Genomic DNA, 138796 nt, shown 5'->3' with positions numbered 1-138796 from the left:
TCCTGGAAGTACCAGCTTCTCTCTAGAAGGGAACCTGCTCCTTCATTTTCAGATGGCTAAATGTGAGGTGGATACCAAGCTTTACATCACACTTTGGTGATCATTTGTCCAATACTTTTTGTCTTACTAGGAGAAGATGAAATGTAACTCAGCCATAAGGAATCACTTCAGCCTCACCTAATTCCCTTTTGAAGCCTCTCTAACACACAGGCAGACTTGTGCTAGCACTTTCCACCTTGACAAACATACAGAACCGACACAATCTCATTCCAGGGTTGGAAACATAATTAATGGTGTGTCAGAATGACTCACATCACCACTTACCTCATGTTTCCCCTTCTACAGCTTAACTTTGCATAGTGTTATTTCCCAGCTGCCACCCATGTGCAGGTGGCATACAGACTTGTCCATTTTCAATTCTCATCCTGCTCAGTGTGTTCTCATCTCTTCACCTCCTTTTGAGTAACTAGAGATAAGCTGCACATTTTCATAATTTTCAAGATTTCCATGTTACTGGGAAAGATTGTTGTGTCATTAGCCATCCCACGTTACTCTATATATTATAGGTAATACACTATTGAAAATTATTCTTTCTATCCATTCACAGAAGTGTAGATCTCATTTGGGCTCTTGTCATCTTGTATCTTTTCTCTCAGATCTTAACCTATGCAACCTTACCTTGCTGCTACACACACTAAATTTTCCTCCACTTTTCCTTAGCTGGGAGTTTTTCATGTGTCATCTTTCTACTCTGATCCCTCGCCTCACTCTTTTTCTATGATATGAAACAAACTGCTTGTTTTCAATCTCAGAGATTTTCATGGAAGATATTTATCTTCTTTTCATTCAGCTGATACAAACCTCTATACAGGCAGTGAGGCCAAACATCTTTATTTCTTAGACTTTTTCCCAGGTTATGTTTTACACACCAAAAAATTATTTGTATGTATGTTCAGAACATTTTTGTTGTTCTTTACTTACCTTTTAACAGAATCTCAGAATGGTTGAGGTTGGAAAGGACCTCTGGATATCATCTGGTCCAATCCCCCTGCTTAATAAGGACCATCTAGAGTTGGTTGCTCAGGACCACGTCCAGAGGGCTTTTGAATATGTCTAAGGATGGGTACTCTACAACCTCTTTATTTGAAACAAGCTTTCACTGTGAAGCCTGTAAAGTCCTTGAAAACAGACAGCTTGTGCTGAGTTGTGAGACAGTCATCCAGCGTAGCTGTGTAAGAGAGAAGACATCTTCTAATTTTCACAGCTATAACCTGCTCCATGAGGGGTGATGGTTCAAATCTCTGAAGGATGGTTCAAATTTCTCTGATAGTAACACCAACAATACGCATCTCAATGTTTTATTTGGCTACGTATTTCAAAGGGTCAATAACTGCCAGAAGCCCAGGCAATATGATCTTTCACACTCTCATTTCATGTGATATACACCTCAGATACCACACAAGCTAGGATTTTGGGAAAGACGTAACAGTGCAGTATTGTGATTGAAATAAGTCTCATGGATTCTCTTTTTTTCTTCTAGGAATACATTGTTCTGTTATTGGTAACCCTATAATCTCTCTTTGAAGACCAGCTAAGAAATCATGACATGTTCATATCTTAAAATGAACACCCCAAAAAATCTGCCAAAAAAGGCAAACCTATATTTTGAAAAACATATTACCTTTGTCAAAATGTAAGCACTTGTTAGGAATATCACGATTTTTATCTTTATTTTTTTATTAATGGCAGTTCCTGGTGGCATGCAGATTAAATAATCAGAAATCTCAGTGTTCATGTCTACATGTAAACTAGGTGCCTGTGATCCCCTTATATTTAGCTGAGATCTGGGATTTAATTCAGTTACTTTAATAAAGGCATCAAGAAGGCAAGTTTTTGTGTCAAGTGCATTTGAGATTCCTTCTTCCATCTCATAACCAGTTACTAGTCCATAAATTTGTAGATCCTCTGTAGTGGCCACCATTTCCATGTAGGTTCATCCCAAATGTCACTAGACTCTATCTTTAGGCAACTAAATCAATAAGTAAAACAAATGGAGCCTAGGGCCTTTTGAAGTTTATGTTGTAGAAAAAGCATACATTTGACCAGCTGAATTATTCTCTAGAATCCACTGATGATATTTATTGTACAACCATAGATTACAAAGGGAGATGAGACACAGTTACATGTAGCCATCTAGATATAAACATCTAAATATCAGTGTCTTAATCTCCGAGGTGAAACTCAGCACATATTCCTAGACAACCTGCTTCACAGTACTCTGTCTGCATCCCACTATATTTCTTCAGAAAACACAGTTTCAATTAACAGCTGGAAAAAACAGATGTAAAAAAAAATAACAAATATTTGTCACATATTCTTTTGGACGTCATTTTGGAGGTCATTTGTTTTTTGGGTTTTTTTCTTTTTTGAAAGCAGAAGGTTTGGAGACCCTCCAGGGACCGTGTAATCAGTGTATATTAGGTTTTGTTCAACAGCCAAATGTTACAGACAATTTCAATTATATATGAAACTGAAAAAGTCATATTAAAAGGATCAGTTTATTTCTTGTTTCAAGGAACTTCTCAAAAATAAAACCTGGATGCAAGCATTGAGAAAGTAAATACATTAACTTCAGACCATTATGATTCTCTTCTAATTATAATTTTTATATATGCATTGTACACATGTTTAATACAGTATTTTTATACTCTATCTAACCTGAATTTATATCTCTTAATTGTGAAGAGTTATTTTCTGCCCTTGGAAGACTATTCCAGGACCTGACAGATCTCACTATTGTAAAGTTGTTTACTGCATTACATTTAAATTACTTTTTTCTTCCATTTTATTCCATCCTCCTGGTTATATTCCATTGCATTAATAGTGCTGAGTCCCTTTTTCTCTATTGCACTTCTCCCTCACTATTTTAAGATTGCTCTTGGGACCCTCAACCATTGTTGGATTAGGTTATTTATAAAACTTTTTTTTTTTTCCATAAATTTTAGCTCTTTCATAGCATTTGCTGTTTCTCCAAATTCATTCCAGTCTCTCTCCATCTAGATATTTTGCATTTAGAATAATGTATTCACAACAGTTTTTCCAGCCACAATATGTCATCGTGAGTATTAAGTATTAAAAAAAAAATTCTGTGGATCGTCTGTCTGTATTTTAGGATTATGATGTTGCTATTTCCTGCACACTTAGCATCTTCCATTATTTGACAAACATGATAAGCCTAAGTGCCTAAGTTCTGCATTGCATCAATTTTAAATCAAGTGTTCTCTTCCGTAAGGAGCTGTATCTGTTCTGAAGAGAAATTAGAGGTTCTGCATAACGTTTTCCATCATGGATTTACAGTGCTGTTTGGCAAAGTAATATGCCAGTTATTCATAAGAACAAAAACACAGTGAACTGAAAATATCCAGTCTATTTTTTTTTTTTCTTACCACAGGTTAAAATTAGAATAAAATAATCGGCTAGATATAAACTTGGTGAACTTACAGTTTCCAGTTGCATTTTTCCTTTACCACCTGAATATGTGATGCTAACTGGCTGGGGTTCAATTTTGAACTTCTTTACCCAAATGTAAATAAGCAGTAACTCTGTTGAAACTGAGAACATATAGAACATAAGAATAGTAAGTTGGAACCCCTACGTGATATTTGCCATCAGAGATTTTCCCAGTACAATAAATGGAAATGATCCAAAAGAATAAAACAATGAAGCTATCTATGGTGGTGTAGTGTGAAAGCATAACAGAGAAAAAGCATTGTTGTTGGAGAAAGCAGCTGGAACTGTAAGGCTACCATTCTTGCAGTGTGTTTGAGATGCTGTAATCAATTCTCTGAAAACCAAAGCATTAATGCTTGGGCTATTTATATAGGAACTTGCTCCAAGGTCTGGCCCTTTTCCAAGTGATTGTCAGCTTCACCCTGCCTGAGGTGTGAATATGTTGGCCCTGGGCCTTTGATTCAAGCCTAAAAGTTCTCTCCAAAGATGCTCCTTCCCAGTATGATTCTCCCGTATACTACAAATTGCAGATTCATGGTTAGTTACTGTGCCACTAACCACAGCAGACCATGGTCTACAGTAAAGCCTATATGCAAAGAAATTAAATAACATATAGGCTTTCTTTAGAGCAACACCACACCATGCAAATAATATACTAAGGCCTTCCTTGCTATGTGGCAAGCCTACCCCCTGTTTTATGTCTCAGCATAGCAGAACTCCTCTTGTGTAGGGTCACAAGAAAATGGGCTTAGAAAGACAACCTTTGATTTTCAGGGGCCACACCATTTTTTAAAATTATTACTATAACAACTGAAACAGCTTGAAAAGCACTCTGATTTCACTGCACTTCTTGCAAATACCCATAAAAAGTTCAGTAACAGGAAAATAGTCTCAATAACAATTTCTATGATAATAATCATGGAATCACAGAATCCTAGAATGGTTTGAGTTGGAAGAGACCTTCGAGATCATCTAGTCCCAACCATCCTCACCACAGGCAGGGACACCTTCCACTAGACCAGGGTGCTCCCAGCCTCGTCCAACCTGGCCTTGAACCCTTCCAGGGAGGGGGTAGCCACAGCTTCTCTGGGTAACAATGCATGGAAACAGAATGTGAGAAAAGAGGCAAAATAAAAGTCCTGGAAAATGAGAAACAGAAATTAATCAGTGATACATGGCCTTGATGAGGATATAGAGTGAAAGCAGATTTCTTGAATTGTTCTGAAAGTTTCAAAGAAGGAAAAAATAGCATATTTCAGGCTGGGGTTTAACTGGTATTTGGAAGACTTCCAGTGGTCACTGAATGATTGAGCCTTGTGCTTTAAAATAAAATACAAATGGTTTGACAAACCACTGGGAATTTGTGCAGCCAGGGAAAAGAAGGGAGAGGGAGTGGATAGAGGCACATTCTTAACACTCCTGTGGATGTGATGTTAGAGTACACCAGTCCTTGTCTTGTGTCAAGGATTTCTTGTAAAAGCAAGTCTGGGGTTGTAAAGGACATAGGGGCCACAGAGCATTTCCGGGACAATCCAATAGGCAGGGCCTAAGTGTTCATTGATCTGCACACCAACTTTTTCTGGACAAGCATTCATAAATTCTTTTTACATTTTGAGCATGCTAAGTAACAAATGCAGAAGACAAATGTATTTAAAATAATAAGTCAAACACTGTCTTCTAGGATTTATAAATACACTTATTCAGTACAGACAATTAAAGCCTGAAAATTGTTCTTAAAAAGAAAATCACTTAAATTAAAAAAAAAAAAAAAAAAAAAAAAAAAGGGACATGAAGCTAGATGATGTAGGTATCAATCTTGGTTATCAGTGCCAAGGGACAGATGGCATGCACTGACATTTACTAATAATCATACAGATCAGCTTTTAATATACTAATTGTCAACATGAAAAGAAAAGCATTATAGATAATCTATTGTTATTTTCTATTATTTCATGCAGTGCTGCTAAGAAACATGTATTATTGAAGCTGAACTATACATTAGGAGTAGAGAGAGTTCAACTGAGCATGACCCCACATGATGACAGAAAATATATTTTTAAATTTCTGCTCCATACTTTTCTGCATTCTCCTCCATATTCAAAAGCAACTTTAAGACTACAGGGCCACAATAAAATCAAGTGCCTATGCAAGCATCTACAGCACTTGAACAGCATGTTCAAAAGAATAATGTTAACCACAAACATGTATGCTCAACTTCTCTATACATTCAGTGGGAAAACCAAGACCACAATATCATTAGAAATTTAGCTAGATACCTTCCACCAGCACAGTTGAGAAACCAGTGAGCTACAGCATCCCATTTTTACAACTACGGATAGAGCCTGCAACAATGAGGGTCTCAGCTTCAGTGTTTCTGCCAAGAATTCTGGTGGGTTGAACTCCTTCTCTGGTGTTTTTGAAGAGTTGTTAGCCTACATCTCCAGCAGAAAGTCTGGGGAGCCAGCCACACAGTGCTAGATGATGGTAGCAACTTAATGATATAAATGGTTGACTGCTGGAGACGTACCCTGGGTCCTGGACCCAGTCAGCTTGCTAGTACAAGCACAAGAATCTTCAGTCATCTGGAGCCACAAGGTACTGTTACATGAGATGCAGTGGTGTGATCTGTAGCTGGAACTCCTCTGTGGACTTTCAACAGGAGTGCTTTTAGTTCACCTGAGCAGGCATTAGGTTGATATGAAATTTTACCCATTTTATCATTTGTGCCACAGAGAGAAGACCAGGATGGCATCAAGAAATGGCAAAAGAAATGATGGATGAACATGTTCAGGGCAGATATTTACTTTGGAGGATTCTTGTTACTTGTGTAGTTGAGGGTAGATTATACGGTTCCTGCCCGAAAGGCTTACTCCTAGCTACTCTAGGGAAGAAACTGCACTGTAATAATCTCTCATCTTTCCTTGTAGGCTGCCGTGTTTTTCCATTTCCGTTAGTTGTCTTGGCCACAGGGCTTCTGCATTTTTTTCGTTTACTTTTATGTAACAAGAATATCAGGTAATAAGATGAAGTAGCTTGATGCCTGGCTGATTCATCACTTAGGTTTATTGACTAGGATAGTCAGTGTGGAACCTAGGAGGGAGATGAATAGAGAGGGGGTGGGATGGGCATGAGATATTATTTCCAGATTCTTTATCTTCCTATTGTGTTCAGTGTTCAAAAGCAACAAACTTTGGAGTCTCTCCAGACTGTAAAATGCAGATAGAGTTCCTCTACTTCTGACTTTTCTCAAATACAGGATTAATATAACAGTAGTAGTATACTAGCAGTATACTAGTAGTAGCCTACTAGTAAAGATTAGAAATATAACCAGCAAGCACTAGAAAAATTCCCATGATGACAGTAAAGGGTTTATACAGTACAGGAGGTAAGAATAAATGATCTTAGAGTCTTTTTTGACCTCGAAAGCCAATGAAGTCTAATGCAGCTTGAAATCCCTCAGGCACACCAAATGAAGAACCTAAGAGAAACAGCTGTATTATATTGGACTTAAAAGCCACCATCCTTGGCACTGGCTAGTAGTGTCTAGTACGGAGATGAGTAGTGCGATTTTCCAATGGGATAAATTATAACCTTCCAGATTTGACTCCACTATTTCAAATTCATGAGCTGATTGAAAAACGGGCTCTGATATTGATGAATGCAATAAATTGGACCACAAAGGAATATTCTTAGGTATGCATCTCCATAAATTAGAATGAGATAACTACATAATTTTGTTGAACATAAAACAGCCTCTTCATTTTCTGGGAACTACAGCCTGTTTTCAAAAGCTGTCCTCTGCTGAAATCTTCCATATCCTGTCTCCAATCTCTTAAACCATCTCAACCCTGGAGCACAAACATTAGAGAAGACCGGCGAGATGATACATTTTCATTCAGCGTGCTTCCTCTGTTTAGATGTGAATGGAGTTCACAATATCTTAGCTAGCCCATGTGCAAAGAGGACGTGGTTTTTGACAGCATCTGTTTCTTGGAAGTGAAGTAAGCTGCATGACCTCTTGCATCATCAAACTCAATTCACTACTGTTAAAACGAATCCATACCATATTCTTGCTTTAGTAAATACATAAAGTTCCATCTTCCAAGCAGTTAGCCCTTTCTCTCCTTCCTCTGTTTCTCCCATTATAATGTTGTTTTTGAACTTCAGTGGAATCATGACTAGGAATGTCCAATTTCAAAATACATACATATTACATTTCAGATAATCCCCACTGTTCCTGTGCCATGCTTTACCTTAAGCAGTTCTCTTTTTCTCCTTCATCTTTCCTCAAAGTAATTACAAAGAACAAGCAAAGACTTTCTCAGTCATTTCTTTCAGTCAAGTTCTTAGACTCTCTGCTCTGAAGCCAAGATGACCACTTTAAAACAGACATAGAAACACTCCAGAGAGAAGTCTTCTAAACTTGAAAGATTTTAAAAAAATATGAAGGTGATTTTTGACTCAAATTAAATAGTATTTCCATTTAAGTTCATACTATCTGCTCACATATCCATTCAAACTGTCTATAATTTCTAGAAGTCCTATGGTTATCATATATTCCAGAACTTAATTTAAGCATCCAGCCTGGTTTCTCAGGCTAATCCAGATTGTTTCCATACAGGGCATCCTTTGGTATCATGTAAAGAGCCTGAAAATGTTCTTATGCAGTTTGGATTACACTTTATATGAAATAAAATTATGCTTGGAAAAAAAAAAAAAATCTTTCCATGGTTAATATGCTTACCAGGAAGCACTTGTTTTCTTTTTTCCTCCTGCTGCCCATACCCTTGGTTCTTCTAGGGGGTAACTGTGTCCAGCTAAATCCCTCTTTGCTGGCAGATTAAAGATGTATTTCTCACTCTTGTTTTTTAGGCAGTTGAACCAAATTATCACCAATGTCTTTTCCGGCCCCAAACTAAGAAGATTAGGTGGCTTGTATCAGGCCTAACCTTGTACTGCTTATTGAGGTGAATAATTCAATTTATTTCCCTGTATCTAATATGAATGAGACAGTCGGATGTAGGAGCAGATTGCCCCTGGTTGGTTTGAGTCAACTAACAGATTTGGGACATGCACAGTTTTGGCATACTGGGCAGGATAAAGTGGAAGGTGATGACCTATTAATGCTCCCCTGGTTAAAATATCCTCATTTACTTATAGTTTAGTTAGCTTAGTAATGGAAATGCAAACCTTACTACTGCAGCTACAGCTTTCAGACCTTTTTTCTCCTTGGTTTTCAGATGTAGAATATAATTTTTAGATATGCTCTAGGCAATGTCCTTGGATGCTAATGAAGACTATCAAGCACTTTGTTGCTCTCAGAGACTTTTAGATGGCACTTGGAGCAAGTGTTTTCCCCTGAACAGATAAACAGGATATTGGAGTCAAGATTAAGTCCCCCTATCTGCCATCACTGAACCAAATAAAACCTTCTTCCACCCACGAATTTCTCTCTCAGTTTAAAAATTAAAATAACCTGTCAATCTCTCCCCACACAGAAACCTTCAGAGTTTTCTTCAAAAGTAAAGGAAAGGTACTGCAAAATTTCTCAAGCACACCAGCAGAAATTGACATCATTCCTTTCTAATCATCTGCTGTTATTTTCTTTGAAACCACTGGATGAATCAGATCAGGAGTAAGGGAGTGGGGTATTTCATGTACCAGAAACATGCTCCAAATAAAGACAAGAAGGTTTTGCTCCTCTCTAGAGGAGCACTTGTTGGCCAGAACTGTCAGTGTTTGCTGAGGAAAAAACATCAGTCTGGAAAGTCAGAGAGGCAAAAACAAATGGGAGCCTTTAAATACAGTTGTAGGTATGGGGGAGAGTAACCTGGGAAAGGGTATCAACAAAAAAAAAAAAGGTAATTCAGAAAGGACCTACTCTAAACAGGGACAAGGAAATAGACAGGAAAATAACAGTGAGATTTAATCTCGATAAAGCTGAGACAGCTAGGGTAAAGAAAAGCATTGAAACATTTGTACTGACAAAGAACGAAGAGAACTGAAGATGACTAGTCGGAGTCTGATGGAAGGAATATGGCAGAGCAAAAAACCTGAATTTATATCTTCCCAGATCTGGTTATTAGTGTAGTCATGAGGCTGTGGTGATTTACTAGAAGTAAACTGAAGAAATTATGCATATTAATAAGGAACACATAAAAGTCAATTGTTTATCCAAGCTGTTGGCTATGCAGGGTTTGGGGATACCTTATCACTTAATGATGTGTTAAAAAACACAATCAGGAACTTATGTGAATCATTCACATTATGTTAAATGTTTCTCAGTATGCCTCTCTCTAATCTGCAAACATGGACTAATCCCATACATTTATCTGGATGATAGTATCCTGCAAATCTTCATTGGCCACACCCACACTAGTGAATAACAGAGAGGTTAGAGACCATTCTCAGGACAAGATATGGCCAAACCCTTAAGCTACTCAACTAAAAGCTTCATCGCCCTTCTGCTCCCCAGGTGTCCTTATCATACCAACCAAGGTGAACTTGTGATCTGTGTTACCTACCCAAAGCATATCTAGGCCCTTTTCGGGGAAGGTGCTGCTCATCCCAGACCAAAAAACAATTAGGGATTGTGCTGGAAAATTACACAATATGGACAACTGTGAGCAGATTATTGAGTCCCTATCCTGTCTCTCTGCATATTAAAGGTGTAGATGGTTTTTATGGGGCACACATCCAGCTGTGCCAGACTGAAGGGCACCAGCATACACCTGGGTAATGTGACACTTAAGTAAGTCATCATAAGCAGCAGTAGTCTTATGCACATGTCTTTTGCTGAACAGATAAGGTATGAGGAGTGGACAGAAGATGTTGGAAGATGCACAAGCCTGAATACAACTTTTCTCTTACCTGTGAGTCACTTACCAAGCTTGATTTTTTTTCATAGCCTTCACCATAGCTATGACACAAGATTCATTATAAATTGTATAGGATTATTCTTTGAAACTGCTTTTTTAGGTAATCTTGTTTTTCAGCTCTGTGAACTATGTTGTGCTGCAAGATGGACAAAATGAAGCCTCTAAGCCCATTTCATTACTTTCTTCTTTGAGCAGTTTTGATGCCATATGAGAGTGTGTATAAATTTTTGTGAATGTATTTTTGTTCATGTAGACAGACCTTGGCTGTTTTCAACCAAATTTAAGAGAAGGGTGGATTACTCAGAGATGGTAAATTTTTAAACACATATTAAATTAGGCAGCTAGGTAGAAAAGTCCTCTTAGTGAACTTTAACTGTCTTTCTAGACATGACAAAACCTACTCATTGGGGAAAATAAATAAGAGAGGGAAAATATACACAAACATGACCAGTGCAAATCAGTCTTCATTTATTCGACTTTTCATAGAACAAGTACTCTTTTTGCTTTAAGTTTCATTGCATCTTTAGCTCTTGGTATTCATGCATTTTGGTATTTCATGCAAATCATCATACAGGAAAGTATATTAATCTAAGATTCCCAGCCATGATACAGTTCCTGACATTTATGCTGAAGTGAAGCCTGTGAAGAATATGAAGCCAATTGCTAACTTCATTCTATACATGAGAAATAAACTCTATCACTAGCATTCAGAGTGATTTAGACTTCCTTTTCTGCTATCAGTTTTATAGAATTTATTTGTGATTTGCAGGCAGCTTTCAACTATTCAAACTTTGAGACTGGAAAACAGTATTTCATTTATCCATCTTGGGCATTTTCTATTAATAGTGCCTCTGAAACATACACCTGCACTTAAAAAAAAAACAACAAACATAACAAGAAAACTAGCAAAATATATATATACACGTATATATAAATATATATACGTGTATATATATATATGTAAACACACCCTTAAAAAGAGGAAATCTAGAATAAATTATCAAGATAGAGGAGAAACCTTCCCAACAAAACCCATTATATAATAGATCTCCTGGGGAAGTGATAAGCACATAATTTCTTGAAATACTGAACATAGCTTTTTCTAAACCAACAAGTGTGCACTGGCACTCTTCTTCTACTGACAAGGAATTGGACCATTTAATAGTCCTTTCCTATCTCTACAGTTTGTGATTATGTGAAGATCTCTAGGGGTTAAAAGAGCCACAGAGATTTTGGCAATAATTTAAAGTAATTTTTTATCAGTCAGAAATGGGAAAACAGCTGGGGAGTTACTAGAGCAGTTCACACAATCTCCCAAGCTGGGTCAGACTATGCAACCTGTCACCTTGGTACATGATCGATCCAAGAGTGGAAGTAATTATTACCATGTAACATCTGACTATGCCACCCATACTGGTCTGCTGTAAAGACCTATACCCTGTCATTAATAAAGATATTGTTCATTTATTCCTTACTAATTTCATGAGGAAAACGTAGAAATACAAGGATGAAGACAATCAAAACTGTTAAGGCAGGGGAACATAATTTTTCTTTTTTTCCAAGCTTTCTTCCCAGTGCACCCTGTTGATCCACCTATCTCCAGGCCTGGTCTTCAACCAGATAGCCAAGGGCAGCAGCTTTGTTCAACAAACAAGCTTGCGTATCCACAATGTCAGCTTTGACTATGAATCACCTTCTGATGTTGTTCCAGTTCTTTTCTGTGCATTTATTAAAAAACGTTCCAAGAGTAGGATGGACATCAGATGAAAGATGGCTCAGTAGAAGAAGCTGTAATTTTATATGGAATTGCTCAGGACTTATTAGTGTGAGGAAACTGCACAGATGTTGTATTTCTAAGCATTAACTTTGAATAAGCACTGTTTCAACATAATTCATATTTCAGTCTTGGGATTTCCCTAACAACCTCCTCCAAATCATTTCTATCTGTTAATGTTCTGTCAGATTTAATGATTCCAGCTTCTTTGAAAGTTTTATCCTTAACATAAAATAAATGTTTTCCTGAAGCTTCACTCTGTGTTGCTAATGTGGTAACTTAACATTTTTATTCATGTTTGTCTTTTGATCTTCAGAGGCTGATCGAAGCTGGCCACTGAAATCCATGAAATGGATCCTTCTGACTTCACTGAAAATTAGACAATTCTCCTGGTCAGGTGGAACTACAATGGTAACTGAGGCAGATGTGGAGGGGGATAAATCTCAAAGGAAGCCACTCCTGCTGGATTACTAAAGATAGACAAGTTATTTGTGAGACAAAATATTTTTGCCAAAGGAATTAGAAAGAAGGGAAAGTATCGAGTCTCTTAGGACATCATCACAGTCACAGGATCAGATGCACTAAGCACAGGCCAGAGGAAGGAAAGGTTTTGCTCACTAAAACTTCTTTCAGTCTATGCAGCCAAATATCCAGGTTTCACAGTGCACACAAGCTAGTCACAGCACCACAACCTGAACAACCAGCCTTCAAATATCAACCACAAGGATTCACTTCAGACACAAAGAGGCCTAGCATTTCTTTACTCAGCCCTTGTAAGAAGTAACATCGTTGACTTAGGTGAGCAATTCTGTGCTCATTCCATCTGCTCCAGTAATGTAGGAGAAAACCTGTTCAAAAACATCTATGAGCTACAGTTCCCTGATCTATCAAAAGCTTGATTCCATGAGACTGGGTCCAATTCACTGACAACAGGATAAATGATCTTATCCTGAAGGTTATCATCTTTGCAAAAACTAAATCTGTTCCTCAGGATTTTCCTTTGCTGGACTGCAAATCTCTATAATGTTGTCCCTAGTGACAGATTATTAGGGGAAGACGGTAACAATTATGTGATTTGTCTCCTAGATAGTCAGTGTAAAGACAAGCTCCTCCAGAGGCTGAACACTCATCCCTCTCCTTTGAATTGGGAGAAATACTTGGAGCCTAAACTGTTGATTTTTGTGTGAAACTTTGTTGCTTAAAATTAGATGACATGAATACCTCCCTCCGCACGCTGCCTCTGCTACAGTTAATTTTCATAAGGTTGCAGGAAATTGAGGTCCTTAGCCACATCTGTGGAAGAGTGTGTTTCCATCAAGAAAATGGTGATCCAGGTGACACAGCTGTATGGAATACTTGAAACATTGGCAGCACCTTCTAATACAGATAGAAGATAAAAATTTCCAAATCAGACTTCAAGGAGTACAGATTCTCTTCCCCTGTATTATGCAGGCTACTGAGGGATGCACATTGTTCTACAAACATAATGACAGAAAAGCAAGACAGTCAAAGAAGCATTTTCCCTACTGCAGGAGTTGATTCTACTTTTTTTTTGGGTGAATCTTTGTGTCTGTTTAATATGACCAAAACATCTTCAGAACAAGACAATGCAAGAAATCAAGCTGGCCCAGAAATACAAAATGTGAGGTGGAGAAAGGACTCTTGTCTCTATCATAGCCAGTATTTCAGAGAACCTCATTTTTTATATTCACTGTTTCCTTCTCTGACTTTTTAATCTCTTTTTTTTCCACAGAATAAGCCAGACTGAAAAAAAAAAAAAAAAAAAAAAAAAAAAAAACAACCAACCTCTCAAAGACCAAAACCTTCTCAAAAGGTCAGAATGAAGAATAATATTTCTTACTGCAGGTTGTGGAGCCATTGCATTCCTTTTCAGCAACACCAGAGCCACATGAGAAAGTTTGCAAATACCATTTAAGATACCAAGGGATGAGTCACCTTACATAATACCTCCTATTTAGGTAATACTCAGCCTAGCTGAAATTGTAATAACTGGTACCAGCTATCATTATTAGTAACAAATACTCTACAGGCAAGTTATCCCCTCATCTGCCAATACCACTGCCAACACTTAATTAATCTGCCTAAAAGCCCGGTGTTGCCTTAGTGGGGTAAAGGAAAGTTTTGCCATTTGTTTAGAGCTAAACCATAACCCAGTTTCCATTTTTAGGAACTTTAACATTGATTTTCCAGATGTGCAACATCATTTGTTTCAACAGCACAGCCAACTAGATGGTTTTTAAACAGATTTAGAAGCCTAATTTTTGAGCTGAAAATGTTTTTTTGTAATATCTGTAATGTCTAAATACCTGGCACTCTGATGATCCTTGATCATCATTATTTTTCTTCAATCTGTAAATGAATATTTGTGAAATAATTAATTCCCAGGGCACAATGGAAGGATAAACTGCTAGTGTTTCACATGTAGTTTATGTATGTGAGAAACTCCAAGCATACAACTCTTCCTTACACAACTTTTCCAATTCAGTCAACCTACTGCAAAGGGGATTTTTTCCAGAAACCAGTGTGGTATGAAGCCTGTTCAACCCACAAGCTGTGAATGAAAAATGCAGGTATCTATATGAAGTGCTGACATAGAGTCCTTATATGTTGGCCCATTTAATCTTCAAACATAAAAGACACTACTAGACATGTAGTTATTGTTTTATGATAGAAATAGTTGGGGTTTTTTGTTTTGTTTTGTTTTTTTTTTTTTTTTTTTTTGTGGTATCAGCAACACTTCCAGCAATCATTATAACAGAGTGAAGTAATTTATGCCCACTACTTCTCAATTTCATACAAATACTTTCTCAACCTAATTTCTGTATTTGAATCATTTCTTTCAACAACAACAAAAAAGTAAAGTTATTATATTCTTGGGATTCTCCAACAATCACTAATACAGAAACACAGGAAATAATAAAAAAAATACTTCAAAAAATAGCACATACATTTGCAAAATCCCCCCTTTTGGCCAATGACCACACCCAGCACAACCTGGAGTTCATCCTGTATCCATTTGTTTAAATAACTAAAGAACAATGAAACATTTCTGGACATTCCTGCAATTGCCTTCTATCCATCAGTTCTGGCAGCTGCTTGGCAACTCTTTACTTGGCCTCCAAAGTAAACCCACCCTCTGAAGAAAACACTACAGACCTCTACTGCCAGCCTGCTTGCGTGCTAAGAGATTAATTTGGAGTGTCTTGAAACCAAAGCCAGTGTGCTGATAACATGAAGCAAACAGAAGGAGCCGTGTGTTGAACAGCTCGGAACAAACTGTTTCTGCTTTGCAAACCAGACTGATATTCTCATCACACATTAGGTTTTCCATGGGATGGAAAATGAACACCCCGGGCAAGTTTGAAAGGCTTGAGAGGAGATCTTCCTTGTTATCCACCTCTTCTTCAATATGATTGTGGAGACACCCTTTGATAAACATGCATTTAATCTCTTCATGTTGCTGAAGTCAGAGATCAATCTCTCTGATGAAATTCAGGGACTTCCCTCCCTGAGACACCCCTGAAAATTCTTTCCATTATTCTATTGATAAAACAGGAATATTTTATGTAATAACATATACTGATAAGACACGAAGGCTGAGATGAAGAGGCCTCTCATGAAATCCAGTTAAGAAACACTTGGGTTATCTCAACCAGATGTTATTAAACTCACCACAGGAATTACTGGCTTAGATATGCTGGCCTCTGTTAGGAGGCATTCAAGCCACATGATCTTGAGCCTCTTTTAGCTTTAAAATCCACATATCCTTGCAGCTATTGAACTTGCTAAACCCTTCTCTGGAATTCATGTGACAATATCAATTTATACAGTCTGTTTAGAAAAGTGTTTGCAAATAAGAGCTTAAAAGCATCAAAAGAAAAAAGATTCCCTTTTCCTTTAATATTTTTCCAGTCAATATTACAATCTGAAGGGATCTGCCTCAGGATTTATCAGTTACATGAAAGTTAGCCTACTTATCTACCATGTACGCTTTAATTTCATGCTCATCCCACAGTTTCTGGACATGCCCAGTTGTAGCCAAGGAAAACTTAATTAATCTTGACTTAAGTCAAGGTAAACAATTTAAAACATTTTAAAATACTCTCTGGGGCTCAAAAATAGCAAATAAGCTTCACTAATGGAGCACATGATTTCATCCAACAAGATATTGCTGAGGTTTTTTAAATTTGATTGAACATCTGTAATGAATTTCCAAAAAGAAAGCAATAACTATCGTTTGCAGCTAGAGGGCTTGATTTCATGTCCCATCTGACTTTTCTTGACAGTCCTCAAGATCCTAGGAATGCCCTGGTCTTTTTTTTTTTTTTTTTTTTCTCCCCATCCCTTCCTTCATGTATGACAAAGCATCCCAAGGAATCATGACAGACAGGGAACGGAGGTGTCACCTGCTTGTTCACTTTAACAAAAACAATGTGCTCACAGCATGTTAAACACATCAGAGGCATGCATAGTGATGGTATATCTAGGGTCCCTCTAAAATGTTGAGTTCCTCTTGCCTAAATGTTTTTGGAGGAGACCATGATGATGTATCTTTGTAACCAGCTTCCAGCATGCACTTGTGGTTACTTAACTTCACAATTAAGTTTGTGCTAGACACTGCTGGATAAGGTGTTGTCCTCTAAAAGCTGCTAAAACTCTTTAATTGCCTTAGAAAAACACTGAAATTAAATTGGTAAAGACAAGTTCTGAACACATTTTAGAGCATACTGAATGTGATCTAAGTGGGTGGCTTGCAGTTCCTTGAACTATCACACATTCACTGCTCCCATAGCCTGGAAAGATTTCCAAGAGATACAGACCAGTGAGGTAGAACTGAGCAAGAAGGTGTCAGAAAGCTCAGCGGGACTCCTTACATTGCTGTCAAGATCCAGGCATGACCAAAGGCAAAAGAATGACCTGAGAAAGGTACTCACACTAAGATTGATGAGCGCCAGCGAGAGACCAGCTATGAACAGCAACTTTAAAAGCCTTCAAGGACTTTCGGCAGCGTGTTGATGCCATTGGGAATCCAGTCACTGTTCACAACTTCACCTTTCCCATGTAGATAACAACAGCAGCCTGTACGTGTTTTGTCTTGAACCTCAAAAGCACAGTGTTTATCACATTAAATTACCCAATACAGAGCTGTGACTCAGAACAGAATACAGCTTCTAAGGGACATTCTAGAAAAAGTATTGTCTACTGGTCTGTCTTGGGCCTTGACATCCTGAAAGAAAAAGGTTGTGGAAACCGTATCCTAAGCAAAATGTGAAAGGGGGGAAAAGTTGTTTTTGGTTGTTTCTTTGTTTGTTTCCAAACATAAACTGAAGGGAATTCCTTGTTGCCTTATACAGGGCTGTACAGTTCGGGGCAGCAAAAGCTAGTGACACTAAATTTCAGTGCTCAGGAAACCATAACTTTAGAAAGCTGAGAAAACTTTCCTTTAAAATTCCTAAACAGTCTTATCATTTATCATGCACAGTATCAATATAATCAGAATAATAGCCGCAAACTGCTCTTCCATGTAAAATCTTTTGAGGGAAAAAAAATACCTAGATATTATTTGTCTTCTTTCCACCAGATATTGGAAGGAGAAGAAGAATTATTTTAGGGTAGAGTTAAATCTTTCTTTTGGATAAAAGTCTATATTCTGTTAGTAATCACTATGGAAATATGGTGTAAATCAGCCATAGTCAGTTGAGCTCTCCATTTCCTTGCTTGAATTTGAGTCCTTTGTTATTCACATAAATATAAAATTCTGTAAAGGTCACTCAAAACCAAGCAGGAGTGATACATTAGTATAACCTCATCACTGAAAGGTCTCAGCCTATGAAGCCTTTTGGTTTTCTCCCTTATGTTAATTCACCTGTTTGGTTACTTTATAACAATGATTGTCCTTTTTTTCTTCATTATTATTTAATTTCAAGCATGGTTTTCTATTAATTTCTCTTCTTCATATTTGATTGATATTCTGAAATGTTAAAGCTGCAAAATATATATTTTAATTAAAAATTCTTTAGAAATGGAGGAATTAAAAAACAAATCAGAAAATACTATCCCCATGGTGTACATTATGCTCCACTTGGGAGCACTGTTACTTATTCATTTCGATAAAATCTTTGATTTGAAAAGCTTGTTTATTATTATAGCTCAGGTGACATCTGCATTTTTTATGTTTTGTTTTGGAGTATTTTTTTTTTGATAAGGAACTTATGGACACTTTAAAAATGGAAATGTAAAAGATGTCTATGAAAACATAAAATGAAAATGTAATATGAAATGTCCTGGTTCTGTGTCATTGTCTTATTCTGGATGAAACATCAGACCTACCATTGATTTTGTGTTTCTTTTACTTCATGATAACTGTGTCCAGGCCATAAAAACACAAAATTCTGAAACACCAAGAAAATATCCAACGTTAGCTGAAGAAAAGTCTTGTTTGGTGGAGTAAGACGGAACAAGAAAACATGTATATTTTCCACCATGAGCTGTAAACTTCAAGTGTCACAGTAATGGCGACTTGCTCAGAAACAGTCCACACATTTATTGCAGCCTACAAGGACAGTGTCCTGTTCCCATCCCTTGTCTGCTGGGAGCAGTGAATGCCAGTGCAGTAGCACTGGTGTCTGACGTACCAGACCAAAACATCCCTTGGCAGTATAATTACCCTGTGCTGAGATCTGTGCTACCGTGGCTGCCTCACCTCCGGAATGAGAGCTGGCTTGGTTAAAGGTATGAGCTACCCTGACTGTATAGGGTGTATATACATGCTGTGACACAATAAGCATCTCATCTACAGTGCACAGCAAGACTTTCAAGTTAAATTTCCATTTACTAATGTACGGAAGTTGTTTGTTTGGAAGAATATTTAAGCAATCAGCATTTCACAGCAAGCACGAGAGATCTACATGAGTGTAGCATTAGAAAGGTGATGTTTGGGATTCCTAAAATCTGAAGTTTGACCTATGTATAGTGGAAAGTGTGGAAAGAAAGAGAAGGGGAAAGAAGCTTAGCTTCCAAGCTGAGCACATATCACCCCTGACTTAAGTATATTTGTCCTCCCTGTTCATGGGTGCAGTGTTTTCTTTCTGTCTTTAGAGATGTCAGAAGTTCCTATAAACCTTCCACCTATCAAAGCCCCTGAAACAGGCTGCTATCACTTGTCATCCTCCTGCTCCTGAAAAACAAACCTCCCATCCATGTGTTCCACTGTACATCAACAAAACAGATAATAAAGATGCCAAGAAAGGTTATTTTCTGTGGGTTTTTTAATTTGTGTTTCACACAGCTTCTGGGAAAAAACAGGACAGGTGGTTTGAATAAAGCGTCCTACGTGCTTTCTTTTTTTCATCAAAAGGCTGACAAAGAATGGTTTGTCTGTCGCATCCCTCTTGCAATGTCTTTATTGGGACAGGCTGTGACAAAGGCATTTTTGGAAGCAACAGTGTTCCCAAGCATTTCTGGGTGGCTGGTCTGAACAGCGTGTGTGTGCAGAAAGATACATCAGACTCTTCTGATGCACTGCAAGCCAATACCTTCTCTAGAAGCCAACCAGAGCTATTAGGGATTTATTACAGTTGAGACTTGGCCAGTGGGTGTCACTAAAAATTAGTTGTAAGGGAAATTTATTTAAAAAAAGAAAAGAGAAGAGCATGGGGGCAAGAGAACCTGAATATTAAAAAAGCATTTCAGAACTTATTTTTGGCCCCATGCCTTGTTTTGAATCCTTCCTTTGGTCAAACAATGGCAATGAGATCAGAGCCAGGCATCTAGTGCCCACTAATTACTATCTGGACTGACGCTTGCAGTGAATAGCTGGTAGGAGGCCCGGATAGGATGGGAAATGATTTTACTGAAGTATCCCACGTGGATTCCCTGGTGATGGTGGCATGTTTCGTTATGGGCTTCCTACGCTGCTGTCCCTCACGCAGTGGGAGAACGCCAGCCAGGTGACTCACTGAGATTCTGCCCTGTGTTTACTGCAACAGGCCTCTCCACAGGGACTTGTTCACTGTGTGGAGCCTCATTTTCCCAAGAACATCTCAAAGGGCTAATTTTAAATTAACAAAAGCTTTGGAAGGCAGGGAGAAGGGAAGGGGGAGGGGGATTTCTTGCAGGAGGAAAGAGATGGCAGAAATAGACTCCTTCCTTTTTCCTTTCTCTTGTCCAAGACGAGGAAACATCACACACTAAAGGCAATTTAAAAAAAACTTAAAAGGTAGATAAATTTAGTCACAAATATTCCACTGGGTGGACAGTTGAGATATAGAACAAGTCTTGAATTAGAAAGTTTTTAGGAAATATTACCAGTGGTCAAGGCAAATGGGCAAAAATCAAGGAAATTTTGTTCATATTGTAACTACCACAGGATCAGGTCATAAATGCCTTTAGATGGAAGACGGTCCAGTAGTTAACACAATGGACTTTAATTTATGCATTCCACCCAGGTCTCCTGGTCCCGTCTAGGCTTTGTCTCTAACTTTGACAAAATCACTGAAGCTTTTCTGTGTGTTGGTTCTCCACTCATAACACAATAATATTAGCATGAAGATGGCTAGGACCAATGTATAAAAAGCTATGAGCTTTCGTGAAATTATCACTATGTTAATGAGAAGTTGCACCCAGATCTAAAGAGGCTTACTCTACCCTGAAAAAAAAAAAAAAAAACAAGGTTGTAGGATTTCATTGGGGAGTTTAGATATTCCTGTTACTTTCCAATTCATGGTCTAAGTTTCTAACTAATTGATAAAGACTAAAACATGCAAGTCCTGCAAACTGGTCCTGTAGATGATGAGACTTGCTTCCTGAACACATGAAGACAATGGCATACATTCATTGTATGTCTCCTGGAAAGCTGGAAGCCAACTCATCCACCCATGGAAAAGGGAAGCTGAATTGGGATCTCTTGATGTTCTTTGATAGGAGGTGCCCCTCTGTAGAAGGGGTGGACTTGCACATGAACATAAATGTGTAATCTTTCGAAAAGAAAGCCTAAGAGGACATGTTCTCTATCATATTAAAGAGTTCATGTTCCAGTTCTATCAGGACTCAAACTATTTCAAATGTTTAAAAGGATGAAGAAAATCATTATTCAAGGAGATAAAAATGAAGATGGTAAAAGAATTTTGCAGGCACTGCTACACCCTGATGGTTCTTGTGTCAAAATTTGAAGGGACTTGTAGCTCTGAGACAGGGAGACACTATCAGAAAATGACACTGACAACTACTCAGAAGCAGAGGTTTTGCATGGAATCAAACCTAATATAGTCACACTCCATATTTAATACAAGGATTATAGTAAAGCCCCCTCCTTTATGTCTCTTATCAACTGCCCTTGTGTTACTCTTATTGTCTGTTTTCACAGTGGTCTTTGGGTTATAGGAATTTGAGACAACTTCCAAAGTTTGATGGGCCAACAAAGATATTCTATCCATTATTGTGGTGAACGTGTATCAACCACAGGTCAGCACTAGCTTGAAAATGTCTGTACAAAGCTCCATTGCACTAAGTAAAAATGTCTTTAATCTCTCTGTACCATCTGGAAAATTACAATATCTCTTTGATTTTTCCCTTTTGATTTTCTTTTCTGTTGAGATTACAAGAATTAGAAGTAAAGCCCTTTCTCTTATTACACAAGAATGTATGGACACAAGTATGACAAACAGGCCAGGACCTGCTCCTTGGCCCTGAAATCAAGTAGCGTGATTCATCTCATGGCCACATGGCTAAACTTTCTTCCATGTGAAAAAAAGCATGACCTCACCCATATTGCCTACTGGGAACTATCTCTGACCTGTGATATTACTTGAACCATCTCTGAGAATTGTCTGGGAAAGAGAAAAATTACACTCCTGTTTCAGGGAGGGTGCTAACATTTGATCACTGTGGAATTTTGCAGGTCCAGCCCTGGTCTTCTTTACTTTGACAGCATATACCATATTTAAGTGTACAGTGCCCAAGACAAAGGGCCACAAAGTTTATTTAGACTTGTAGATATTATCACAAAATAAAAAACAAACAAACAAACAAACAAACAAACATATTTTTCCAATTTACTTTTTGATTTAGCTTCTATTAATTCAAATCACTAGTCATGAGCACCTCCCTGAAGAAAAATACTGACCCGGCAGCATGCAGTCTCTACACAATCACTCTTCCAGCGGATGTTCTTGTACATTCCTAAACATTTTCCAGCTCTGGAAAACCAGCACAATATGTTACACCAGTGCATGAGAGGAAATTGCCATTTAAAGAACATGACTCTCTTGACAGAGAGGTGGAGGTGTGTATTTCTTGGCTTGGCTATGGTACACTCCGTTGGTGTCTTTGAAACATGTGACTGTGAAGGCATCATCACTCAGATAATCCTTCCCAAGTGCAGTGAGAAGGACCTGCTGATGCCGCAGAGCAAGAAGATTTCCAAAGTTTGATTCTAATTTCTTGATATTTAAAAAGAAGTTGTTCATCTGTAGCTAATCATGTCTGTGCCTTTTGTTGTCTCCAAAAGCAATATTTTCCAAGGTGCTTTTAATGAACTGAATAGCCTCTTAAAGGCTCACAAGAGACAGAGAGGCTCAGAGACAAATTGCTTTATTTGATTATTCTTCACGAGATCTTGGTACATAATGGAAAAGAGCACAACGATGATGGATCCTCCTCCCACTTAAATCAGTTGGACTTTTTCTCTAAGCTGAGACCAGATCCAGAACATATTAATTAGAAATGTGTTTTGATTAAATGTTGTTATGTAGTCTAAGGTGTGTAACCAGAAAAGCAGATTAGGTTACAGGAGAGACATAGCTGGAGGTGACATCCAAAGTGAAAAAGGCCAGGAGAGGTCTGAGTAGTAGGTTTCAAAATGGAGGGATCAGCAAGGAGCAAGAAGGGACATCCACAGAACCTCAGCCTCACCTCCTGTGGGGGCTTGGACCCTTCTGACTTGTTGGACATTGTGCCATAACCCCACCTACATTCTCAATAGCTTTGCCAATAGATAAAGGCATTTATTTATAATGGACTATTTCATGTACCTTGGCAGAAAAGCACATAGTTACTGAACAGTTGGGAAAGTGTTTTGTCAGAGGCAGTCTGGCTGAAGGCTTGCCTACAGCACTGCTTGCTAGAGCTCTGTTGGGCTACATTCCTCATTTACAATCTGCTCTGCTTTTGCTGTTTTTATTTTCTTTAACCATTAGTTCTAATCTGTCTAAAAGAATACTCTTTCCCAAACCCAGATTAAATTTTCAGAATTCTTAATTTAGTCATTCAGCAGAAAATTCTTACAATTACCCACAGGTAACACAGTCTTGATAGCAACAAATTTCATAAACTCTTTTGACAGAAATCCTAGCAAGAAACCTTCTGCATTTGTAGGTGCAGTCTGTGGTTTGTTTGTCAACATATCTCTCACTTTCACTCTCTACCTCTTTCTGGAAGCCAAATATTGCATAGAATTTGAGCATAAAATTTGAATCACTTTAACATAAACTGAAACGTCAAAAGTTTATTCAGAAGGTAGAGATTCAAACCCAGAGAAAGATACACTTTCCTTTCTGCTTTATCCTTTTGGTGACAAACTGCTTTTGAACAAATGAAAACCCACTTAAGTTTTCATCTGTACTATTCCTAACAAGTGAAAAATTGACTAACAGTGAAAAAATGTTTTCTCTTACATGTTTTCTTTCTTTGGTACAATTGAGATTTGGCTAGGACAGAATATCAATCTGCCAGAATTATGCGGAAGGCGTAGGATTCATGGTATTTCAGACCCAGTCAACACAATTAAGCAAGCTTTGTTCTATTTTAAATTCACAGAACACGTCGATCACCTTAGAAGTAACTTCCAGAAAGTTTTGTTTTGTTTTGTTTTGTTTTGTTTTGTTTTGTTTTGTTTTGTTTTGTTTTGTTTTGTTTTGTTTTGTTTTGTTCTTAAATCATGCAATTTCCCAGCTGATTTCCAGAACATTTAAGTTTCTAACCCAAATAAGAACTTCTGGGGAACCATCCGAGCTGAACCTGCAAATCCTTGACAAGACTTACCTGTTGTGAATAGACAGATGTTCATTACACACAGAGTTCTGTTTAGCTTCAGGCATCCCTGTAAGATCTTCTGACACTGTAAAATTAATATTTGCAGCACTATCTAGCCTCTCTATGAGAAAAATAGTTCAAACAACTTCAACAACTGTGATGAAGCCTGTTAAGCAATTGAAAAATAATGTAATCTAAAAAGCCCTCCAATGTTCCAACAATGCTGATCTATGCTGATATTAAAAAATATCAGATGCCCACATTAAAAAATAGGAGCCATTGCTCTATCTTTCTTAGTCTGTTTGATTGTAAATTCATTCAAACAATATCAGGTTAAATCTAACTCAGCCTTTTCAGAGCTATAATGACCCCAAAGTAAATTACATCCTCAGTTTGCTGACAGGATACTTAAGGATCAGAACTCTAAATTCCATCACTTTGGTGTAGTGCCAGGAGTTTTGGAAAGAAAAGAAATAAAAATCATGTAAGCTTCATATACATTTTAACACATGCAAATATTTTTAATAAAACCAAATTTTTGCATTGGACTATGTGCACCATAGAGTCTCATCCATGTTTTATTCTGACATGTAAAATAAAACCTAATGAGAATTTATCATAGATTTATGAGAACAGAAAGGAAAATATTATTTTCATTTAATTTCTAAACTCTTGTGGAGCCAGTACGGGATAAAAATTATATGTGACAGATAATGTGATGTAGAGTTTAGACTGTGGTTACTGAGTACTGGTTATTATATAATATCAGCAGAAAGACATGGAAAATAAATAATTGCAAGGTATCTTCTGGGCTTGCTGTACCCTGAATTTCCTGAAGATTTTTTGTATCTATTATTAATTTAACCATTATTTACATACTAAACCTTAATGCTTCAATATTACAAAGCAAGGTTCCATATTATATATCTCAAGTGAGATGCTTATATTATGGGCAGGTAAATGTTCAAGAAGAAAAAGACTTCTGAAGATCAGATCACTTTTTTTGAGATGTTTGAGTTTGTAATAAAGCGTCAAACTCAAGAAGCCCAAATCTGGTGTGGTTTTGTTTGTTTGTTTGTTTTTATTTATTTTTGCTAGTGATTTAACACTGGCACGAGGTCTTTTCCGATATTTGTCGTGTGGCAGAAACATGTTTTCCCTTACACTAAATGTTTACAATTTAGCTTGCAGAATTTCCTTAGATATTAGTGTGCTTTAAGAATATTCTTCAGACAGCATTGGCACAATTTGCTGTAGGTGGCAGAAATAAGTGAATTTTGTGAAACGTTTTGCTCACCTAGGTTGTTAGTAGGGGAAAATCTGGGGCATTGGGATTCAAAGAATGGTAGCCAATCACTTGGACTCCATCATCTGGCAACAAGCTCTTATTGCTTACATGACCCAGTCATTAGAGGACAACATGAAATCTGAACTATTTTTTGAAAATAATATCTCTCTGGATATTAATGGAAGCATAAGGCAACTATACTATAACTTAGACATCTCAATCAGATGTTTAAATGGAAATGAGATCAATTTGTTCCATTGTTTTTAAGCACAAAGATAGAAAGTGAGGGAGTCCTGTCATTATAACAACAGTCCCTATAGTTCTCATTATCTTGACAGGTCTAAAATTATGAAAAACATTTAAAAATGTCACTATTTTTCCAGAAATATCTTTAAAAAGGGGGGAGATGGAATGTCTTGGGGATTCTGGTATTAAAGTGAACCATGTGTGACAGATTTCTGTTCTCAGTTCTTATTCTTACAGAAAAAGCCTAGGGAGAGTTTGATTAAATGCAGCAGACAGAGTAATGATTCTTTTTGCTCCTTGGCATGAGAAGGCTCCAGGATTATCCACTCCACACAGCTTCCCTAAAAGGAGAGGAGGGGAGCATGTGGTGCTCTCTATAAATTGCTTCCCAGGGAATGTTAAGTGAGCATTTAAGCAGTAATGATTCTCCCGTGCCTCCCTGAGCAGAGAAAGGTCCCATTTGTTCGTTCCCAGACTAACTTTTCAGCACATTTGCCTTGGTAGCAGCACTAGTTTTTTGACATCCCTATTTTCTGTTGAATCAGTGATTTGGTTGTTTCAGTTCCAACTTTTCTTAATGTTTTCTTTTATTTTTTTCCTACAAACCTTGCTAAACAGTCCTGTATTTGTCAGATCCTGACTGATTGTTGTCACCTGGCTGATGATTCTGCATTTTTCCTTCATTGGTAAAAACTTCATGGATGTAATAGTTTACTCCCTGTTGCAAATTTTTCACTCTAATTAACTGATAAAAATAATATATTGTTGTAACTTATTCTTCAGTCAAATTGCCATAGTTATTTTACATCAAATAAAAATAATTCTTCTGTTTAAATCAAGACTATATTTCGTCTAGAAATCCATAACTACTCACCCAATTAATGTATCTGAAAGTGGCCATATGATCATTTGTGTGGGGACCCACACATCATTGAACATGATCCTCAATTTAGCACTGAGCGCACCCTGGTTATTAAACTGAATGCAATTGAACTATGCTAGCCCGATGGACTGACACACAAATCTTTGACTTCAGTTGGCTTACACACTGCTGTATTTATTTTATGCTTTGGGAGATACCAAATTAAGAAACCATTCTCGATTATGGAGTTTTATTTGATTCCATATACCTCAAAGATATTTTGAGGGGTTTTTTTTAGTGAAATCCTATTCATATCGTTTTCAACATTAATGGAATTTCACCTTTAAAGCCTTTTAATGGTATACTGAAATTTTAAATTGAGTCACTTTCCTTCATTCTTTGTCATAACTGTTTTTTTTCTGAAAAAAAAAACCATATGGGTAGTGTTGCAGTGAGCCTCATTAGGCTCATTAAGCTCATTAGAAATATGTAGGCCTGAAAGGCTCTGCTATGAATTACTTACTCTACATATACATCTTAGACCAATACTGACAGGAGGTACTTAAGACATCATGATACTGACGAATACTGAGAAATATTTAAATGTAAGTCATAAATTCTCTGATTAATTCTCATAGAAATGTTACTTTTCTAATTTTACAATGCCCACTCAAATTCACACCAGACATTTTTTGATTTTGCAATGAGAGCCCTCACGTTAAAGTACAAAGTTTTCAGTATATCAGGACAGGAATAAACATAAGACAGTTGAACAGTGGTATTCTATATGTCCTTGATTTGAAGTTATGTCCTTTCTTCTCTGAATTTCCTTTCACCTTACTTCAGTCTTGTGTTTGTTGTTGTCATTATATTTTATTTCTTTCATTTTCAAATTGCCAGGAAGTTCTGGATATTAGATTTTGCTTTTGCTTTTTTATTTGTACATATAGCACTATATTTTTTCTAAATATTCAACACAGACTTGGCTCTCCTTTTCCATATTTACTGTAAAATTCAGAATGAAAACATTTAGAACATCACAGTTTATTCATCTATTTGTTGTAAATGGGATTCTGAATCATATTATGGAACTGCTTAAAAATTTCTGAGATTTATTCTTTTTCTCACCATTGGCTCAGGGCTCCGGTGCTCTAAGCATATGAAGTTTGTTTGGATCTGTTCTGCTTTGTAACTTGCTGGGCTCAGGGATCATTAACAGAGTTTGTCCTCCCTGAACTTCTAAGGTACAGAGGGCTTGATGAACAAAATGATTAATTTTGTGTGCTGTGGCTCTATCCTAGCACAACTGCTTGCTGTTATCCACTTATGTCCTTATACTGGGAGTCTATTCGTTTCAGATGTCTTTTCTCTTGCTTGATTCCCCAAGATTAATGAACCAGGCCTTTTCATCAACTATTAACAACTTAATAAAAAAATGTAGTGTCATTTATAACATGGGTGCCTTAAGAAAGACATGCAGAATCTTAAGTTTTGGATCCCACATGCTGTTAATTTTGAATAAAGGAGCAGTTTTATACTTCAGCTATGGAGATTGTTAGGGGCATTCACAGTTCTCACTCCTAATGTACACAAAGGGCAACTGCAGCATGGCTTAGTTTATTTGTTATAGTAGCAATCATTTTGGCACATGCTGGCAGTGACACTGAAAGCAGAATAATGTCACCAGAGGCCGTCTCCTACACACTGCAGTGGAATTGCTCAAAAATCTCAGCTGGAAAAGAGCCTGCTGAGGTCTGAGATCATAAAGGGCTTCTCGTGTTTAAATGACACTGATCCTGATGCTGGAACAAACAGTTAAACACTGTGAAAGCTCAGAAAGAACATGGAGAAAAAGACCAGAAAATTGCATATGATTTTGTTATTTTATTATCTTTTTTTTCCACCAGCCTATGGTCTGCACACAGATGCCAGTGACTATGATCCATGTATAGAAAGGTGGGGGAGGGGGGAGGGGGCTAAAAAAAAAATCTGTATTGTTACAATGGCAAGCAGAGGGTCCCTTGAAACAACTTCCGAAGTCATAATTCATCTTGTATGTTGTGTTCCACTTTCAGAAATGTATTATTTGTGTTTTCCTAAAGTAGATGTAAAAGGCTGGTCAGGAGAAGGCATCTGTTCATCTGACACTACAAGATGTGTAGGGTGGTGAGTATAGACACAACATTTCAAGAATAAAATTAAAATTGTCAGCTTCCACCTCAAGAGGAAAACAGTACTGAACAACATGATGTTATTCAAGTATCAATCTGTGTTAGGGGTGCTCCAGACCAGACCATCACTTCAGACACACACTCACAGCCCAAGATAACCATATGTCTTTCATTAAGCCATTAAAAAGCAAAGCTCTTTCCCTCATTTTTCTCCATTTTTGGTATACAGTGGAAAACAGACTAGTGCTGCAGTAAACAAAATGCAATTTTCCTTTAACCTGAAGCAAACCTTGTTTTTAAACATAGCAGTGATTACAAGAAACATGATAGCCATGGTTTTGCCACAGAAACTGATAAAATCTTCTGCATAACTATCACTTTCCCTAACTGCATAGTTCATCTCTCCAGTTGTTCTCTGTTTTCACACTTAAAGTTTTTGTATGATTTGCAGATTTATATAGCACAGCTGGCCATAAGAACCTTCCTAAGAAACCACAACTGAGATGTGTTTATTAGTTTGTTCATTAAAAAAAAAAAAAAAAAAAAAAAAAAGTCTTTTATTTTCAAAATTCTTAGTAATAAACTGAAAAGCACAAACCACAGGTGAAAATAAAGGTCATGCACTGGTAAGCAGCAGGTAAGCACATCTAAGCATAAAATGTTTCTGAACATGAAGAACAGAAGAGAGCAGATGTGCATTTACTGTAAGACCATGAGCAGTGGCTTCACTTTGGATTTTGGTCACAGACTAAAGTTATCCATGATATAAATTATCTTTGCTTAAATCTGTCTAGACATTGAATGTTTTCTGGTAGGAAAATCTTTTTCTATTACAAAGCACAGCAAAGCAGAACTTGATATTAGAGTTTCAGTGGGGTTCCATGGAGTTAAGAATCAATAATAAAATTCTAGTTCAGGCACCTGACATTTAATTTTGGATTTGTGATTAATATTGGATGTGAGGCACAACATACTGGTATGGCATTTCATAACTGTTCACCTTTGTTATAGAAAAGATGTTAGAAAATATTAAATCAGAAACCCATTGGTCCATTGCTCAAAAGTCAGATCTGTAGAGACTTGTAGAAAAAAATCATCAGAATTGTTTAGTAAGCAAGAAGTGAGAGAGATGGCCTCATGGAGGGAGAAATTTGAAACCTCCTCAGACCAAGAGCGGTGGTGATGTGAGTTTCACATATGCTACAGTGGAATGAAGGACCAGAAGAGATTTGCTCGATTTGCTGAACAAAACACAGTATGTCCTACAACCCTTTTCAGGAACTTTTGTTGATGGAAGAACAAGTTCTCATCCCATCGATTCAGAGTGCAGAAATGCTTCAGGGGGTTGCACTTTTTCAGCAGTGCTGTTAAAAGCCCCAAAATGTATTAATGTTAAATGTATTTCCTTGTTTTAACAGCTTAAAATACTTACCCAAAAGCCTGGCCTCTCCCTTACATCACGTTATGTTACTAAAAACTAATCACCATAAACACCAGCGTTCAGTGAGGATCAGATGGACACCACAGGTCAGGGTGACAGATGTTAGAGGCAGATGGATCCAAGAGCCCGGTGGATGCAAGGCTGCTCCAGATCCATATCCCCAAGTTCAGGCAGCTGTGAGGTTCACCATGCCTTTCCAACAGCCGTGCACACACACCCACAACCTCACAACCTGCTTCAGACCTACAGACCCTCCAGTAGACACTTGCCAACCCTCTGGTACATCCAGTATTTGACCCCAGGGCCATGGTCTCTCCCATGCCTGGCTCCCAGACTTCTTACCCTTCTAGTCTGGTTTGAAGTTTGTTAACAAATGAGATAAACCCACATAAACACACACAGAGGACTGCAATTCCTTAGGGAAAAACTCACACACCTTGGTCTCTCCAGTTCCAGACCCCACAGACACACAAGTCCTGTGAGCCATGTCCACTTCTCCATCTGCTGGCACTCACACCCCATACACATGTATGCACGCAGCATAGGGACACCCTCACCCCAGAAAATATTTGGAAATGGAATTTAATAAGGAGACAGGACAGACAGAGCTGAGCAAGTGCAGAGCATGGCCAGCCCTGGTTTATGCATGTTCGACTGCTCTTATCCCCTTATCTCTCTGTTTTCACACACTTGCTCCTCCCCAAGACACATTGATTGCTCCTTCCCCCAAACACCCTATAATGTCTCACACACTGTCACAATTCCCGTAAAAACATACCACAGTAAGTTTTACACAATCCTCAGATGCTCCTCCCTCGCATCACACTATGAGTCCTGTTCCTGTGACAGCAGTAACTCCCACAGCTTCCAAGGTCACCTGGGAAGAATTTATTTGGCCAAGCCAAGCCATCTCGTTGGGTCTCAGCCCTGAGCATGGGCTGATCACCCTCCCTTTTTAGCCCCGGGAGCGACTGAGTCAGAGTATTCCCTTGACACTAATTACCTTCTTGGGGTTCCTCCATTTACTGTAGTTCCTCAGCTCCTAATCAAGCCTTTGTGTTTATGGTGATTAGCTCTTAATCTCATATGCTAATGATTAGGGAAACATCCTGCCTGCTGCCTAGTTTATTGCTCTTCTGGAGAGCCCTTACGTGGCACCTAGTATGATTTACCCACCTGCTGATCCAAAAATATCATGCTCTACTGCTTCCCATTGTCCAGGCTGCAGTAACCGCCCAAGGTCTGGGGAACCCTGTCTGGCCAACATCTCATTGTGCTCTCTTCCTTTCAGCCACCCTATATCAATCACCAGCTTTTCCTTACCCATATCTGTGAAGGGTTTGAGATCCTATAAATGTCTTCTTGATATACAACTTTTATCTCATTTGTTATTGTGTGTCTTTCCCTTTGGCTCCTTCCCTCCAACTAAGGCACTAATCTTTCTTCTGGGTTTCCTTCTCATTCACTGAGTCAAAGATGTGTGATGCCTGCAGCTTTGCCCAGTTCACATCCCTGCTCAAAACTGCTTTTCCCTGGAAGACGCACCAAATCAGTCGGTGAAACATCTTCTCCACCCCATTGTGAGATATAAGGGCAAGATGAAGATATGAAAACCTGCAGTAAATGCCTTATCAAGCAGATATTCTAGATTCTGCAGCTTGGTTAAGCAAATAAATCCATTTTGAAGGAGGGTAAACATGAAATAGTTTCCCTTTCCCAAACCTGGTAACAAACAAGAGGGTACATAATCTCTTCCTTTCAGATTCATTCCAGCAGCCACAGAACCTGCACAACCCTTCTTCTTCCCCCAGGACTGACCACAGTCAGGGCAAGGAAAAGAAAAAGCTCCACCTCCCAGAGTTGTGTATCAAAATTTAGCAGCACCCCAATGTACATCCTCCAAAGATAATACTTTGAAGACCCCAATAAGAACAGATTCTTAAGTTTTTCTATTTTACCAGCCATTGTAGAACGCACTTTTTCCATACTCTTTGATGCTTTACTAGAGCAGGGACTATGCTCTAGTAAGGTGTGGCAATATTACAACTCATATGAAGTCAGAGGATTTGCGCACTCTGAAGATCTGGCCCTACATTTCACCTTGGCCTTTCCAGCATGCTGATTTAATTTAACCCAAGGCCAGGAATTAAAATAAAAAACAACAATTCATGCCTGGTTACATTTGTGCTTGTGACCTACGCCTGTCCGAACAGGAGTTGGACAGGACAAAGCACAATGCACTTCCTTGTTTTTATTGCTTTCATTCACTTCATGTCATGCCAAAGAAGGTTGATTTAGGAAGTTCTAGTAATTAACTGCTGATGTTTTTGACTGCTGTTCCCAAGAGACTTACAATGACTTGTAATTGTTGTTCTGTAGGAAACTCTTTCTGGAACGATTGTCGGTAACATACATTCTCCATAGGGCTTTACTTTTACTTAGTTATTTTTTTTAAGCAGGGAGCATAATTCTTCCTTTAAGCAAAAGTCACCTGTTCCCTGAATCACAGAAAGCTCGTAAATCACCCTTCTCCTCTCAGACCATACTGATATTTTGCTGTCAGAGTCCACAAAAGAAAGAGGTTTCCCAATTCAGTTACACATTAAACATAGGATATGTAAAGTGGACAGAACAAGCAAGGAGAGAGTAAAAATAATGCTGTCTTTATACTGTAAGTTATGGAGTGCCTTTCATTGCTCTTAGCAGTTGAGAAAACTCAAGAGGAGGTAGCACAAGAGCAATGTGCATTTAGAGAGCACAAGTTGTTAGAAGAATTTAAATCTAGGCTGGTGCAATTAGAGGAGACGAACAGCTCCTAACATGGTCTCATGGCTGTTTAGTCTCTCTTCATGATGCTTCCTTGTACTTTTAACTCACTGTTCTGTTAAAAATTAGTGGATGCCTTAACACTGTTGCATAAAACCTAAGAAATTCCACTCAAAATTAAAAGGAATGTAATAATTATCATTCTAATTCCTCTTTCTGTACCCTCTACTACTCATGCACACATGTATTTCTCAAAGCATATGGCATGCAGCCATTAGATACTTATTTTCTCTCTTAGATGACTAAACAGTTGGGTATCCGTAGCTATATCTCAAACTGTAAACAAAAAGCCTGATTTTCAGATTTTCACCTACTGTGTTCATCTGCTACTGACACTGAAAACTCCTGAAAAATAATACCAATAAAAGCAGAGAAGATTTTAATGTGTATGTTGCATTTATCAGGTTTGCAAATTGGAATCATAACTTTAATAAAACTGTATTGTTTCTTACAGAACTGACTTGACCAAGATCAACTATATCCAAGAGGAAGGATATTGTGCGTGATAGGAATTCAGTCCTGAGAAGAATGTCAGTCATAATAAAACTGTTCTGTATTGAAGTGCTTGTAAAAAACCAGCTTTCTTCACACGCCATTGCAAACTATTACTCATTTGTCACACTATCTAGGACTGACATTTACCAGCCATAACTTGTTATTGTGATATTTTTCCCTTTACTTCTATCAACGAAACGCAAACAACATATGACAGCAGATTTTAAATCATATCAACAACACATTACAGACACTTAAAAACAGGAATAGACAGATGTATCATAGACAATAAGACATAAAGATACAAACCGTGAACCTTTTTCTCAGCCAAAATGTAATAGCATGCAAGACTGTTATCTTCCATGTGAGAGAAATAAAAATACGGAGCACATTGAAAACAACATTTAGTTGAATTGCACTTGTCATGAGTTTGGCCCTTAGTATGTTTTTCTCATGAATTTAAAGGTCAATAAAGTAAATGAAGTGTAGGCCTAAAACTGCATCACAAAGAAGAAAAAATCTGAGTAACACAAATATCAGTGATTCATGATGTCTTGGACCTCTAAAGTAAAATGATTTGTAGCCTATTCCATGTTCAATGTTTAAGGTGAATTTTTTTTTTTTACTTGGGTTACTAAAATTAATTTACTGTTGCACTTTCTACCCCCACTTATGATACCGACTTTTTAATGTTTAGGATTTAATCCCTACCAAAACTTTACTAATGTGACCCATGTCATACACACAGATGAGTGACTTTTCAGTAACTGTGATCTTCAGATGGGATTTTAACTTGTCTTTGGAGATAACCTTGCAGAAACCCATATGTCCTCAGGGGAACTGTGCCACACAGATCTGCACAGGTGGAGATCATGGACCACTCCCTTCCCTTAGCCAGAAGATATATTTTTCCATGTTCCCCGCAGCAATGATCTAGAATTCGAGGTCTGGAGACCTTGGCTCATATCCACAACACTTACCAAACATCTCAGCAAAGGTATGTTTGCAGAACATAACTTTTAACCTCATATTCTTTGTGTATTGTACAGACAGGAGCTGAACAGTTTTATTCTTTTTTTTTGTTCCACATTCTTTGCTAGTGCTTTGTCAATTAATAAATATTTGCTGAATTCCAGTGCACAGAGTATTTTTACAAATGCCCAGAATATTTCCTACATTAATTTGGAAGTCCTTGCCAAATGATAAGAAAATGATAAGAAAATAAGCAGAACACTCACACAAGGTACAGATATCTTGGGTGTTTTATCAGGATTTAGGATTGTGACACAATCCTAGTGCTGTTATACAAGAAATCTAGGCTTACAAAATCTCATGTCCAGGACAGCTTCCAGGTCTCAACTTGGATATGCCTCCTGTGTGCACACATGAGCAATCAAATTTTATCAGCAGCTCCTTCTCCAAATGCTGGCAAATTCCTGCTGTTCAATCCTGTGATTTCTCTCCCAAAGAGATGTTTCTTTATCTCCCACCTAAAAGCTGTGAAGTGGAAGACAGAGGTAAGAATGGTGCAGGAGCCAGGAGTAATCTCCAACTCATCTTCTCATTCACTTGTTTTGTCAAGTATATGGGTCTATAAACAGACTCCTCTTCTTTTCTGACTTTATCATTCACACACAGTGGGATTAATTTGATCCAGTCATGCTAGCCTTCCAATAACCAGTGCAATCATGGAGATTCAGCCAGCAGCAGTCAAGGAAGTGAAAGAGAGTAATACACTTAGGCACCTAAAACAGGTCAGGTGGCTCATGCCCATATTGTGCCTATTTCTCACCAGTGGCTTTACAGATAGTCCTGGGTCACTGGTCTACGTGGAGATATCTACCCTGTAGACACCTCTGACAAGATTAGACAGATCCTGCCTGAGATGGACAGATCATAAAATCACAGAATTATAGAATAGTTTGGGTTGCAAGGGACATTAAAGATAGCTTAGTTCCAACCCCCCTGCCCTGGTCAAGGACCCCTTCCCCCAGCCCAGGGTGCTCCCAGCCCCGTCCAACCTGGCCTTGAACCCTTCCAGGGAGGGGACAGCCACAGCTGCTCTGGGCACCCTGGGCCAGTGCCTCACCACCCTTCAATTCAGTAAAAAATTTCTTCCTTATATCTAATATAATCTACCCTTTTACAGTTTAAAACTGTTACCCCTCATCATATCACTACATGCCCTTGTAAAAAGTTCCTCCCCACCTTTCCTGTCCCCCCATTAAGCATTGGGAGGATGCTCTAAGGTCTCCCCGGAGCCACCTTTTCTTCAGGCTGACCAACACCAATTCTTTCAGCCTTTATTCATAGGAGAAGTATTCCATCCCTCTGAACATTTTTTTGGCCTCCTCTGGACCCTCTCAAGAGGGCCCATGTCCTTGAGCTGAACTCAGAACTGCAGGGGCGGTCTTACAAGAGCTGAGCAGAGGGAGAGAATCCCCTCCCTCGACCTGCTGGCCACACTTCTCTTGCTGCAGCCCAGGACACAGTTGGATTTCTGGGCTGTGAGAGCACATTGCTAGGTTACGTCCATCTTCTTGTCAACCAACACCCCCAAGTCCTTCTCCTCTGGGCTGCTCTCAATCCATTTTCCACCCAGCCTGTATCTGTGCTTGGATGAGACTAAACTTCCTACAGCAGGAAGCCACCTGAATAGAACAACTATTGCCAAGAGAACTTGACAATGTTGGAAGCTTTTGGTTTGGGATTACCACTTTCAGACACATGAAAGAGCTTTATTTTGAGACTGTGGATGCTCATTACTTTCCAGTGCCTTTATAGGCATTGGTGTGTCAAGCAAACACTATGTTACAAACATCTCCTAGTGAGCAGTGCATGGACCAGCTGCAAAAATGAAATGCATTACATCTGAACCCATTAGCCTTCTTGCATCTCAGCCAATTAACCTCCATAAAAGAATGAGAATTTATAAGTTCATCTTCAGAGCTGTGTTAATGTCACACTGCTGCCTCCAGATTTACTATCTCTGAGTATCTGAATCTAGTCTCTGTACAGGACCACCTCATCTCAAGCTGTCTGCAGCCAACTCGTTATACTTTATTTTTTTCATAAATTTTATCAAGTTTCTCAAATAGGCCTTGAAAATTGAGGCACCCAGATTCATGAGTTGCTATAAAACATTTTAATCTGTGCAGACCAAGGATGTGCTATGTAAAACATGCTGTGAATAGCATGTAATGTGTACAGCGCCATGGAAACCACACACTGCTGAAACTCACCTTGATGTCAAGAGCCAGAGATCAAATAACTAGTGTTCTAGTTCAAGAGCCTAGCAAAAATTTCAGTGCTATCATTCTTACAAATAGTTAAGTGTTGTGCCATTAAGCACAACCTCCATGATGTGTCAACTGTTGCAGTTTAGCGTAATTCCTTCAAGCAAAACTAAAATTAAAAAACACACAGCAGTTGAAAGTTGAAATCTTGGACTACTGATAAACACTCATCTTAGAAAAAAGTCACTTTGCATACTTGAGAGGCTTTTTCTTTTTCAAACCGGTATTTGTTTCCATGTAGATATAGTCAACAACTATTGTTAATGAGGAACACCACAAAAATAGGTTGCTTTCCATTGCAACAACAATCCCTCCCCACCCTGGTTGAAATGACAAATAAAATATCTGATTGAAAGTGCCCTTTTTCCTTCTCTAGTTTTATAAACAAAGCTGCTAAGGAGAAATTGCTTCCCTATTTCAGAGCTCATGCTGGATTTATTATCTTTTAGCCAATGAAAACAAATAAACGAAGTGTGCTAGTGTATACAAAGTGTTCTTAATGGGATGAGTTTTCCTTAGGTTATGCAGCAGACTGGGCCCGGGGTCATACAGAAATGCAGGAGCAATCATTTTCTTTCCATGAAGAAACTTCTCTGTTTCCTACATGATCTTATTGATGAACAGGAAAATAAAATAATACACCTCAGTCACAAAGGCTTTGGTGCTTAATGCTTAAGTTTTACGTTTCTACAAACATGAACTGAAGAGACAGATTATGTTGTGGGTTAACTTTTTATCACCTACTGCACAATAACTGTCCATATACCAGTAATGGTCAATGTAAAATAGCTCTGGGCAGTTTCCTCCACAATCAACTTACCCTAGATCAGAAAAATTAACCAGTAATGAAAGTAATGTAAATCTATATTTTTATCACATTATGTTTTTGTAATCATACCCCAAACCATGCAGGTACTCCGAAGAACTGACTATTTTACTTCTTCAAAAAATTGGCGCCAGCATTTTCAGAAACAGTGATTTGAAGCCCTCATGGTTTAATGGAGTTCCCAACCACCACCAGAAAATCGTGCCTTCTTCAAGTACTTCAGTTTCAGCAATTGAATCCTTAGAGCCCCTGAGCCACTTATCACTTCTGAAAAACTTGGTTTATGGCTGTGTCTTTTTTTCCGAGCTCTTCAGCTTTCCTCTGATTTCTCAAGTGACCGTTTCCTGTCATTTCAAATTAGCCCATTAGATATATTAGGAACAAAAACAAAAAGAAACCTGCCTCAGAAAAGTGAAGGCTTGAAAACAACAGACCCAAGTTCTCATTTTTGCTCTATCTGGGAACAAAACACATAGTGACAACAGATGGTAGTCAGTCATTATATCTCAAGCTTTCCAGATATGACCAGAATAATAAAGGCAGATATGTAGAAAAACAAACACCAGCAGGTTCATCAAATCAAGTCTGAATTTTACACACAATGATGAGTTTTTCACAAGTGGTTGGTGCCATAATGCTAAAACTTTTTTTTTTTTTTTCTGCTGCAGATTAGACCTGCAGGTGGCTAAGAAACCGACTCTGTGTGTACACATACCTATCCTGTCCAGAGTCCCGATAAAGCTCTGCAACATGACTGCCTCTGCTCTGATTTTGATCAGGATGGTGCGACTTGCGTCAGACTGAGCAACAAACTAATGATACCTTTGAAGTTTTCACTGCCGCTTGAGTAGGCTTCACACAACATGGTGGACACACATACCTGGAGTTAGATAGTACCTCATGCTTTAAACTAGTTTTTAAACTTCAGGCTAGTTGGTTTAAGTACCTGTAGCTGCCTTAGGGTAACACCACTGAGGTCAGCATGGGCTACTTTATCCAGCCGCACTATGGTTCCTCTCACAGAAGAGGAGGCTTAATTTATTATTATTCCACTGACAATGCCTGTGAAGCATTTATAATCTAATCTCCCAGATTAATTTCCATTAGTAAATTAATTATTAAAACAAAGGAGGAGGAAATCTGGGCTTTTATTATTACCATTGCTTTAATTGTTTTATTTGTATGGGACTTTCTGTACAAGACAAAGTTAAATATACATTTTGTACAAAGGTGACATATATGGCACCTTACCAGAATAGTACCTCTGCTTACATATTCATCTACACACACAATATGCCATGTCTGTTGTTAGCTAAGGGGTCAATTTTCAGCAAAGGGTGTATTTTTTTTATGCCACAGAATTAAAAAGAATGAAATTAAGACCAAATGCAGACCAGGTGCCAATGTCACTGGTGTCTTTTCATACTCAATTATCAAACAGTTGCTGCTTTGTTCATTCCAGGAAGTCACATTCATTGGGCAATGAAAAAGAAAATGAGAAACAATGAAGAGGAAAACATAATTTTAAAAAATAGATGCACACTGCTGGAACAGGATATGATTCTACACAGATCTGTGCAAAGATTTTTGCTTTGCCATATAACATTTTGCATTGCCTTGTCTGATTGATTCAAAAAACCTTGTAATGTCTTAATGGAAATAACTCCTGGTGATTTATACTGGATGAAAATATGCAAGTCTTCTTGATGCGGACAGTGATCAAGGTAATGCTCTGTAATTTTTCTGGAAGAACTTGATCTAAATTAATGTTCTGGTTGCACATTTCTTCCTTATGGAAGGATGCCCTAACAAATCTAGAGAGCCATCTCTTTTGCCTAGTAAGGACACTGCCACTGAACCCTGGTGGAGGTAGATACTGTTTTTAGGCTCCAGAAACAAAGATCGTGGAAGGAGTTTAGCAATGCTGAGGTTCTCAGTGCCCCAGCTTGATGGAATTACCCTACGCAGGTAGCAGTTTGGTGAAGTGGTCCAATTGCTTTATTTCTACCTTTGTGAGGGCACAGGTGGATCTGGAGTTAGTTCACCTTAAATTGATGACAGGTGGAAAGTGGGCTTTGCAGAACAAAATATGTGGACACCATGGCAGATAATAAGTAAGAAATTAGTAATTCTTAAAGAATAAGTAAGTAATAGAAATTAAGTTTCAACAAAAATACTCTCCATAACGAGTGATGAAGAAGCCTCAAAGTTCTTTGCAGCCTGTTTTAGAAGGAGGGTGACTTCAGGGCCTCTCCTCATCTTCATTTACCTTCCAAGAGAAACCATAAACCACAATCTATTTCCAAGCCCTACTCACTTATCTATCCTCTTTTTTATACCCTGAAAAATCCTTATGTTTTCATGAGTGAAATCCATTTGAGGCAATCCTCTTTATACTCATTTTATCATTCTACAGTCTGGTGCACAGTTCTCCCCATCCTAAAGCAAAGTTACATCACACCCCAATATCTCCCTTCCTCTGAACAGAGGAGAACTGCTCCTCTGAATACATCTGCACTGTAGACAGCCATATTTTAGTCAGATGAAATCTGGCCTGTCACAAGGCAGCTACCTCCTTCCCCAGATGAACATTTATCTTTGCTGCTCTGCTACCAGGGAGTGGAAGGTTATCTCCAAACTGACATACTTTAAAACAGCGCTCTAAAGTAAATGGTGTAGGTTTACTAGTCTGGAAAATCAGAAACTAATTTTTTGCTAAACATGGTTCCAAAAATCTTCCACCGTCTTTCAGCTATATTTTCTGTCCAAATGCAATCTGCAAAATATCTTATTTTACGTTATAGATGCCCTGTGAGTTAGGAGGGAAAATCAAACTATATTTCCATCATGAAACAAAATGTGGACTATAGTTCACTGAAATTTCAAGAGGAACAAAGCCTTTAGATCTGGGATCTTGGACTATTTGGGATCTCCCACTCCCCAAAACACTGAAGCTTACACCGAGGCAAATTCTTCCTGGGAATATGGAGTGCTTGATGTATGGATGACGAGTGTATCTTAAAGGCAGTATTGAGTCCACCTATAGCTGACAGTACAGACAAATCCCTACATACACAAAGATGAAAGGGTTTGCCAAAGGCCATGTAACATCCCCCTGGTAGAGTCAGGAATGAGCTCAGATCTGCCCCTTCCCATGCCTCAGAGGCTGAACCTGAGATCTTAATCTCACAAGGTTTAAAGAAGTTTGCCTATCTGATCTAAACCAAACAAATAACATTACGCTGAATTAAAGAAAACTAAAATAACTGAAGCTCTGAGATGCTTTACTGCACATAGATAGTTTGATGTGAACGGGAAGCAAATGGGGATACAGATGTTCATTCAAAGACTATATAAACTTTTCTGGTATTCTGTTATGGCTTATATTCGGATTGGTTTCCAAATCTAGCTCAAGAGTTAAATCCCTGAGATCTGTATTTGCATAGTTAGTTTGGTATCTCCACACTACTAACAGTAGGACATTGAATTTTTGTGGGAAATAGATTTTGGAAGGAGCAACTAGTTTATTGGGACTCAAAGGAGTCTGAATACTGACTAGGAAGAAGGTGCTATGATAAATACTAGAAAGTAAAAGTTCTTTACTAAACTGTCATGAAATATACACTCAAGAGAGAGGAATAATTCTAGAAACACCATTTGTCTGCCTTTTTCCACAGCATTTTTTCCAATCTTCAGTTCAGTAACTTCTTCCAATGTTAGTAAAGTGTTGCCAAAATATGTCACTTAAAGAATTCCTTTCAGACTACAAACTACTGTTTCAGTACCTCATGATACATCTCCACAGTACATCATTTCAGTACGTGCACTTTATTTATCATGAACAGTATCTATCACAGATAGGCACCATTTAAATTTCAAACCTAACAGCTCTTCTGTTTTCCTGTAATTATGAAGAAGCAAACTGCAGATCTTATCTATCACTTTGGTGTAAATAAAACTAGTTTATAGGTAGTTACAATGGTATAAATGTAAAGATATTGATACAGCTATCTCTCATCCAGAAGAAAAATGAGCTACATCAGTGTGAGGCACTGTTACACACCAATTGACCCCAGTATAAGGAACATACTAGGGTTATTATTCTGATAACACAAAACCACAATGCTTACTGCAAATCATATAACACAAGAAGAACTTCATATGTTACCATGATTTCTATGGTTACCAATCCGTTTACTGCAAAATTAGACTTACTAATATCAGGTAAAGAAATTAAAATATATTTCTTGTGTGATATTTTATACTTGCACTGGAGTTTTGTAAGTGAAGAACTAGGCAGTACAGAGAAGGAATGTACAGTGACAGAAATCTGGGTTCAGCATCTTTCATCAGATGCTTTGAAACAATTGCAGGATACAGAGTGGATCCAGAAAGAGACCTCAAGGGGACGTTGACGACTTCAGTGCTTCATCTGTAACCTTTATTGGTGGTGGAAACTCAGTCTGCTCTCAGAAGCTGTATGTTAAAGTCAGTGACAGAGAATTTATGTAAGCACTGTTTATATTATAAGCAAAATAACTGAAGCACGAGGTGATTGAGGTGAAACTCTTCCAGCTTGCAATCTATGTCATTCTTCCTCATTGTAAACCACACAACTCTTGTCCTATTTCCTGTATTGGTGGGAATAGGAATGTGCTAATTCAGTCATTTCCTTTTTGTCTTTACAAATAAAGTGCAGGTCAGGTCAGTCACAGGATTGGTTCTGTGCCATTCCAGTCAATAACAGCTCCTTGCCACCTAGAAATACAAGCAATCATTTTACATCCATCAGTTAAGTCATTTTACATCCATCAGTTAATCAGGTCACTGGAAATGTAACCCAACACCCCTCAACCACCCAGCAAACCTTAGAGAGATGAGGATGGACTCATCTGGGATAATTAATCACATTTTCTCAAAGGGAAAGGAACAGAAGTGGGGTACTTGTGCCCCCTAATTTAAGGTGCCCAAGTTTGGACACCAGTCTGTTTACCCTTCCTCCAGTCTCTTCTAGGCAATAGAGAGTCCTCAGCAGCAGCTGATTCAAAACAAGTACTTTCAAGTTGCAAAGACTATAGGGAATCCCCAAGACAGATACAAGAATTTACCCTATATAACCAGAGTGCTCAGTCTCTGCTGTTACCAAGCAATGTGCATACTCCCATACAGGCAGGCCTCTGATTAGGAACTCTGTGACTGAGACACAGAGACCGGATAATTTCATTTAGCAGCTATCTTTCCTCCTGATCTTGGCTCCTTTGAAGGATTCAATGGCTCACTTTAATGGCAATATTTTTCTTTTCCTATGCTGAGGTTTTGCTTTTTTCTGCTCATTCCCTCTTCAGAATAACACTATACACTGAGAACAATGTTTCCAAATAAGTTCACAAGTTTTTAATTCCTGGCTCAGCATTGGCTGCTACTGCTCAGCTGCCCACTCCAGGAATGTGACCAACACTGAATGCAAAGGTATGGATCCTACATTTGTCACCGAATGTGTGTTCAAACCATGGCAGAAGACAAAGATCTGAACCTAGCCTTGATGAAAGCAGGATGATGGTCTCCAGTGACCTCACTGGGTTGAAGTGAGTCAGCTTTCTATATGGTCAGAGTCATTCATTGCATGAATTGGACCCTTGTCCGTGTCACTTCTCATGTTCTCAAGTTCATGGTCCACATCTTCTGAGAAGTAAACTATTGCTTTCCCAGTGTCAAGTATTCATATCTGTTTTGAAAATCTGTCTCAGAGTGCATGTGCACAGTAGAAAGACATTAGTGAGGGGGTGGAGACAACAGTGAGTTGCCAGTGTCACATTCTTTCTGTCACTGAGGAAAGAATGTGTCAGCAAGGGTATGGCAGCTCAGTCCTTTCTCTGAGCAAGTCAATTAAGTGTAAAACAAAACCAAAAGCTGAATTCATACAGTATTCAGTGCAAAGTCTCAAAGGAAGTGACCATCTGAGGGCTGTTGTGAAATTTTTCCTTCTTTTTTTATTTTGCTGAGAAAATAAAAATAAAAGATTTGCAGAAAGGCTGTCCTCATCCCCTGGCTTAGTAGGACTACACAACAGTGATGCTTCACATCTTAAGCTAAAAGCAGAATATGTTCTAGCTGGAGATATTTCACCTAGTCTGGCATTCTCCACTGGTGAGAGCTATCCCTGCTAGAGGTTCAGAATATCACCCCCAGAACAAACAAATGCAAGTGGGAAATATAATTGCCATCTTCTGTCCCCACTGGATTTTTCAAGTAATGGTATCAACTCATCCCTTTTCTTCAAGTGCAATCTTCCCGTGGCACCACCTTCTATCTCATCAGGGTGATTAAAGCTTTGAGAGGGATCCACAGACACCCCACAGAGGCCAAAAGACACCAAATGAAATCTGCTCTGAGAGTACACTGTACTCTCTGAAAATATTACCCTGTGCTGATATCATTTTTGCTGTTATGTCTTAAGATGTTACCAATCACTAGGCAGTGAGGAACTTGCCTTTTTTAAAACAAGCTTTCAAAAAAGAGCTTAAACAGAAAATGATATTTTGAGGGACTCAAGGTAACTTTCATAACAACCCTTATCGCCCATTTATATTTTCAAACCATTTTTGCTGAGCTGTTTGTAGACTGAAAAGGAGTCTTTGGCTGTTTGCTCCTATGGAGACGGATTCAAAATTTTTATCATCTATTGAATATGCATAAGAGAAGGTGTTAAATAGTGAGGAACCTCACTTACAGGTGATGAAAAAGTCTTTTCTTTACAGACAGAAACAAAACTGTCCAGATAATTCAGCATGATCATTTCTCCAAACTATCCTGCCACAATGTAATTCAAATAGAACCTAGATTCTAGCTGCTGATTCAATTATAATTTATCAGATTAGCAACATGAAAACTACACTTGACCCATCTGATTCAACTGCAACCTCACCCAAGGGTCATGGAGTTAACTGGAACCCAAGAAGAACTGGTTCAGGCTCTGAACAATGTTCAGTCTGGAATATAATTCAAAGAGTATTTCCCGTACCAATCATTTGGTATTGTTTTAGAGCACACCAACAATTCAGGATGAAATGCCCATGCTCTCCTCTTATCCACTAAATTTCCACTGGATGTCTCACTTCAAAGACAAACAGATGAACTAATGTATTATACAGCCCCACTACCACAGAGCAAAGCTGATGCAAGAGTTAACAAAATATACCACTGAATTCAAATTATAATATCAGAACAAAGTTTTATTCCCCTCAGGCAGAGCTAACAGATGGGTTTTTTTCCGCCAGTGCAGAGAGCTGCCGAGGACTGTGACTGTGATATAAGAGTATTCTTCAGGGAAGAATGGGATAATATGTCTGCACGGCATCTCCCAAACAACCCAGGGATGCACATTCCAGACATCTCTTGGTCAGAATTTGACCGCTTCTACAGATGTCTAAGTCTGAAAGCCACAATAAAAACACATGTACTTATATTGACTCTTTGGTTGGGAGCCTGCAGGTTAAAATTATACTTGTTTGTGACTAGTTGTTCTAGCCATCAGAAGTGCTACCTGCTTTAAACTCAAATCTCACTCTTCTGACATTTTATGGAATAGGGACTAAAAACATGAGCCTCCTCCTCCTGCAGAAGAAAAACAACCCTTCTCCTCTGATAATAATAATAACAAAAAAACTAAATACAGAAACAGACTATTACATATGCAGTTTTCCCTTTGGGAGAGAATAAGAGAACAAACAGCAGACAGATGTTAAGTAAATAATACACTACAGGACGGTGGTGTTCAGGTATTGAGATAAACAATGGGCAAGGCTTTTCATGGATTAAAACAAAACTGAGTCATGTGAATAAAAGGAAAAAAAAAAAATAACATTTGGAAACAACAGTTAATCTTCTCAGTTCTGATTGTTCAGACTGAAATTCTCCACGCTGCCTCAGAAATTATCCTGCATTTTTAATGAGAAAGGCTTGATAAGGAGCTTCATCATGAATGCTTGGTCAAAACAAGGAATGGCTCCTTGCTTGTTTGCTTGCTTTGCTAAAAATTAGGTAACGAGTGTTTTCCATGGTTGCATGATAGAAAACATTTCTTTTTTATCTCACAATTTGTTAAAATATTTGTTAGTTTTGTTTGTTTTTACTTTTCCTATATACTGTTTCATAGTTGGAAGAAAAATTTCTTAAAACAAAAAGGAAAAATATAACATGAAAAACCTGTAGCAGCAAGGCCATGCTTAAATAAATACGCTCAAAGCAAATGGAAGAATACTGAAAACAAGGAGCCAGGCTGATTAGGGTAATTCAGACAGTCCTGCGAATGGTACAAACAAAACAAATTGACACTGGAATTTGCTGGTAATTTACTTCTCCAGTAGATTAAAGTAGGGAATTTAAAATAAACAAACACCACCATTACAAAAACTGTATAACTTTGATACAATGCCAGGAATGGAAGATGTTCTAAGAGCAATTTTAAGTAGCTGCATGCATTATTCACCCCCACTATGTGGGTTTCTGTGGCTATATATTATTTATTTTAGTTTATAGTCATGCTTATGTGTCACTGGAACAGAGGAATCAATACAATCTGTATGTGCAGGGAGCCTGGATTAATGTCACTGCTGTCACGTTACAGGATGTCACTTCTACTTTTCTGTAAGTTTATAATGGCAGCCCTGCATGAACTCAGTGTTTGGCAGCCACTGCCATTTTTTTTGGTGTTTTTTTACAGGACAAATTGTGGCAAGGAGAGAAGGGAAATTACACAAGAAATCTGAAGCTGCTTGGCTGGTTGATTTAAGAAATGTTACGGTCTTTGACAATGAGGCTTTTACTTCTTGCTCCAAAGATATTCAGATAGCAGCTTTCAAAGTCATGTTGATGTAGTTGGTATAAAGCTGAGTTTTCTACCTAGTTAAATTTCCTCATTTTGCTTCTTTCATGTCTCTCTAAACTGAAAATGTTCTCACTAACTTCAGTATGACTTCGATAAATTGCTTAAAAGTCCATCATTTAATATCATATAGACCTCAAAATGGCCTTGAAAATCCTAACATGACAGGAACTAGCCTTGTATTTAAGGAGAGAATATGACCTAAGAACTGTCAACAATGACTTCACAAAACACAGTGTTTTGTGATCTTGAGAAACTGTGATGCCCAAAGACACATGGAAAGTCTGAGAAAACTGAGACCATTAAGCACAGGGCTTCATGCATCAAGAATGGTATCCAAGTCCCCCCAGTACAATTATATTTTTAAGAAAAAACTGATGAAGATGGAAGAAATTTTCTCCTTTTCTCATTATATCTCTACAATATGAATCAATCACTTTTGAGAACCTAAATTTAGATCTACTGAAATCAAATTGTGCTCTCAAACTGAATTTGGATCAGTCAGTTCTTGGTGATGTAATAAAGGTTCCCCTAAGAATGAAGTGAATGTCTTAGCCAGTTTGATGTTAAATACAATAACACACAATTAAATGTGTAATACATATTATCACAGCCTGGCCTATTCAGATCCTTTCTGAACTTTAAGCAGTAATTTTGCAAGGTTACTTGCTGCAATATATTATACATATATTATTTATTTCAATAAATGAATATATCTATATGGAAAATTGTAGTTTCACTTACTTTGTCCTAATACAATGCTCAAGTGGAGGAGTAAGATCATTTTCTTTTTCTTCAGCGCACATCTGAGTTGTGTCTGCAGAGACATATCAGACATAATTAGTGGCTGGAGTATATTCCTACTCATTTAGAATTCTGCAGTAACTCCTAGGCACTCCACCTATAGAAGTGACGGACTACCACTCACACCGTAAATCTCCTAGCCCACAAGAGGCATGTACCCACTTTGGGCTGAAATACTCTGGAAGGTGAGCACTGCTGGCACTTGAATACCATCTCATTCTCTCATTCACATCGTCTGAACAGAGCGGCCACAGACAGGGCTGGCAATGCTCAGAGCAGATACCACAACTATGGCTCTTTGCAATTAGCATGGGCTTTATAGCTGACCTTAGAGTGGACAGTCTGGCGCTCATTGCTGTCATCTCTTGAACCCTTTCAGCTAGTGATCTACTGCCTGTTCATGTGATGACAGGCTAAAAGCTGAAATGGGGTGACTGAATGCATACACTGTTAGGAATGATCACCAGATTGTGCCCAGTATTAATTATTCTGGGCCAGAAACTTACCCAGAATTGTGTTGACTACTTAACAGTAAGGATGGGACAGTGTTCAGACTCATGTGCTGACCCAGGTTAGTTTACTAATATAGAGATGGTTTTGAGGAAAAACATGGCTTAGAAGGTGAAAGAATATGCTGGAGGGCTGTCATAAGGTTTTTATTTTGTAATTGATTTCGGAATTACTAAGAAAGCAATTTTTACTCAAATATTAAGGACAGCTGTAGTCCTACGCTTGAATAGGAAACCCCAAGTCCAGTCCAAACTGTGTTAAGATTCTTTCACCCTGGAAAATAAGATTGTCCCTTGATTGTTGAGAAAACTACGCACAGAGGGGAGAAGATGATGTTGTGTTGGATATAAGAGAGCTACCATAGGCTGTGAGCATTCCTTTGTGACGGAGATGTAATTGCATTGTTCCGGGGAAAACAGAAAGGTCAGTGTCTCAGACACTGGATCTGTCAACAGTGAAAGTAGTCACTGAACTTCCCAGGGAGAAAACATCCTGCAACCAGCTTGGATGTCAGTCTGCTCAGCTGTTTCCTGTTTTGGAGTAAAACATTTTAAACTGCAGCAGACTAGGATTTTTTCTTTTTCTTCTTTTCTGTCCGTCATCCAGCCAATGGGTAGGTTGTGAGCAACAAATGATGCCAAGGCAGAGTGTAGGATATGGGTCTGCTCCAGTGAGACTGATGTAGACAGGATGGAAGGTGATTGCTCTTACATTCACAGCTGCCATTCTCAGGTATATCTGTCTTCCTCGTGTCACAGAGAGAACCTGGCTCTCCCTTGTTTGTTGATCCTGTCAGTATAAATACATGCAGAAAACTCTGAGTGACTGTAAGGGCTGGAGTAGTAGGAAATGGACAATATTTAAAAGTACATAAAGTACTGGCAATTTTCTAGACCCTGGAGAACTTAGACGTACACAGGAATCTTATAAGTTTCAAAGGGCCTCTTTTATCCTAATACTGAAGAATTTGTAACCATTTGTTAGAGGTCTCTAAAAGTATTTGGACCCATCTGGGAATTCCTGATACTGATGTTCTGGATCTTAGCATAGTGAGAAGCAACAGCCACTCTCCTGACCATAGTACTGATAGCAGGATAGGCATATGGCATGGCTGCCTTTCCCAGTCATTGCCAACTTGTTGAATTCTGTAATTTTTAGACTTGAGGTCTTCTAACCATAAGGTCTGGATGGAATTTTTTCATACAAAAGAATAGGAAAAAATGTATCGCTAAAGGTGTATCTTACAGGAGTAGGCAATGAACATTTAGCTAAGATAATTAACAAACTGTGTTAAAGTGTTTCATGCAACTTGTTTGGAGCAAGCAATAATGAAGTTACACTCTTCTGTCTTGGAGTCACCAGCAGCAAGAAGGATATGAATATGATCTCATATATCTTCACTTATATTCTAAGATAAGGGTAGTGAGGAACTGAGTGCTAGCACAGTTACAGACAAACTTGCTATTCAGGAGATATGATGAGCACAGGTTCAGAAGAGTGGAATCTAAACAGACAATCGCAGAGAACTACTGCTCACAATTTACACGGCAACCTTAGGAAATGATGTCTTAATAATTGGCTTTTCACAAGACTTTGGCACATTGGAACAATCTCCTCTTAACTGTGAGAAAAAAAATGTTCTGAAAGAAAGTGTCATAATCAATATTCCAGCCTTCCCTAGAAACTGCCTCCAGTATCTGAACATCTGCTACCTTCTGCGGGATCTGCAAAGAGGCTGAGGATAGTGTCTATGACTCTGGAAGAATCTTCTGAGAAATTCAGTTATATTCTTCTTAGCAATTATTTGGCTGCTTTATTTAAACACCTTTAAAATGATACTGAGTTGTAGGTAGTCAATGAGATATAAGAATGATTTATTAAAACAGATTGCACAAAAATTCCCTATATTTTCGCTTGGAGACGATGTATTGTAAATGTTAACATAGGTAGCTGTTAACTGCAAATATTAGAAAGGAGAAGCAGTATCTATCTGAGAAGTACAACTCACTTTTACACATGGGCCTTCTGTGATGTATAACAAAGATCCCAGAATTTCCACTTGGTACCTAAATAGCTGACAAAAGATGAGCAAAAAGCAGAGGGTTGTTATTTTAGATACACTGGATTGTTTTCCTTCTCTGCCTCTCAGAAATTTCTATCCAATGGAAAGGATTGAAGAACCTTCATCTGTTTAGGGTAGTATGTTGACTTCACTAGCAGGCATTGCCTGCTTTTAGGAAGGAACTTCATATTTCTTGTCTACATTTTGGCAAATGGTTATGAGCATGAGAAGCAGGGAAAATTCTCAATATAAAGTGTCAATTGCTATTACCCCCAAAATGTAATTCTACTCTTTCTTTCTGGCTTTTTTTTGCTTTTCTTGCCCAGTGTAATTTCTTCAAGATTTTCTGAAATGTAACCTTAATTGTAATCTTCCTAATTATAAACAGGATTCCCATTATAAGGAATTTACCTTCTTGCTAGTGAAAATCAAACAACTTTGCTAACCAGCACCAGTGAGATGTGGCTGTGCACGCAGGACCTCATTGTCTATCTCTAGGTAACACTGCCTAACCATCACAGCTTATTAGTATTTCTACAACAGAAATACCAGTAATACTTAGCATTCTGACATTTCCATCTGGTACTGTGTGCATGGTTTAGATGTATGATCAGTGTTACCTTTTGGATATAAAGTAATTTCAGTTTTTCTCCAGACCTAACAAAGGATTACTGTACAGCCAGAACGGGGAAAGCGTTTCCCTGGTATGATGAAATTATTTGCATTTTAGCCTTTTTCAGAATTTCATAGATAACGAAAGGTTTACTAGGACACATCCCTGGAAGAGGCTATAGCCACAACAAAAAAGATATCTACCTCTCAATGTAAGTTTAGTCTTTGAGGATAAATATACAGGTATGCCATGACTGGTTGTACAGTAAAGAGAAAAATTTATACATACTCTGAGCACTTTCTCATCCAGGGATCTTAGAGTACTTGGTAGCTCTGGATTTTGGAAATATTCCTGATTTATTAATGATGAAAAGACAGATAAGGACACATGTTTTGGACCGTATGTTACATGGCACAACACCGTAGAAAAAATGTGTCTTGATCTCTCTGGTCCTATGCTGAACTATATAATCTGTGTCATTTACAAAGAATCTTTTATTTGGGGCAGAACATGTGGGAACCAGTTGGCAACTATAATCCTGTAAAGGTTAAGCATTTTTTTGAGATAATATATAAGGTGATCACTACAATAGAATGACAGGGATTTTAATTAAAATAAGAGGATAAATAACAGGCAGAAAGACTATTGAATTCACTACCAAATCTTGTGAGATGCTAAAGCCCCCAACACTCACACTATACAAACAGCTTTGCCACGTGGACTCAATTAGAACAAACAACAGCCGTGTATAAATCATCTTGTCCAAGAACCAGAATGTAGGTGCAAACAAGGAATACAGACAGTTTAAAGGGTGGACTACAATAGAGTGGCTTCTTAAGATTGAGAAGGAATTTTATAAGATTGTATAAATATATTGAAGGAGATAAAACAAAAGATAAGTAGGATATTATTAGCAAATAGGAATTTAGTGGTCAAGAATGTCTTAATATGGCAATAAGAAGGAGCTTTCTAAGCATTAGAATACTTCTTGTCCAAATGCCTTCTAGTTGGAGAAATGCATAATTACTGTAAAAGCAGCTACATAATTTGACATGATTTCTGAGAGAATGAGTGTAACAAGTCAGAAGATCTTTTGCATGCTTGTGTTTCCAGGTATGCTTACAAGCAGGTAAGAGACTAGACTTTATTAGCAGATTACTGCCATCTTCTGAAATAGCTGGTTTTGGAGGCAAGGATTTCATGCTTCCTTATCCTTTCTGCTCACTTTACTACAGGCACGTAGGGTTGAGTAACAGGAGGCTTGCACTTTCTGCCTGTGGAAATGATGTGAGAAGATGTGAAGGAGAATGGGAGTAGTTAAGTATGGTTTATAGTCCTGGGAGCATGAATAGCCAGATCAAAATCTGCTCCTTGGAAGTAAGTGTTACTGAAAGATTTACCAACCTGTATAAAGTAGCACATGCTCACCTTTAACTCTTTCAAGAGTTTATCCTCAAAATTCCCATGTGAAATGAAATTTCCAATTAATCACCAAAAGTAATTCTGGAAATTAGGAAGCAGGCACACAAATAATCTTTAATGGCTGAGACCACCACTGTTTGTATCATTGGATTCTTCTTTCTCATGTGATGTTGTTGTGACCACCAGAGGTGAAATGCAGAGTAACTGAGTAGTACATACCAACTGTTAATCTTATCTCTTCTTCCTGGTTGGCCAAGCCATCATAATAATATAGATCAAATCTCTGCTCTGTTTTCCAGTCACCTAGTAAATCCTTTTCCAAACAAAAGAGCACACTGAAATGGCTTTCACTGCATACCAACCAAATTGGGTATTTAGGGGTCTTCAAGTAACAGCCAACCTAAAAGAAAGATACAAAACATTAGAACAATTAAATATTCTTACCTGAAACAAATCAATTTCTTTAACAGATGTATTTTTAAAGCCTTTGCCCTCCTTTTGAAAGTTTGAAAGTATATTTATTTATAAATATCTTACATTTCCTGTGTGAAATTGCATATAAATGATTTTCATACTCAAGATGTTTTAAACTAGAATACACAACAGATTTAAACAAGAAATGATGAGAATGGGGATACCAACAGGATTGCAGGAGTAAGACAAGGGTTGGCATGGCATCACCTGAGGGTGGAAATCATCGTGAGAACATTTACACTGCTCCTAGGAGCACGGAGGGCTCAGGAGCATGTCTGAAATCCTTGAACACCAATGTACTTAGTATGAGAAACAAACAGGATGAACTGGAAGCATTGGTCAGTTCTGAGAGATATGGTATCATTGGTATTAGTGCGACTTGGCGAAATGAATCCCATGATTGCAGTGCTGGGACGGAAGGCTACAGGTTGTTCAGGAGGAAGAGGCAGAGCAGGAGAGGGAGGTGTCATCCTACACATAAGGGAGAGGTTTGATTGCACAGCCCTTACAATTAGTGATGATGTGGTGGAGAGCCTCTGGGTAAGGATTGGTGGGATGGAAAACAAAGAAGATATTGTAGAAGGTGTCTACTACTGATTGCCCAGCCAGGATATAAGCACTGATGAGTTATTACAGACAATTAGAAATTTCTGGAACTGTAGCCCTTGTCCTTATGGGAGATTTCAACTTCTCAGACATCAACTGGGAATATCATACTGCTGGGATGAGCAGGTCTTGGAAATTCTTACAGTTTGTAGGAGACAACTTCTTGTCACACATACTCAATGAGCCAACTAGGAAAGATGCCCTCCTAAACTTACTATTTGTGAATAGAGAATGATTCATGGCGGATGTGATGATAGGTGGCTGTCTTGGCCACAGTAATCATAAAATTGTTGAGTTTAAAATTTTCAGTGTAAGAAGAAAAAAGGATAGCAGAGTTTCTACCCTGGACTTTAAGAGAGCAAACTTTAAGTGATGAAGGGAGTTATTTAGCAGATTACCCTGGGAATCTGCTTCTGAGGGCTTAGGAGTCCACAAGTACAGGTCAGTCCTTAAGAACCACCTTTCAGAAGCACTGGAGCAGGCAATTCCACTGTGTCATAAGTCAAGCAATTAGGGTAGAAGACCAGCTTGGCAGAACAGGGAACTCATGGAGCTCAAGAGGAAAAAGAAGCTGTTTGATCTCTGGAAGCAAGGTCGGTTATTTCAGGAAGAGTACAGACCTGTGGTTCATTTATGCAAGGAGAAGACATGAAAGGTCAAAGCTCAATTACAATTGAAACTGGCCAGAGTTGTTTCAAATAACAAGAAGAGCTTTTGAAAGTATGTTAACAGCAAGAGGAGGTCTAAAGAAAATATTGGACCAATACTTGTTAAAGAAGGTCATCTGACTAATAGGGATGAAGAAAAAGTGGAGGCATTTAATGTGTTTTTTGCCTCAGTCTTTAATAATACTGATAGACCCTGAGCTTCCCAGTCCCCCAATTTGGAGGACCTCTAGTGTGGGAACAGTGAATTTCCATTTGTGGACCCTTAAATTGTAGGGGACCAGCTGCATCAGCTGAATGTTCACAAGTCCATGGGGCCTGAGCTGGCAGAGGTTATGGCAGGACCCCTCTCTATCTACCAAAGTTCTTGGGAGTCTGGAGAGGTCCCTGCTGACTGGAAGCTAACCAATATTATTGCTATCTACAAAAAGGGTGTAAGGGGAGACCCAGGGAACTACACACCTGTTAGTCTAACCTCAGTGCCTGGAAAAATAATGGAGATGATTAAACTGGGTATTACTGAAAGGCATTTAAAGAATAATGCAATCATCAGGCACAGTCAATGTGGCTTTACAAAAGGAAAGTCCTGTTTAACTAATTTGACATTCTTCTGTGATGTCAACAACCTAGTGGATGAAGGAAAGGCAGTGGATGTAGTTCTTCTGGATTTTAGTAAGGCTTGTGATACTGTCCCTCACAGCATCCTTCTGGAAAAGTTGTCCAACTGTGGAATAAGCAGGTGGAATGAAGAACTGGCTGAAGGGCAGAGCTCAAAGGGTGTAGTGAATGGGGCTACATCAGGCTGGTGGATCACCTGTGTTCCTCAGGGTTCAATTCTAGGGCTAGTTCTGTTCAATATATTTATCAATGTTCTGCATGCAGGAGTTGAATGCACCATTATCAAGTTTGCTGGTGACACCAAACTGGGGGGTGCTGTTGACTCTCTTGACGGACAGGAGGCCTTGCAGAAGGATCTAGATAGAGCGAAGCGTTGGGCTATGATTAATTGGATGAAATTTAACAAACCGAAATGTTGGATTCTGCACCTAGGATGGAATAACTCTGGGTAAAAGTATAAACTGGGAGAGGACTAGCTGGAGGGCAGCCCTGCAGAAGGGGATCTAGGGGTGCTGGTTGGCAGCAGGCTCAATATGAGCCATCGGTATGCCCTGGCAGCCAAAAAGACAAACCCCATCCTGGGGTGTATCAAACACAGCATAACCAGCAGCGCAAAAGAGGTGATTATCCTGTTGTGTTCAGTGTTGGTGCGGCCTCACTTTGAATACCATAAGCTCTTCTGGGCCCCACAATTTAAAAAGGATGTGAAAGTCCTTGAATGAATCCAGAGGATGGCAACAAAGCTGGTGAAAGGGCAGGAAGATATATCCTATGAGGAGTGGATGAGGACTCTGGGTTTGTCTAGTTTGGAGAAAAGAAGGCTGAGGATCAACCTCACTGCTCTTGGCAGGTTCCTGAGGGGAAGTGGAGAGGGAGATGCTGAGGTCTTCTCCCTGGTATCCAGTGATAGGATGGGTGGAAATGGTTCAGAGCTGCACCAAGGAGGGTTGAAATTGGACGTTAGGAAGTACTTCTTTACCAAGAGGGTGATCAAACACTGGAACAGGCTTCTTAGAAAGGTGGTCAGAAGTATTTGGATAATGCCTTTAAAAACATGCTTTAACTTTTGGTCAGCCCTGAACTGATCTGGCAGTTGGACTAGATGATTGTTGTAGGTCACTTCCAACTGAAATAGTCTAGTCTATTCCATTCTACTAATCTGAAGTATTATTCTTAGATCTACCAGCTATTTAAAATGTGGGCTACTACAGCAATTCTTTGAATTTGTGAGTAATTGCTTTTATCTAGATATGTATCCATTTATCAATTTAATCAGTTTTTTTTCTGCTGCTTCACCCCATAGTCTTTAAGTTCATGTCCAGCAAAGGACCGAGGCTAGTTTTATGTATATTTAGACTCATATGTATTATTTATCATGGAATTTATGTTTTAAGGCAGGCATATATTTGCTTTAATGCCTGGGGGAATGTATCTATGGATTTGAAACTTAATATATGCTGATATAAAATGAATCATGGAAGTTTTCTTCATCCCCAAAGGACAGTGAATATCTTGTAGTATTTTCTTCACTTCACATTAATGTGTTTTGAGACAGATACCATCCTCCTATTGTATGCTGCTGCTTTAAAGCTGCAGTATCAGTTAATGATATTAGCCTCCTCACTAGTAAATAATAGAGTAAAAACAGTGATTAGATTGCTTAACATAGCAAAGAAACCTTATTTCCTCCAGCAAGGATTTTAACATTCAGCTACAACAGATATTTATTATTAGCTATATCCCTGTCATTAAAAGCCATATCCTAAATTCAAAATAATACTGTTTTTTCTCCCATTGAACTGCTGAGTTTTGTATCTTTGATAAATCACTCAGGGAAACTAAAAACCAAAATAAAACTTCTTTGTTTCAGTGCAATGTTTCTGAGTACAGCTCCACTTATTATTCTTATAGCAGACAGAATCACTACTGTGCAGGACACTGTGTATATAACCACCTTTATTTTACCCCCATCTGTATAGTATGCTTTGTTAAGCAGATGTTGCACTGCTGGTATGCTACCAATCTGCAAAACAAGGAAAGGTAGTCAAGTGTGAAAATATATACATGTGCATAGAAATGTAAGATCAGTTTCTGTCTCTGCAATACAGACACATGGATCAAAGAAACTTTTCTAGTTTAGAGGCTCAGGTAGTTTTGAAGAGGTTTGCATAGTAATGTGGTAAGTGATATAATCTACAGAAATAATCTCTGCCTATTGCTATCTTTACCTTTACTACTGTGGGATTTAAATCATGCTTTAGCATATGCAGTGGGTGCTAGTGGAAACTGAAAGACTTTTAAGAGAAAAATTCTCATACATGTTTTTTTAGGCACAGATTCGTGGATACAGCTTCTATAGTACAGCCCTTAGTTCTTCACCTTGGGCACACAGATGCAAATGTCATGTAATATACAGCTAAAAGGCAGATGCTAACATATATTTTGTTGTAATTAAAAATCTAAACAGCATACTAAGTGACAAGGAGTGTGTTGTTTTGTTTTTTTTTTTTTTTTTGTATTATTGAGATTTAGAATTTGTATCTGAAGTGTTATATGAGTACAAAGTCAATTATATTCCCCAATGAGAATTTCTTCTGATGTTAGATAACCAGTCTCTAGCTAATTGAGTAACTGTTCTCTGACTCATTACTTTGCTAATAGCTATTTAAAACAGCCTTTTACACAACAGTTTTGCTTTTCATGTAAATTCTTGGCTTAAAAGTAAAGAAATTTTTTTACATGCTTACAAAAATACTCATAACAGGAGTTATCAAGAAGGGAAATATGCAGATGCAACAAAAGATGGCAAATTAGAGGGATACGGATGAAAAGATTCAGTCTCAAAAACATGCATATTTTAATATGAAGAAAAATCAAAGCCAAAAAGGAACAGCTAGTCTTCTCCTAAAAATGTGTTCTTCCTACATATGTCTGCTGAAGTAACTTCCAAGCTTCATCAAACAACATTTGACAAAACAAGATTAGAGAGATACAGAACTGCTTCAAAGCACACATCCACTCCAATTCTTACTCACATGAACAGTCCTATTGAAGCCAGGACAAATTGTTCAGATCAGTGAGGTCTGTAGGAACATTTTCCAAATATGTATAGTTTTCAATGACAATGCTTGCAGAAGGCAGTGAGGGCATGAACTTTAAGACAATAAGGAGAGTATAAAACCTTTGCATGTCAAATCCTCATCTCCCATAAAAAGGGAGAACTCTTCAGTTACATCAGTTATACTAGTTGAGGATTAGCTGCTGCCTTTAACATCAAGTTGTGTTCCAGCTGTTGGCTGGTCACTGAAGGTTTGTTTCTCCCCAAAACCACTGGCCACTCTGGCCCACTATCATCACTTTCCAGGGGCTTCTGGCTCTCCAGATACCTCAGGCTATTCCTACATTCCAGCTTTAAGGTCAAGCAGCATGGAATGGTTTTTATCCATATGTCTAAAATTGCTTCCTCCCCCCAGACATGTTACTTTGCCTAGACTTCCTATAAGGAACTTCCTTCTCTCATAGTATCCCACAAAATATGTCCAGATTTTTCAAACAAAATAAAATATAGAACCATGCTACTGACAAAGTAAGGACAATCCTCGCTGTGAAGATTCCTTTGACCACTTCTTCAAGCATTAATTACTGAGTAGACTAAAAGCATGCCCTCGTTTAACTGGTCCATCTGGTGAGTGGTGAGAGCTTCTTCAATTGCCTGGACAAGTTGGTTGGAACTTTGAAGCAGGACAAGGAAGAACATCCATGAACACCCAGTGTTCTGACTCCTCAGGAAAGCCTTTAAACTCAGTCAGAGTGTGCATCATCCAACAAGTGTTTGCCAGAGAATGGGGCCCTTCTTTCCAGCTGTTGTATGATGCCCTATAAGTATAATGCTGGCTCTGACTTCTAAAGGCAAATCAGGGATACAGGATTTGAATCTATTTCATTATATATTATTGTTTTTGTTAAGGGCTCAATGACTGTATTTCTACTTTGCAGAACATAGAAAGTATCCTTATTTTTGCCGCTTGCAGTATCATAATGCATTAAAAAGTAATAATGAATTACTATTCAAATATATGTTTTCTAAAATGCTCACTAATCTTCAGGAAAAAAAAAAAAAAGTGAGGCAGGAAATGAATTCGGCATTTTTTTCATGCTGCATGTTTTCAGTTCCTATGGAGACTTGACTAACCCTAATTCTCTCCCTTACAAATCCCTTAAGAATGTTCATAAATTTCAGGGACACAATTCTCATCTTTGGAAAATGCCAACCTTTTAAAAGCAAGCACCTTCAAAGGGCTCATTTTCAACACTACGGGTGGTCTTTTTCCGCATCTGACTTTAGTGTGTATTCACACAATGGTGAACTTAAATCTGCAGACAAATATTTATCGCTGGAGAATTATTCCAATATATCTGCCAGAACAAGTGTGTGGTACTTCACCATTCAGATTTTATTTGCTCATTGAACAGGAATATCTTTTGCCATGTGTACACCAAAAGAAACAAACAAGAAAGAGAACCTAGATTCTGTGTTTCTGAGATTCCTTTACATAATTTACCCTGAACAGAAACAAACATTAGGTCATCACACCTATGCAGTGGTCATGATACAAAGAAGAGAAGATGATATCAAAACCAAGGGAGATCACTGGATATGGCTAATGTGATGGCATTTTTCTCTAAGAGTTCTGTTATCACTTAATGTAATTTCACTTCCTTGCTCGTTAGACTTTAATTTTTCTTTTTTAATTAAAATTATATTCAGTTATATATATATATATTTTTTTATGTTTATATGCCTGAATACAACTGTTATAGATGCTTATTTTCCAAAGTAAACATACCGTGCAGTACTGAGACCCATGTGATTCCACAAAGGTCTGGGTACTGTCAAATGGAGTAATTGTTAGCTGTACTGAATTCAGTAGGATTGATAGACAAAAAGGGTAATTACACAATGCTTTCACAGTTACAGGCCACAGCTTATTGTTTGTTCTGTCAACTTTTTTTCCCTGCAATTGCAATGACCTTTACTGAACTAATATTAAACAATGTTCCACCAGTGTTAAGACTGGAGTGGTAATGGTGTAAAAACAGATATCTCTGCAATAGCCTTTGGGTGATCAAGAACGCCACAGACTCAGTTCACCTGTTCCACCAGCATTATTAAAACACCAGGCCAGCCACATTGCTATTATTTTTGCATACAATTAAGGGACACTGTGAAGGTAAAGTTATTGCCATTGATATGCACCTGATTTCAATCAGATTAAGAAAACAAAAATCAATGTTCACAAGATCTGACATTCAGAGTACGCATAATTTAATGACTATGCCAGGTCAGGAAGAAATTGAAGCTTTTAGCCAGATATTTATAAACTGTAATGAAAAACACTAGTGCTACATGGGAGCCCTAGATAACTTCTCTGCAGCTTTGAATACTTTTTGTTGTAGAAAAGCAAAAGTTTCTGATTATGAATTAGTGGGGGGAAAAAAGACAACATTAATGAAGAAGAATAGAAAAAGATGTGTGTTCAATCCCAGGACTACCAAACCAAAGAAAAGACTCCTGGAAAGCACTGGCTTTTGACTAAAGTTCTCTTACACTGCCATGACATAAAAGAAGATAGCAGTCGTGGCAAGGCAAATAGATATCAGGGTGCCAGGTAGACTCAGGATCTTTTATTTATTCTTGTCCCATTCTGTTACTTTTCTGGTATGTCACATCAAGTGAAGAAACATTCAGACCCTCATTCAGACTTCAGCACTTCGCCATTCCCTCAATACACATGAAGGAGATTATAACTAATTTCAGTAAATTACTTGACTGCCATGACAGATAGGTCAGGATTCAGTCCACTTAACTCTTCAGCATCTATTTCTAAGCCCTCTGATGTAGTTTGGACCTTAGGCTTTGCCTGTCTGTAAAATCAAACAAGGAAGAGCTGGGTATTATCAGAAATGTATATTGCCCTGTTCATCAGCTATAAAGGGCTGGACTCTTATCTGAGGCATTTTCAGCCTATGAAGGACCTAAAGATAGATGGGATAAAGCCAGATCCAAATGCAGATATTTATAATCTAGAGAGACATGTGGAAAATATTTGACTTATTATTTTCTGTTTTGTCTGTTTGCAAAGCATGCAGAGCTCTTTTAAACATGTGGGGTTTGATATTCTTATTGTCTTAAATAAAAACTCTATGATTCTATTTTATTTGGAAGGATGTTGACAAGAAACTGATGCAAATATCCCAGCAGCAGTGGCTGGCATCTGGGAAAATAACTGTCCATGGATAGGTAGGGTAATAGGACTTCATTAAAGAAAATTTTAGTTCCAAGCTAGAAAGGTAGATGTAAAAACAAGGAATGAAGAACAGATTTTTTAAATGGCCAATGTTTTGTCAGCCTTGCTTCAGGCAAACTTGTATGTGTCACATGCTTGTGCCCACAGTGGCACTCACAAATGTCTTACATAAATAGCAGGGTCTCTTGCTGAATGCATCTGCGCAACACAATACCTACCACATGCCCATTACTGAAAAATAAGTGGAAAATTAAAACCAACCATCAGTTTCCATTTTGCACATGCATATTTTTGTTGTTGGTTTCTTAAATGAGATGGTAAAAAAACCTCTTTCTAAACCTCCCCCTCTGCAATCCCACCAATGACCTGGCGTGAATCCAGTCCATCTGACTGAGAAAGGCGCCTGTTTAGCAGACATATTTCCCAGCGAAGAAGGTTATAAGGAGGATGTTTCACAGGGCAAATAAACAGGTGAGGTGCCAGAAGACAGAGCATGTGTGCTGAATTTACGAATTCAAGTAGGTCTTTTTGTAGGACAGAGTGTGCTGGTTTCATCAAAAGGACCAAAGATAATATTTCCCATCTGTGGAATTTTAATGAATAAATTCTGTTTATTTATGTTTCTTGCTCTTTTTGAAAAGAAATAGGAAAAATAAGCATAACTTCTTTGTCAATGTCATGTTCTCTCCTAATTTTCTGAAATGGAAAAACTAAAAAGCATCAGTCTCTTGAAAGGCTGACAGCTCAGGCAGGGACTTGGGCATTGTCAAGAATTAGAGTATAGTAAGTTTGGGAGGTCAGAGGGTAGGAGGTTTAACTACTCTTGTAGAACAGGTTAAAAGCAGAATCAGTGAGGACAAAGAAGAATCAGAGTCAAGGTTCCAAAGAGACAAGAAACCTTGAATACTTTGATTACTTCATGTACAACAGCACATACCTAAAGTGGTTTAAAATAGCATTTCAGAAGGAGTATCAAGTTCATCAGCCAGAATCATAATAACTTTAGAATGAGAGATTGAGAACACCCATACTCTCTTCCCAGTTCAGCCACTAGATTACTGGATTACTTACTGGGATAAGCACTTTGACTTTTGTTCATCTGTTACCCTCTCCTGTAAATTGGTAGTGATACTTACCTCTTTTGCAAAGCACAGATCTACACATAGGAAATGATATGTAAATACTAGATATTATTATTGTTATAGTTACTATTATAATTATTAATGATAATAACAGTAATGATTATAATGATAATAGTATCTTTTAAATTTTTCAGATGAGAATGCAGATTGTTTTTCCCTTTTGTTGCTCTTAGTCTCTTAAATTATGTGGTATAAATATGAGGAGCATCTGTTACTACTTCTAGCATCACAGTAAGTTTTGGAAAGAGCATTTCATCATTCAAAGTTTTTTCACCTGCAATTTTTTAGGCCAAAAACTCTGACCCAAATGCAAGGACTTTCTCACTCACAACTGCTGTAATTGGCCCTGCCCTCTTCTTTGCCTCACCTCTTTCTCGAAGGTCTTGTCACTGCTGCAGAAATGACTCAGCTTCCCTGGGACTACTGCTAAACAGAGGAAAACCTGCTCCAATTTGATGTGGACTGACCAGCTTTTGAAAATGTTTCTATTGCTTTAAATGTCCTACAGAAATCCCAGGAAACCTAAAATCTGAATTTAGTCTTCTTAGTTAAATGTGTAAGATCAGATGGAATTAATAGGGCTTAGCTCAAAGAAAAGAAATCCAAAGATGTGTAACTTGACTACCGAAAAGTAGCAGAATAGGACTTATAGCTTTTTCACATTAAAATTAAAATACAGAGTCTCACTATGGAACTAAATGTTTGCATATGAAATAGATTGAATGAATCCATCTGTCATCGTGAAACAATTTGGAACAAGTTACATTACAAAAATATACTCAGTATTGATATGTTAGGACTAAGAGTGATGATTAGACATTAACAATTCCAGACAAATTACACGAAGTACACATTTTCCTAATCAGCAAAGATAACACGTTCAGCATGATCCTCTGAAAGAGATTAATGGACCAACAACAGAGGACGATCACTGGAGAAGAAGGGACTGATCACTTTTTTTTGATTTGCTACTGTTGAAGTTTGACAGAAGGATTAGTTCAATCCTCATGCCCTCATGATATTTTCAACTCAGAAGACGTGCCAAGGAAATTGCAGATTTTATACAAATACTCCACGTATTAGACAAGGGAGGTGAAATTGTTTAGAACTATTTCTCCATGTAGATTTACTGCATCTGTCCTGGAATCTTGCATATCTCTTCCTAAATGTGTTGGTAAATTGGAAGAAGTCTAGAGTAGGGAAATAAAAATAAGCTTTGGACAGGATGTACTGATGAAAAAAGGGAGGAACTGTTACATCAGCTTGCAAATGTCTAGCGGATGGGCATGAATTGTTTAGGAGGCAGGTTAGTTTAGAAGTAAGAATGATAATCAGAGGAAACTAAGTAAATCAATGGTCAGATTTAATATTAGTATATCCAAAGCACAAACTGTGTAGTACATATTAAAATCTCCACATTCACAGGTACCTGTAAATCTGTATTTGCACTTCTTCATATATTAAAGTAGACATATGTGAGAAAAAAGGTAAGATCACAGTTATATGCATTACAATCAACTAATAAATAGCAATCTGAACAAAAAGGCAGGAACTTCATGGATACAGATTTTTAAAAGAAAGCCTACTATATAATAGGACATAAAAATATCCCGAATTATCCCCTGAGAGATTGGTTGGGTATGACCTAAAGGGAGTTTTCTAACTCTAATGTCTGTGATTCACCATACATCATGCTCAGGATTTTCTTACTCCTGGAAACAAAACAAAAAAAAAAAAAAAAAAAAGAAAGAAACAACAAAAAATGACAGTCCTTTTCCATTACTGGTTTCAGTTACCATCCTCATAGCCACAATGTAATTGGATGCTGAATCTACTTACCGAAACACTGAGAGGAAGAAAAGACTCAGTTTGAAAGACTTACTGGCAAATGCTATGCTCAGTTCCACTACTGCAAACTATCAGTGACATTTATTTTTTTCTAAATTGTTCTAAACTTATATCTTTCTAACAGAAAGCAGAATCTGGCCCCTCATGATGAAGCCACAGCAGAGACTCCCCAGACTTGAGGCCAAAGTCCACCAGAATCTGACTTTTGTCCCAGTCCTAAGGCAGGCATTGCAGAATGCACTGGGACATACAGACTGAAATGCGGAGCATTCGCAGATGTTCTTAATAAAAAGAAAGCTAATTTGCATCAGATGCCTAACTAGCATAGACTGAAAAAAAAAAAAAAAAAAAAAAAGGAAACTACATCTACTGGAGTTTCTGTAACTGATTAAGAGTCACTGTCTTGGAAAACTGATCACTGCTCATGAGTTCAGCTCCCATGCAAGAGCACAGTAGCAGAAAAAAGAGACCCCCCCTCCACTATATAATTTGCAGAATAAGTGGAAGACAGTGTCAGATACTGTGGGTAACTTTTTGTATTATTTTTAGAGGGCAGATGGGAAAAAAATAGCTCTTACCTGCATTGACCTCACTTACCATTTTGCTACTTAGAAGTCATTTTCCTCACTAGAGAATGGAAAAAATGCTACAGTGGTGCATAACCATTTTTGAGGTTTTAAATGTTACATTGTTTATAGAAAAAGGGCAAGGAGCTTGAACTAGACACAGAAGCTAATTTTTAGTACAGTTTGTTCTGAATTAATCTGATTCGGTTACACTGATATGCTGTCCCAACTGAATTTAAGTCTTATTATAATCTTGTGAATAATGTAAAGAATTGTTTTAATTAAAAATAACAAAAATTATAATTTTTCAGTAGTAGGAAAATTTAACTGAATTTAGCCATATGGGAAACAGTTAAAATCAAGCTTTGTTTTCAGTCACACATCTATATTAGATCAGTACAAACAAATCCTTTGCTAATCGCTTTCAAATTTTTTATAGAGGCACTGACTGAAAATCCAGATGGGACTCTTACAATTATCTAATCTAGCACCTAACACAAGCAAGAGAATTTCAAATAACACTCTTGTATCAAACACAAGAATGTCTGTTTAAGATAGAGCATGTCTTTCGGAAAGATGTCCATCTTGATGGCAATGTCTGTTGATAGACAACCAGTGAAATCCTTATAAAAGTTTTTCCAGAGGTAAATTAACGGCTGTCACTTCTTTGAAAATTTTAATCTTTGTGTTTTCATGATGACTACAGTTAAAGTACTTATTTCAAAGACATGTTAAAGGGAGCATTCCAGTTATATTGATGAATATTTTAATTGTCTATTATTTTTTTTACTGCTACTACTGACTACCATTACAGAATGGATTAGAGTATTCAGTCAATCTGGCTCCCCATCACATAGGAACTCATGAAAAACTGAATGTTTAGGGTGAGTTTCAGCTCCAGATTCAGTTGCTTACCTACAACTATACAGGACTAAGATATAGGTGTCCACATGTGAGCTGGGTGTCTCAACTACACTATAATCAGTGGAGATTTAGTGAATACAATCAGGGGAACTTGTATAGCTTGGCCTAGAGTACACAATTATGTTTAGTCAGCTGAACAGCTTTCAACCTCACAGACCGCACTGAGAAGGTCCTAGTTCACATACACAGATGTATACACTTAAATAGCAGTGTGTTACTCTGTAAGATGACTCCCACTTCAGGAGATCAGTTAGAAAATGACACAGGCATGTAAGATTTGAGATGCTGTAGACTACCCAAGTCATTCACCAAGGGGTGGCAGTTGTGACGCAGAACCTGCATCCAGAAGGGAGACCATGCTCTGCCTTGGGGTGTCTAAAACAGCACTAGATGCCTCTCAGTGAGCAACTGAATCAAGCCCATAATTTCTTAGCTGCTATATTCACTCCAAGCCAATTTTAAATGTAATTGTTTCCTTTTTAATTAAAATCAGAAGAAAGGAAAGCATACCTGACAAACATCATAGTGCTCAAAGAGAGACAGCAAACCAATATCACTGCGGCTTGTGATACCTTTCAAAATTGTGATATTGCCATTTCCAGAGTCCAGCTCTATTTCATTGTTGAAAACATTGGACACAGCTTTGCCAGTCAAAAGCAAGTTCACCAATTCCTGTTTGTGACATGGTTAAAAAAAAAAAAATAGTTAAACGTCTTGTCTCTACCAGACATCAGTACAAGATTGATTCAGGATTGATAAAGTTACACATGTACCAGACCCTTAATTTATGTGGGGGCTTTAAATTTAGAGGGTTAGGATTGCTTATAAATTTTTTTCCAGATATTTGGGGGAAAGTCTACTCCCAAAGTAAAATGAGGAAATATTAGCAGAGTTTTCAATGTTCATCTTTCCAGAGGCAAACTGCTAATCAATTTACTCTTACATCCAACTCTCAACCTTCTCATATTAGTGCTGTTTTTTTTTTTTTTTAAATTAAAACATCTTTGTGTCCCTTCTTCTCTACAATGAAAGCCACAGCATGAATTATATAAATTAAAAGCCTGTACAGTACTATCTGATATTTCTGCATGTTCTTAGTGACGTATTTTGTACATTGGACAAGATTTCTTAAAATATTTTTTTTCTCATTGATTATTTCTGGATGAACTTAAGTCTCATATGGCTTCACATCTGTCCCATATCACTAATGTACTCATACTTACTATAGCAGATTCTTGATTATTTCCCCTCCAATTAAACTAGAAATATAGGTGTGTCAGAGGCTAAATATACATGAGAGGGTGGGTGGGTGTGCATGTGCACATGCAAGTCTGTGTAAAGTTCAAGGAACAGAGACACCAGACATTTTACTTAGCATAAGATCCCACAAGGGCCATCTAGGATGTAACAGCATGTAACAATACCTACCAGCAGACTGTGCTGCAGCAATGAACCAGCTAACTATTAATAAATAACATATGTCAAGAAACATGAGGGGAAATAACAAGAAGAAAGTTTCCAGAAAAAATAGTCCAAATTATACCGTGTCTGAAGACATGAATAACACTGGTATTGCCAGTTCAGACTTGATGTATGATTTTATTAATAATCCACACATTTATAGCCCCGTGTTTCTCCAGAAGGACTCTCCAAAGTTTATAGGTTCTTACTGATTTTTTCAGGACTTCTAATCCACCCATGTTTTTCCACCACCTTCTTGAGGAATCACCCCATAACCACAGAATAAAGTTCACCCAGCAACAGTACAAGAGAAGAACATGCAATTTGCATTTTGCAGCCAAAACGGCAGTACATTTAATGGCTGTGGACCCTATTCAGACCTCTGAACTTCCTACATCACAGCTTTGGGGGAATCCATGTCCCAGAATTTTGGTATCTACATTCCACCTACATGTCCAAGGCAAAGCGTTTCCAACTGAGTGGATGCCTCTGCAGGCCTAGAGCCAGCCAGTGGAAGACATCTGGTACAGGACATGACCTGGAATTTAGACTATATAAATTTTTGGTCCTATGTGTCAGACAGCAATTCAGATGGTTTATTTTCAGGCACCAAATATCTTTTAGACACGTATATCATATGTTGGTGTCTCCAGTTTGAAGCACCAGTTAGCGTCAGTCACCATTAGCTCAGTTAGCTGGGCAGTGACCTCTTACAGAGGAGCTGTACGATTGGACATGCAACCTCAGTCACCTTTCTGAAATGGCAGGGAGGAAACTCAGCTTGAAGTCTCAGCGGTATCTCAGCACTAAAATCAACTAAGGAGTTCAAAATAGGCAGATGAGAGGAGTATGAGGACACACGCACACAGGTACAGACACATGTGTACCAGAAATCCAGGCCAAAAAGCAGAGGTTCTGAAAGTAGAGACAAGAATATGCCAAAACACAGGGAAAAAAAAAAAGAATAATGGATGAAGGTGCTTGACATTATGGAGAAAAAGGAAAAACATAAGGAACTTTATGAAATGCTTTCTCTTCCCAGAGGTCAGTTCACAGCTCTGCATGCAGAGGCGTATGACATCCCCCAGATGACATTCATAACTTACCTGAGTACAATAGCCATGACTGCCAATCAATCGGTTTGTAAGCACATCAAAATCATTGCGCACCCTGAAAAGGAGTGGAGAATACAACTAAATTCAAATACAATTGCTTCTTTCCATTAAACTTCACATCTCTAAATCTTGGGGGAAAAAAAAAACAAACAAACAAACAAACAAAAAAACCCAACAACAACAACAACAAAAAAAAACAACCAAACAAACAAACAAAAAAAAAACCACAATAAACTCTTTCCCAACCATAAATATAGCTCTACAGTTTTGAATCCTTTCAAGGTGATTTTTTGCATGGCAAAAAAAGTGTATATATCAACTAAACTTGTGGCAAGCAAAGGTCTGTTAGAGATAGATAAAGAAAACAGCTGTAGAGGAGAAAAGGAGCCATTGTCACCACTATCTAGAACTTTAGAAATTAGAACTACTGGACTACTTGTCTTACAGAATTACAGAATCACCGAATGGTTGCGGTTACATGGGACCTCTGGAGGTCACCCAGTCCAAACTCCCACTCAAGCAGGTACACCTAGAGCCAGTTGCTCAGGACCATGTCTAGATGGTTTTTGAATATCTCTGAGGAGGTAGACTCCACAACCTACCTGGGCAACCTATTCCAATACTCAGATAAGATGTTCTTACAAATGCATATGTGTGTTATTCTTATCAATACTTGGGATATACCCACAAACTAAAGATGATATAATCTTTACACTATATTGTCCATGAAAAGAAGAAAAATAAAAATTAAAAAAAAAAAAATACTCTAAGAGTACACATTTATAATACTGCAGTGTGGTCTTCTATTTTATGACATTAAAGAGAAAAGTGCATGAAATTGCATTATTGATAATTATGGATTAATATATCCCCAAACTAAGTTCCCTTTCCCATAACTCCTGGAATTATTGAATTAGTGATTAATTCTATGGTTCATGAAGAAGCTATTTCCCTTCAGTATAAAGTATGTCAATCTCAATTGTTTTGGCTACATCTTTATTTTGGTATTGTTACAAATGTAGAGAGAATGCCTGAATGATCATCAATTAAAACTTAGCTATTCTACACGCATCTGGCATTCTCACTCTCATCTGACTTGTAAAATCTTCTATGCACCCAAATATTCATGTTTCCTGGCAGTTAGCACAATTACTTTAAAAAAAAAATAAAATATTTTGTCTGTAATGAAGTAAGAGTTGAACTGATGTGGTTAGAGTAGCGTAAAGATAGTAATTTCCCTTCAACATTGTTATACATGCTCTGTTAAAAAATTTATTTCTTAAGTAATAAACTAGGACACTCCCTGTCTTTATCCCAAATTTTATGTAATTACTTTCTCATAGGATTTCTTTGAGCGCTACAATCTGAATGTAATATATAAGATCTACAGCAGTAATGATACTTAAAATCATTAAAATCAAGTCGTAGTCATTGAATCATATTTCCCTTTTTTAAAATTTATTTTAAAGATAATTTACAACTTCATCTCAGACATAACAAAGTGTCAACATAACATCTATTGCTAATGTAAAATCAAAGAATAGACCATGGAAAGTGTTCCTGGGATATGGAAAATTCTCTCATGCAACGCTGAAGGAATGGATGAGGCGATAATCATCTTTGGATTTCGGCCATTTTTTAGTTTTAGAAACAGTTTCATCTTGAAAACGCCATAGCCTTGCTTGAAATGAGTAGACTATACAATATGCGTCAGTTAGGGACGATGGGACATACGACAAAGACAATAGGAGGAAGTTCTAATTTCATCTGTAGGTACAAACAATATGGGAGTTTAGAGGTGTATCTCAGATTTTCAAGAACATCTGCCTTTCAAATCATCTCTGCTAATGAGGAAACAAACATCAGGCATATAGCTATGAGATTTACACCTATTCTAAATGGTTTTAAGATTATTATTCATACCTGCCAAAGACTTAGCAGCTTCTGTGCAGGTGTATTTATTGTATTATAATAAAAGCAGTCAGCTTTTAAGTGCAAATATGCTTCATGCATTGTAAAAATATTAGGTAACAATAAAAATGTGTTTTGTTTTCTGCTGGGCTATGAAGACATTCATTGATGATAAACAAATCTGAAGCATTTGTTCATTCTGGTGTCTTGGCTATCAGATGTCAAAACAAACATAATAAATAAAGCATTACTACCAATACTACTTTGTTCCACCATGACATTTTCCATTTATAATTATTAAATCACTTTAAAACATAAAATCCCATTAATTTTAAGCCAGGAGACTTGTAAGAATCCCAGTTGTCATCAGACAATTAGCTAAAGGCTTAAATCTACTGAATCCCTCCTTAATTTACAACTCAGCACTCTGCATACTGCTTTGACAGAATCACAGGTCAGTAAAAAGACATTACCAAAGAGAATAGTGTTAATGGTAAATATTTCTTCCTCATTAATTATTATCAGTATTTTCCAGTGTCCTGGTAGTACATAAGTCTAATTGGAGAGTGAGCTAGAAGTATGTTGACTGCTGGCACAAAATGGTGGTGTTTGCCTCACCTGGTAACACTGTAAATTCTGTGAAAAAAAACTTAAACCAGAGAGCAAGATACTGATTTTTAAAATCTCCTGGCCAAATACTCAAAATTAAGCATGTGTTCAAATATGCCTAAACTCAATCTTAAGAATCATTTCCTGAGTTGATACCTAATCAAAAAGACGACAATGAGATTGCTAAATTTCAGATCAATCTGTAAGATCTCCGGGGCTGATTTATGTTTTTAGTTGAACTGTGTGTAAAATAATGTGGCTTACATCTGTATGAAGCCAGGGAGGAGAGAGTTTGAACTCTCTATGGAGTGAGTGAAGCTGTGGCTTCTGCTAAGGCAGAAGTAACCTATTGACACAAGAGAGACAGCAGCAAATACACCCACATTAACATCCTTCCTAATGTACGTAAAGACATAGTTTCAACTTTTGTTTCAGTTTTCGCCCTGGGACCCCTGAAATGCTGAATTCTGTATTCAGCAATTCTGGAATTGCTTAGTCCAGCTTCTCTGATATCTTGACAAAATGTGGACGTATTTTTATATGCTCACAGAACCTAAATAACATGGCAAACTCATCTCTGCATAGTCTATTTATTTTGCACTATTGTTTAAAAAATATTTCTATTCAAATGAAGGGGGTTTGTTGGTTTGTTTGTTTGTTTGTTTGTTTTTCCAGTACAAGGTGATCAGGGTGAGGTACCTATATCCTGGGACTTAATTGCCTTTATTTCAGCATGCAAACAAATATATTTTTCCTCACATTATTATCACATAAAATGAACATCATTATGTGGCAAAACCAAAACAAGTGTAAGGTGGCTTCAGAGCAGATATCTACTTTATAGCAACTGGAAAAATCTCGTCATGACAGAAATCAACAAAATGTATCTGCTATGAATTATACAATTTTTTCATGTTTTCTAATGCTGTTGGGTTTAGGTCAGGAATGACTGAAATAGCTTTTCCAAAAAATATCGTTACATATTATAAATCTCATTTTCTCTCTATGCTCCTGTTGGTGATTCTGTGTTAATCTTCAGCCTTGTTGAAACTGTTAGTTTCAAGTTATAAATAATGTGTTTACTAAGGATGCATTGTACTGTAAATGTATAGATGTTCTGAGCCAAACCATTGACTGCTCTGAATTGTCACAGTCATACTGACATAACTTGCTGACTTCAAGGTAGTCATGACAATTCTTACCGGGAATCTGCCTCATGTTTTCAATTCAATCATCCATTCTGGGATATACAAATTACAAAAAAATATTCTAAAATTTTAAGACAGGTGGACAAAAATAGCAGAGTTAGTAGAAACTGTAATGTCAGTATAAACCTTAGTACTCTTGGTACATTGATAAAATAAATTGCAGTGATCTGTATGGACTCTACTGAAGTTTTAGAAGTACATAAATATAAATCCAAAATATAAACCTTTTGAGCACTGGATGCTACAATTAACATAATGTGTAATCAGATGAACTTTTTCATAGCATATAACACCAAGCTAGATAAATAAGACATTTTAAAAATGCTTCATACATATTAATTCTCAATTTACTTCCAGGAAAATTCTTGCCAAGTCTTAAATGGAAACATCTGAGCATTGAATATTAAATACAAAAGTCACATAGAAACTATAACATTAGGAATAACTCCAGATTATCAAAATATGAGTTAGTTCATGTCAGTTATTTACCCTAGACAGCATTTGGATTGATAGCAAAACAAAATAAAACAATGTGAAACAAAAAATGGGGCATTCAAGTAAATGCTAGCTGTTTTACAGTCCTTAACTCTGTGGCAAAGCTGTAACAGAAAATTGGTGACCTCACTTTGTTCATGGCAACAGACAGCTATATTAACAAACACACAATTACAAGTCTACTCCGAAAATAGAATTTGGGTTGGGAGGGAGAAAAGCTCGTCTTTAAGCATAAAGATTTCAAATAATTACAATGGGGATGTGGAAAATGACAGGATGGGTGACTGGCTTATTGTGTAAATGTTCCACAATATTTTTTTTTTATACTGGCACACTGCAAAGGTTTCAAATGAATGTTCAAAAAAGAAGGGAAGAACCACTCTGAAAAAAAAAAAAAAAAAAAAAAAAAAGATTGCTGTTTGGGATTCAAACCAGTGAAAGCAAGGAAGTGGCTTCATCCTTTATTTATCACTTTTTTCATGTACCTGTTAATTTCACAAAGTTCTTAAAATGTACATGTACTGAGGTAATCGTGCACATTTAATTCATCAGCTCTGCTGCTATAGGATGCCGAAGGAATATTATAGGAAGTATTTATATTCCAGGATAGATTTGATATGAAAAGTGATAAATCTATTGGCACATTCAACCCACTATTTCATTTTTAAAACAAATTACCTTTCTTATTGAATGAAGAATGTCTTCCTAAACACAACACATTAAGTAAAGATACTAAACCCATATCTGCTTAACCATGTTGTATTTACATTTATCAAATAGCTGAATAGTACACAGTATGACAGTAAACTGGATGAAATTTGGCAAAAATATGAGTGTTTTTGTTACTGCTCTATTTTGTAGTAGAACCACACTTACTATTCCACATCTTTGGAGTCTTTTTAATAAATATACTTTATATCCCTAAAATCAAAAGAGTCCATTTCTGAAATGCTTTGATTTCCTGAAGGAAAGGCAAAAAGCAAGACTGGGAAGATGACAGAGCTAATCAATCACTTAGGGATGGGCTTCATACGACTAACTTTTTTACATCTAAAGATGGACACATAAACATCAGCTAATCACTCTGGGCTTCTTTACATTTTTGTACATGGAGGGAAACTGATAGGTCCTGGCAGTAATTTATGTGACCTGGCTTAGAAAATTTGCAGAGTAGAGGAAGAAACTCTGCTGGAAAATGCCTTTTCTCCATCTGATGAACTAAAAGTAAAAGAAGCCTGCCATGACTCAGGCATGGCCATTTAATTGCTATATACCAGGGACTGGACAGGTAAATCATACTCACAAATGTGCTAGAACTGCAGAAAGGCTGAGTATATTTTTTTTAGATTACAAGCTGACAAATAAGGTTGCTATAGAAATGACAGCACCTTGTAGTCAACTTTGAAAAAAGACTCCTCAATCGGACAAGCCAATTAAAAGCAATGCATGAACAATCAGTTTCAATTAGTCACTTTATAATAAATTTTAGCTCAACAGTAGCAGAATTTGAGCATTTAGTTATAGTGGGATCAGAAGAAGTTCAGATGGTCAGAAGAAACCACTGTCAAGGTTTTCCTATGAGAAGAGGCTACATAGATGAGGACCATTTCACTACAAAAAGACACAGCTGACGGACTGGAACAGAAATTCAAAAACTCCTCAATGGTAAGGAGATAATTAAGGAACATTTACTCACTACTTTTCATAACATGAACTAGGCAACACACTGTAGACTTACTGGACAATGAGTTCAAGCAAACAAAAGGAAAAACTTTCACAAAGCACATAACTACAGTGGGGAACTCACTGCCACAGGATGTTGTGAAGGCCAAAAGAATTAAAGGGTTCAAAACGGTTTTAGAAAAATTCATGGAGGATCGGTTCATCAACGGCTAATAAACTCAATGGTCCGGATACAACTGCCAGCTTAGGAAGTCTCTGAATTACTGACTATCGGAAACATGGAGAATATACCAGCAGAATAATTGCTCTATATTCACCCTATTTCTCATGCAGTTTCCTTCGGCAGCCACATTTTTCCACTATCAAAGACAGGCTACTAGGCTAGATGGACCTTTCCTTTGATCTTATACGGACTGTCATGGAGCTGAGGGGCAGTCAAATCCATATATCTCAGATACTTCTCAGAACAGTACTCTGTGTCTATATTAGCCATGTTGTGGACTACAGCCATATCCCATACTCGGATAAAGAAGAGTTGTGGAGAGGGGCAGAAAAGGAAGATGATATTCTCTGCATCTGGCAAATAAAATTCAGCCATCACAGTTATTCTCTTTGACAGAAAACCACATTTCTTAGTTGCTTTCTTTGGTTTCAGTAATCTTCTCAGGGGTAGCTTAGGAACCTGAAATCTACTCAAACTTTGACTAGGTTTACAGAGTCACAGGCTAAGTTTACTGATACACTTTCAGTTTGTACTAATACTGTTCTTTAAATTAAATAACTCTTCTCAGTCCTTCTTGTTTACTTACAACTGCTACCTTACCTAGTTATGTCCCCTCTCAAAATTTGTTTTTTATGTGATAAAAATTCTGTTCTTTTATATGATAGATTTTTCATTCCCCTGGTCTTCCCATTCCCTACGCTTCTCCCAGTTTTAATGCGTGAACCCAATTTGACATGGTATTTCAATGGGGACACATCAGTGCCTTTCACAATCTATTAATATTTCTTCACCTCCTAAAACAATTTACTCTGATACACCCTAAGAGTAGATCCAATGTTATTTTATAATGCTGGGTCAAAGTCACTGTGTGCTCCACTACTCCTCAACTCCTCATCCTGCCATTTACAACCTATGAACCCCCACAGTACAGTAGTGAGTAGTCTCTGTTTGCATGACCTTGTAGTTTCTGTAGAGAAATTCCTTTTTTATTACCCTCATCATGAAGCTGAGCCAACTCTTTTTCTACAACACGATTTGTTCTCTGTATTGACAGTGCCTTTCAACTTTTGAGTCATCAGTACATTTCATTTGCACACCACTCCCTTTTTTCAATATTACTGTAGGGAATAAAAACTAAATTTAATCCCAGACTGATCACTAAGGAACTCTATCAGTAACCTTCCCAGTGATGATAACTCTTTTCTGAATCCCTTTCCTTTATCACCTTTACAATTCTTAAAAGATTTTGTATTTTCACACTAGCAAATGACTTCTAATCTGGCATGATATCAAATACAAAAGCCTCTCCACTAACTAATTTTATTCAATTTTTTTTTTTTTTTTAGCTAAACTCACAATTCTCCATTTGGTACTGTAATTGTATGCTTTACTGAAATTCAGATAGAATTAATCTACTTAATTTCCCATCTTAAAAATGAAGCTCTTCCATCAAAGTAGAATATTAGTTCAGCCTTGTATAATTTATATTCTGTAAAATCAAACTGCATTCCCTGCCTTTTTCCATTTATCTCTGTAGTTAGTTACTCTCTTTTCAGAATTTTTCCTACAGCTTTCAACCTGCTAAAATAAAGTCTAAGTTGTTTGGTCTGCTTTTCCATTTTTCTTAAATGTAGGCATTGTTTGATATTACACAGTTATATGGTGACCTCTATTGAGAAAAAGTATTAAGCATCATTGCCATTGTATCTGTGCATTTAGATACTGGTTATTTCAGTATTGGAGATGGAGAGCATCCACTTCTCCAGACTTACTGCACCAGAGATGCAAGGTTACTGTATGTTTTGGTGGGGCAAGTGGTATAGTATGACAAAGTATGTAAGCTTTTAGGATCAAGTCCATTCATAAAGTCTGACAAAGCAAGAGAATGCTCAGAAAGTCTTGTGTAAATTTAGGAATGAGATATAGGCAAAAGATACCTGGTTTACTCTTTCCTTCATGTTGTGTAGCCATCACTTTTTCAGGTTCAGTTCTACCTCCCACAAAATTAATTCAGTTTCTAAGCATGAATTCCAATTATCCATCCTGACTTTGCACCATGTTGTTCTCCTTACTAAAATGTAAGGCAGAATATTAATTTATATTTGAAGCATTCTTTACATTATTCTTAATATCAGTCACATCTACTCTATACAGAAACTTCACATATTTTCCTGATAATCTTTATTGATAAGAAAATCGCTTGTTGTTTAATTTCTGTGACTCAAGGTCTGCGTCTGACCTTGTCTGAATCACATTATTTCTGTATTTTCCAACACCAAGACTCAGACCACTAGTGCTAGCTATTTGTTCCTCACCACACTTTTTTTATTCCTCTACATCTTTCTTTAGACAGCAGAAAATTCTCCAGAGCATGAACTAGTAAGCTTCCTTCTCTTCAGGCATGTTCCTCAGCTTTATGATTTATCCTGATCTATTCTAGGAGGAACTTCATATGTTTGGGGAACAATCTGGATGTTTTCCCCTGTTGCTGTAAGAAATCTTTCTATTGCATATCCACACCAAATTTGCTATCAGCCAGTATATAGTCCACTTCTCTGTTCTGTGGACCCATGCTGGTGACACGCTTCCTGAATTTTCTTAACAGCAAGACAAAATTCACATGTCTCTCTCCATTATTTGTGCAAATCTCAGGTTTTCCCCTTTTTTTTTTTTTTTTTTTGACATTATTTCCCAATATATCAGTCCCTTACCTAGCAAGATGTCAAACAGAATCAGTACAACCACGTCTTTGTTTTTTGATTCTTCCCTTTTTTGCTGGATTTGCTTTAATTTTTTCAGTTTCCTTTAACACTAACTGTTGTTCTTCAGTGCAGCAAACTTCTTCAAACCTAATTCAACTCTTTCTCTTCTTTGCCTTTGTGGTCATGTTTTCACCTGGGTCATATTCCTTATCTAGCAGGCTACATATCTTCCTATCCTCAGATCTTATTTGACAGATGCCTACATATTTGTGTTGTGTTGGACCTTTCCTGTATCTTGCCTTCAAAACCCCATTCTACCATGATGTCTTATCATGATCGCTTAATTCTTTTGACTCGGGGTCCCCTCTTTCCCAAGTGTTATAAAGTGACATTTCATACATTAATATATGCCACTGTATATCCACTTTTGAAAGAAGATAAATCTCATAGCTTCAAATCTTGGTGTCACATCCTCCAGATATTGATAAAGCTGTCTCACTTATTATCCCTGTCTTCTTGTCTTTCTTTGAAGGAAAAACATTAACTTCTTTTAAGCATGCTTCCTTTATTGCCTCTTAACAGCTGAAGCTGTAATCTGTGCTTCAATAGGTTCTACATTTACTAATATATTTATTAATGTAGCAAGCAATTCTTTCCCAATGAACAGCTAGAAGGGCCTCTGTCTAATTCATGTAACAGATCCTTAAAGACATAGCAGATGCTGAAGTTTCTGAATTGCGTGCAACCTATCAAGCAGGAGGCACAGAAGCTCACCCAAAGAAAAAAGGACTCAATTTTTCCCTACCAAGGACTGGATCCCACACAAACTCTTCTATTCGCTCTTCTCCCACTGTTCTTGGTAAGTTTAATCTCATGCTTCCTCCATGTTGTAAAATCACAAATGGGTCTTGGAGAGGTCTGAGACTCTCAAATATGGACTTTTCAGTGAGGTCAAGCTGCTTGGTTTTTTAGTACTGCAATGTAATTGACAGCTGTTTCCCTTTAAAAATAGCTGCTTCCCTATCTTTTTCAAACACCAAAAGACTAATTTAGAATACACGATGACATGTATTTATATTACATAAGTGTAAACACTGAGTGAAAACTGCTCACACATGTAATTTCCCCTTGCTGTTGGTCTCCCAGGTGTTCTCAAATGCCAGCGGGAAACTACCTCTGTAAAAGTTTTCCCAGAAAGCTGTCTCATAGAAAATTTATTTCCATCAAGAACTGAGTATGCCCCATGTGATTGGATCTTTCATGTGAAGTTGTAACTGCTTTTACCACTGGACAAGCCAAATGGTCATTTCACAGCAAGACTATCTTCACCCCTCAAATAGCATGAGTATAGTAGGTGCATTTAAGGAAACTCTAAATTAAAAATTGGCTCTGAGACAGGAAAAGGTGTCAGTTAAGGAAAGTGGATTGAGGGTGGAGGACCCATTGTTCCACCCACAACTCATGAACCAACAGAGCATCACTTTCTTTTTCAATGTCCTATGTGACTGAAAGAGTTTAGAAGTCAAGTAACATGCCAGAATCAGGGTTATTTCACATTAAATGATACAGAAAGGATATAGAAAAGGCTAGAGAAAAAAATGGTTTGATACAGATTACTGCAATGATGATTATCATCTGTTACACATGTCAACAAAAACTTGTCTTATTGATTAAAGATAGTCTCCCTAGAGCTCGGCTTTCAATATCTTTTAATTGCACTAAGATTATTTAACATAATGAAGTGTATGGTTATTTAAGAGTGCTTATTCTGTCCTTGCAGCAATATGAAATAATCCAGATGAAAATGGATCAGCAAATCATGTCTGAAAGGCAGGTAACATCATGGCTAGAGATGCCAAAGCTCGGTAGTCAATTTACAGTTTCTTCTCTGATTTGTGGCACCTTATTCTGGCCACAGTAAAACAAGGTGCTCACAAGTTTATAGCACAAGCCAAACAAATTATATATATCTGGAAGCTCTCTGATAAATCAATTCCCACAGGCTTCTGCTTCCCATTTATCACAGATCCCTCCTGTTCTATGAAAATTCGGTAGAGCAGGAATTGTGTGGCTATGGGCAAACAACTGATCCTGAGTCCAGGTAGAGTGTGACCCATAGTAATTGCATATATACATGCTCTTACCTTGAAGCAAACCTAAGATAACTTTCTCCTGTGTGAAACAAGGATGAAGACATGTGTTTGTCCTCTAAGTTACTGCATACATGGCCAGAGCTATTGTGGAGTAGTAGGTAGCATGCTGAGGTGACTCTGGATGTGGCTTTACTCTTCCTGACTCTTTGGCAAGGTGAGATTCTGATCTTTATTATAGTCCATAGGTATTACTGTACTCTAAATATATAATGTACAGATATAACAGTATGCCTTATGGTAAAATGCAGTCCTGTGGAGATTAGTAAAGACAGAACTGCTATCTTTTTTTGTAAAATCGATAAACATAGTTTGACAATGGACCAAAGCAGGGAGATTCTTGGAATATGGCTTTCAACCAGAAAAATAATTACAGTAGTAAAACCAAGTTGATGAATGGATATATTTGAGCATAGTATGGGGCATATTAATTATAACAATGCATAGTTTGTCCAACAGTCTTGGAGCACTTAAAAATCAGATTCCACAGATGAGCAAGTTATTCCTTCAGGGAGGTATACTAGTTCTGTAAACACTGAAGCTAGATGCCCTGCATAGCCAGAGAGGGACTGTAGCCACTAATCCTTTAGCCTGTCTGATCAGGCTTTCCTCTCACACAAAGTTCAAACAAGTCAAAACTTCTCTCCCCTATAACATGCCAAGTGCAGCTCAGCTTCATTTATTACAGGAAGGATATTTTTTGAGATGGAAAAGGTATACTGAACAGCTATTAACATGATTTGGTGCTTGTGTGTTTATTTAAAGAATGAATTAGAATAAAAGATGAAGGAAACTTAACTTCCCTAGTTCAATAAAATGGTACCACAGGAATGAAGAATAAGTGCTCAAAGGCAAAGGACAACATAGTTTTAATTATATCATTCCCCTGGGTAAAAAATTTTTAATTGGAAGAAGATTTCAGAGAACTAGATAAATTACTAATAACTAAGGACAGACTTCCATTTATTAAAAAGGCATTGGCTTCTGAAAACAAAACAAAACAAAAAAAAAAGAAAAAAACACCAAACAACAAAAACTTCTGAACTCAAAAATTGAAACAACACAAATAATTTTGAAACAGGGCTGCACACATTTATGGAGCAGTAAAGACTACAGAAGGATAGTTATTGGAACTGTGGGATCACAATAAGGAAAAAGGTGTTGATGTGTATTTCTCTTGGTTTATAAGTAGCCAGACTTAATGAACTACACCGCCTCCACCTGACCTGCAAAATCACTGTCCTTTTTTTCTTTCCCCCCACAGATAAAGCCATTGTTTTCTTTATTTTCACACAAACACTTCAGAGAAAAAATTGAAAAGATACCCAAATGACCAATGCTGACTGCAGAATTAAATTTGTCATCTGTTATCAGTAAATGATAAAGTATTCCTAAGTCGACAAAAGAGACCACAAAGACCAGTGTTTCGATTCTATTGGTCAGCAAATTTGTGAATAACACAATGAGTCTGTGCTTCAGATGAGGCTCTATTTATTTTCTCCAGGTAGCTTGAAAATGGCAATACACTGATTTTCCACAAAGGAATTTGACCTAAGGAATTTTCACATTCAATATGTTCTTTGCTATAATAGATTCTTTGCTATAATAGATTCCAGTAATGACGGGTTTTATGCAATAAATTCATTGCACTGATTAAGAAAAATATGGCAATGAAAACAGACAGTGTGGTCAGTTGGTAAGAAGCTGAAATTTAAAGAAGGCTTTTCAATGAATGGATTAGAATCAGTCACATCCCAACATAGCAAAGGTTATTCATAAGTAAGCACAGTGAGTAAGGAGCCACGTGTTTGAGGTGATAAAACAGCATCTAGCAGAGAAAGTTTGTGCTGCAGTTCCAGTATATGTTGTAACGTCAGTAAGGGATTTACTGGGGTAGTGTAAACCACTCTGAAGCATTCATAACTTTGCTACGTGCAATGTGCCATTCTCAGATTAAATGGTGAGGCCCACATGGGGGCTTGTAGCCCACCTTTAAGCTCAATCTCTCCACGGTACATGGAAAACATCTTGTAGTTCTTAACAACATGAAGATTTTAGTACACATTTTGCACATTCAGGAAGATTAGTCCCCTGAGCTAGTACAATACGCCCACTATTTTTTAATTTTTCACTGGTTGTTAAAAAAAAAAAAAAAAAAAAAAAAGGTTACAATTGTTAGTGACTAGCATTCCTTCCTGTACCAGAAGCAACAACACGTTCTCAGCAACTTCCTCAGGAATTCTCACTCCTCTTTGGCCATGTGTTATCAGTTCTACCAGTGATGATCATTAGTACATGGAGTATGATAAACTCATTACCAAAATCTACAAAGCAGTGCAAACCACTGCATTTCCTGGCATGCAATCCCATTAAATAAAAATACTTAGATTGTCAGTGATTTAGAACAACTGCCCAATAGACCTAGCTGAAATCTGAAATTTCCGTTTACAAGAAAAATCAGTAACAATGTAAAAGTTATGGAGCCAGCCCAAAAGTTAGCCTAACCCAGCATTCAGTCAGCAGCAGCAGTAGCAAACATCAAGGCAGAACACAAAAACAGGGCACATGGCGACTACATTTAGACAGCTGGGTTTAAAGGTACTGAAGCATGTATATTTCAGTAATTTGTCTAAATTTATTTGAATCAGTTTATACTTTTGGCCTCCTCATCTCCCAGTACTGAAAGTTACTTATGCTGTGGAAAAAAAAAAAAAAAAGTACTGGGTTTGTTTTAAGATGGAAGACTGAGCATTTCCATGACAGATCCCAAGTTTTTGGACTCTCAGAAATAATGTATAATCACTCCCTATTCAACCTTATCATGGATGTCTAAATTTTTATCACATCCAACTTATTTCTCTTCAATTCCAAAGAGGAAAAATTTCATCTGTCCTCAAACAGAAGCCAGTCCACACTAAAGAGAAACTATTTTTGTCTTCTAGTGGGTTCTACTGACCTGTGTCTTTACTGACCTGGGGAGACAAGACTACATGTAAGATAAAAACATGAGATCATATATTTATGCAAAGACATTATGATGGTTTTATTCTGTTCTTATTTCTTATCACCATAACTGCCAACACATTATATTTTTTTTTGTCTGTCATAGAAAATTGAACTGATACGTTCAGATATTTAAATCACTGGTAGTGGTGCCAGAATTTCTCTCCTTTTTTATAACAGCTTATTTAAAGTTCATCACTAGGTAATTAGAGTTGAGACTGTTTTTTCATCATGTATAATGCTTTCCATTATTAACACTGAATTTCATCTCCCGTTTTATTGAACAGTCACTATAAGACAGAATTCATTTCACCACTTGATGTTTACAATGTAAAGCCTCTATATAAGTAGGTCATTTAGATTTTCTTTCTATATCAGGGAGATAAGTAAGCATTTCAGAGATGACTTATCTCATTCTAAGCTAGACATTCAAAATAAGTCAAATGAATCATGATCTTGTTCGAGCATAAAGGAAGCTTAGATTCAAATATTTCCACAGAAAGTAAATAAAGATAAGTAAAGTAGATCATTACCTTCAAAACAGCAAACGTCTAAGAAACAGGAGTCTTATTTATTTGCTGGCCCTCCAAAATCAAAGAAAAAAGATAGACACTGCCCACAGCAATTCTCACCTTTCCTGAGACTTATTTTCAGATGGGATGACTCTCATAGAGAAGCTTCTCTGTTTTCAATGATTAGAGAGGGAGCTGAGAGGACTGAGACTTGGCATAATTTTTAGCAGGCTAAACTTAGACAAGATTACTCTATTGTTGGCACTATGAGATCTTTCTGAACTGGTAGAATTTAGTCACAGATTTAAGAAGGTGCTATCAGGTGACGATCACTCTGAACACACCAACTTCTGCAGCTATCATTCCCAAGTTACATGGCATGGTCACAACTGGATGCCGTCTTCCATCTGTACAGACATGGGAAACAGCTGTCCACAGATGAAACTGCTCTGAATAAGTCTGTAAACTTTGTGGTTTCATTATCCTGCACCCTTTCTAGATCAGTTCTGGATGGGTTAACTGCACAGGTCTAGCTACAGTGGTATTTATCCTTCAATTAGTCAACCTCACAATATTTTTCAATACAATATGAACACAAAATGTTGCTTTTGTGGTTTTACTTAAAAACAAAACAAAACAAAACAAACACACTTATTAAAATAAGCGTTAAAAAACTGGGACAAAAAAAAAAATGGGGAGATTTATTACTGGATGAAAATTCCATTACCTAAAACAACATTTATGTGTCTTCAACTATTCATCCAGAACTATGTTAGTTATGTAAATAATTACTTCTAATGCTTGTAACACTCACTAAATGGTACATATTTCTTGATGATATGAGCAGTGAGTTATTTGTCTTGATGTTTGTAATATCCTAAGCGAAGTACTATGACACAGACATTCAAATCTATTACTGAAACTTACACAAATTAAATTTAGTTTGCACTTCTAAAAAACTGTATGCAAAGGTCTGTAAACACCTTCCACTGTATCTAGTGACAGAGGAAAATTCCTGTGTCATATAAACAAAAGATGTACCAATGCAATATATTATGCAATACCAAGCTAGAAGAGTAACTGTACTTTTAAATGAAGTTCTGTGAGAAAGTCATGAATCTTCCTCAAAACAGAAATATATTTTATAAACAATTCTGACATTGTGGACCAGAACTGTAAAAATATTTAGATACCTAAAAGTGCAAATAGGACACATAACGTATTTTCCTGTTCACTTTAGACACTTAGCTCTCCCAAATACACACACTGATGATTGACTGGCCTCGTCATAGTCCATCTGATCAGAACTGAGAAGTAACGGTGAAAAAAAAGGTTCTTGTTTTTATTATTAAATAATGTTTAACATTTTATAGCAAGTAAAGCAATGCACTCAATAACAATTAGGAACATTGATGCTTTTGGTGATCATACCAAATGCCAAATATATTATCATTACTTGCTCAAATACCTTTACTAATCTGGATCTCTCTGCTGAACTAGCTCAGAAAAAATAGAATAAATGACATGTGCCATAAATATATCACATCATTTGAGTTAGAGTAAAAAAGTAGATTTAAGCCAATGGCCTGTAGTGTTACTGTAAGCAAAGGAAAAGAAGAAATGACAACAAAACAAAAAAAAAATGAAGAAAGCTTTTATATTCTGACCCACTCTAATATTCACAGTACCACAGAAATGCATTTAATCTGTAGAAAAGCATAATTGACTGCAACTGTGTTTGAGGAAGCCTCAATGAGTTTTTAAGAGAGGCTATAATGATTACCCCTTAGTTAGAGCTCAGCACATTTATTACACCAATAAACTGAGACCAGATTTATAATACCTTACTTATAACCATCTAACAATTAGCTGCCTAATCCATTTTATACTACCCTTTCTTTATCATTATCATTGATAAAGAGACTGGGGCTTCACAAGCAAGTTACCTAAGACATCCCTATCTAAGACAGATACCTAAAGTATGTGAAACAAATAACCCTGTAAATGAGTCTTATGTTCAACTGTCAAGACAAGGAGCACAGGCAACTACCTTAGACATGATGCCTAGTGTTTAGATGGAGTCATTTATATCAGATGTGGTGGACTGATCGCTATGACTTTAACAGCACATCTATACACACAAGTGTGTGTGTATACAACAAAAAAAGCCAAGATTTGGTGAGTAAATCTGCACAACTTCCATATATTTATCAGAGTAAACATCAAGATAGACTAAAAAGGCCAGAGAGTTAAGTACATCATGGTTGTTTCCTTACTTTGCACAGCTTGTTTGCTTTGCATTTTATGAAACAGGGATACAAAAGCACTCACAGACTGATAGATCTTGATAAAATGACAGACACAGTCAGAAGGATGCACCCACAGGGACCAATTTCAAACTGAAAAAGAAAAAGACTGGTTTTATTTTGTGTTGTGTACATTTTTTGCCCAGTCCTAAAGAAAAGCAAACTGAACTGAAAGCAAAAAGAATTGTTCTCATTTATGCTAGAACTGAATTTGTTGTTTTGTTTGTTAAAACATAAGACATGTCCATATAGTGCTTGAAACAATATTCAGAAGACTTCATATGAGAGTGATAAACATAGAAACTACAACAGGTTTAGTATCTGCTCTATACACAGTACCTGGTGAATATTCTGCTGAAGAAATACAATCAGATCTTCATATCTTCTGGCACTATGTAGTATTAACTGGGAAGAAATGTAAGAAGAAAAAAAAGTAACCAAAAAAATAACTTATTTTTATAACCTGAAAGCTGATCTAAAGTAGCCAAAACTTTAAATTAAAAGATTTAACTAATTTTAATAACTTTAATTGAAAGATTTGAACTAACAAAATGGAATAAAGATCTAATGAAATCTACCTCTTACTGCCATTACTTGGTATAATATTATATCTCAGCACTTCAATATATTCTGAATTTTTAATACTGCTTCTTGTTGGTTTAAGTTCACTGAACAGTGTGATTCAATTTTAAGCATTGTTTATGCAATGAAAAATAATTCCTAGAACAAACATAGGAAAGCTGCAGCTTTAGAAGACATAGAATGGGCAACTAGCACAGGGGTTTATACCTATGTGGCAAGCCATCTATAGCAGGCATGTATCAGAGCACTTCTTATCATATTCCCATGAATATTCCTATTTAACAGGAGCATTCACAGATCCAGGCCCCTACTTCAACATTCTTTGTCTCTTTTTCCATCTTCAGATTTTGACAGAAATGGTGGTCTTGCGGGTACTGTGTGAGGAAAGATCACGCGGTCTGGATTATATTCCTTTCCATCACATTTCCACTGTGGCTATGTCTACATGACCTTTGATAAGCACTACTCAGAGGCAGCATAATGGTGTTAGTTGCACTCTGAAATAACCAGCAGCTCAGAATTATGTTAACATACTAATAAAATAATCTAGCTTGTCTCTTGGAAGCGCATGTTATAGCCAAGGTTTTCTGCTGTATTCACCCTATTTATACAGGTTTTCACTTCCAGTCGTTCCAAAACTGTCTGCTTCTGAAAAGTTGTTGACACATCCATTCCTCCGTTTAGGAGGCCAGTAATATTTCCTTAAACCACTAAAGCCTGGCTTATGGCATCAGTGTTTGCAAAGCCATTTAAGAGCTTCAGAAATAAAAGCATAATTGGAAAGTATTTTGCCATGTGGAGCATCTGGATGAAAAAAAAAGGCAAAGAATTCTGCATAAGATAAGAAGAAAATACTGCCTTTTGATGCTCACAGCCATGCTGATCAATTTGAGAGGATCCATGTTCACTTTTACTGCATATCAATAAAAATAGGCAGTTTATAAGATTGAAAGATAGATGGAACAAAAAGGACTTCAGAGAGCCCAATTTCTCCCAGACACTGGGACAACTCAGAGCCAGACTGACTACAGGACTTTTTTATTTCCTACTGGGTTTTGGATCACAACTAACTAATTTGACATAAAAGATTTTAAAAGATTAAGAGAGCAATGGAAATCAGATACATTGTACTAAAATAAGAAAAGCTAGAAAGAGAATATATGGAGAATGTTACTGTGAGATACACAGAGCCTTACAGTCTCTAGGATTCCATCTGCCTTGTATTTTCCTATGGGAGTGAACTGCTGTCTTCCTGATGGCCTGAAGAGGATATTCAGACAAAACCAAAGCTCATGTTAAAGGGAATAACATGTCATTAAAGAGAAAGCAACATGTTATATGAACTGAATGATGAGCCAAAGTTTATGTATTATTATTTTTAACCTCTTTTCAAAAAAGACTTCTTGCATAATAATTTCATATTACATATTAGACAAACTTTTATCAATTAAGCATATACTTTAGCTGTACTGTGCTCTCAGACTATTTATTATGAATTACAAGTTTCTCTATACAGAAAGAGGATAAATATAGGTTTAAGTTGTTAATGACAGTTTTTTACTGGAAAAGAATATTAGAGCAATGACATTAAAACAAGCAGAAGAACATATGTACAATATCATCATAGAGGAAGCATTTTATAGATGTAAAATATGTAAAATATCATTCGAAATGTCTTTGAATTTGCTGCTTCTATTTCAGGTTTGAAGAAGGACTTCTCTGCTAACAGCTTCTCTGTTATTTTTCAGCTATCTCAGTTGATCTAATAAAAGAAATGACCTATTCTCACAAAACCTGGCTCACTTAAAAATATCATGTAGGATCCAGTACAGCCAAAGCTAGCGATCTAAAAGTTAGATGTGTTGTGTACAAGCAGCCTAATTGCACAGCATAAACTAAGTAACTAGTAGTTACTAGTAAAATGCTGCATCTGGAAAAATAACTCATAGTAAAGACTTTGGAGAAATTCTAGCCTCGGTGAAATCCACAGGACCTTTCACAGCAATTTTAAAGTATCTGACTATTCTGTCCCAGCTACTGGGACAGCAGAAATGACATTTGGCATTCCTCCCTAAGCCATTTTAAACTGCACAAATACAGCTTACAAAACATTCATTTTGTAAAATATGTACATATATAACAGACACAAGTATAGGAGCGTTGTACAATAACTAAAACTGCTTCTCCTACTTACAGTGCTATAATTGCTTTTTCATTGCCCCCTGCACGCCACAATATGTCTGCGATAGCCATGGTGAGGCATTTGGTCCGGTGAACTTCTGAAGGCTGAAGACAACTGCAGTCCAGGAAATGCAAGAAACAGAGAAGTAACAAAATGTATATTGGGAAGTTTATGCATTTGAGGGCAAACTGCCCCAATTACAGTACACACAGATTTATAGCAGGTTTGTAGCTAAAAGAACAAAAGCATTTTCTTAGATGCTATTTAGGTGTTTTGATGCCTCATAATGAGGCTCTGGCTAGTTGTCACAGAAAATTATAATTTAGGTATCTCAGTTCCTTCTTTAGTCAAGAAAAAGTCACCTTGGATGGCCAACTCAAAAAAATCCCGTGAATTGAACAAGGAGCTAGTATTGTTACTGAGGATACATAGGAGGTATAAAGGTACAGTTGAATCCAACCTTTCTCTGAGGATTAAGCATCTGAATGAAATGCCACGACAGCACTCACCATGCAGGCAATGTGAAGACTTCTCAGCACTGGACTGAACAGGATATATAGGAGAATATGGTGCTGCTGTTCAGCACCTAAAGAGCTCTAAAGAGGGAGGTACAACTGAAGTCACCACTGGAATATGGGCTTTCTGGAACCATTCATTGAGATGAGCCACCTTAAATCTCATTTTATGAATTTAAGACGGTAGTTTAGATTTTACTGAAGATAATCAGATCCAGTGAATAGAGCTGTACTTCCTCTTTAGACTTCTAGTAAATCAAACTGGGGACAGTGGGTAGGTCTCTTCTGAAGTCATAAGCAAAATAGAAATTTGAGGGAAATTAATTCATCTAGGTCAAGTGTTAACAGCTGTGTGCTGCATTTGGGGGATCTGGATGAGCTTATGTTGCTCATAATGATGGTTAGACTGCTGTTATGGGTACTTAGACTAAGCAGTTGTAAGCTTGCTAGCCTATGTCGATATGTTCTATGACAATACCCTTGTAATACAAGTGGATCTAAGAGGTGAAATGCACAATCTCTACTTCTAGGAGATTAATAGTAAAGATGGTGTTTGATTTATAAGGAATGAATAAAACAAAATTATAATTATCATTAAGAGCAGTGGGCCGAAATCAAGAGAAAACTAAATAAGGTGTGATCAACAAGAGGAACTGATTATATACAGATCTATAATGATATCCTGAAAACTAATCTTCTAAAAGAAATAGTGGATGCCCTTTCAGAACACATATTTATAATAGGTTGGACAAAAAAAAGAACAGGTTAATGTACTTTAGGGAACAATACTGTATTGGCAAAGACTGGACAAGAGAAGCTAATTCGTCTTTAAATCTGAAATAAAATAGCTTTAATATTCTGTAACAGGATTGTTTTATATATTAAATATGATTTTTAGTTTATAACGGCCTTCATAATTTCTTTCTTAAGTTTTATTTCTTAACTCTTGTCAATAACTATACACCGTAATGTTCTTACATACTACTACACTTTATCTGAAGTACCATCTGCAATAAACACTATGCTTGCATTTTTATAATAATAATGTATGTCCCAAAGTGGTGACCTAAAACATTGTGGTAAATGACATGGTATTGGTCTGTGGAGCTCCACTGTTTCTGAAATATTTTCATTTAGATGCTTGGCTTGGAACTTACACAACGATGTGCAAAACTACAGAATGTTTACAGTAATCTATTGATCCCAAATATGTAAGCAATGCTGTCAACACATTTCCTACAAACTGTGTTTTGTGAAATCTTCTAATATCTCCAGTTATTCTAACTTCCAAGATGTGAATGGAGAAATAAAGGACCAGGAGGCCAAAAGTCACATAATAGAAAACTGGCAGATTTAAGAATAAAACCCAACATCCGTGAGCCTGAAGAAGTGGACAACAGATCCATGCCCCTGGGAAGCACAGAACTGGAATTTTCTCCAGTGCCTTCAAGAATGGCAGTCTTTGAAATTCAGATATTATCAGTCTTATGAGTGTTACCAGCATGGGAGATGATGTCAAAACCTGTTCCCAGCATTTGAGTAAAAGATCTAATGATTCAAAAGACTAAACAAGAAACACCAAACATCAAAAAATTAAACAGACTTTCAAGTTCAATGTCTGCCCTCAGTATAATGTTCATTTAGAGAATGTTTCCCTCTCTGAAGGATGTGAGATATGGGAAATAATTGGTGAGACTTTTCAAGTAAAAAAAATATAATCACAACTTTCCCTTATCTCTGCCTGTGTTGTAATATAGACACTCAGAAATTTATGGGAAGCACGGCAACTAATTTATGTGTCTGAGAAAGGTAGCAGAGTAAGAAGGAGACATAATAATTATTTCTTGAACGTTGAAGAAGTAAGCCTGAAGTCAAACATTTACTGTGAACTGTCTAATAATTTGAAAATTCAGGTTAGAATTAGAAAGAAATATTAATCCTCTCATTTCAAGCTCTGAGACTTCCCTTTCTTTCTGCCTGACTAAGGGTTTCCGCACATGGTAAACACGTCATAAGAAAAATATGTTTATCTCATGAATAAAACAGTCCGTCTTGCTACTCATTTTTAGGAGCCTGGAGGCTTTTAGCATTTCTGTGCATAAAGACAAAGAGCTCACCTGATAATCTGAAATTCCTTGGAGACTTTCTGCATACTTCAGCAGCATTTTTCATACACAAAATATGTAAAACCAAAATCTTTTAAAACCATGTGGATAATAGGATGGGAAAAATAGAAGAGGCAAATATTGCCAAATAAACAGGACAAGTTGTAGTTGGCGTGAGTTGGGACACTTATAGTTTAAACAATCTGGTCTCAATCCACTTATCGGGATGGCACATAATTTTGTGACATTTACGATCACTGACCCATGTTGAAAGAGGAAAAGTTTAACATCTCTATTTTTACTAAGGATGACCTGAGACTCCAAGGGACGAAGGAGTAGATGATCAAAGGCTGTCCTCCAAGCTGAAACACATTCATGGTTTTCACAATTAGAAATAATTCTTCAGTGAATTGTGTGGATATCCCAGGTCATAAAATCTAATTATGTACTGATTTTCTTACATGGAAATTTTTGAATTTTTTTTTTTATGTGGACAAGACCTTAATCCTGCCTTGAGAAGTCTGCTTTCATTATAATCTGAAATAGAATAATAAAGTTTTGCTAGCTAATCTTTACACTTTTTAAAGGTGTGCTCTGAACAGCAGGCTCATGATAGGAATTACAGACAGATACGATGTACTGAAAGAACTGAACAGAAGGAGAAAAAAACTAAATTGCATAACATTGTAGAATTAACTTGAAATTATACTCTGCACATGTTATTATACCACTGACCCTACCTCTTTATCAGTCCATGCTAATTGTTTTTAAGTGACTTCAAGGTACAGATAATTTTCAAGTGATGAATTCAGGGCATCATGTTTATTTGGCCCTCATCTTGGGGTCTGCAAACAATCAGTGCCAATAATAACTAGCAACAGCAATAGTAAAGGTAAAACTTTCAGTATTGTATTTAGACTTTACACTATGTTTTCAACATTTTTAATGGATTACTAGGTGTCTTGTATCAGGGGTGCCTACCCACAAGTACTCCTGGACCTGGGCACATGTATGGACCCCCTAGCGCCTGGTAATGCTTTGTTTAACTGTGACTTCCCATCCTAGGTGCTGAAGACAAGTAATGACGTTCTATAGGTGCCTGTTTCTTTTCATTATTGATGAAAACAGCCCAAACAAATAATTTGCATTATGGACAAAACTAAGGAAAATCAACAAAGACCCTGTCACTTGCCTAAACAGTTCCAAGCAGAAAAGTGTGTATTTAAAGCCAAATTTTTATACATGACGAATTTTTTTTACATTGTAAGGTAACAAAGTTCAAGAAAAAACCTCAGCATGAAAGCTATTCTGACTAAATTTGGGCCAGTGTATCACCCACAAATAACACAAGGTGGTGGTAGCGTAAACCTGTAAAATACCGTTATCCCTATTCAAAAAAGTGTACCTATAAAGCACTGGAAAGCTTTGTGAAATTTTTCTTTTATAATGGACTTAATTTCTTATTGAAAACAAAAGGCAAATACAAGAAGTCTGGTAATACAGTAATTTTTTTAGACATTATTTTCCAGTATTTCATTGAATAAACTCTGGTCCTTTAGCAAAGTGACAAGTACGTTATATTATAGCAGTCCAAGCAATTTTTCTTGACACTAGCAATACTTAACAATATTCCTTTAAAGTAATTAGAAAATACATACGCAGAATTTAAATTCAAATTCTATTAAGGAGTTTAACTGTGAAAGATCAAACACCGTAGCAGGGAAAAAAAAAATATAGTTATAAATTTAATTTTTCACCCTGCCTGAGTTTCTGAGTGTCAAAAACTGAATGAACTTCATGATCTTTCAAATCCTGATTACATTTTCTTTGAAATCATATCTCCATGGGGTCTCAAGGTTAAATAATATTTAACTGGCCTCAATTCAAGCTGTTGGATTTTTTTAGAGGTTCTTGCATTAATCACAAGCAAGTAATTATACAAATAAAACAGCAACCTCTAAATTCCTACATTTGAATGGGAAAAAAATACAAGTAAATCGTATGCTATTTTTGTTCTCTCTCAGAGACAAAGAGGAGTTCCATAAGTTCAATTTCAAAAGGCTCCTGAGTGGCTGAAGCAGAGAAAAAAAAATTTTACTTCTGTGTGGAAAATATTTCTGATATCAATTCCTGACTTACCGAGTGTCTTTATTCCTGTTACTGTCTGCAAAGATAAGCTGTTGTAGGACACAAGCTTGAACTGCAGCCAGTACTCCACATGGGCCACCCTGAGGAGAATAATGGGACACTCCATGAGCAAAACAATTTGCATTGTTTGATGCTAGTGAAAACTTTTGCAAACCACATGCTTCCATTCAGGCTTAAGCCATTCTTTCATCTCTTTTCTTCCATTGACGACCTTGTAGTGCTCTCTGTTTCTCTATTTTTTTTGCAAGCCAGTGAAAATCTGGTTTTGTGTTTCCCACCTATTTTTTTCTGAAAATGCCTAGGCATCTATAATGTCAAAGGAAACGTTTTAAAAAATCCATTCTGTGATTATGCAAACAAATGAAAGGTCTCCTGGTCCCTACTGAGCCACAGTCTACCCTAACTTCCAGACAGAAATCAAATCTGACTGTTTTCCAAAGGATGAAAATAAGTCTTGCTCTTTTACCTTCTCTGGGCTCTATGCTTCCCCTCAAGTGCCTGCTTACAACACTAAACAAAGATTTCAGTTTTATGTTTAGCAATCTGCACCAGGCTGCTATCTCACTGGGGAAGAGAAAGAAAATGAAGGATGTTTGAACCTTTCAAATGATTAATGTTGGGAAAAAAAATCACAATACCAACAAATACCATATTAACTTTAAACTTTATAGAAAATAGATTTATAGATGTTTTGAAAGACTGTGGGAGGGGGTAGCAACATATCTCCTTCTCCTTCCTTATTCCCTGCCATCTAGCCTACCTCACCCCATAGCATGAGCAAGACCTGTTCCTATGGGTTAACTATATTGCAGAGATAGCTGCACAAGTTGTCCTAAGAAGCAAATGGTGTGCCCTCTTCTCTAGAAAACTTCATCCAGCATAAGTCTCCTTCCCTTGTTACTCAATTCTCTCACAGGGGCCTTGCGGCATATTATTTACCCAAGTAGTTTGCTGAGGAGACAGAGAAAAGACGTAATTTCTCTGGAACATCTATGCATGAACAGAGCAGGCTAGGCAGGACACAAGACTACCATCACAGATAGCACAATACCACACATCACATCGGTAGCACGGGAAATTACTGCAATTTAACAGAGGATTCAGCATATTAAATCCCACAGATGCTGTCCCATGTGTCTGTCAGCACATGCTGCCATTCTCAGAAATGGGTTCATTCTTAACATTAGGAAGTTCATTACTTTAACTCAGGTACTTCCTAAACCAACATCCCATATAGGCTGATGTATCAGTGCTAGATACAGTGAAACAGTGTAGGATCTGTCAAACTCCTCCCAAAACCCTGGAGGAGAATGAAAAGTGCAGCCAGCACTGCTATTTTCAAAAATCAACGTGATCAAAGTGATCAGTTTAATTCTCAGGTTGTCCGAAGTGCAGCATCAAGCCTAAGGGAATGGGACCTGCAGGTACATGCAGTATGCACAGTATGCAACCTAGAAAATAAAGGTCCTATAATCAGAAAACAGCTTAGATATTGATACTTTCCATTTTTTCATTTGTATTACACATACACTACCCCTCTATAATTACTTACATTACTAATGAGTGAATCACCTGAAATATATCAAGGGAAAAAGTAAGGTTTAATTCAGTCCACCAGAGAAAGCCTCCCGGTCAGAAAAATTATAGGAACAATTCTAAATATCTTCTTATAGCACCACAGAAACTTAACGTAGGAAAGAATCAAACAATTCTTCAGCTGAAGTGAATGTTGGAAGTGAGAAGGAATATAGTAACTATCTGAAATAAACACATCTAGGCAAAACACTCTGGTTTACCATTCCTGTTGTGGAATTTACAGTAGGGAATATAATGGCCAGTGAGTCACCAGAAGTGATGAGACATCATTTCTCTAGCAGCAGGGTCTGGAAACACCAAAGTAACATTTACTGTGGACCAGTGGACATTATTGCTATAGTTCCTTTTGGAGATTAAAAGAACACTTAATATCTTTTTTCCGCTAGGTTTCATTTAAACATAAGCAGCATTCTTCTGAGATCATCAGCCTAATGAAATATTTAACTAGACAAGGTAAGTTAATTAAACATCTTAATGACATTTTTATCAGCCATTGTCCTTGCACCAAAGCCTCCCTTCCTCTCATTTCTGTATAGTACATAATGGTCTACTTCTCTCAAGCCAGATAAAAATTTTCTGCATCAGTGCAGAAACTTAATGAGTGTTTTTTAAAGAGGAGTCTACTCCTTCCCTAGTCTTTACTGAAGTCCTCAGATTCTATTAAGTTCTCTTAAGAGAAAAGACCTGGTGCATGGATATCCCAGAAGCATATGTGCAGAGTCACAGGGCAGAGGTAAAAGCGTTAAGATGTATTTTTACGATGGATCTGTTTGCTTTTGCAGGCAGCTATATATCCTGTGCCCTGTGTGTGGTCCCTGGTCTGAGTCTACACATCGGCCAGCTGAGAAACCAGGTTGACCAACTGCATTCAGCAGAAGGACAGTCTGAAGCACTGCAGTCTCAGTCTGTAAGAGTCAGGTGCCCAGACAAGGTTGGCAAGATAGACACCAGATGAGCGAGTCTCCCACTGAATGCCACAGAGATCTTTGTTAGCACCAAAAATTTCTATGGATTGGGTATATGCTTTGAACCTAGTCATGGTACAGTGGTTTAACCAGCTCTAGTCACCACAGGGACCTGTTGGGGATTTTAGAACAGGCCACTCGGTAGATGATGCCTAGGAATTTATGAAAACCCTGGTTTAGGGAGGAGCTGGCATCTTGTGACTGTAATCCAGAACTACGGAAACATATCTGCAAAAGAGATGGTCCCACCAGCAGTCCAGCATCCCAGTCCCAGTGACACTGTATGGGCATTTGTTCCTTTTTGTTTTAGGAATGAGCCTCATCATGTGACCCCCATATTTTTTTAAAGGCAAAAATCTCCTTGTGATTTCCCAGGCCCAGCAGGCAATTCTTGATATGTCCCCCCATTTTGAGACAGATCAAGCTCCATCTGAAACTTGTTAAACTCTCCCCCACATACCCTTTTTCTCTTAAATTCCACCCTTGATTTCTGCCCTTTTATTCTTTTACCACCACTAGCTTTCAGCTGAAGCATCTTGTCTTCCTCCCTACAAATAACTCCCCATCACACACACATATGCACTCTTTCTGCAGATACTTGAAGTTTCCCTCAAAAATATTCCATCCATCTCAAGTCTTCTAACAAGACCTGACAAGGTGACATCAGTAGTAATCAGAGAAGTTAAACAAAGAATCTTTAGAAGACCTTTTTTTTTACTGCTGAAACACATAGCCTTTGTAAACTCAGTGTGAAAAGCTAAAATCACTTGAATGAAGTCATTTACAGTACCTTTTTTTGCACGATGCCATATTTTAACTGTGGTATGTTATTAAATGTGAAACTCTGTATTTTCCATTCTTCACTGAAGCAACAAAGACTAGAGCCAAACAAAAGATTTTTTAATTCCTATTAAAAAAAAAAAAAAAAAGAAAGAAGTTCTCATTTTAAAAACAAATCCAAAACACAGGTATGTTTTCTTGCAGTAATTTGTAGGAAAGAAAGGAAGAGTGTGGAAGGGCAATGACTAACTCACTGTAACCACCCTTTTCTGTTTTATACATACTGTAAATAGCAACACTCAAATGAAAAGGAGTAATTTTTTCCTTTTCCTGCAATATTCCTTCAACTCATAATGCTGTGTGCTAGTCAGCATAGGAAACTGTTTATACAGATCGTCTGGGTCACAGTTTCCCATGAAAGCATTACAAAGTATTGCCTTAAATTTAACAGCTAGAAGAGCAACACCTACTAATGGTTATATGAGGGAGAAAAGGACCCTGCTGGACACAGTATGGAGAAACAGCAGACTGTTTTGCCTATCGAGGTTGGTGGTATGATATAAATGTTATCCAATGTTTGGCTGCAGTATGTCGGATGGTGTATCAGTGTATGTCAAAGCCAATCTTGGCCCAGAACAACTGCAGACCACTACTACTCAGGAATGGCTAAACTGAAGAAATTGTATTCATGTTAAAGTAAATCTGAGAAAATAAGAAGACTGTTCCATGTTGGTATAGTTACTTGGACCGCTTTGATCTAAAAATGAAATTGCAAGAAGACATCCTCATTACCTTTTTTCTGTTTTGGTTTTTTTTTTTTTTTTTTTCCCTCTAAATGAGAAGAAAACATTAAAAGTATTTAATGGTTCCATGTCTGCTCAAAATAAGGAAGATAAGCAAGGGAGAAGCAGTGATAGGGGAATAATAAACCTGTTCCAAACCACTGTCAGTTTAAAGGACTGGACAATAAGCACATGAATAACTGATTAGAGGCATTAATAAACTCATACAGGCTTCATTAGTTAAAGCTATTATCAGTGCTTCAAGCAGGCTAGTGCATTCTAGCATGCTCTTCTGGTATTTTTCTGAATTTTGGACAGGCATCCCTACATATCTTTTTCACCTGAATACCAAATAAGGAATATGTTCATGAGTTAACACAGCACATGTTAAATCACAGACAAGCATGCAACACAAAGCAATCCATTGCAGCTTTGGTTAACTTAACTGGAATAACATTCTCACACATCTATTTGTATTTACCATCATAGTTAGTCTTACTTTTGCAAGAGAAATATCAATTGCCTTTGATACTACTTGAAGCATATACAGTGTTGAAAGATCTGTGTTCCTACTAACTTCTCCAGTTGTTTCTTCATCCTCAACATCAACTGAAAAAAAAAAAAAAATCATATAATGTCCTGGATGAAAAAAATTGCTTCCCCCAGCAGGCTCAGTGCCAGGGAGTCATCAATATGACAATCACCACTTTCTTGTCATGAATCTTTACAAAAAAACGAAACATAGTTTTAGCCAGAAAGGACAGATAAAAAATAGATGAGCCAGCCTTTGTTTGATTACTTCTAAATTACTACTTTACACAGTCTTACCCAAGAAGTTAATAGCAAGTGCAATTACTCTGAATCAACTAAGAGTTACAAAAGAAACAACTCATACATACTTGGTTACAGCTGCTCTGAAGAATATGATGGCAAAAGGAAACTGAAGCTCGACATAACTTACCTAATTCTAGGACATCTTTCATCTGGTCTTCTTTATAGCCAGTGGATGCTGGAGACTTCCTACATTGAAATTAATCAAAAAATGAATGACCAAATGTTCATTTTTAATAAGAAAAGTTGTTCAGAAAACCAAGAAGAAATATGGAGTATGCCCACACAAAGATATAAATTTTTTATGTGTGTGTATATATATGTGTGTGTTTATAGTTATACACACACACACAGAGCAGGGTCTGTGTGTGTGTGTGTGTATGTGCATGGACAGCTAATAAAAGATGCAGACAGATAAAAACCATATTCAATGGCTTTCAGCTTTGGTTTTAAAAGGTTCTATACAAAGGAGATCAGTCTCATGAACATTTTTGTATAAAGAAATAAATGGTATTAGAGTAAAAACATTTCCAATTGAAGAAAGCTAAACTTCTGGAGTTCATGAGGAAAAGCAGCCAGAACAGAGCAGTACACTGAAATTGATTCAGGATTTCAGTCCTGTTTCAACATCAGTTCAAATTCATTTGTGTGATTTCAGTATATGTCAGGTCCTGCAAGCTCATATACAGGGTCAGACTTTGTATTGCCCTGAATTTCAAGTGAGGATATTCTTGTATATGTGACTGCCTCAGAGTTCAAAGGATCAGGACATAAAATAAAATTTACATCCCTGACAGCGATCAGGATGAGATTCGAGTCAGCCATTAAACTACCTGAAATATCAAAATAATATATGTGGGAATAGGTGTTAGACGGGCTTCCTTTACGAGGGTAATTTTTAAATTCATTAATAGGTAGCAGTTGCTCAACTGCCCTTGTGATTTAATTGTATATTACATAAATAACAGGTTAAAAATTCATAAAAACAACTACTAAAATGACTAAGTAATTAAACTTGCCTGTGAAGTCAGAACTTAAATAGAATGTTAGAGTTTTTGAGATAAGATGGGTTTACTCTTTCTGTTGAATTTGTACCAAAATGAATACAGAACCAAGGAAAAGTTTCAAATAACTACTGTAAAAAGATGTTTTTGGTTTTGTTTTTTTTTTTTTTTTTTTTTCTCAAAAGAGCAATATTGCATTATTGGCTTTTGCTTGGGAAAAAAGGTATTGCACTGACAGTCCTTTCAAAAATAGTATGGAATAATTTCCTCAGCAACATTCTTTGTGTGCATAGTATTATTATAGCAGCAACTGCTGTCATATCACATACTTTCCATTAACTTAATTTCCTTTTTCACTGTGTGAAAGATGAATAAAAACAGAACACAGACATACCACACTTAGGACTTTCCCAGTTTAAAAGCATTTTGGCACCTTTCTCAGTGATAATGTTTGATACTATAAGAAACACTTCTCTCTTTATAAACAAGGTAAAGGATTTATGCAATGAAATGTGGATGGTCACAATTCAGAAAAGATAATGGAAATGAATCACCTGTGTTACTAGGGTCCTGAGGTAAAAATAAACAGGATGCCCAGAAGATCAATATAAATAAGAGAAAATTTATATCATGGCATAAGTACTATTGTGCTCTCACTGAATAAAACAGTGCCTTTAATATGATATACAGTTTAATATAGTTGACCCTGGTAGATTTAAAAATGCAATCAGATCTCCCCTTGCTTTTTGCTAATCCTGAATTTCAGGTGAGATTTCTTTCTGCTAGCTATTCACTAGTATTTTCATGTCTTCTGGTCAGGGAAAGGGTCTCAATGACACTAAATTTGCTAATAAAATGATTTTTAGCCAAGTACTCATGTCATTTAACTGTGCTTAGATATAACCACAATCCACATTTTTGTTTGTCTGAGATTGCACACAATTTTCTCTTGTTTCCTAGAGAATAATGTGTTTCTTCCTAGGTCAACCCCTTTTGATTGAATTTGGCAAAAACAGAGATCTTAACACTTAAGAATGCAGCATTACAGGTTCCAGCATCCTATCTGGCCTCAGCTGCTGCTTCAGAAGAGCTTGGGTCTCCTGTAGGTACTGTACCATATCTCCTAGCTTCATTAGATGTCTTGGATACCTTAGAGTCTCAATTAGCACTATATGCCTATGTTTAGGCAAATAGATCACTCCCTGCATCAAATTAACACCCTTGATTCATTGTTGTCCCAAACACTTCTTCTCAGTAGTATTTAATCTGAAAAGATCTATAAATGAAACTAAAGTCACCTATGGTACAATTCATATATAACTCACTGAGCACAAGTTTTTATAACATTATTGCTCTCTGGAACATCTAAAATATTTTGATTCTACACCTACTCCAGGAAGAACCACGCCTGGGATGCAAAGTGTTTTGAATTCTCAAGGCACAAGGAAATTCCCATCAAGCTCAGGAAAGTGCTGACATCAGACATTGATGCAGGGTATTTTCTGGTTAAGTGGGGTATTTTCGCATGTGTAGGTTCTCTCCTTAAGGGGAACTTGTGTTTCTCAAAACACTGGCAGAACATTTATTGCAATTTCCATTTAAGCAGATGGTTACGTTTCCAGGAAAATTTACTGTACAAGTGAAACCATACAGTTAGAATATTAAGGAAGGGGGAAGTCATCCATCATGGCAGAAAAATGGGACAGGAAGAAAGTATGTTTCATTATAAACATACTATACAGTACTTTCTCTAAATATTTGAACATTCCTATCTGATCTTCAGGCATTGCACAAAACTGAATTTACACAGACTAGCTGAACTCGCAGAGAAAGCACTTCTCAGCACAATAATTCCTGTACATTCCACTATTTCCTATTTATATTACCATACACAAGAGGTCAAACAAACAAAGGGGCTTAAAAAATAAACACTGATCATCAGTGGCTTTAAAATTACTGTGTTGTTAAAACTTGTTTTCACTGGCTGATTACAACAGCTTTTCTACTGAACATATATCTTTTCTGCATAACAACATAGTGTCAGAAGGATGCCTAGAAGTCACAATGCAATATTCTGGTCTTGTGCTGTTATGCTATATACAGACATACACGACATTCTTGTTATAGGGAGTAAGATCTGGAGAGTAAGTAAAAAAAAAAAAATTTACAACTCTGTTACTATTTGCAAAAGGGTAAACAAGGCCATTATATGTGATGCAGCTTGCTACTGCTTTGGGGCAGAGTTATAAAAACAGAATTATTAAAAGCAATTGTAAAGATGCAAAGTCAATTAACATAATCAATACCAGGTAATATGTTTCTATGGGAAAAAGACCTTGTGAAGAAGATTTAATAGAAATTCTGCTACGCTTGCAAGTCTGGTTGACAAAAGTAACAGAGGTCATACACTTAATTTCTCCAAACTTCTTTTTTAGTTAAGACCTGCACCTGATTTGATTGGCACATTAGCAGTATGAAAATTTAATTCATGAACAGTTGGCTCTTTGACAGATATAAAAAAGGTAAATGAAAAACTTGTAATCGAAAGGGTCATTTCTAATAAGCTCACACATGAATCTGTGTTTGCCCTGCTGAATTTTATTAACTGTAGTGACAATTCAGGACAAAACTACATCTTTGCTGAGGTTTGCATAGGAAAAAAATAATATGATAATCACAGGTTGAGCTACAAGATGGTTTGAACTGCATGATGAGTCGGACTCACCTGAACAGAATGCTCTCATAGGCCATGAATGAATATTTATCTCCAGCTATAAAACCAGACCTACTGTAATAAAAGTGTGTCTCCTTTATTCATATTGTACTTTATCAAAGATTTTTTGGTGTAACACCCCCACAGTTTTATTTTCAAGGAGCACAGTACCACCCACATCAGCTGGCCATTACATTCAGCAACTCAAAACAGTTGCCAGCAAAATAAACAAGTATTAGTAAAATAAAACAGAGAGCTAAAATTCCATTAAAGACAGACACTTACAAGACACCAGCTAAAAGACACTACATAAAGCATTGAGAAGAGTTCCAAGACTTCAACACTCAACCAATTCACATCAGTGGAGGTGAATACAACCTTCTGTTCTGTTTGTCATTCATGAAGTACCCATTCTGGTTCTGGCGTTCAACTTTCAGGCCATTTATTTTTAAGGTTATGGAATTTTTGTGGCCTTACGTTTCCTGTCAGAAACCTCAGATTTTTAACAGATCAAACCACTGTAAACTGACAGGATTTAGCAAAATAAATTATCTTCCTGAAAGCTACTATCAAGTGTTAAATTGGAAGAAGACAAAAGCTTACAGTGAGGAGTGGGGTAGTTCTCTTATTTTATTATAAAAAAAAAGGTGAATACAGGTATTGGTAAGCACAGGTACTGCAGAGAGAGATTTTACCTCCTGGTAAAGTAATCTGAGGGAGAGTAACACATAAGGGGGCAAAAATTCCTTGTGCTACCTACAAACACCTGATTGTTTGTAAGGCGCAGATAATTTCTTATGCTGCTTCCAACCATGCTCCCCCCAATGCTCATATGTAGACACAGTGAAAGGAAATGGTGTGAAGCTCTACCAGTGAAATAGGATGGATATTGTCTGTTCTTGCTTTACATTTGAGAAGATCTGGAGTCCCTCTATGTTTGCATGAACAAGACAAATTCTCATTTGACTGAATGCATTTTAGGCAATGGGCTGGACCTTTCCAGTTTTATATCCTTTCCAAAAATAAAGAAATGATACAGAAGCCATTTGTCACTTCCAGTAATTGCAAAGTGCTTCTTCCTATGGAGTGCTGGAAAAATACTAAAAGGGCAAATGGCAGCACACACAGATGTTATGTCGAAGGCTCTGATGCCATAAATCCATTGGCACAAAACAAAAGTCACAATAGTTTATTACTTTTATTTTAGGTTCTTTTTTCCAGTTCAAGCATTATGTTATAAAAGGTGTTATGCAACTCCAGACACTTGAAGGTTTTCACTACTGAGTGATGTGGCAACTATAATCCCTCTCTCTCTTTTTTTGCATATGGGCTAGTTAAATCCATATTCCCAAAAGATGACCCTATTTTGTTTGACAGTCATTCTTCTGATTGCCAATTGCAAGAGTCAGATAAAGACTTATTCCCCAGCTGGCAGCTGAGCACACTCCAGGAGGGTTTGGTTAGTCTCTCAGGGAAGGTGCCGACTGCGCTGTTCTGACTGTGCTTCCTGCTTACAAAGCCACACCGAAGCATTGACGAAAGCTGGAGATGACGCCATGTGCTTCTTCATGTGACTTACGGATGATGCCTGGCGCTACACACAGACTACAAACAGGCAAAGATGGACAGAATCATGCAAAGGTAATTTATTATTAGGCTGCTTCAGCTCTGCATTCCTTTCCATTCTTTTATCTGAAATGTTGCACTCTGACTAAACTCCTATTTCCTAGAAATGCCACCACTGCCCAATACATCCTCTTCCTCTCATAGTGGGAAAAATTTAATGAATTCCTCAGACATTGCTCATACACACTGCATGTCATTGAGTGTGCTGGCATATATTGACATCCGTTGGGGTTTTCTGGCTGATTTTACAGAGGCTCTAGTTTATAACAATATGGTCATCTGAGCTCAGACCTCATTTCACAGAATAGGCTATCAAGGTGATGAGCAGTTTTAGGAACTGCTCAACACCTCACAGGATCAAAACTTTATGACTTACCAAAATGCCAGATATTATTTTAGACAAAGCAATCTCATCTGACACACCAATTCTATATATAACAGTAAAATATTACAGCCCACTAGGCAAACAGTACATAATTCACTATTCTTAGAAAAACTATTTTTACACCAAAGTGCGTAGTAGAAAAGAATGGAGCCAATCATAACTGTTGGATAAATAACGTACATTATATAACTTTGCTGGAACTATTTTTCCTCTGAGTTGTAAATAAAGTTTTATTTAAAAAATACAATTAAAACTGGAAAGTTGATTAGTATTCTTTATGAAATCTGACATTCATATATCAACCTTCATTAGGCACTGTATTTTCATGTTTCAGTGATAGCCCATATTTAAAAGAGGGCAGCTGCTTCAGCTCTCTTATTTCTGTCATGAGTTCAGCATCACAGAATAGCTGAGGTCGGAAGGGACCTCTGGAGTTTGCCTAGTCCGACCCTTTTCTCAGAGCAGGTTCAACTACAGCAAGTTGCTCAAGGCCACATCCAGTCATGTTTTGAGTATCTCCAAGGATGGAGACACCACAAGCTCCCTAAGCAACCTGTTCCAGCATTTCCACCCTCACAGGAAAAAATTCCTTGGTCACCTGTGTCAGGAAGTTATCATCAGTGCAGTCCAGAAACCTCCTGGATTGCTTGTGCCCTGCTTTGTTGTTGCTTATGTTGATGGATGGAATGTCAAATCCTGCTCTGGACTTGCTCAGAAACTCATGGCCAACATGCTCTGCCAATGTTCTAATGTAAATCAGCACAGCTTGCAGTCAGTAATGATGCAGGATAAAAATGTGTGAGGGGATCTTGGCAGTTTTAGGCATACAGTTTAGTATAATTGACAGGTACAGGCTTGGTCCTCACATTAAAAATAAGCTTGTTTATTCCCATTAATAACAGAAAGCATGAATATTAATCCTTTAATGACCATAGCACTTTCAAAAAATTATTTTGAAAGTCTCGGATATCTAAAAGAATACAAAGAAAACCTGCATGTATTTTTAAAGGACTTAAAGCATTTCTTTCAAGATTAGTATTTTGTTTTCTTCTAAGGATCTCCTAGCTCCAAAAAAAGTGAATTTTCAGGGATATTTTTGTTGGAATATATGAAAGGGAAAAGGCAGGAATTTTCAGTAACACAATTGGTCAACCTGTACTGGTCTCCATTCAGGATGAAGAAAGCCATAGGTGGTTCAGAAAGCAAAGCAAAGCCATTCACTCCGTGTCAGTCTTACATAGAAATGCAAGACAGTTGAAGGGAGGTACCTTTTCTATAGGAACACATATTGCCTTACCACACAAGATCAGGCTGACTTCAGAATTATATCATAAAGGCCGTTTTGGAGGAAAACACTAAAACACTAAGGACACATTTGCATCCAGCGTTCTTGAAGTTGAAAGTAAGAAGGCATATGCCTGTGATAAACTGCAGTGACAAATGTGCTAATGTGATTTTATAATGCTGAGAAGCAGGCCATGAGCAGCAGGTGACTTCTGACCCTGTATTAGCGAGAGTCACAGTGCAACAAAGTTAGAGCAGTCCTTAAATACATGGAAGAAATATAAAACCTAACGGAAAAACAACAGCAAAATTTCAGAGCAGGAAAGATAAAAATACAGGCAGATGATATAAGCTTTAGACAAAAACCACCTAAAGGAATATGAAAAATATATAGAAGTATTTTAACATAGGCAAAAATGTAGGATGGAACAGAAGAATCAGTCAAAAATCAACTACAGCTATGGATAGTAGGTCAGAAAAAAGCAAATGCAAGGTGAATATAAGGAAAAAATTCCTAAGACTGAGGACTGCTAGACACTGGAATATATTCTCAGGGCAGAGGCATCACTTGAGTCATTTAAGACTGGACTAGACAAAACCCTGGAAAAAGTATTACAGCAAATATATATATATAGTAATGAATAATCTGCCATAGAAATAAATGACCTTAAAAGGTCTTTTCCATCTGTAATTTCTAAGATTCTATGAAATATGAGTAATGTTCCACTAAGGAACTTGGTATCTATGGCAATTCACTAACCCTACCCTAGCCTATTTGTGTTAGAATGCAGAGCACTGCTAGGGAAAGGCTTATTACCAAATAATGAACGATATTTTGGGAATCACTAAAGAGTGTCCAGCTAGGGTGAACTCAGTTGAGCGTCTACTGCAGGAAGAAAAATTCTGGCTCTGAACCACTGGCACTTGATTTCCTGGTGGTGGAGATGGAGTACATCGGAGATACTTAGGTTTTGGTTGGAAAAGGCATCTGAAGCCAAGCTACACAGTCATAAAACTGTCCCTACTGCCTGAAATATCCATCTGTACTGGCAGACTTCTGAAAGGAAACCACTAGCTCACATTTAGTTTGCAGCCAAGACTGATGGCAAGGCAAAGGAGGGTATGGCAGACACAATTAGAAGAACCGGATAAGCAGGGTGATTGTTCACAATAAAAGGATGCGTGAAGAAACAATTATCTTTCCAGCTCCTGAAACTGTATTATAGATCTCTGCCTTTGGACAGTGGGATCCACTGTTTTATCCTTTTGCCCACTAATGGCAGGAGGAAATTTTTATTCTAATGTAACAATATTCCCATTTCTTTTTGCCTTTCTCATAGCCATTCCCTTTTAGCTTCTATAAAATTGGCAAGATAGCTTTAACTTCAGGTCCTGATTGTCCTTTTGTTCCCTTGGGTCTTTGATTCCAGTTTTACACCTTTTTCTTCTTCCATTGCTCTGATTCTCATTTCTATGATATTTTTGGAATTGGGGAAGGAAGCATGATTGAATTTATACATGAAAACTAGAAGTTAAAACAGCTATATGTTCTTCTTCTTAACTACAAGAAGTGAAACTGAGGTCTACAGATAATATCTGCCCATGTAACAGCATAAAGTGGTTCCAACACACTGCAGAACTGACCAGTCAGAATGCAGCTGGACAGCTCAGATTCACTCATTTAGAAACATTTCAGCTGAGAACTGGAGGGTTTCCACATCACTACCACACCTTACATTGATAGAATTAATCGGCATGGAAAATTAGAAGAGCATTTCAACTTCAGAGGCTGCATAAGCAACAACTGTGGTATGTCTCTCTCGTTTAGACAGAACAACTGTTTCTCAACTGCTGTGAAGTGATTTTTCTTGCTTTTCCCCAATTCTGTTTACTCCAGCCATGAAACATGGGGAAATCTTGACCTTTTACCGCCATTTAGCCTTCCCAAATAATTCATTATCCACCATGGTTTTTCTAGAAAAGCAACAGAAAGATTTTAAACCAAGGTCAGGCATCAACTTCAAAAGCTGTTATTTTTTTCACAGTTCCTAAAGTTCATGAATTCCATTCCACTATAGACCCTTATTCTTTATTCTGTGTGCTCAGTGTAGGGGATTCAGCATTAAGGGCAATCACAGGGTTACAGAATGGTTGATGTTAGAAGGGACCTCTGGAAGTCATTTCATCCAATCTCCCTGATCAAGGGAGGGCTGACCCCACCTCAAGATATTAAAGGTGGCAGAGAACCTTTCCTCACTGCCATTCAAGGCACTGGCCAGGTTAAAAGACGTGGGAAATTTCTTAATAGCTTGCTAACTTCGATTTTAATATGTTCCTTCAACATCATCTCTCCCGAGTTACTGTGGAATTTGCAGCATTTTAACAAAATGATAATTACAGATACAGCAAATTTTTAGTTGGAATCTTGGATCATTTACTTGAATTGTGTATTTTTAAGCATAATTTTTTATTCCCTTGAAAATTGCAAAACAAAAAAAATTAAAGTAGTGAGCGATCCACATTTTGCTTGTGCCCTGCACACAACTAACACTACTAAGAGGAACAAGAACTCAACAAAAAGAAGAGTGAGAAATACTCTTTTGAGAATGAACTATAAACAACAGCATCAGAATGACCTGAAAGGATAGTGGAGTTTCAAATTCTCCACTGAAGTAGCGCTGAGACATGAATGTCATTTTTAATTTGTTAAATAAAATTGCTATGAAGGAGGAAGATTGGCTACAAAGAAGATGGAGACTCCCTTTTTACAAGGAGTCACTTGGAAAAGATGAGGGGTGATAGGTACAAGTTATTGCTGGGGACATTCTGACTGGACACAAGAGAAAAATTTTTCACAGTGAGAAGAATCAGTTACTGCAATAATCTCCCCAGGGAAGTGGTGGATTCCCCAACATTGGACCCTTCTAATATTTGGCTAGACAGCTTGCTGGACCATCTTGCCTAGACCGTGCTTTTGCCAAGAAAGGTTGGGCCAGATGATTCCCGAGGTCCTTTCCAACCTGGTACTCTACGATTCTAGGAATCGATAAAGTAAATTAGCTGATATTTGTTTACAGATGAGGATACATGAAGATTTGATGCTACCTATATATTGCTTTTATTCCTGGATTAATAAAAAACAAAGGAATTCTAAAATAAAAAAAAAGGCATATGAGTTGCATTCACAAATACATCTGAGTAGGTATGCAAACGCTACAACATATAATACTTTCTTTATGGAATAACTTCTAGAGACACGGAAAATAATACAGTCATGACATAGAGAGCTATCATTGACCCAAGAGAACAAAAATTTCTGTTCCCTCTGTAATACAAGGAAGAAAAGAATCCTTTTCTTCTGATTCTTTGTGATCAGTATTATTATTTTTCTGGGGAAGAATTCAGATATCATGGGGGAGCACCTCCCCTATGAGGACAGGCTGAGAGTTGGGATTGTTCAGCCTGGAGAAGAGAAGGCTCCGGGGAGACCTTAGAGCAGCCTCACAGTGCTTAAAGGGGGGACAGGAAAGGTGGGGAGAGACTTTTCAGGGGTAATGGTTTTCAATTGAAAGAAAGTAGATTTAAACTAGGTATAAGGAAGAAATTCCCTGTGCAGGGGGTGAGGCGCTGGCACAGGGTGCCCAGAGAAGCTGTGGCTGCCCCCTCCCTGGAAGGGTTCAAGGCCAGGTTGGATGGGGCTGGGAGCACCTTGGGCTGGGGGAAGGTCTCCCTGCCCATGGCAAGGGGGTTGGAGCTAGATGATTTTTAAGGCCCCCTCCAGCCCAAACCATTCTGTGATTCTGTTCTATCATTCTAATGATTCTAATGATAATATGTCTGCAAGGGGATCAACATTATGTATGGGGTATACTGAAAAAATAACAAGCGGTTTTCTATTTCATTATAGTTATGAGCAGTTAAGTAATAACTGCAGTTAAGCACTGGCCTTTTAAACCATCACTAGAGTTACCTGAATTTGAAAGTTGATGCTCTCAGCAGTAGCAGTTCAACAAACAAGGAAAGACTACATCTGAATCATTAGTCTCCATTTGATTGATTCACTAACTTGATTCCATTTTCCTAAAAAGAAACAATGAATTGCAGCAATAGCAATGTAAATAAATTAATTTGCTGCTTTTTTTTTTTTTTTTTTTTTTTCCTATTTGTAGTGGGAGTGTTGGTCTGTCATTTTGGAAAACTTAGCTCTCACTCTTGAACTACACAGACCTCTTCAAGTAAGCTTTTAATTTGGGTCATCACGGAAATCCAAAGGCCTCCTCACTGTCAGACAGCAAAATACTATCTATTTGAACAAAGACAGAACCTCCAGTTCTTAATGAGAACAAACTTCTATGTGAAATATGGTACTCAGAAGTCTAATTTCATGTTGTTACTGTAAGATTGAAATGTCAAATCACAAATCTGGCCTCTTGACACAGTTACTCCACTGCATACACTTCATGCAATAGCTAAGAATAAGAAAGTCAGTGAAAAAAAAAGCACGATCATGTCTTTCATTAAAACATTTAAGTCAAAATACTGTGGATCTGTATTTCCCCAGGATACTTTTGTAGCTAGGTATTTCTGCCCACTCAGTTTGTAAGCATTTATTTGATAACATTCAGCTTGTCTTTTGAAGCATGGCAGTGGTTTCATTTCATTTTTATTCTCATATGTAGACAATGGCTGCCTGCAGCCTGTATGCAACAATAGCATTTTTTTGCATGTGAGAAAAGGGAATGAAAAAGTACAGCAAATAGAAAGATGAATAAGACTTTTATGACTTTAATCTCATATGGGAAACAAAAACAGAATTGCAGATGCCTAGGAATGAACTATCTGTGTTCAGTTCTTTATAGATTTTCAGCTGCTCATCTAAATACTTAGATTAGCATTTGTCAGAGGCATCAGGTAGCAGTAACAGAGAATGGAAGATGATCCAGACAAATATCCACTTCTCCATTGCAATTTTTCATGCCTGAAAATGGTCAAGCACTCTGGCCAAATCCTGAAAGGTTCTCAAGTGCTGCAGGATTTTGCCAAAGGGATATAAAAGTCTTGCAATAGCCAGGCCTTATATTGTAATGGTTGATGTTTATTTGGAGTCTTACTTCCACTCTCTGTTACTTCCACTTAACTTCAGGAATATCAGCAGTCCTGCTGATTTCAGTGAGAGTTTTCAGGAGCTCAGAGCTCAGCATGAATTCATATGCTCTACTGGCTTTAACTCAAATTCTGTGGCAGCAATGTCCCCGTTTTGCTTTGGAAACAGAATACATGGACTCCGCTTAGGAAATAGCTCCCTCTTCTGTTCTTGCTGAAACCAAACCAGCCCTTTGATGGAAACTATTTCAAACTGCTTACTACAGCAATGGAGCACAGTACCGCAGTACTATTATTAATATCAGGAATATACTTACTGTTCTCAGCTTTGTTGGGAACCTGTCAAAATCCCACTGAAGCTATATTCTCTACCTCAATTAATGCTGAGCGTGAAGTAATAAACCATCCTGAAACTGGAAAATTATGAAGTTGTGGTTCTGTCAAGCTATACAAAACAGGAGTTGTATGGAGTCAGACCCCATTGCTTCTTCCACAGTGACTTATGAACTGGCTCTCTGCATTCACACGGAATCATGCAAGACTTAATAGATCCTTCTGAAAGCAGAGTATCAAAGGTGGATCTGCAGTCACTCGTGCCAGTTCAGCAACAGTTGGACTTGAATTGCCTGGGTCCAGCTGTTATCTGACATAGCTCACTTTTCCAGTACAGTACATAATGGAAAACTGACCTCTTGTGGATTTTAAAATTTAAGAGAGTAGTACTTTGGCCTGTCATTCAGTAATCTTTTACAAATGAAGTCAGCTAACACTGTAAAGTAACTGTGTAATGATTGCAGTTATTTTCAGTTGCTTTTTGGTTCCAGATGGGAAGCAAGTGCCACTCCTGACCCATCTGCAGCTCCAATAGATCCCCAGTTTGTTAACTCTCACAGCCCCTAACATAAACGTGGAGAGAACAAATATATCATTGCTTCCTCATGATCTCAACAGGGCCTCAACATACTGTGTCTCAAGATTTATAAGAAATTAAATAGGAAAACAAAATAGTAATAATATTTTTAAAAATGTGTGGTTGCAGTTTTAGCATATTAATGAGGTTTTTAGGCACTTAAAAAAAAAAAAAAAAAAAGCAACAAACCTGGCTGCTTTTAAATTTAGTAGAACAGAAATACTACTTTATGGCCCACAGAAGGGGATAACAGTATGTGCCTCATTTTATGAAGCAGCAACTGATAGAAACTCAAAAATATTTCTACCAGTTATAATGCACACTCACCTCTAGCACTGGGAGTGCACCCCAAGACCAACACTCGGGGTGCCTGAGCCCTATGAATGACTTTACTATTGACAGGATGTGTGACCAGTAGCATGCAGGTTTCTCTCTACCTGCTTCAGTTTTCCCATCTGTAGTATGGGCAGAGTGATACTCACTCCCTGCTTAAAGTTGTTGGAGAGCTGCTATTGAGAAGTGCTAGATAATGAGGCAGCAGTTTTTATTACTCAGATTTTATGTATTCACGGACAGGGTACAGTTGCCCTGAACTGCTTTAACCTAGAGCATACTCAGCGGTTCAGAATTCCAGACTGGTTAAACTCTGATGGATGACTCAACCAGAAGCATTTCAAAACCCAACCCAAGCCACAGCTCTACTATGAAGCCAGCTCTGAGATGTGGCAGTAAAAAAAAAACAAAAACAAAAACAAAAATCCCAAAACATAACATCAAAAAAAAGATCAGTTGAGAGTATAAGACAGAAAAAAGCAAAAAATGTGTATCTGGAGCTAACGGGAGGCTCTTCTAAAACTTTTATATCAATGTGAAGCAATGCAGCCTAATAAGAAAAAAAAATCTGGGCTAACTTTTGAGTAAAATACTTTGAGAAGCAGGAGCTGTGTGGCTGCAGCATAATAGTGAGTGGGGCCACTAATTGGCTTAGTCTAAATATTGCAATGACACAGGCTATCCTGCTTCAAAGGCACACCACACTGTCTTTACGTGAACAGCACTGTGCTGGTAGCTAAACCAGCCTGTTTGGGCAGGGCTTGGATATCTCAGCACAGCACTGCACTGAACCCTGTGGACATATGTATGCACTTGGTTGGTATTGCTTCATTTTATCCTGTAAGGTTTTCTGCATGTACTACTGCAATAGTTAGAGGTAAGCTACACCATTTCCTAAGGAGTGAGCAATGTCTTTGTGAAACACTGTAGACCTCCACAGGTGGGAGTCACCTGTACGGCTTTAATGCCTAAGTGGTCTAAGTGTGAACTAGTAAGTAGCTCTCTTTTGAAGCAGTAGAGAGAAACCAGCACCTCTAGGGTCTCTCCACTGACCAATAAAGGATGCTTGAGTGTTTTGAGATGTCAAAAGTTTTTAAGTTAAAAATTCTCTGCCTTTCAGTATCTTCACCTCTTCCAGCTACTTCCCCTCAATGAAACCAGGAGTATCTCAGTCACTCTTAGTCCTCCATCAGATTTCTTCAATGTTTTAGTATCATATTCTTACAAGTATTCTTACCTGTGGCCTGACAGCTGAGTCTCATTTTTCTTGAGGGATCTTTCACTCTTCTCTCTTATGGCCCCTGAATGTCTGTGAGGGGCACTCACTTTAAGGCTTTTTTCATTGCTGTCTATACCAAAGCTTAAAACTGATTTTCTTTCTTCTGTCTTGGACCTCTCTCTTTCTGACAGAAGTTTGGCAAGAGAGTCATCTGTATCTTTGGGGATGTTTCTTAGTTTTTCAGAGTCTGAACTTGTGTGTGAGCTTGACATAGTCTTTGATGCAAACTCCATATTTAATTGTGTTGCAGATCCTTTGCTTTCTTGAAAATCAGTACTTGGGACACTTAGGTAATTTTCTTCATGTTCTTCACCCTTGAGCTGTGCTGTGCTGCTTATGCTAGTGGATCGTTTTGAAAGCCTCCTTTTTTGTGGATCCTGGAAATAAGCGCCATTAAAACCATAGATTAAAACCTGAGCATCTTTAAATAAACATGAAAAGCAAAAGAAAGCTCTATCACTAGTTTCTGGCCTAAGCAATTTATTATTAGCCATCAGGTTATATACTAAATCAGATTTTTAAAAAAAATGGTGATAAATAAGGTAGACATACACTTTTACTTAAAATTTGAACAGCATTATGGATGTTATATGCTACTGAAAACTGCTTCCTTTCACTCAAGAACATCAACAAAATACCTCCTAAAACCTTAATATTGGGGTTGTACACAACTCAGGAAACCAAGACAAATAAGACATTTTACTGGAAAGTCTGTCTACCACAGGTATCTAGTTTTTAGTTCCAAATCAGAGATATTTAGAAAAATTAATTCATTTAACGTCCATAATAATTTCAGAATTATCTAAATGATAAGCTTAATATATTTAAATTTCTCATTATTACAAGACTAATTTTACACAGGTAAAGTTCCTGTCTACATAAAAGCACCATGAAGGAAAGAAAAAGAGGTCAGAATTTTAGAACTATGTTTTGAAAATACTTGCTAATGGAATACGGTCTGATTGGACAAATTCACATTTCTAACTGAAAGCAATTTTCAATTCCAAACCGCTGCTGATTAAATGTGAGGTTTCAGAAAAACCTGAGTAAAACAGATACCCATGGCCAAGAAAACTTTGCAAGCTGTAGATTCTGACAAGGTAAAAAGGCAATTTTCCTAGGAAAATGGAAAATCGCATCTGTCAAGAGATATCAAGAATGGAAAAGATTTATAAAGAAATTCTGTAACCTAAGATCACAGACATGTAGGGGGTAGTTGCATGTAGTGGTTACATCTGAAACAGTTTTAATTTCTGAATTAACCAGAACCACTTCCCTGATTCAACACATATTTTCAGATTGCAGATTTAATGGATTAGCACGCAGAATTAATTTCACTATTATTTGTAAATGACTTTATCACAGAAGGTTAAATATAAAATCCACGGCCAAGCCAAATATTTTGTAAGTATTGGAAATCACCTCTGGCAAACTTGCTACTGGTCCAGCCATCATTCCTCTCACAAAGAGACCAGACCTGGGCCTTGGCTTCTCCTTCGCTGTGGATTTCAGCTCCTCAGAAATCGTTGCTGCTTTTAAATCTTCTTGACTATCTTTTAACTTCTTATCTCCATCAGAGGGTAAGTGGCTGTTGTGAATTGTCCCTGTGTGGCATTTTTCATTTTTGTGCTGATGTTTTCTGGATGGAAGGATTTTATCTAGTGGATTCTCAACGTTATATCTACAAGGAAGAAAAAGGCAAAACTGCACAGTGAAATAAGTGAAAACATCTGCTTGGCTAATTAAAGCACTGCTGTCAAATTAAGTTACTTATTATCTAGCAATGGTACTCAAATACAATTCCTTTTCACTTAAGTATCTATATGTAGATCTTCAGGACATTATTTTAGTATTATTATGTGTCACAATTGGTTATAATATGTGTAACACTTTACTTTAAACTTATGCTACTTATTTTGATATGTACTATAACATAACAGAAAGCAGACTACATATATTATACCCGACACGTCCTATGCTACCACCAGCAGTTCCCATTCCTTCTCCATCTGCTTGCTTGGTAGTTTGAAAATTTGTTAACACTTTTGCTAACATCCTCTGTCATCTTATACCTTAGATTCACGCTACGGACTCCTTTCACTCTTTGCTCAAATGTAGAATACTTTAGTTCAAAAAGAGGTACTTTCGTATTCGAGCTTTTACTTGATAATAGACACTGCTGTCATGTGACCTCTTCCATATTCTTCAGCCTGGTCCTCCAGGTAGCAACACAAAGTGTAGTTCAGTGTTTGCATTTTCCTATACATATATAATAGTATAAACAAGTTTTTTCTGAAACGCAAGTGAGATTCACCTGGATCTATCAGTCTTTGTAAAACATTATATGCATTTCTTTCTTAAAAATATCTGTTAACAAATCATGTTCTTTCTTTAAAAAAGAAAAAAAAAAAAGTCATAATTTGAGCCTGTAAGAAATCATAAAATCACAGAATCATAGAATACCAGGTTGGAAAGGACCTCGGGAATCATCTGGCCCAACCTTTCTTGGCAAAAGCACGGTCTAGGCAAGATGGTCCAGCAAGCTGTCTAGCCAAATATTAGAAGGGTCCAATGTTGGGGAATCCACCACTTCCCTGGGGAGATTATTCCAGTATCTGATTGTTCTCACTGTGAAAAATTTTTCTCTCATGTCCAACCAGAATGTCCCCAGCAGTAACTTGTAGCCATTACCCCTCATCTTTTCCAAGTGACTCCCTATAAAAAGGGAGTTTCCATCTTTAGATACTGGAACATGGGGATAAGATCTCCCCTAAGCCTTCTCTTCTGAAGGCTGAACAAGCCCACTTCTCTCAGCCCTCCTCACATCCCAGGCTTCCTAGTCTTTTGATCATCTTCATGGTCGTCCTCTGGACCCTCTCCAGCCTGTCCATATCTTTTTTATATAGTGGGGACTAAAACTGAGCACTGTATTCCAGGTGTGGCCTGACAAGCATGAGTAGAGTGGGACAATGAGTTCTTTATCTCTGCTGGTGATGTCTTTCTTGATGTAGCCCAGCATCCCGTTGGCTTTCTTTGCTACAGCAGCACACTGCTCATTCCTATTGAGCTTGTTGCTCACCAGGACCCCCAGGGCCCTTTCCACAGAGCTGCTCCCCAGCTGGGTAGATCCCAGTCTGTGCTACACTCCTGCATTATGTTTTCCCAGGTGCAAGACCTTACAATTGTCCTTGTTGAACTTTTAAGGTTCTCGTTAGTCCACTCTTCCAGCCCATCCAGGTGTTCCTGCTCTTCCTTCTTCAAGTCCAATGACAAGTTTTATTTTCTTTATCAGGATCTGTTTCACTGTCTGCATAACATTAGATAACTGTTAAATAGAAGCACTTTTATTGAGTAGCTGAGATCTCTTTTGCTCCTGTCGAGAAATTTATATTCTGTGTAAACTGAAAATGCTAGCCCTTTTCACAATAAATGTCCTTGAATTTGTTTCCCACTTTAGGATGTTTTTCTCCATCCTATTTCAGAGTAAAAAAATTGAATGAGTTGAAGCATTTTGTGCCACAAAATCATCCCTCTAGCATTTGGCGAGTTAAAATTGGTTTCTGAAGTAGTATGTCATGTGTTGTGAAGACATGCTTCATACGTAAATGGAAGGGAGCATGATAAGTCTCTGAAAGCACTAGGAAATCTGAGGAGTGTTACTCCTGACCTAGGACCATGTAACCCCTCATTGCCAAAGGGCACAATGTGTCAGCTTAGAGACTGGTTAACAGTTACAGATAGGTTAAGAAACAAAACAAAACAAGACAAAACAAACAAACAAACAAAAACTTAAAGAAAGTAAGTTCGAAAGAAGACTCTTTAGTAAGGAACCAGTGAAGAGTATCTGTCTAATTATACTCTCCACTCCTGAAACCATTGTTAAAAATTATCCGGGTAGTTGAAATTAAAACTAATTTCAGGCACTGGCTGGTTGACCTGGTAATATCTGTTTTTTCCTTGGCTGCAGGGGATGGTAATGGCTAGGAGGATCACAGACCTGTGCTTTGCCATAGTATTTCTCTCATCAGTTCATTTTGTGGTCTGAAATAGGATGTGTTTGAGCCAACCCATCAACCTGCATAGTCCTTGCTAGGGCAGCTTTGCAGCCTCTCCCTCCAGCCGTGGCACAGAAATGCAGCTGAACTGCACAGCTGGGACAAGACCTGATCCAAGGGAAAAATGAAGCCACTTGTCTGTCTCTGAGGGTGAGATTCTCAGCTGGTTTAGAAAGAAAAATCAGTTACAAACACTGCTTTCTATCAGGAGAGGACCCAAAACACACATTCCTCTGTCACGCCCACTCAGACCATTTTTCCTTCCTTGCACCTCCAGACAACTTTGGGCTCCCCCACCTCAGGAAGGAATACCTGGTGCATTTGGTTCATAAAAAGGCATAAAAATGAGTACAAAAATCACACGGGGTTTAAATGGAAGCCTGCAAATCAATACAGGATTCTGCCCTCTACAGAGCTGTCAGCTTTCAGTATGCAGCTGGGTAACATTTCCAAGCTCATACACACAAAAGGTTGGGCATTTCTGGGGTTTGCTTTCCAATTTTCCTTCAATCTGCCATTTTTTGATCTCCCCCTGCCCAACTGGCTGGGGCAGTGAAGAGGAATCCTTCACCCCTTGAGGGAAGGTGCGCACGCCATGCCGGCGAGGGGCCCTGCCCCACAGTAGGGCACCATGTCCCACACTCTCCTGACACCGACACATGTTGCTTCTCCATGTGGGGCTTCACTTTGCCTCTTTGCATTTCTGTCTTCACGCCTGTGTGTATAAGGAGCGTGTACATGTATGCAGCTGTACGTGTGAGAAAGGTGTTGCGGCGGGGGGGGGGATGTTCAACTCAACCACCACACTGCGCATGTCTTTCCCGCCCTTGGAGGATCAAAACCATAGAGAGCCCATCAGTGCCAAGCAGAGCGGCCCCATAAGGCACCACTTCCGGCGAAATAACTGCCACTCTGGGCCAGCGGCCGAACCATCGCTTTGTGGTTTTTCCGCGGCGAGCGGGGGAGGGCTGCACGGGGCTGCCAGCACGCATGCGCACAACGGGTTGGCGCTGCCTTTGAAATGGGCGGCCGCCATTTTGTTGCAGGATTGTAGTAGGAGAGAGGTGGCTACGTAACCGTGCTGGGTGTTGCTGTTCGGTCTCGGGGGAAAGTGTTAGTGCATTTCTCTGTAGGAGAAGGGGTGTTGGTGTAGTAAGAAAGCTCTGCAGGCCCCGGAGAGGTTTTTAGGGGGAATGGAACAACTTCCAGTGTGTACAGGAAGGGGAAAAAATGAGGCAGGTGCGGTAATATCAGATGGAGAGACATCACTGGCAGCGTGCTGTATCTGCAAAGCAAAAGCAGCTACTTTTTTTTTTTTTTTTTTTTTTTTTTTTTTTGCACTGCCTCCTTTTCAAGCATTGCTTCTCAGATGGTAGTATCGGCTTTAAAAATCTTGGCTTTCTTCCCCTATAAAGAGGGACTTATTGGGATTTTGCAAACATTGGTGCTCAAACTTTGCTACTTTGAGCATACTGTATTTAGGATGAGGAGCAAAATTAGATTGATTCCCTGAAAGTCAAAGCTGGGAAGGTAAATTACTTTTTTGTAGCCATTTTAAAAGATTTTTACTGAAGAACAGTTAGAGCTGTTACTCCACCTTGAGGCACCAATAAATGCAATTGAAAGTCTTCATGACATGCTGTTTTGAGGTAATTTGCAAGATGGAAATAACCTACACTGATTGTAACAATACTGAATTTAAGATAGTAGGCTTTGCCTTTGACTATGTAAGGCATGAATACCTGTAGTTTGAGTGCAGGTGCTTAGTTTCTCAGAACATGCTTCAATTTGAACATTTCAAATTTACAAGGCGTAAAATCTGAGATTTATATGTGCTTCAGTGACTGAAAGATGTAACTGAGATTATCAATATTTGTAATTGGTAGGGAACATAAAAGCATTTTTGAAGAGTGGCTTACATAGGACATTTTAATAATCTAGAAATTAAAGTTTTATATTACTAGGATAACTAATAAAAGGTACTGTAACTGAAGGTATAAATAATACAACTTTTAACACTTTCCCTTAATAATTAAAAAGTAGTGACTAGACAGGGCAAAGATGGAGAGGTAGGACTGTACCTGTAGACCTGAGTTTTGCTCTCATCGGGCATAATGGCACTCCCATGCACGTGATCTTCATCCAAGAAGTCAGGTGGATGAGATGGTGAGCTCTTACTTTGAGGAGCTGACAGAGCAGAACTTGAACTGATGCTTCTGAAAGTCCCACAGTGTTCAAGGAAGTAATTAGTAATAATTTCAAGAAGTGTTTTCAGTGGGTTCTCCTTTGCCTATCCAAAAAGAAGAACAAAGTTCTTGGTGACGATTGAAACTCTGTTAAGTCTGGCTGCAGCCTAAGATAGGGTATTTTTCTACTGTGCATATATCTGAACATGTTAACTGCTTTCTAGAGAGAGCTGCTTGTGGGTTTACCATAGATGTGACTATAAACAATACTGGAAGGTCAAAAATATCAGTAGGGAAAGTCGAGAGCTCAAAGCTGTTGGTGTGCTAAATTAAGTAAACTTTGATGCAAGAAACAACCTGTTTCAGTCATTCCTTATTCTCATTTCAGATGAACATTGCGAAGTATGGTAACTATGCTAGAATACACCTTTTCTAATGTTACCTGATCAACTTCAGAAGAATGCAGAATGAACTGCAAGTATTTTTAGTACCTGACTTCAGTATTTGTGGTTTATTTTATCAGAACTTTTTGAGAAGCGTGGACTCTAGAATTCTCTTCATGTGCTTGGGATAACTCGTAAGTACAGGGTTGTCCCACTTGTTACACTGTTTTTCAACAGACGTCTGGAAAATGTGTCCTGTGTACATGATCATTTCATAAAAAAAAAAAAAAAAAAAAAAAAACAACAACAAAAAAAAAAAAAAAAAAAAAAACAAAACAAAAAAAAAAACACTACAGAAATCTTGGGCTTTTTTTTTTGAAGTGGCTTATTACAGGAAAGCTTCATTCTGCTTACCAAAAGCATCATGGTGCCTTAAGTCATGAGTAAAATGGAAATGGAAATTTTCCACTGATGTCCCTATCATCAAATATTGCTGTCTATATTACATTTCAAATAATAAAAAATGCTAGAAGTGTGATTTTATCTTCCAGGTCTTACATAAAGTTGCAAATAGATATGGGCATGTAACAGTACTTCCAAAATTGAATAATCTAGCCATAATGATGGGAAAGGTATGAGAGTAACTACTCCTGGTTTACTGGAGGCCACAGATTGAATGGGTTCTCAGCTTCATCCCAGGAGCTTCAATCTCACTCAAAGTTAAGCTCTCCATTCCCCAGAGAACTGTCAGTGTGGTGGCAGCAATGAAGTACCAGACACGAGCTTGAGCTCTCTGCAGTTTGGACATGGGCTACAGCCTCGATGTGGTTGGCCTGGTTTCCTGGTATCTGATCCCACGTTTCGGGGAGCATGGCCTGTTTCCTTACCTTGTTCTGTTTGTACAAGCAGTGCAGATGTAGGATGTTTCGAAGTTCATTCCTGTTATTGATGCTAAGTGCAGAACGTGGAAGCTCTCGGTCCATGGTAGTGATGGTTTTCTTCAAACCCTGAGAAGGAAAAGTCACATTTCAGAGTACTTGAGACAGTACAACTTACCAAAGGTTTTATTCTTGACTTTGTTGGATGTACTATGAAACTTCTGAATGGCAGCAATTAGTAACAAGCTACCCCTTAGAACATGTACTTTAGTGGTACAATCTCACATTATTACAGCCCACAGATGTGAAAATAATTAAAGTGGTTATGTTGTCTGTGAGATGGAAATTACTGAACATGAAAAAAATAAGACATCCATGCAGGTGACATCAGCTGCTAAACAGCCTCGTAAGACTGACTACTTTGTATGAATGTCCCTGACAATATCTAATTCCAGAAACACCGTGTTTGCTTTTTCCATCAGGATGTGATACAGCTTTTCATAAATGTGATTCTGATGTGGGTAATTATGAAGCCTGAACATCAGATGTACTCTGGCTCTCAGTGGGTTCAGAACAAGTTTCAGCTTTTATCATGAGTTGGAATTATTCTGATCAGTCTTGGGTTGGACATCAGTCAGATCCCCACAGCATCAGCTGGTTTAGGGTCTTCAGACTTTGTCGACTACTTTGTATCTGTAGTCAGCATACAGGGGCACTTCAGAGACAAGTGTATGTGCATCTCGCTTTTTTGGAGAGAGTTGTGAAATGTCAGTGTCAGATCCCGAACTTATTCAAGGGGTACAACAGCAGACCATCTTTTTGAGAGAGAAAGACCGGAGTTCTTCTCTGAAGGGCTATTGTCAAAAGTATTAATTTTCCTGCAGATGGATTGTCTGGCTCAGATTTACGGAACTATTGATGAGTTGCTGTAAATAAAGGATGATTATCACAATTGGCTGTGATGTGTGCTAAGGGTCTGGGGGAAGCAGGGGAACACTTGGGCAGAAGCATAAGGGATTATCAGTGCCCCTTGGTTTTGGCCTCAGGATATATAGTATGAAATAGATGTGACAGTTCAAGTATAAGTTACCATTGTAAGCTGTATGGTCTGTTTTACCAGCAGATCATTCCCTTTCCTTATGTTTTTATTCAGTTTTACTTTTAAAGATATCTAACCCAGAAGTGTAAATGTATTTCACTTGTAAAATCTTTGCAATCAGACTTGAACCTCTCATACTTCTGGCAGTAAATGGCAAGTAAGGAATTCTGCATCTGAAATTTTGTTGCCAAATGTTTCAACTTTGTTCACAAACATTGAAAATGTGTGTTTGGAGACTGGATACAACACAGATGAAGAAAAGGGAAGTTTGTGTAGCACTTAGTAACAGTGCCTGCTTAATTTCTGATACAATCTAACTCATTCTTGACTTAGGGGGACTGACTGGGCTGGACATGAACAATATTCCCTTAGAATTGAACGTAAGTACAAGGTGGTAGGTACTTTCACCTGGAAATGTGAAGGCGCCTTTTCTTCTGCTCAGTCCCCCACACCTATGTACACTACAAAGTTTCCTTTACAGCTTTAAGTTTGTTTAAAGTATAGTGGCCTCTTTCCCCCTCCGTCCCCTTCCTCCAGATAAATCTGCTGTCTGCCAAGTTATTACTGAAAACTGGAAAAAAAAAAAAAAAAACATACATATTACCGGTTCCTGTAGCACCGCTACCTTTTGCCTTTTTTTTTTTAAAAAAAAAAAAAAAAAAAAAGTATTTTCCTGGAAGTTGTGTATGCTTCTTGTAAACACAAGGACAATAGCAAGATAGGTAATTAACGAGGGAAAAAAAAAAAAAAAAAAAAAAAGAAAAACACCCAAACAAAAAGCAAACCAACCAAACAACAACAAAATACAAACAAAAACAAAACAAAAATGAAACGGCGTTTCTTGATTTAGTCTTGGGTTTTGCAGGCGCGCGTGGGTAAGAATCGGGCTCTCTCAGACAAGGAGGAAGCTGGATTCCACACGCAGCAATCAAAAGGCTTTGTGGGAAATGTAGTGCAGCTACTTACCCGGTTCAGGTCTCGCTGCTTTTAGGCTGGAAGAAGTCCCGTTCCCCCCTCACCCCACCCCCCCCAGCATTCCTCAATCTTTCAGCACTTAACTTTTATCATGTGTCACTCTCATTCGTTCTAGCTGGAGAAAATCGAGACAAGTTACCTTTCTACTGAGAAATTCTCTCACCAGTGATGCGGCCACTTCTTCCACAAAGGAGTTGTCCATTTTTTAACCCGAAGTGAGCTGAGGGGGCGGATTCTTTACTTCACCTAACAAACCGTTCGAGTCTGCCGGCATTGCAGCTCATCGGGGCGGCTTTTAACCCCTGCAGGCCCGAGGCAGCGGCGGGCTGGGTGCAGTCGGGTTGCTGGAGGTGTGTTGCTGTGGAGACAAGTCATCGGAAGCAGGGAAAACTCCTCCCCCTGGGAAGGAAGCCGAAGAGAGACTTAAAATTGAAAGACTTCATGCTGTAACACTGCAGCAAGCATCTCGGTAATTGCTTTAAATAATAAAATTTGAAAAAACAACCTTCAAATGTGAGAGAGGGGACAGTTTTCTGAATTACTATTTTTTAAAAAAGGAAACATACACAGTTATTGGCAGCCTACTACTTCTATGCTAATGCAACTTTTGACCATATATGTTTCTTTAATAAAATTGCACTCCTGTATAAAACAAACAAAATGCAGCTGCTAAATGAAGCTGAATCTGTCATACTGGCAACGTCTAGGGTGGGAGCATTCATCAACTGAATCTCTCCTTTCAGATTGCACCTACGTTAGTCAGTAATACAATATGCTAACAGGAAGGATTGTGGTAACACTTTGGGCTTGGGGCTCTGATTTTGGTTGGAGAGATCATATAGCAGGGTGCCCTGCTCAAAGGAGAGTGTTGTCCCAGGATGGAGATTCCACAGTCTGGGAAACCTCTTCCAATATTTGACCACTCTTGGGTGGGGAAACCATTTTCCCTAGCTACTTAAAATATCCCTTCCTACAGCTTCTGACTGTTTCATCCCTTTAACTGTGCCCTCTGAGATGAGACTGGTTCTATTTTTTTCTTTAACCCCCATTCAGTAGTTGTATAAATCATCTAGACCCTCACCGGGTCTTTTTTCTCTTCAAGCTGAGCAGACACTGCCCTCTCACTTGCTCCTTGCATCTTGTGTGCTTCAGCCCCTTAATTGCCTTACTGGTGCCTTGCTGTACTTGGTCCCCTTCATTCATCTTCCTCTTAAACTGAGTAGTGGGGGAAGGAAAATAAAATATGGTATTCCATTGGTGACCCCAGGAGTGCTTCACAGAAGGGCATTTGGGCTTTTACTAGTGCATTCCAGTATGTGATTAGGTGCCTTTTCTGCAAGTGCATCCTACTGACTCGTTTTCAGCTTGTCTGCCTGCTCTCCAGAACCCTTTTCTGTGAAGTTGTTTTGTTGCATAACCAACACTTGGGCTGTATTTTTGGGTGGGTTTATTTCATTCTTATTACAGGACTTTGCTTTTGACCACCTCACCCACCAGTTTTTCCATATCCATGTGTAGCAGCAGATCAAGCAGAGCAACCCTCTTCATCAACTTGTCTATCCAGCACCACATCAAAGCATTGCCCTTGTTGCACATTTTGCCTATGGAGAAAGTTATATCAAGAGTATGGGCAGCATGGGGGGGGGGGGGGGGGGGGGGGGAGGAGCGGGGGAAATGTAGGTGCAGATAGTGAAATACAAAGATAGTGTAGTAAAATATAGTGACAAAGCTCAAGTCTTAACAGCTTTTGCTTCTGAATGTCTTACAGTCTTTTACCCTCCATTTCTCATAGAAAAGACGGACACTGTTATGCATTTACGAGAAATACAACACTGTTTACATGGAGCCAGCTTTTGATTCCCGTTTCCTTACAAGGGACCTAACGGCTCTTAGAAGTTAATTTTCCCAAGCTGAAATGTAAGTGCAGGGCGTGCCCTCTGGCGCCCGTAGGTTGGTCTTACAGCACTGACAAAAGCTCTTGATGCAGCTACTGACTTCGGTATAGAGAGGGTGACTTTGGTACCATCTGGTTGTTGCTCTTACTATCCATTGCAGTGTTAGTGTTCTTAAGGTTTCATTTAACACTTGCTAGTAAAACTAGGTTGATTATAACCTAGAGATTACATGTGGTGGTAATGCAGGTATTGATTTTTCCTGAAGTTGCTCTTCAGGTATTCCTGACAGTGGGTGTTCACATACACTGTGGTGCAAGGTCTCGCAAGGGCATGGAAAGAAATTGCAGCTGGGATACAAACAGAAATCAGGAAACTTAATTTCAAAGCTGGGGAAGGTTTACTATTAAGCTATGCCAAAGAATAGCGGGCTTCTGAAACAGACTTTCTGTAACAGCCTTCTTATAATACTGATGAGTTTTACCACTAACTAATCTACATGAAGTGTCTCCTTCTTAGTGTGTCCCCTGCCGTGATTATAGTAAACATAACCCTCATGCAGACCGGGCAGTTGTTGAGCATGTGGGACAGTGTCTCTCGAGTATCCACATATATTAAGAAGTACTCAGGAGGCACAGTTAGATCTAAAGCTTTTGCCACGTTGGCATGTGGCAGATCTCCCACCATAGCCCCACTGCAAAATTAGGTGCGGACGACATGCTCCACCTCCCCACAGCCCAAGGCAAGCAACCTTGGGGCCAGGGCGTTCCTCAGCTGAATAAAGTTACATCAGGCATTGGGAAAGGGGATGTACTTTTTTTGTAGAAAAGTAGTGTAAGAAAATTCAATATGTAATCCTGTGAATGGGCATTATTTTATTATGCAAAGTCTTTCACGCTTTACATACTTTTTCTGCTAGTTACCTTGTTACCCACATACTTGGAAGCACCAAAACCTTTATGTGAAGTGCTCTGGGCAGGATCCCTTCTGCATGACATGGAGGTACAAGGGATGCTTGCTGCCAAGCCCTCACTGTCCTTTGTGTTCCTCTTGATCAGCAGAGATAGGAGTTGGAGGGCACTTGCTGGGGATGTGTAACTAATGCTCAGCATGAGCACAGCTGGGAGAACATTTAGAAGCCTCTGATGTTATCCATATTCCCAATGTCAGAGAGCAGCAAGAGCAGATCTGCTCTGCAGAGGAAGATGAGCTGGGTGTCAAGGGTTACTACATCATGGGTTAAGGGGTGGTGACATCACCAGCAAGGGTGCAGTCCCACATTGCCTGAGCAGGGAAGATCTATCTGGAAAATGCACCGTTTATAGACAGATAGTCCAGAAATTGTGAAGTCCCATTCCCAAACAGGAAGAATTATTTAAAAACACTGTTTAGACTATTTTTACTGTATTTCTTCAAACTTACTGCCAAATCTGGAGTGCAGTGGCCACAGCCTTCTGGATCTCCATAACTGCATACTCTGATCATGGTAATAGTGATAATGCCAAGATGTTTCTCTGCAACAGCCAGACAAGCTGTCATCCCTAGTGTTACCAGTGTAGTGTCTTGTGTCACCACTACTCATGGTGTGCCCTACTGTCCTGTTTGATCAGAGGACAGAGTTTGGACCTCTGCATGGCCAGTTAGGTAGTTAGTTGTCTGCCACTCTTTGACCATTCTTTGAGCACTGACTGGAAAAAAAAAAAAAAAAAAAAAAAGACAAAACAATTAGAGAAACATTTCTATCTTCCCCTTTCCCAGTCTCATATTCCCTTATTTTCACTAAATGATACATGGAGTGCAGAAGAATTCCTCTGATGAATAGAGGGGCAATGTAGGAGTTTGAGTAAATAAACATAGTGGTTTCTGCTCCAGCATGGTGTCAGCCATAGGCTGGATTTCTCGCAGGAACAGACCTGACCTGGCATGGAGTGTAAACAGTTCCAGATGTTTCATTAAATATATTTAAGCTCAAGTACTTTTTTGATTCGATTAAGTTTTGGCACACAGTGAGGTTTTCTAGTGTTGTTTCATTTGTCTTTAGGGCAGCCTGGAAGTAATCTTGCCTTACACATGGTAGTTAACGGTGTCCTCCCTCACAGGTCACTATTGTAGCCCACTACTTCTTACAGCCTTACAGGCTTCTGGTTTTAATTAGTCACCAAACTCACAAATACCACTGCACCAGATATCAGGATCCCAGTTGGTGGAGGTCATGGCAGACACTGAGCTCACTGACTGTTCATACAGCAGCTGGAGTAGCGTGGTGTGTAGTTTAATTTGGCTGGTTCAGCACCACTAGCGACTGAATATATGCAATCTAGAAACAATCTTCTGGTTAGGGGCTAAGGGAAATACTGTCAGTAATGTGAGTGACAGTTCCAGCAATCCAGCAAATATGAGGTCTGGGAAGACTTCTTAAAATATTCTTTGAACATTATGATGTCTGTAAATACCATTATTTTCCAGAGTGAGTAATGCACAATGATCTGGCTTTTAAAAGACACCTGGAGTTAGCTGACATCTTTTTGGTACAAAATTTGGAATACAATAGAGTCTGATATCAATGCAATGTAATTAGAACAAATTATGTATTGCTTGTATAATTACACACAATTATGTATGCGCTGCAGTTTGTTGACTCTCCTTGTTCTCTGCTCTGTACTGTGGGGAACATAATTGCACTTAAGCTTGATGCTTTATATGCTGTTTTAGATGACCTTTATTTGTCTAGTTAATGTTCCTGTGTAATTTGTAAAAATGCAGAGCATTTCATTGTATGTTAAAGGAGAAAGTGAAATGCATAAAGGTTTTCTAAATGTGAAATGCATGAACTTTTTGTGAACAAAAGACATTTTTGTAAATAAGGGTTTTGGAGGGTGACCTATTTATACAGGAAAGGACTTGACTGGTATATGGGGTGCTAAACAAGAAAGGTGGTTGAGCTCCTTGTTGCCAAAGCATTTTTTTAAGTCCCTCATTGTTTATTTTTCTGTTGCCTGTCTTTTTTTCAGTCCTTAGCTCAATCAGAGGTGTGGGAAAAAATGAGTTAAAAGCATGAGAAAGAAACAGATAACTCAGCCCTTCATATGCACACTTAGCCGCAGAATAGACACTTACCCAGGACAGTCATTAGAAATAACGTTTAATGGGGAGACAGGACAGACTGCGTGGTTCTTTGTCTTCTCTTCTGGCTCTGGGGTTCTCCACATTAAGGTGCCAGACCCCAGGGTAGGAGCTCTGAAATGATTCTGAGTCCTGATCATAAATAATGTGGCCAGCTATACCAGCCTGCTCTAGAGGAGTGGTTTGATTCTTGACTGCTTACTGAAATGTCCTTAGAAACAGGATGAAACTGGCCTTTGAGACTTCATGGAAGGTCTTAGTTATTTTTGTTTTTCCTTTTTTTTAATCATCATCTAGACTCACTAATAAGAAATCGGGTGTCTGGTCCTCTTCCTGATGAGAAATCAGGTTCTATCCCTGATACTTACCCTCTTTGGTTTTGCCTTGGGACTAACCTTTGTCTAAATGTTGCAGGTGTGGGCTCCTCTGTGGAACTACCAAGTGTTTGTGTGTGTTCTTAATTGTTTGACACCTCTGGAAGGAAGAGTGTATATTGACAATACAGATGTACCAGAGTCGTTTTAAAGAGGTTTTCTGGATGGCATGGTAGCACCTTGACTGACTTGACTAGCATCTGTGGTGAACCAGATTCCTTTCTCCTTAAAAAAAAAAAAAAAAAAAAAAAAAAAAAAAAAAAAGTACTGTATGTATCTATAATTTTACCCTACAATTTAAATCACCCTTCTTTGTGTTGCCTAGTATAATGGATTGATCTTTGCATGTCTGTGTTATATAGATAGATTTTTCTCTCCTTTGTGATTCATCTTCTTTTATTCACATGACTAATTGTCTTTCTTTGTTCTCTACGTTTTTTCCAGGATAAGTTATTTCATGGAACAGTACTTGAAATGCTACATTTTAAGCATTAAATTAACCTTGGATGTGAGACACAGATCAGCAGCATTGTACTAGGAAAACATTTCTATTAAATAATTGACAGATTCTTTTAAAGCAGTGCCTAAGCTCTTGAAGGCTATGACACCCACTTCAATTTATAGAATTTGGGTTTGAGCAAAAGGATGCATTTAGCTTGGACTTGGCTCATTGGTGCAGATATTAATTAGAAATAATTTCATTTCAGTTCTGCAACTGTACATTTTATTTTAAAACGTAGTTTGTGTTGACTGTATTCTATTCTAGACCTGCTGTGAACAGGAATATAGAAAATTACTGCTGATAAGCTGGAAAAGTATAAAAGTACATAGTAGGAGACAGCATTGCACAAGGAAACTTGAAAGACTTTTGAAATGTCCCCAGGGCGGTTGCTTTAGGAAGCACAGTGCTGCACTTTGATCGTCACCTGGAGGTCGTATTAGCATGTTTCTGAACAAGGATGCTCTTTGGTCATGTCCTGGATGGGATCTGTTCTTTCCAACCCTGAGGCAACATATCTTATTAATGAGAAGTTATTTCAAAATACAGATATATTATGTCCATGGGATTCCCTTTACCCAAATACTGACTGATAACACTCATACAAGCCCAGCAGCCTAGAGAAGCTATTTCTGCATGTGCTCAGAATTTATTCTTTATTATGGACTCTGTCACTGCCAAGGAGGTCACATATGAGCCCGTAATTCTCAGATACTTTCTGCAGCCCTTTTTGTTTGCAGTGCTGGAGGCCTCTGGCAGAGCAGCTCTTTGTACAAATGGGTATCATGCCTTTGCCAGCAGCTTTGCAGATTCACATTCGAGCGAATGCTACTCAGTTCTGATGTTTTGTTAGCATTATCAGTTTGGTCCAATATTTATTATGTATTGAAGATGATTCACTATAAATGATGTTGGAAATGTGGGAATCTTCCCAAGGTCTTCATCAGAAGATACCAGTGCAAGAAATTTGCTGAGTGTTTTTGCCTATCCCTGAGTGCTCCTATTAACCTTTCCTCACCAAACAGTTCTGCTGATCCCTCAACTAGCCTCCAGCTTTTAATGTTTTTAAAGAACTTTTTACTGTGAAGATGAGTACCCATTGTAAGGTGTTCTTTGAATTAATTTCTATCCTCTTAATTTCTTGTTTACCTTTGATTGGCCATGTTGTATGGCTTTTTTGTTCCCTACATGTGGGCAAGCTTTCCTTTTCTTTAAGTTCTGACCTTCTTCTTCTGGAAGCCCTCTTAACTCCCTGTTGAGCCTAGTCAGAATTAATTGTTGGGGTTTTTTCTTCTTTTTTCCCTTTTGGTCCATGTTTTGTCTGGGCTTCTAATCCAGTATTCTGCAGAGTTTTTAGATGGTTTGAAGATTTGATTGTTCCTGGTTTTGGGGCTGTTCTTTTCATCTTTTTCTTGACTAATAGCCTTGGGTTTATGTCGTTCCAGTTCTTCAGGCTTTTTTATCTAGTGCTTTTTTTCACTCACCTGCTCTTTTCTATAGTAACCAAATAATGTTGCTATCACTGCTAAAGAACAGCTCTTCCAGTGATTTCACTTGAACTGGTTCCCAAGCACCACTTGAGTCTAAATCCAAAATAGTATCTCTCACGTGGATTCCTATACAGGTGTTCCTAGGAGTTTTGTTTCTGCATCTCATCCTGATGAATTCCTGATTTATTCTGTATGGAGGTAATTTAACTCCTCCTACTGCTACCGGTCCAAAATTTACAGGTTTTGTGCTCAGTATTTCATGATCACTGTCATTGCCTTAATGAGGGTCAGTAGTGTCCAGTTCCAGTGCTAAACTGGTATTAAATTATGGGATTCATAACCTCAAGGATTATTCTATGCTTCTCTTTTCCTCTAACATCTACATACTGTTACACTAGAACCACATATAATTCTTTAAATATATTGGAATACATCCACCCATACCTGTGGCTTTGTTACTCATGCAAAGTTGATAACTTAGCATTAGTCATCCCATTGTTGAAAGACCCTGTTTTCACTAGGTCTTTGGGATGTCCGTTGCTATTGGGGTGGCCATTAGATGACAAGCATTTCATTTGATGCCCCACCAGGTCTCCAGATTCAGTAATTTGACCAGATCACACCTGCCTTACTGAGGCTGCAGCAGTCCCAGCCATGGACTCAGGAAGCAGAGCCAGGGCCCTGTGCAGCCACATCTTTCCTCTTGGACTCCTGTCTAGGTCAAGCTCTCTTCCATTCATATAGAACGTCACCATTGCAGTGACTTATCTTCCTGGGCTGCACCTCTGGGCCACCTCCTATGTCCTAACAAGGAGAGTTAGTCCTTGTTTGCACACCTTGGCCATTTTATATTTGTGGGTGTAAGTTAAGTACCAGATCTGATGGGAGCCTGCTCTGTCATCTCCCTTCAGCCAACTGAGTGTCTGCCATTTAAAGAGGAGATTTGAAATGGGTATCATCTTGTTGCCTGTGTTTATCAGAACTATCGTCATTTAACTGTTAGAAATCAAAGGTAGAAATGACTGGAAGACTGAAACAATAACAGCAAGAAATTTTGAAAAGCTTTTCAAAGATGAGATCTTAAACTCTCATGCTTAAAAGCTGTTACACTGCTTTTCTGCTCAGGAATACTGCTGTAAATCAGTGCTGCAAAAATTAGCCTGTCAAAAATGATACATGAAGAATGCACTCTTAAGAAAAAACACGCTAAAATACCACCCTCTGAACACTTCACTATCAAGATAGCTTTCTGCTGTTTTGTTGGCTGAAGCCAGCAGAATCTGCCTGGTCCACATTTGGATTCTGCTTATCTTGCAATGTATTGTTAAACAAGTATATTAAATCAAAAGATTTGTTTTAATAACTGTCTTGTTGGGGACGGTTTGGATTCCTCCAGTGTGGTTTGGCTAATATTTTCTTAGGAACTTTTTTGATGTGGGATTGAAAAGCTGTTTCATTTTGTAAAAAGAAAAGGCATGGCCCCATGCTTCTTTTTTCAGCATTCTTCACTCCCCATCAATTTAAGGAGGATTGGAAACAAAGGATATGGCTTCAAAAAAGCCTTTATTTCTGTACTTCATAGTAGCCTTGGCTGTTTCTCTAAAGGTCTGTGCAGCTCTGCCTATTTCAGAGTTACAAACATAGAACAAGTAATCACAGAGATGCCAGACGCAGTTTGAAATACCGTAATGTAAACCTTTGTGTAACTCATGAAGTGAATTATGGCATTGTTTGAACCTGGGACTTCATCCATTATATTTTTTTTTTAGTCTTACTTCTCTGAAAAAGGAGTACTGGTTTAGTGGGAATGTCAGCTTTCTGTTAGAGAAAAGGCGTGAACCACAAGTAAGAATTAAGCATTTTAGAAGCACATTCATGAAAGAAAACAATATGTACTTTTCTAACACTGAATTTTGTAATTGCATCTGAGGCCTTGAGAGTAAGCAGCTGTGTAATTTTCAATACTGGTGTAATATTTCATATAGGAATGTGATGGATGCCTTGTTCTTCATCAGCCCTGTTAGGAGACTGCTGGATATCCTAAAACATACTTCACTGTTAACTATACACGTGTGTGTAGTGACGTGTGTATCTTTTGGGTAAAATACTGCTATTAGTTTCCTAATGCCAGGTTGTCATACTCCTGTGAATATTGCATTTTAAATAGTTAAAAGCTAATTTAGTCAAAATCTCTGGGACTGTTTGATAATGCAAGATGTCAAGCAGCAGCAGTCAGAGACAGTAGTCTTACCTTAATGCTTGGAAAATAGTTACAAACAAATGTTTGTCATTATCCTGTTGGAAATATGGAAGCAATGCAACTTAACAGTGGTACTTGCAGCTTTCATGCAGGATCTGATAATAGTACGCTTTGTTTCTCATCCTTAATGCAGCTCCTACATAGTAGCTGACAGCCTAGTTTCCTTCTATTCTCCCCTTTTTATTTCACCCTGTCTTACTGGATAACTGTCCTGATGTCTGCTGAGATTCTTACAGAGCTTTGTTGTCCTACAATTTATAAAGCAGGAGAAGAGAGATAACACGGAGGCTGTGGATGGATGTGTTTCATATCAGTCAATGTCTCTTCACTGTAGTCTATTTTAGATGACTATACCTCAACCAAAGCTTTTTTCCCTTTTTGTGATATGCATTCTTTGTTTGCTAGAACAGTTGTGTGGACATAGATGTAGTCCTGAGACCATACTACTACGGAAACATGGTCTGTTGGCTTGATACTGTGGTAACTTAGATGGCTTGCTTAGTTTCCTGAAAGTATGAAGCTCTTGTGCAGTGTTTGCAAGTGCCCGTTACAAAGTGCATTATGTTCAAACATTGCGCATTTTTCTTAGCTATGTGAACGACATATACAAAGATAGCAATTCCTCTGGTCCGTATGAGGGGTTATTCATCTAGGTGGCTGCTGCACTCTCAGTAAATGCATCTTTCCTGCCCCTTCACAAGCCTCTCGTGCTCTCTCTACCCATCATATGAACTGTTGCTACTTTCCTGTATAGAAATGTTTTGGTAATGACAATTCTCCCTTTGCGGTGTCCACCTGCCTCTATCCCCAAAGTCACATAATCACAATAGGGCTACTCTTTGTGTCCAAAAGGAACAGGCATCTCATCTCTCCTAACAGTTCATGCAGTGCAGTAAGTGAAGCTGCTGATACCCATTTCTGAGCAGGAGCTAAAGGGGCTTCTGTGGCCGATGTGCCATTCTGAACTCAAATTGCTCCACTATGTGGAGGGCACCAGATCTGCTGAACAAATCCATACATTCTTCCTGGGATTAGTAAGAAGCTCTTCCTGCCAAGGCGTACTCAATAAGGGATTTCCTCTTCTGGAATTCCATCAAGAGAAGAGTGGCAGCAGAAGAGAGCAGCTGATAGAAGGTGATAAGCACAGAGTGTCTTAGGGTACCCTAAAACAGCATACGTGAGCTCCTAACAGCACCCACAGGAACACCAACAGTGCTCCTATAAACATGAACATAGACAGCTCAGTGCTTTTACCCTTCTCTGTCAGATCTGAATTGAAGTTCCTTAGTCAAAAGACACTTACACACCTTGTCTCTATATTCACAAGCACATCACATTGGCAGATCTCTCAAATATTATCACAGGCTCTTTCAGCTAATAGCCATGGCTGGGATAAATGCAGAATAAAATTACAGTAACAAAATATATGCTCTGACTGTCAAGTCGGTTTTGAAACATCCTTTTTACAGTTTTTTCCCTTCAGATACAAGATATGTTTAATACAAGAATATGAGTCAAAAGAATACAGGAGATGCTTCATTTTTCTGTGCATATCATCCTCAACAAAATAAATTGTTGCCTTGACTTTATCACACTTTTGTTTGCTTTTATGGATTCTGTAGGGCTTCCTCTCCAGATTAGCCTTGGTCTTAGATCTCTTCTCTAAAACCTTTACCCTCAAGCAGTCACTTCTTGCAGAATCTAGTTGTTCTGGTTGAGATAGAAATAAGAGATTTTTATTTGCAATTGAGATCCCTTTTTTTTTTTTTTTTTTTTTCCCTTTGGAAGGGGATTTTAGGAAGGGGTTAAGAAAAAAAGAGAACTATTAGAAGGCCCTGCCTTAGTGTCCTTTCAGACACCTTTAAAGCTGTTCAGAATAAACAGAACTGTTACACTTCCTTCAGTTTTGCCCGGAAATTTCTCAGTCCATCTCAAGCTTTTCCTCCTGCTGTGTGTTTGCAGTGGTTTTTGACTGCAGGCGTGAATTGATCCCCATCATCCCATACCAAATCGTTGCTATTCTTTCTTTTATATGCAGTTACACTCATGCATTGACACAGTCAAGCAGTTTGCTTCATGATGTCATCCTATTGTCCCTTTTTGTAAGGGAAAATATCATAAAATACTCTGTGTCTTTGGAGAAGAGTTGTGTCTCAGGGAAACTGCAACATTTCCCCCAACCATTCCTGTAGGGTGGCTGTTTGAGAGCAGCCCTACATGCTGCAAAAGACTCTTTTCTTCCCCTAAAATGTGCAACCAGCTTCTAACTATTAAGAAATACACCTGCTGTGGGCAACACGCTCACTTTTTTTTCTCAGCACTGAGCAAACTGCAGAAGCTTTTGTATCTGTCCTTGAAAAGCTGTTCCTCCTGTAGTTTTCAAAGCCTTGATGTCTCCTGCCTTCCCTTTTCTCCTACAATTTGCAGCCCACTGCGCACTTCTATTGAAATGGGAGAGTATGCTGTCCCGCTCCTCGTGTTATTTTCTGTCCTCCTCTTCGTAGTCAGACTGAAGAGGGTTGCTTTGCCGTTGTACAGGTGATAGGTATCACTTTGCAAAAACACCGTGTCTGCTTTTTTTTCCTCTAAGCTGGCATTCATCATCATTAATGGCATCAAACTGTATGCTTGAGATGTATCGTTTTATTGGGTTGAAAAATACAAAAGGCAGGAAGAGGAGGAAAAATTAGAAAGACAGCATGTAGCTGCATGTAGAGTGTATTTATGTAAAATGACTAGTTTCTGAAAACCAGGTCATGAATTAATTAGAAATTTCTTATAAATCCCATGTGAAATGCTTCAGATTTTTAGCTATTTCTTTTTTTCCTCTCCTTTCTTCTGTCTTGTGTCTTATTTTGAAGCTATAGAGTAAAATCTTAACTAACAATTTGCTAGGGATTCTTCATGATAAATGCTTCAATGCTTACAGTCTGCAAAATAAGCAGTAATTTAATGCTTTGATCTTAATCGATTAAGTGACTTCAGAATGCACATCAGATCATTTAAGTATGTTCAGTTTAGTGTAAAATGGGAGATCCAGATGAATAAGCATTTGTTAAATACTACCAAAAGAAATCAGAGTGTAGGCAAGTAATTTTTGGCTTTAATATGGAAAAGGTAGACAAGTAAAATCATTTATGAAAATATAAGTATTAATGTGAAGGATTTTTTAGTTTCTCGGTGCAGTCTTACCTTAAAACACTAGGGTGAGCTCATGATTCATAGTTTCTTTTTTTCCAGATGCTTGTTTGGAGAGCTGAGCCTTCTCATGTTCTCCTAACCATAAATAAAAGAGAAACTTTAAATGAAATCTTGCCTTTTACTCCATATTGTAGCAAAGTTTTGGGGGCTAATTGAAGTTGAAATGTAATTTAATACAAGACTTAAATAATACTCTCAGTAATGAATTAGCAAAGCTCTAATTTTACAGATCCTCATCCATTGCTTATCCAAAAACTTGGGGGTTTGGCTAGTAACAGTTCCAGGTGTTTTGGAACGCACTTAATTTTGGGTCTTTTAGTTTTTTTCCCCTCTGAGAGTAACACAGGATTTTTAGTGTAATATTAGAATTTTTATCAGGCATTTTTTGAATATTTTCACTGCCATAGTGGTCCCAGCTATTCTAAATTTCCGTTGTGGTATTTGGGAGCATTTGGGTAAATGAACCACAAACAGTAGTAGCATTTCCTTTCCTTGATTGGATGAGCAGTTCTGGCATGAATAACATACTTGTGTGCGTACAGATAGTCTTTGGACCCTCAAATATGCACCCATGAGATCTTGAAACTAATTTCTTATGAGTATTTCTGCTAAAAAAGGAATGCTTGGGTATTTGCTGAGAGCCAATGTAAAAGGATGTCTGTCCCAAGCTCCTGCAGGAATTCAAGCCTAGTTACATTTGTTACACTGTGATTTGAATCACTTCCAGTCCAGCAGTTTACAAACTTGTTTGGGTTTTATACCCAGACTGTGTGAAAAAATAATTTTGTTGAGATCTGCAGAAACTACACAACAATTGAAAATGGTTAATGCTTGGATTGAAAAATAAGGCTGAAGTTAGCCACAGTTTTGCAGGCATTTACTTGAATCATGTGTATGTGCATATGTTAAAGATCATGTGGGGTTTTTGGCGGCTCTTCTGGCCATTTTTTCAGTCCTCAGCATTTCTACCATCAAATACAAGGCAACTGTATTGGATATTTGCACCAAGACCCTGGATTATGGCAAGATCCCAAATGGTATTGTTAAATATGCTTGACTCAGAATTGAGTTAACTGATCCAGACCCTACTGCAGGCTTTGGAGTACCAACAGAATAAAATTGTGATGTTTTTCAGACTAGATCTATCCAAGCCATATTGGATATTTCAAAATAAGGTTCAAGAAAATCTGCAGTGGACAGGTCTGACAAAAAACCTTACTTCTATTCTTAAACATACTTTTAATGGCACCCAGCACACCTCACTTTGGATTCTCTCCTATATTAAGAGTTCTGATGGTAGGGAAATCCATCCATGCCTAAAAGATTTTAAAAACAAAGATTCAGAGAAATTGAGTATGGAGTGAGTTTAGTGGAGTCCATGAATGACAAGTGTTTTGAGTCAGAGAAGTAAGTTCCAGCTTGTCTACACCTGACATGCATCAGCCTGGGTCACAGAGGTTTTGCTGCACAAGTGAGCCTCAAGAATAGATGATTAGTTTGGATGTTACCATTTCACTAATTACTTTCTCCATGTTTTAAATCAGACTGAAAGAGAAAGCCTTTAGATTTCAACAATAGAAGCTTCACAGAACTGGGCTGTAAGTGCAGGAGGTTACAGCATGATACTGCACATTTGCTTCTGAAGAGGTATCTATAGTCTTTTTATTTTCTCCTATTGATTGTGGATGTTCTCAAAGTTTAATCCTTTATTTATTAAGACCTAAGCCCTTCGTATGTTTATGCATGAGCAATTATCTATTTACTCCAGAGGCTATAAGGTTGCAGTTGTTGCTAATGTATCTTTGAATGTCAGTTCTTTTGATTGCTCTGTTTTTCGGGGCATTTGTTTCCCTCTAACAATGCTGTTCCTTTTTTGAACAACTGTTCTCATTAGTGTTATGTTGTTTAACAATAATGTCTAATTGTTAGAGCCTCTGCTTCCCCCAGCATTCATCTAGGTGTGTGTTAAGGTTTTGTTTGTGTTGTAGAATTGTTTAGTGAAAACCTTCGTAGAAGTGGCATTGTATTGGAAAGTGGAGTAGGGATTAAATAATTGATTACAACATGAACATTCAATTGAAATTAAGCACATCGAAATTCAGGAGAACATGGGGGAAATAAAAATTATTTTAAACTGAGATTCTGTAGAAAAAGTAATGCCAAATCTTTCCACTTCAGACAGTCTGTAATTTATAGTTAACCTACAATTAAGACTTTCAGATGTTAAGAGTGTTCATCTTCTCTAATATCAAACTTATATTTTGACTCCAATGTCAGGTTTTTTTCTTGCCTCCTATAACAGGCAGTCCCTGAACTTTTAATGTCTTTCAAAATTCAGAGGTATTTAAAATTTGGATTTAAAATGTTTTGTGCCTGAGGGTTGTTCCTACTTCACATGTTCATCTAATTTGAATGAAGACCTTGAGGTCTGTCCAACCATCAAAGGTATTGGAATTTGCTGTTCTGGAGAAACATTAAAATTTTTGACTGGGGGAAGGGAAAGGTAAAATTCCAATGGAAATTGTATCCTGCCTTTTGAGCAGCCCTAGCAAGCATTTATCATTCTGTTTCCGTTCTTACTGAAGGCATGCCTTCAATATTAGAAGCTTGTTATAAATTAGAAATGTCCATAAGGTAGCTTTGAAGCATTTGTAGCTCTGAAATATTCCTGTGCTCTCTTTAGGATCGTCACTCAAACTTTATCAAAAATATCTGCAGTCTTATGTTCATATTTTTTGATAGAAGCTAATTATAGATACTAAAACTCGCTGAAGTGGAGGACTTTTTTTTTTTTTTTTTTTTTTTTTTTTTGTGGAGGCATAAAGCCAAGATCATCATTACAAGGTTGCACAGTTTGTTGCCTGCGTAGGCCTGGGGAGCAGATGGAAGGAGGTATAGGGACTCTCTCAAGTAGAACTGGCTGGGAAACAGTACATCTGCTTTGTGAAAAATAGGGACGTTTTGAAATATGTGTGGAGCTAGGCATGGTGCTTCCATGATAGATTGGGAGAGAAAGCAGCCTTCCTGCAACAGCAGGTTTCACTGCTGAAGACAAGCTCTCGGTGGTGTCAGATGCTGTATTCGCAGTGAGATTTGAGCCCAGGTGTTGTCCTCTCTGAGTGATATAACACTGGGGGGGGGAGGAAATAAGAAGTGTGTTTGCATGCGTAATTTGTTTTAAAGATTTCTCAGTCATTCTTCCCCATTTTCTATCACTTTAAGGGGACACTGCCTTTGAGGCTAAATGTCACTGGAGAACTGCTCTACCCAAGTTTTTAATAAATTCTGATTTGACATTAGCTTTGCCTCAGTTACTCCCACTTGTTGCTGAAGGAGCTTCTCTGATCCCAGTACCAGAGACCCTGTTCACATGGTTTCAGCTTACCAGGGTGAAGAGATCTTGGTTGAGTCAATCTTGCCTCTACTTGGTCAGGTTGTCAGAATTACAGAATTGTGTCTCTGCTTCTTAGAATTATAGAACCGTTTAGGTCAGAAGGGATCTCTGGAGGTCACTAGTCCAACCTCTGATCTGAGTAGGATTCACTTTAAATTTAGATCATGGGGATTGAAGTTTTCATCAGCTGAATGCTGAAAATCCCCAAGGACAGAGATTCACCAAATACTCCAGGCACCTGTCCCAGTGCTGCACCAGTCTGATGTTGAAAAAAGCTGTTCCTTCATGTCCTCTCAAAATTCCCCTTGCTGCAGTTAGTGTCCATTGCCACTTGTCCCTTTCAGTGTGCACCTCTGAGGACAGTCTGGCTTTGTCTTCCCTATAGCCTTCTACCAGATAGCTGAAGGCAGAAATTTGATTCCTTGCAGTAACCTTTCTTATTTGGTGCAAGTGGAACAGAAAAGGAGGATGAATGGAGCCGAAAGAAAACTCATTTTGAGATGATCATATATTCATGGACATTTTTGACTGCTGACCCAACTCATCCAATAGAATAGACTTTATCAGCATGCCCGTATCCCCCAGGCTAATTCCTCTAAGCAACACATATGAGAGAGTGGAATTTTCCTGCCTTTTATTTTAAATGTTCTAAATTAGATAATTACTTAGAGCCCTGACAGATTTACAAGAGTAATTACCTAATTTTATGATGCAGCACTACTGAAAACAAAGATTCATTGATCTAAATCAAGTCTTGAAAAGGAAAGGCTTGCTGAATGTGTTTGACTAACAGCTGAGAAATACACCATCTAAAGTCCAGTTGGTCACTAGGGAAGAGCCAGTTTAGCATGTGGCCAAACCACCTCCTGGGAAGCATCACAGAGAAGCTGGAGGTGCATGAACAATGAAACCCCTTGGTACATAAAGAAGAAAATGAGGGAAGCAAATGTTTACTGGGGGGACACAGGTAAGGGGATCCATGAAGAATGATTTAAAGGTCTTGATAAATCCTTTATGTCAGTCATTAAGCTGAGTTCAATTTAAATCAGACTGGTTTTTGTTGTTTTGGGTTTTTTCTTCATTGTTTTCTCCACTTCCATTCATTCAAAACAGCTTCGCTCATATTAGCAGTATTGACCCTGAGATTAGTTTGATCTACTGTAGCTAGTGCAAGGCACTCTGTCCTCGTGTTGACTGGCAGAATATTTGGACTACTAAAGTGCCAGGATACTCTCGCTGAAGCACCTAATTGGAAAAAAAAATAACAAATACAAAATTGTTGCAAATTTGTCTCTTGCTATTGTCACACTCTGCTCAAGTGTTTTTCTGACTCTTCTCCCAACTATACAATGTCATGATGGCAGTTGTTAATCAAA

General features: G+C 37.9%; 1 protein-coding gene across 3 annotated transcripts; it reads right to left on the bottom strand.

Moving 5' to 3' along the window:
• Window positions 1–41473: 41473 nt before the first annotated feature.
• Window positions 41474–121600, bottom strand: MINDY4 (MINDY lysine 48 deubiquitinase 4). Of its 3 annotated transcripts, none has more exons than XM_009974293.3 (18): window positions 121327–121599; window positions 119123–119242; window positions 117748–117956; window positions 113034–113292; window positions 111570–111988; window positions 97105–97163; window positions 96643–96752; window positions 95372–95488; window positions 92012–92100; window positions 87265–87366; window positions 86267–86330; window positions 84828–84893; window positions 84514–84581; window positions 67678–67741; window positions 65621–65782; window positions 52179–52359; window positions 47293–47365; window positions 41474–42422 (listed from the first exon to the last, which is right to left on the bottom strand). In XM_009974293.3, exons 1-18 carry the CDS (start codon window positions 121387–121389, stop codon window positions 42374–42376), a joined length of 2274 nt encoding a protein of 757 aa, XP_009972595.3. In that variant the 5' UTR covers window positions 121390–121599; the 3' UTR covers window positions 41474–42373. The 3 variants fall into 3 exon arrangements, with proteins under 3 accessions (XP_009972595.3, XP_032858752.2, XP_032858753.2); XM_033002861.2 differs by having other exon boundaries at window positions 121351–121599; XM_033002862.2 differs by lacking the exons at window positions 41474–42422; window positions 47293–47365 and having other exon boundaries at window positions 52251–52359; window positions 65683–65782; window positions 121327–121600.
• Between the last annotated feature and the right edge of the window lie 17196 nt (window positions 121601–138796).

This window comes from Tyto alba, unplaced genomic scaffold, assembly GCF_018691265.1.
Source record: "Tyto alba isolate M040663 unplaced genomic scaffold, T.alba_DEE_v4.0 Super-Scaffold_38, whole genome shotgun sequence".
Lineage (NCBI taxonomy): Eukaryota > Metazoa > Chordata > Aves > Strigiformes > Tytonidae > Tyto > Tyto alba.
The sequence above is the reverse complement of the archived record's forward strand: the minus strand, read 5'-3'. Positions and strand labels throughout refer to the sequence as shown.

What these genes read in the sequence shown, in the direction of transcription:
- MINDY4 (XM_009974293.3), bottom strand. Translation starts at nt 121,389, where the DNA reads ATGGACAACTCCTTTGTGGAAGAAGTGGCCGCATCACTGGTGAGAGAA. An exon ending in ATGGCATCGTGCAAAAAAAG is followed by an intron (nt 92,101 to 95,371) that starts GTACTGTAAATG and finishes TATTCTCCTCAG; the next exon opens with GGTGGCCCATGTGGAGTACT. An exon ending in GAAAAAGCAATTATAGCACT is followed by an intron (nt 86,331 to 87,264) that starts GTAAGTAGGAGA and finishes TATCCTCTTCAG; the next exon opens with GCCATCAGGAAGACAGCAGT.